Source organism: Eucyclogobius newberryi, unplaced genomic scaffold (assembly GCF_026437365.1).
Source record: "Eucyclogobius newberryi isolate DKJ021-1_F unplaced genomic scaffold, fEucNew1.0.hap1 SCAF_3, whole genome shotgun sequence".
NCBI lineage: Eukaryota > Metazoa > Chordata > Actinopteri > Gobiiformes > Gobiidae > Eucyclogobius > Eucyclogobius newberryi.
In genome coordinates, this window is record NW_027315945.1 from 44,535,820 (window position 1) to 44,679,998 (window position 144,179).

General features: G+C 41.7%; 1 protein-coding gene across 1 annotated transcript; it reads right to left on the reverse strand.

The window, feature by feature from the left end:
• Nucleotides 1-76,546: 76,546 nt before the first annotated feature.
• On the reverse strand, nucleotides 76,547-107,081 carry LOC140374663 (perilipin-2-like). Its single transcript, XM_072461628.1, has 8 exons — nucleotides 106,953-107,081; nucleotides 106,765-106,885; nucleotides 98,507-98,589; nucleotides 97,194-97,443; nucleotides 96,922-97,100; nucleotides 80,479-80,769; nucleotides 77,606-77,709; nucleotides 76,547-76,883 (listed from the first exon to the last, which is right to left on the reverse strand). Exons 1-8 carry the CDS (start codon nucleotides 107,001-107,003, stop codon nucleotides 76,613-76,615), a joined length of 1,350 nt encoding a protein of 449 aa, XP_072317729.1. The 5' UTR covers nucleotides 107,004-107,081; the 3' UTR covers nucleotides 76,547-76,612.
• Between the last annotated feature and the right edge of the window lie 37,098 nt (nucleotides 107,082-144,179).

A 144,179-nucleotide genomic window follows, 5' to 3' on the forward strand; every position in this document is an offset into this window, starting at 1 on the left:
TCAGAGTGTAAAAAGCTCTAAAGACACACCTCAGAGTCTTATAAAGCTATAAAGACACACCTTAGAGTGTATAAAGCTCTAAAGACACACCCCAGAGTATATAAAGCTCTAAAACACACCTCAGATTGGTATAAAGCTCTAAAGACACACCTGAGAGTGGTATAAAGCTCCAAAGACACACCTCAGAGTGTTATAAAGCTCTATAGACACACTTCAGAGTGTTAAAAAGCTCTAAAAACACACATCGGAGTATTTTAAAGCTCTAAAGACACACCTGAGAGTGGTATAAAGCTCAAAAGACACACCTCAGAGTCTTATAAAGCTCTAAAAACACATCTCAGAGTGTTATAAAGCTCTAAAGACACACCTCAGAGTGTATAAAGCTCTAAAGACTCACCTCAGAGTGTACAAAGCTCTAAAGACACACCTCAGAGTCTTATAAAGCTATAAAGACACACCTCAGAGTGTATAAAGCTCTAAAGACACACCTTAGAGTGTATAAAGCTCTAAAGACACACCCCAGAGTATATAAAGCTCTAAAACACACCTCAGATTGGTATAAAGCTCTAAAGACTCACCTCAGAGTGTATAAAGCTCTAAAGACACACTATAGAGTGTATAAAGCTCTAAAGACACACCTCAGAGTATATAAAGCTCTAAAACACACCTGAGAGTGGTATAAAGCTCTAAAGACACACCTCAGAGTGTTACGAAGCTCTAAAGACACACCTCAGGGTGCATAAAGCTCTAAAGACACACCTCAGAGTGGTAAAAAGCTCTAAATGCACACACCTCAGAGTTTACAAAGCTCTAAAGAAACACCTAAGAGTGTTATAAAGCTCTAAAGACACACCTCAGAGTCTTATAAAGCTATAAAGACACACCTCAGAGTGTATAAAGCTCTAAAGACACACCTGAGAGTGGTTTAAAGCTCTAAAGACACACCTCAGAGTGTTATAAAGCTATAAAGACACACCTCAGAGTTTAGAAAGCTCTAAAGACACACTTTAGAGTGTATAAAGCTCTAAAGACACACATCAGAGTGTACAAAGCTCTAAAGACACACCTCAGACTGTTATAAAGCTCTAAAGACACACCTCAGAGTGTTATAAAGCTCTAAAGACACACCTCAGAGTTTCCAAAGCTCTATAGACACACTTCAGAGTGTTAAAAAGCTCTAAAAACACACATTGGAGTATTTTAAAGCTCTAAAGACACACCTGAGAGTGGTATAAAGCTCTAAAGACACACCTCAGAGTGTTCAAAAGCTCTAAAGACACACCTCAGAGTGTATAAAGCTCAAAAGACACACCTCAGAGTCTTATAAAGCTCTTAAGACACATCTCAGAGTGTATAAAGCTCTAAAGACACACCCAGAGTATATAAAGCTCTAAAACACACCTCAGATTGGTATAAAGCTCTAAAGACTCACCTCAGAGTGTTATAAAGCTCTAAAGACACACCTCAGAGTGTTATAAAGCTCTTAAGACACACCTCAGAGTATATAAAGCTCTAAAACACACCTGAGAGTGGTATAAAGCTCTAAAGACACACCTTAGAGTGGTAAAAAGCTCTAAACGCACACACCTCAGAGTTTACAAAGCTCTAAAGAGACACCTCAGAGTGTTATAAAGCTCTAAAGACACACCTGAGAGTGGTTTAAAGCTCTAAACACTCACCTCAGAGTGTATAAAGCTCTAAAGACACACCTCAGAGTGTTATAAAGCTCTAAAGATACACCTCAGAGTGTTATAAAGCTATAAAGACACTTCTCAGAGTTTAGAAAGCTCTAAAGACACACTTTAGAGTGTATAAAGCTCTAAAGACACACATCAGAGTGTACAAAGCTCTAAAGACACACCTCAGAGTGTTATAAAGCTCTAAAGACACACCTCAGAGTGTTATAAAGCTCTAAAGACACACCTCAGAGTTTCCAAAGCTCTATAGACACACTTCAGAGTGTTAAAAAGCTCTAAAAACACACATCGGAGTATTTTAAAGCTCTAAAACACACCTGAGAGTGGTATAAAGCTCTAAAGACACACCTCAGAGTGTTACGAAGCTCTAAAGACACACCTCAGGGTGCATAAAGCTCTAAAGACACACCTCAGAGTGGTAAAAAGCTCTAAACGCACACACCTCAGAGTTTACAAAGCTCTAAAGAAACACCTAAGAGTGTTATAAAGCTCTAAAGACACACCTCAGGGTGCATAAAGCTCTAAAGACACACCTCAGAGTGGTAAAAAGCTCTAAACAGACACACCTCAGAGTTTACAAAGCTCTAAAGAAACACCTAAGAGTGTTATAAAGCTCTAAAGAGACACCTCAGAGTGTTATAAAGCTCTAAAGACACACCTGAGAGTGGTTTAAAGCTCTAAAGACTCACCTCAGAGTGTATAAAGCTCTAAAGACACACCTCAGAGTGTTATAAAGCTATAAAGACACACCTCAGAGTTTAGAAAGCTCTAAAGACACACTTTAGAGTGTATAAAGCTCTAAAGACACACATCAGAGTGTACAAAGCTCTAAAGACTCACCTCAGAGTGTACAAAGCTCTAAAGACACACCTCAGAGTCTTATAAAGCTATAAAGACACACCTCAGAGTGTATAAAGCTCTAAAGACACACCTTAGAGTGTATAAAGCTCTAAAGACACACCCCAGAGTATATAAAGCTCTAAAACACACCTCAGATTGGTATAAAGCTCTAAAGACTCACCTCAGAGTGCATAAAGCTCTAAAGACACACTATAGAGTGTATAAAGCTCTAAAGACACACCTCAGAGTATATAAAGCTCTAAAACACACCTGAGAGTGGTATAAAGCTCTAAAGACACACCTCAGAGTCTTATAAAGCTATAAAGACACACCTCAGAGTGTATAAAGCTCTAAAGACACACCTGAGAGTGGTTTAAAGCTCTAAAGACACACCTCAGAGTGTTATAAAGCTATAAAGACACACCTCAGAGTTTAGAAAGCTCTAAAGACACACTTTAGAGTGTATAAAGCTCTAAAGACACACATCAGAGTGTACAAAGCTCTAAAGACACACCTCAGACTGTTATAAAGCTCTAAAGACACACCTCAGAGTGTTATAAAGCTCTAAAGACACACCTCAGAGTTTCCAAAGCTCTATAGACACACTTCAGAGTGTTAAAAAGCTCTAAAAACACACATTGGAGTATTTTAAAGCTCTAAAGACACACCTGAGAGTGGTATAAAGCTCTAAAGACACACCTCAGAGTGTTCAAAAGCTCTAAAGACACACCTCAGAGTGTATAAAGCTCAAAAGACACACCTCAGAGTCTTATAAAGCTCTTAAGACACATCTCAGAGTGTATAAAGCTCTAAAGACACACCCAGAGTATATAAAGCTCTAAAACACACCTCAGATTGGTATAAAGTTCTAAAGACTCACCTCAGAGTGTTATAAAGCTCTAAAGACACACCTCAGAGTGTTATAAAGCTCTTAAGACACACCTCAGAGTATATAAAGCTCTAAAACACACCTGAGAGTGGTATAAAGCTCTAAAGACACACCTCAGAGTGGTAAAAAGCTCTAAACGCACACACCTCAGAGTTTACAAAGCTCTAAAGAGACACCTCAGAGTGTTATAAAGCTCTAAAGACACACCTGAGAGTGGTTTAAAGCTCTAAAGACTCACCTCAGAGTGTATAAAGCTCTAAAGACACACCTCAGAGTGTTATAAAGCTCTAAAGATACACCTCAGAGTGTTATAAAGCTATAAAGACACATCTCAGAGTTTAGAAAGCTCTAAAGACACACTTTAGAGTGTATAAAGCTCTAAAGACACACATCAGAGTGTACAAAGCTCTAAAGACACACCTCAGAGTGTTATAAAGCTCTAAAGACACACCTCAGAGTGTTATAAAGCTCTAAAGACACACCTCAGAGTTTCCAAAGCTCTATAGACACACTTCAGAGTGTTAAAAAGCTCTAAAAACACACATCGGAGTATTTTAAAGCTCTAAAACACACCTGAGAGTGGTATAAAGCTCTAAAGACACACCTCAGAGTGTTACGAAGCTCTAAAGACACACCTCAGGGTGCATAAAGCTCTAAAGACACACCTCAGAGTGGTAAAAAGCTCTAAACGCACACACCTCAGAGTTTACAAAGCTCTAAAGAAACACCTAAGAGTGTTATAAAGCTCTAAAGACACACCTCAGGGTGCATAAAGCTCTAAAGACACACCTGAGAGTGGTTTAAAGCTCTAAAGACTCACCTCAGAGTGTATAAAGCTCTAAAGACACACCTCAGAGTGTTATAAAGCTATAAAGACACACCTCAGAGTTTAGAAAGCTCTAAAGACACACTTTAGAGTGTATAAAGCTCTAAAGACACACATCAGAGTGTACAAAGCTCTAAAGACACACCTCAGACTGTTATAAAGCTCTAAAGACACACCTCAGAGTGTTATAAAGCTCTAAAGACACACCTCAGAGTTTCCAAAGCTCTATAGACACACTTCAGAGTGTTAAAAAGCTCTAAAAACACACATTGGAGTATTTTAAAGCTCTAAAGACACGCCTGAGAGTGGTATAAAGCTCTAAAGACACACCTCAGAGTGTTATGAAGCTCTAAAGACACACTTCAGAGTGCATAAAGCTCAAAAGACACACCTCAGAGTCTTATAAAGCTCTTAAGACACATCTCAGAGTGTATAAAGCTCTAAAGACACACCCAGAGTATATAAAGCTCTAAAACACACCTCAGATTGGTATAAAGCTCTAAAGACTCACCTCAGATTGGTATAACGCTCTAAAGACTCACCTCAGAGTGTATAAAGCTCTAAAGACACACCTCAGAGTGTTATAAAGCTCTTAAGACACACCTCAGAGTATATAAAGCTCTAAAACACACCTGAGAGTGGTATAAAGCTCTAAAGACACACCTCAGAGTGGTAAAAAGCTCTAAACGCACACACCTCAGAGTTTACAAAGCTCTAAAGAAACACCTAAGAGTGTTATAAAGCTCTAAAGACACACCTCAGGGTGCATAAAGCTCTAAAGACACACCTCAGAGTGTATAAAGCTCTAAAGACACACCTCAGAGTGGTAAAAAGCTCTAAACGCACACACCTCAGAATTTACAAAGCTCTAAAGAAACACCTAAGAGTGTTATAAAGCTCTAAAGAGACACCTCAGAGTGTTATAAAGCTCTAAAGACACACCTGAGAGTGGTTTAAAGCTCTAAAGACTCACCTCAGAGTGTATAAAGCTCTAAAGACACACCTCAGAGTGTTATAAAGCTCTAAAGATACACCTCAGAGTGTTATAAAGTTATAAAGACACACCTCAGAGTTTAGAAAGCTCTAAAGACACACTTTAGAGTGTATAAAGCTCTAAAGACACACATCAGAGTGTACAAAGCTCTAAAGACACACCTCAGACTGTTATAAAGCTCTAAAGACACACCTCAGAGTGTTATAAAGCTCTAAAGACACACCTCAGAGTTTCCAAAGCTCTATAGACACACTTCAGAGTGTTAAAAAGCTCTAAAAACACACATCGGAGTATTTTAAAGCTCTAAAGACAAACCTGAGAGTGGTATAAAGCTCTAAAGACACACCTCAGAGTGTTCTAAAGCTCTAAAGACACACCTCAGAGTGTTATGGAGCTCTAAAGACACACTTCAGAGTCTTATAAAGCTCTAAAAACACATCTCAGAGTCTTATAAAGCTCTTAAGACACATCTCAGAGTGTATAAAGCTCTAAAGACACACCCAGAGTATATAAAGCTCTAAAACACACCTCAGATTGGTATAAAGCTCTAAAGACTCACCTCAGAGTGTATAAAGCTCTAAAGACACACCTCAGAGTGTTATAAAGCTCTTAAGACACACCTCAGAGTATATAAAGCTCTAAAACACACCTGAGAGTGGTATAAAGCTCTAAAGACACACCTCAGAGTGGTAAAAAGCTCTAAACGCACACACCTCAGAGTTTACAAAGCTCTAAAGAAACACCTAAGAGTGTTATAAAGCTCTAAAGACACACCTCAGGGTGCATAAAGCTCTAAAGACACACCTCAGAGTGTATAAAGCTCTAAAGACACACCTCAGAGTGGTAAAAAGCTCTAAACGCACACACCTCAGAGTTTACAAAGCTCTAAAGAAACACCTAAGAGTGTTATAAAGCTCTAAAGAGACACCTCAGAGTGTTATAAAGCTCTAAAGACACACCTGAGAGTGGTTTAAAGCTCTAAAGACTCACCTCAGAGTGTATAAAGCTCTAAAGACACACCTCAGAGTGTTATAAAGCTCTAAAGATACACCTCAGAGTGTTATAAAGTTATAAAGACACACCTCAGAGTTTAGAAAGCTCTAAAGACACACTTTAGAGTGTATAAAGCTCTAAAGACACACATCAGAGTGTACAAAGCTCTAAAGACACACCTCAGACTGTTATAAAGCTCTAAAGACACACCTCAGAGTGTTATAAAGCTCTAAAGACACACCTCAGAGTTTCCAAAGCTCTATAGACACACTTCAGAGTGTTAAAAAGCTCTAAAAACACACATCGGAGTATTTTAAAGCTCTAAAGACAAACCTGAGAGTGGTATAAAGCTCTAAAGACACACCTCAGAGTGTTCTAAAGCTCTAAAGACACACCTCAGAGTGTTATGGAGCTCTAAAGACACACTTCAGAGTCTTATAAAGCTCTAAAAACACATCTCAGAGTGTTATAAAGCTCTAAAGACACACCTCAGAGTGTATAAAGCTCTAAAGACTCACCTCAGAGTGTATAAAGCTCTAAAGACACACCTCAGAGTCTTATAAAGCTATAAAGACACACCTCAGAGTGTTATAAAGCTCTTAAGACACACCTCAGAGTGTATAAAGCTCTAAAGACACACCTCAGATTGGTATAAAGCTCTAAAGACTCACCTCAGAGTGTATAAAGCTCTAAAGACACACCTCATAGTGTTATAAAGCTCTAAAGACACACCTCAGAGTGTTATAAAGCTCTTAAGACACACCTCAGAGTGTATAAAGCTCTAAAGACACACTTTAGAGTGAATAGAGCTCTAAAGACACACCTCAGAGTATATAAAGCTCTAAAACACACCTGAGAGTTGTATAAAGCTCTAAAGACACACCTCAGAGTGTTACGAAGCTCTAAAGACACACCTCAGAGTGTTATAAAGCTCTAAAGACACACTTCAGAGTGTATAAAGCTCTAAAGACACACCTCAGAGTGTTATAAAGCTCAAAAGACACACTTCAGAGATTACAAAGCTCTAAAGAAACACCTAAGAGTGTTATAAAGTTCTAAAGACACACCTCAGAGGGTTATGAAGCTCTAAAGACACGCCTCAGAATCTTATAAAGCTCTAAAAACACATTTCAGAGTGTTATAAAACTCTAAAGACACACCTCAGAGTGTTATAAAGCTCTAAAGACACACCTCAGATTTTTTTAAAGCTCTAAAGACACACCTCAGAGTGTATAAAGCTCTAAAGACACACCTCAGAGTGTATAAGGCTCTAAAGACTCACCTCAGAGTGGTATAAAGCTCTAAAGACACACCTCAGCGTGTTATAAAGCTCTAAAGACACACCTCAGAGTGTTATAAAGCTCTTAAGACACGCCTCAGAGTTTAGAAAGCTCTAAAGACACACTTTAGAGTGTATGAAGCCCTAAAGACACACCTCAGAGTGTTCTAAAGCTCTAAACACACACATCAGAGTGTTATAAAGCTCTAAAGACACACCTCAGAGTGTTATAAAGCTCTAAAGACACACCTCAGAGTTGTTGTTGTTGTTGTTGTTGTTGTTGTTGTTTTTGTTGTTTTATGGCGGTTGGCATCCTAGTGTTGCATTACCGCCAGACTTTATTCCCCAGACTTTGTCGTAGTCCTGTTGTTGTTGTTGTTGTTGTTTTATGGCGGTTGGCATCCAATTGTTGCATTACCGCCAGACTTTATTCCTCAGACTTTTCGTAGTCCTCAGACTGTTGTTGTGACTGTTGTTGTCCGTAAAAGTACTCCTCCCATTGCTTTGGCGTACAAAGCCCATGAGGTCATGATGTGTTTTTGTGACTAGAATAGTTGTTGTGTCAGAGACCAACCGGCTTTATTCCAGGGAGACTCTTCTTCACCTTCCTCGCCCTCTTTGACGTTCGGTGCTTTGGAAGTACAAAGCCCATGAGATAATGGGACGTCTTTGTTGTTTTACAAAGCCCATGAGATCATGGGACGTCTTTGTCGTTTTATCCTTTAGAAGTCCTTCTTCCATCACTTTGGCGTTTCTAGGCCCATGAAGTCCAAGCGCGTTAGAACATCCTCTTGCTCCTCATCCTCGGCTCAGTCTCCAACACCCCCCACCTCTATAAACGTTTACCCAGCCCTGTGCTACATAAGTAAGCAACCACAGCCTGACACAAACCCTGTGACTGGATCGCCAGAACGTTCCGCAGATTGAACTCCCGCCCATTATTCCGAAACCACAAGGCCAACCCGGCCCTTTCCCTATCATAAGCCTCACAGCAAATCAGCACATGCTCGACAGTCTCTGGCACCCGACAGTGACCACACAGACCGGTCGGATGTTTGCCTATCCTACTCAGTGACCAATTGAGTCCAGTATGGCCAATCCTCATGCGGGCGAAGGCCCTTTCCTCCCACGCGTTCCTGCCCATAGACCCGCAAGGACCCACACTACCCTGTATGTGATAGAGATGCCGTCCAGTAACACAGTGGCTCCAAAATTCCTGCCAAAGGCCGACCACATGACTCTTGATAACAGGCTTGATTTCAGATTTGCTTAACTCAACCGCCACATCAATTGATGGCCGCCGAAGGGAACGTTTAGCCAGTGCATCAGCCATTTCGTTACCATCCACCCCCACATGCGCAGGGACCCAAATGAAGGAAACCCTCACATCCTTCTTGGACAGGGAGAGCATCAGACAGAAGATGTCATTCAACACATCCTGTCTGCAATCCGATTTCCCAGATTTAATGCTTTGCAATGCAGAAAGGCTGTCAGAGGCCACCACAATGCCGCAACACTGCAAAGCAGATTCCGCCCATTCCAACGCCAACCGTATCGCTATAAGTTCCGACGTGAAAACAGAAAGGCGATCTGTCAACCTCTTCTTGACCGCTAGCCCCAGGTCAGGCACAAAATAAGCGGCGCCAGTACGCCCACTCTCAGGATCCCTAGACCCGTCGGTATAAATAAACACATCACCTGAGTGCTTATCGATGAGCGCTTGAACGGCAAACAGCGGTGCCCTCCCAGCGACTCCTCTAAGCTTGCCATGCAAGCTAACATCAACAGGAGCCGGGACAAACTTCCACGGAGCTATAGCAGACAAAGCCACCGACGGGCTCACACGCAGATCACCAACCCCCGCAAGCCGCGCCTTCGCATTTCCTACCTGGCTGAAAATCATACCGCCAGCCTCACTCTGCCCCCCATCAACCCTGAGAAAGTCCCTCACCGGGTGAGAGCTCGTATGACCTTGCACATTCACCCAGTAAGCCAACAGAAGTTCTAGCCTCCGGAGCCGTAACGGCAATTCCCCCAACTCAACCTGCAGCGCCGAGACAGGGGAGGTCCTAAAAGCCCTACAGCAGATGCGCAAGGCCTGGGCTTGCTCCACATCAAGCTTCTTTAAGTTAGTCTCAGCCGCAGACATGTAGGCTATACAGCCATAATCAATAGCCGCCCTCATGACGGCCCGATAAATACCCAGGAGCGACCTTCTGCTGGCCCCCCAGTCCTGGCCGGATAGACAACGAAGCAAGTTATTCACCCTTTTGCATTTACCACTGACCTCATCAATGTGCCGACGCCAACTAAGCCTCTCGTCAAAGGTGACCCCCAAGAACCTCACCTCCCTGACCTGTTCGAGCACCTGCCCATGCAGTCGAAGGGAGACGTCCCTATGCCCATTGAAGAAACAGATCACTTGAGACTTCCGTACGGACAGTTTAAACCCCCACTTCAGGGTCCACTGCTCCACCTGCTGTATTGCCCTTTGCAGTTTCGCCTCGTAAAACCGGAGATTCCTCCCTCTCACCCATAGAGCGCCATCGTCAGCATAAAGGCTCCTCCCAACAGACCCATCCACGTCGTCAAAGATGTCCTTAATCATAACATTGAACAAGATAGGGCTACACACACTCCCCTGCGGGATTCCATTCTCCACCCCATAGACCCCAGAGTAAGCAGCGCCCACTCTGGTTTGGATACGCCGGCCAGACAGAAAGCTCCGGACCCAGTTAAACAGTTTACCCTTCACACCACACTTCCGCAGCTTAATGAGGAGCCCATCCTTCCAAACCATATCGTACGCCTTCTCCACATCAAAGAGCACCGCAATAACCTTTTCTTTCTGAGCCCTGGCCAGCTGGATATCAGATTCCAAACACAACACGGAATCCATGGTGTTCCTGCCCCTACGGAAACCACTCTGGTGCGCGGGAAGCAAACCCTGACTCTCCAAGAAGTAATCCAACCGCTCGGTAACCATGCGCTCCATCGTTTTCCCGAGCTGCGACGTCAAGGCAATCGGCCTATAACTTGAAGGGTCAGACGCTGGCCTACCCGGCTTCAGAACCGGCACCACCGTAGACTGTTTCCATGCAGAGTTTCCAAAGCTCTAAAGACACACTTCAGAGTGTTAAAAAGCTCTAAAAACACACCTCAGAGTATAGAAAGCTCTAAAGACACACTTTAGAGTGTATGAAGCCCTAAAGACACACCTCAGAGTGTATAAAGCTCTAAAGACACACCTCAGAGTGTATAAAGCTCTAAAGCCATTCCTTAGACTTTATAAAGCTCTAAAGACACACTTTAGAGTGTATAAAGCTCTAAAGACACACCTCAGAGTGTTATAAAGCTCTAAAGACACACCTCAGAGTTTCCAAAGCTCTAAAGACACACTTCAGAGTATTTTAAAGCTCTAAAGACACACCTGAGAGTGGTGTAAAGCTCTAAAGACTCACCTCAGAGTGTAAAAAGCTCTAAAGACACACCTCAGAGTGTTATAAAGCTCTAAAGACACACCTCAGAGTGTTATAAAGCTCTAAACACACATCAGAGTGTTATAAAGCTCTAAAGACACACCTCAGATTGTTATAAAGCTCTAAAGACACACCTCAGAGTGTATAAAGCTCTAAAGACACACCTTAGACTTTATAAAGCTCTAAAGACACACTTTAGAGTGTATAAAGCTCTAAAGACTCACCTCAGAGTGTAAAAAGCTCTAAAGACACACTTTAGAGTGTATGAAGCCCTAAAGACACACCTCAGAGTGTTTTAAAGCTCTAAAGACACACCTGAGAGTGGTGTAAAGCTCTAAAGACACACCTCAGAGTGTATAAAGCTCTAAAGACTCACCTCAGAGTGTAAAAAGCTCTAAAGACACACCTCAGAGTGTTATAAAGCTCTAAAGACACACCTCAGAGTGTTATAAAGCTCTTAAGACACACCTCAGTGTGTATAAAGCTCTAAAGAAACACCTCAGAGTGGTAAAAAGCTCTAAACACACACATTAGAGTTTACAAAGCTCTAAAGAAACACCTCAGAGTGGTAAAAAGCTCTAAAGAGACACCTATGAGTGTTATAAAGCTCTAAAGACACACCTGAGAGTGGTTTAAAGCTCTAAAGACATACCTCAGAGTCTTATAGAGCTCTAAAGACACATTTCAGAGTGTTATAAAACTCTAAAGACACACCTCAGAGTGTTTAAGGCTCTAAAGACTCACCTCAGAGTGGTATAAAGCTCTACAGACACACCTCAGAGTGTTATAAAGCTCTAAAGACACACCTCAGAGTGTATAAGGCTCTAAAGACTCACCTCAGAGTGGTATAAAGCTCTAAAGACACACCTCAGAGTGTTATATAGCTCTAAAGACACACCTCAGAGTGTTATAAAGCTCTAAAGACACACCTCAGAGTTTAGAAAGCTCTAAAGACACACTTTAGAGTGTATGAAGCCCTAAAGACACACCTCAGAGTGTTCTAAAGCTCTAAACACACACATCAGAGTGTTATAAAGCTCTAAAGACACACCTCAGAGTGTTCTAAAGCTCTAAACACACACATCAGAGTGTTATAAAGCTCTAAAGACACACCTCAGACTGTTATAAAGCTCTAAAGACACACTTCATAGTGTTATAAAGCTCTAAAGACACACCTCAGAGTTTATAAAGCTCTAAAGACACACTTTAGAGTGTATAAAGCTCTAAAAACACACCTCAGAGTATAGAAAGCTCTAAAGACACACTTTAGAGTGTATGAAGCCCTAAAGACACACCTCAGAGTGTTTTAAAGCTCTAAACACACATCAGAGTGTTATAAGGCTCTAAAGACACACCTCAGAGTGTATAAAGCTCTAAAGACACACCTTAGACTTTATAAAGCTCTAAAGACACACTTTAGAGTGTATAAAGCTCTAAAGACACACCTCAGAGTGTTATAAAGCTCTTAAGACACACCTCAGTGTGTATAAAGCTCTAAAGACACACCTTAGAGTGTATAAAGCTCTTAAGACACACCTCAGTGTGTATAAAGCTCTAAAGACACACCTTAGAGTGTATAAAGCTCTAAAGACACACCTCAGAGTGGTAAAAAGCTCTAAACACACACATCAGAGTTTACAAAGCTCTAAAGAAACACCTATGAGTGTTATAAAGCTCTAAAGAGACACCTCAGAGTGTTATAAAGCTCTAAAGACACACCTGAGAGTGGTTTAAAGCTCTAAAGACATACCTCAGAGTCTTATAGAGCTCTAAAGACACACCTCAGAGTGTATAAAGCTCTAAAGACTCACCTCAGAGTGTATAAAGCTCTAAAGACACATCTCAGAGTGTATAAAGCTCTAAAGACACACCTCAGAGTGTATAAGGCTCTAAAGACTCACCTCAGAGTGGTATAAAGCTCTAAAGACACACCTCAGAGTGTTATAAAGCTCTAAAGACACACCTCAGAGTGTTATAAAGCTCTAAAGACACACCTCAGAGTTTAGAAAGCTCTAAAGACACACTTTAGAGTGTATGAAGCCCTAAAGACACACCTCAGAGTTGTTGTTGTTGTTGTTGTTGTTGTTGTTGTTTTATGGCGGTTGGCATCCAAGTGTTGCATTACCGCCAGACTTTATTGTTATAAAGCTCTAAAGACACACCTCAGAGTGTTCTAAAGCTCTAAACACACACCTCAGAGTGTTATAAAGCCCTAAAGACACACCTCAGAGTGTTCTAAAGCTCTAAACACACACCTCAGAGTATTTTAAAGCTCTAAAGACACACCTCAGAGTGGTAAAAAGCTCTAAACACACACATCAGAGTTTACAAAGCTCTAAAGAAACACCTATGAGTGTTATAAAGCTCTAAAGAGACACCTCAGAGTGTTATAAAGCTCTAAAGACACACCTGAGAGTGGTTTAAAGCTCTAAAGACACACTTCAGAGTGTTATAAAGCTCTAAAGACTCATCTCAGAGTGTATAAAGCTCTAAAGACACACCTCAGAGTGTTATAAAGCTCTAAAGACACACCTCAGAGTGTTATAAAGCTCTAAAGACACACCTCAGAGGGTTATGAAGCTCTAAAGACACACCTCAGAATCTTATAAAGCTCTAAAAACACATTTCAGAGTGTTATAAAGCTCTAAAGACACACCTCAGAGTGTATAAAGCTCTAAAGACACACCTCAGATTTTTTTAAAGCTCTAAAGACACACCTCAGAGTCTTATAAAGCTCTTAAGACACACCTCAGAGTTTTATAAAGCTCTAAACACACCCCTCAGAGTGTTATAAAGCTCTAAAGATACACCTCAGAGTGGTAAAAAGCTCTAAACGCACACACCTCAGAGTTTACAAAGCTCTAAAGAAACACCTAAGAGTGTTATAAAGCTCTAAAGAGACACCTCAGAGTGTTATAAAGCTCTAAAGACACACCTGAGAGTGGTTTAAAGCTCTAAAGACACACTTCAGAGTGTTATAAAGCTCTAAAGACACACCTCAGAGTCTTATAGAGCTCTAAAGACACACCTCAGAGGGTTATGAAGCTCTAAAGACACACCTCAGAGTGTATAAAGCACTAAAGACTCACCTCAGAGTGTTATAAAGCTCTAAAGACACACCTCAGAGTGTTATAAAGCTCTAAAGACACACCTTAGAGTTGCCAAAGCTCTAAAGACACACTTCAGAGTGTTAAAATGCTCTAAAAACACACCTCAGAGTATTTTAAAGCTCTAAAGACACACCTCAGAGTGGTAAAAAGCTCTAAACACACACATCAGAGTTTACAAAGCTCTAAAGAAACACCTATGAGTGTTATAAAGCTCTAAAGAGACACCTCAGAGTGTTATAAAGCTCTAAAGACACACCTGAGAGTGGTTTAAAGCTCTAAAGACACACTTCAGAGTGTTATAAAGCTCTAAAGACTCATCTCAGAGTGTATAAAGCTCTAAAGACACACCTCAGAGGGTTATGAAGCTCTAAAGACACACCTCAGAATCTTATAAAGCTCTAAAAACACATTTCAGAGTGTTATAAAGCTCTAAAGACACACCTCAGAGGGTTATAAAGCTCTAAAGACACACCTCAGAATCTTATAAAGCTCTAAAAACACATTTCAGAGTGTTATAAAGCTCTAAAGACACACCTCAGAGTGTATAAAGCTCTAAAGACACACCTCAGATTTTTTTAAAGCTCTAAAGACACACCTCAGAGTGTATAAGGCTCTAAAGACACACCTCAGAGTGTTATAAAGCTCTAAAGACACACCTCAGAGTGTTATAAAGCTCTTAAGACACACCTTAGAATGTATAAAGCTCTAAAGACACACCTTAGAGTGTATAAAGCTCTAAAGACACACCTCAGAGTGTTATAAAGCTCTAAAGCCACACCTCAGAGCGTTATAAAGCTCTAAAGACACACCTCAGAGTGTTATAAAGCTATAAAGACACACCTCAGAGTGTACAAAGCTCTAAAGACACACCTCAGAGTGTTGTAAAGCTCTAAAGACACACCTCAGAGTGTTATAAAGCTCTTAAGACACACCTCAGAGTATATAAAGCTCTAAAACACACCTGAGAGTGGTATAAAGCTCCAAAGACACACTTCAGAGTGTTAAAAAGCTCTAAAAACACACATCGGAGTATTTTAAAGCTCTAAAGACACACCTGAGAGTGGTATAAAGCTCTAAAGACACACCTTAGAGTGTTCTAAAGCTCTAAAGACACACTTCAGAGTGTTATAAAGCTCTATAGACACACTTCAGAGTGTTAAAAAGCTCTAAAAACACACATCGGAGTATTTTAAAGCTCTAAAGACACACCTGAGAGTGGTTTAAAGCTCTAAAGACACACTTCAGAGTGTTATAAAGCTCTAAAGACTCATCTCAGAGTGTATAAAGCTCTAAAGACACACCTCAGAGTGTTATAAAGCTCTAAAGACACACCTCAGAGTGTTATAAAGCTCTAAAGACACACCTCAGAGGGTTATGAAGCTCTAAAGACACACCTCAGAATCTTACAAAGCTCTAAAAACACATTTCAGAGTGTTATAAAGCTCTAAAGACACACCTCAGAGTGTATAAAGCTCTAAAGACACACCTCAGATTTTTTTAAAGCTCTAAAGACACACCTCAGAGTCTTATAAAGCTCTTAAGACACACCTCAGAGTTTTATAAAGCTCTAAACACACCCCTCAGAGTGTTATAAAGCTCTAAAGATACACCTCAGAGTGGTAAAAAGCTCTAAACGCACACACCTCAGAGTTTACAAAGCTCTAAAGAAACACCTAAAAGTGTTATAAAGCTCTAAAGAGACACCTCAGAGTGTTATAAAGCTCTAAAGACACACCTGAGAGTGGTTTAAAGCTCTAAAGACACACTTCAGAGTGTTATAAAGCTCTAAAGACACACCTCAGAGTCTTATAGAGCTCTAAAGACACACCTCAGAGGGTTATGAAGCTCTAAAGACACACCTCAGAGTGTATAAAGCTCTAAAGACTCACCTCAGAGTGTTATAAAGCTCTAAAGACACACCTCAGAGTGTTATAAAGCTCTAAAGACACACCTTAGAGTTGCCAAAGCTCTAAAGACACACTTCAGAGTGTTAAAATGCTCTAAAAACACACCTCAGAGTATTTTAAAGCTCTAAAGACACACCTCAGAGTGGTAAAAAGCTCTAAACACACACATCAGAGTTTACAAAGCTCTAAAGAAACACCTCAGAGTGGTAAAAAGCTCTAAAGAGACACCTATGAGTGTTATAAAGCTCTAAAGACACACCTGAGAGTGGTTTAAAGCTCTAAAGACATACCTCAGAGTCTTATAGAGCTCTAAAGACACATTTCAGAGTGTTATAAAACTCTAAAGACACACCTCAGAGTGTTTAAGGCTCTAAAGACTCACCTCAGAGTGGTATAAAGCTCTACAGACACACCTCAGAGTGTTATAAAGCTCTAAAGACACACCTCAGAGTGTATAAGGCTCTAAAGACTCACCTCAGAGTGGTATAAAGCTCTAAAGACACACCTCAGAGTGTTATATAGCTCTAAAGACACACCTCAGAGTGTTATAAAGCTCTAAAGACACACCTCAGAGTTTAGAAAGCTCTAAAGACACACTTTAGAGTGTATGAAGCCCTAAAGACACACCTCAGAGTGTTCTAAAGCTCTAAACACACACATCAGAGTGTTATAAAGCTCTAAAGACACACCTCAGAGTGTTCTAAAGCTCTAAACACACACATCAGAGTGTTATAAAGCTCTAAAGACACACCTCAGACTGTTATAAAGCTCTAAAGACACACTTCATAGTGTTATAAAGCTCTAAAGACACACCTCAGAGTTTATAAAGCTCTAAAGACACACTTTAGAGTGTATAAAGCTCTAAAAACACACCTCAGAGTATAGAAAGCTCTAAAGACACACTTTAGAGTGTATGAAGCCCTAAAGACACACCTCAGAGTGTTTTAAAGCTCTAAACACACATCAGAGTGTTATAAGGCTCTAAAGACACACCTCAGAGTGTATAAAGCTCTAAAGACACACCTTAGACTTTATAAAGCTCTAAAGACACACTTTGGAGTGTATAAAGCTCTAAAGACACACCTCAGAGTGTTATAAAGCTCTTAAGACACACCTCAGTGTGTATAAAGCTCTAAAGACACACCTTAGAGTGTATAAAGCTCTTAAGACACACCTCAGTGTGTATAAAGCTCTAAAGACACACCTTAGAGTGTATAAAGCTCTAAAGACACACCTCAGAGTGGTAAAAAGCTCTAAACACACACATCAGAGTTTACAAAGCTCTAAAGAAACACCTATGAGTGTTATAAAGCTCTAAAGAGACACCTCAGAGTGTTATAAAGCTCTAAAGACACACCTGAGAGTGGTTTAAAGCTCTAAAGACATACCTCAGAGTCTTATAGAGCTCTAAAGACACACCTCAGAGTGTATAAAGCTCTAAAGACTCACCTCAGAGTGTATAAAGCTCTAAAGACACATCTCAGAGTGTATAAAGCTCTAAAGACACACCTCAGAGTGTATAAGGCTCTAAAGACTCACCTCAGAGTGGTATAAAGCTCTAAAGACACACCTCAGAGTGTTATAAAGCTCTAAAGACACACCTCAGAGTGTTATAAAGCTCTAAAGACACACCTCAGAGTTTAGAAAGCTCTAAAGACACACTTTAGAGTGTATGAAGCCCTAAAGACACACCTCAGAGTTGTTGTTGTTGTTGTTGTTGTTGTTGTTGTTTTATGGCGGTTGGCATCCAAGTGTTGCATTACCGCCAGACTTTATTGTTATAAAGCTCTAAAGACACACCTCAGAGTTTAGAAAGCTCTAAAGACACACTTTAGAGTGTATGAAGCCCTAAAGACACACCTCAGAGTGTTCTAAAGCTCTAAACACACACCTCAGAGTGTTATAAAGCTCTAAAGACACACCTCAGAGTATTTTAAAGCTCTAAAGACACACCTCAGAGTGGTAAAAAGCTCTAAACACACACATCAGAGTTTACAAAGCTCTAAAGAAACACCTATGAGTGTTATAAAGCTCTAAAGAGACACCTCAGAGTGTTATAAAGCTCTAAAGACACACCTGAGAGTGGTTTAAAGCTCTAAAGACACACTTCAGAGTGTTATAAAGCTCTAAAGACTCATCTCAGAGTGTATAAAGCTCTAAAGACACACCTCAGAGTGTTATAAAGCTCTAAAGACACACCTCAGAGTGTTATAAAGCTCTAAAGACACACCTCAGAGGGTTATGAAGCTCTAAAGACACACCTCAGAATCTTATAAAGCTCTAAAAACACATTTCAGAGTGTTATAAAGCTCTAAAGACACACCTCAGAGTGTATAAAGCTCTAAAGACACACCTCAGATTTTTTTAAAGCTCTAAAGACACACCTCAGAGTCTTATAAAGCTCTTAAGACACACCTCAGAGTTTTATAAAGCTCTAAACACACCCCTCAGAGTGTTATAAAGCTCTAAAGATACACCTCAGAGTGGTAAAAAGCTCTAAACGCACACACCTCAGAGTTTACAAAGCTCTAAAGAAACACCTAAGAGTGTTATAAAGCTCTAAAGAGACACCTCAGAGTGTTATAAAGCTCTAAAGACACACCTGAGAGTGGTTTAAAGCTCTAAAGACACACTTCAGAGTGTTATAAAGCTCTAAAGACACACCTCAGAGTCTTATAGAGCTCTAAAGACACACCTCAGAGGGTTATGAAGCTCTAAAGACACACCTCAGAGTGTATAAAGCACTAAAGACTCACCTCAGAGTGTTATAAAGCTCTAAAGACACACCTCAGAGTGTTATAAAGCTCTAAAGACACACCTTAGAGTTGCCAAAGCTCTAAAGACACACTTCAGAGTGTTAAAATGCTCTAAAAACACACCTCAGAGTATTTTAAAGCTCTAAAGACACACCTCAGAGTGGTAAAAAGCTCTAAACACACACATCAGAGTTTACAAAGCTCTAAAGAAACACCTATGAGTGTTATAAAGCTCTAAAGAGACACCTCAGAGTGTTATAAAGCTCTAAAGACACACCTGAGAGTGGTTTAAAGCTCTAAAGACACACTTCAGAGTGTTATAAAGCTCTAAAAACACATTTCAGAGTGTTATAAAGCTCTAAAGACACACCTCAGAGGGTTATAAAGCTCTAAAGACACACCTCAGAATCTTATAAAGCTCTAAAAACACATTTCAGAGTGTTATAAAGCTCTAAAGACACACCTCAGAGTGTATAAAGCTCTAAAGACACACCTCAGATTTTTTTAAAGCTCTAAAGACACACCTCAGAGTGTATAAGGCTCTAAAGACACACCTCAGAGTGTTATAAAGCTCTAAAGACACACCTCAGAGTGTTATAAAGCTCTTAAGACACACCTTAGAATGTATAAAGCTCTAAAGACACACCTTAGAGTGTATAAAGCTCTAAAGACACACCTCAGAGTGTTATAAAGCTCTAAAGACACACCTCAGAGCGTTATAAAGCTCTAAAGACACACCTCAGAGTGTTATAAAGCTATAAAGACACACCTCAGAGTGTACAAAGCTCTAAAGACACACCTCAGAGTGTTGTAAAGCTCTAAAGACACACCTCAGAGTGTTATAAAGCTCTTAAGACACACCTCAGAGTATATAAAGCTCTAAAACACACCTGAGAGTGGTATAAAGCTCCAAAGACACACTTCAGAGTGTTAAAAAGCTCTAAAAACACACATCGGAGTATTTTAAAGCTCTAAAGACACACCTGAGAGTGGTATAAAGCTCTAAAGACACACCTTAGAGTGTTCTAAAGCTCTAAAGACACACTTCAGAGTGTTATAAAGCTCTATAGACACACTTCAGAGTGTTAAAAAGCTCTAAAAACACACATCGGAGTATTTTAAAGCTCTAAAGACACACCTGAGAGTGGTTTAAAGCTCTAAAGACACACTTCAGAGTGTTATAAAGCTCTAAAGACTCATCTCAGAGTGTATAAAGCTCTAAAGACACACCTCAGAGTGTTATAAAGCTCTAAAGACACACCTCAGAGTGTTATAAAGCTCTAAAGACACACCTCAGAGGGTTATGAAGCTCTAAAGACACACCTCAGAATCTTACAAAGCTCTAAAAACACATTTCAGAGTGTTATAAAGCTCTAAAGACACACCTCAGAGTGTATAAAGCTCTAAAGACACACCTCAGATTTTTTTAAAGCTCTAAAGACACACCTCAGAGTCTTATAAAGCTCTTAAGACACACCTCAGAGTTTTATAAAGCTCTAAACACACCCCTCAGAGTGTTATAAAGCTCTAAAGATACACCTCAGAGTGGTAAAAAGCTCTAAACGCACACACCTCAGAGTTTACAAAGCTCTAAAGAAACACCTAAAAGTGTTATAAAGCTCTAAAGAGACACCTCAGAGTGTTATAAAGCTCTAAAGACACACCTGAGAGTGGTTTAAAGCTCTAAAGACACACTTCAGAGTGTTATAAAGCTCTAAAGACACACCTCAGAGTCTTATAGAGCTCTAAAGACACACCTCAGAGGGTTATGAAGCTCTAAAGACACACCTCAGAGTGTATAAAGCTCTAAAGACTCACCTCAGAGTGTTATAAAGCTCTAAAGACACACCTCAGAGTGTTATAAAGCTCTAAAGACACACCTTAGAGTTGCCAAAGCTCTAAAGACACACTTCAGAGTGTTAAAATGCTCTAAAAACACACCTCAGAGTATTTTAAAGCTCTAAAGACACACCTCAGAGTGGTAAAAAGCTCTAAACACACACATCAGAGTTTACAAAGCTCTAAAGAAACACCTATGAGTGTTATAAAGCTCTAAAGAGACACCTCAGAGTGTTATAAAGCTCTAAAGACACACCTGAGAGTGGTTTAAAGCTCTAAAGACACACTTCAGAGTGTTATAAAGCTCTAAAGACTCATCTCAGAGTGTATAAAGCTCTAAAGACACACCTCAGAGTGTTATAAAGCTCTAAAGACACACCTCAGAGTGTTATAAAGCTCTAAAGACACACCTCAGAGGGTTATGAAGCTCTAAAGACACACCTCAGAATCTTATAAAGCTCTAAAAACACATTTCAGAGTGTTATAAAGCTCTAAAGACACACCTCAGAGTGTATAAAGCTCTAAAGACACACCTCAGATTTTTTTAAAGCTCTAAAGACACACCTCAGAGTGTATAAAGCTCTAAAGACACACCTCAGAGTGTATAAGGCTCTAAAGACACACCTCAGAGTGTTATAAAGCTCTAAAGACACACCTCAGAGTGTTATAAAGCTCTTAAGACACACCTTAGAATGTATAAAGCTCTAAAGACACACCTCAGAGTGTTATAAAGCTATAAAGACACACCTCAGAGTGTACAAAGCTCTAAAGACACACCTCAGAGTGTTGTAAAGCTCTAAAGACACACCTCAGAGTGTTATAAAGCTCTTAAGACACACCTCAGAGTATATAAAGCTCTAAAACACACCTGAGAGTGGTATAAAGCTCCAAAGACACACTTCAGAGTGTTAAAAAGCTCTAAAAACACACATCGGAGTATTTTAAAGCTCTAAAGACACACCTGAGAGTGGTATAAAGCTCTAAAGACACACCTTAGAGTGTTCTAAAGCTCTAAAGACACACCTCAGAGTGTTATAAAGCTCTATAGACACACTTCAGAGTGTTAAAAAGCTCTAAAAACACACATCGGAGTATTTTAAAGCTCTAAAGACACACCTGAGAGTGGTATAAAGCTCTAAAGACACACCTTAGAGTGTTCTAAAGCTCTAAAGACACACCTCAGAGTGTTATGAAGCTCTAAAGACACACATCAGAGTGCATAAAGCTCTAAAGACTCACCTCAGAGTGTATAAAGCTCTAAAGACACACCTCAGAGTCTTATAAAGCTATAAAGACACACCTCAGACTTTATAAAGCTCTAAAGACACACCTTAGAGTGTATAAAGCTCTAAAGACACACCTCAGAGTGTTATAAAGCTCTTAAGACACACCTCAGAGTGTATAAAGCTCTAAAGACACACCTTAGAGTGTATAAAGCTCTAAAGACACACCCCAGAGTATATAAAGCTCTAAAACACACCTCATAGTGTTATAAAGCTCTAAAGACACACCTCAGAGTGTTAAAAGCTCTAAAGACACACTTTAGAGTGTATAAAGCTCTAAAGACACACCTCAGAGTATATAAAGCTCTAAAACACACCTGAGAGTGGTATAAAGCTCTAAAGACACACCTCAGAGTGTTACGAAGCTCTAAAGACACACCTCAGGGTGCATAAAGCTCTAAAGACACACCTCAGAGTGGTAAAAAGCTCTAAACGCACACACCTCAGAGTTTACAAAGCTCTAAAGAAACACCTAAGAGTGTTATAAAGCTCTAAAGACACACCTGAGAGTGGTTTAAAGCTCTAAAGACTCACCTCAGAGTGTATAAAGCTCTAAAGACACACCTCAGAGTGTTATAAAGCTATAAAGACACACCTCAGAGTTTAGAAAGCTCTAAAGACACACTTTAGAGTGTATAAAGCTCTAAAGACACACATCAGAGTGTACAAAGCTCTAAAGACACACCTCAGACTGTTATAAAGCTCTAAAGACACACCTCAGAGTGTTATAAAGCTCTAAAGACACACCTCAGAGTTTCCAAAGCTCTATAGACACACTTCAGAGTGTTAAAAAGCTCTAAAAACACATTGGAGTATTTTAAAGCTCTAAAGACACACCTGAGAGTGGTATAAAGCTCTAAAGACACACCTCAGAGTGTATAAAGCTCTAAAGACACACCCAGAGTATATAAAGCTCTAAAACACACCTCAGATTGGTATAAAGCTCTAAAGACTCACCTCAGAGTGTATAAAGCTCTAAAGACACACCTCATAGTGTTATAAAGCTCTAAAGACACACCTCAGAGTGTTATAAAGCTCTTAAGACACACCTCAGAGTATATAAAGCTCTAAAACACACCTGAGAGTGGTATAAAGCTCTAAAGACACACCTCAGAGTGTTACGAAGCTCTAAAGACACACCTCAGGGTGCATAAAGCTCTAAAGACACACCTCAGAGTGGTAAAAAGCTCTAAACGCACACACCTCAGAGTTTACAAAGCTCTAAAGAAACACCTAAGAGTGTTATAAAGCTCTAAAGACACACCTCAGGGTGCATAAAGCTCTAAAGACACACCTCAGAGTGTATAAAGCTCTAAAGACACACCTCAGAGTGGTAAAAAGCTCTAAACACACACACCTCAGAGTTTACAAAGCTCTAAAGACACACCTGAGAGTGGTTTAAAGCTCTAAAGACACACATCAGAGTGTACAAAGCTCTAAAGACACACCTCAGACTGTTATAAAGCTCTAAAGACACACCTCAGAGTGTTATAAAGCTCTAAAGACACACCTCAGAGTTTCCAAAGCTCTATAGACACACTTCAGAGTGTTAAAAAGCTCTAAAAACACACATCGGAGTATTTTAAAGCTCTAAAGACAAACCTGAGAGTGGTATAAAGCTCTAATGACTCACCTCAGAGTGTTTTAAAGCTCTAAAGACATACCTCAGAGTGTTATGAAGCTCTAAAGACACACTTCAGAGTGCATAAAGCTCTAAAGACTCACCTCAGAGTGTATAAAGCTCAAAAGACACACCTCAGAGTGTATAAAGCTCTAAAGACTCACCTCAGAGTCTTATAAAGCTATAAAGACACACCTCAGAGTGTTATAAAGCTCTTAAGACACACCTCAGAGTGTATAAAGCTCTAAAGACACACCTTAGAGTGTATAAAGCTCTAAAGACACACCCCAGAGTGTTATAAAGCTCTAAAGACACACCTCAGAGTGTATAAAGCTCTAAAGACACACTATAGAGTGTATAGAGCTCTAAAGACACACCTCAGAGTAAATAAAGCTCTAAAACACACCTGAGAGTTGTATAAAGCTCTAAAGACACACCTCAGAGTGTTACGAAGCTCTAAAGACACACCTCAGAGTGGTAAAAAGCTCTAAAGACACACCTCAGAGCGTTATAAAGCTCTAAAGACACACCTCAGAGTGTTATAAAGCTCTAAAGACACACCTCAGAGTGTACAAAGCTCTAAAGACACACCTCAGAGTGTTGTAAAGCTCTAAAGACACACCTGAGAGTGGTATAAAGCTCCAAAGACACACCTCAGAGTGTTATAAAGCTCTATAGACACACTTCAGAGTGTTAAAAAGCTCTAAAAACACACATCGGAGTATTTTAAAGCTCTAAAGACACACCTGAGAGTGGTATAAAGCTCAAAAGACACACCTCAGAGTCTTATAAAGCTCTAAAAACACATCTCAGAGTGTTATAAAGCTCTAAAGACACACCTCAGAGTGTACAAAGCTCTAAAGACACACCTCAGAGTCTTATAAAGCTATAAAGACACACCTCAGAGTGTATAAAGCTCTAAAGACACACCTTAGAGTGTATAAAGCTCTAAAGACACACCCCAGAGTATATAAAGCTCTAAAACACACCTCAGATTGGTATAAAGCTCTAAAGACTCACCTCAGAGTGTATAAAGCTCTAAAGACACACTATAGAGTGTATAAAGCTCTAAAGACACACCTCAGAGTATATAAAGCTCTAAAACACACCTGAGAGTGGTATAAAGCTCTAAAGACACACCTCAGAGTGTTACGAAGCTCTAAAGACACACCTCAGGGTGCATAAAGCTCTAAAGACACACCTCAGAGTGGTAAAAAGCTCTAAACGCACACACCTCAGAGTTTACAAAGCTCTAAAGAAACACCTAAGAGTGTTAAAAAGCTCTAAAGACACACCTCAGAGTCTTATAAAGCTATAAAGACACACCTCAGAGTGTATAAAGCTCTAAAGACACACCTGAGAGTGGTTTAAAGCTCTAAAGACACACCTAAGAGTGTTGTAAAGCTCTAAAGACACACCTCAGAGCGGCATACAGCTCTAAAGACACACCTCAGAGTGTATAAAGCTCTAAAGACGCAACTCAGAGTGTTATAAAAGTCTAAAGACACACTTCAGAGTGCATAAAGCTCTAAAGACACACCTTTAAGTTAATAAAGCTCTAAAGACACACTTCAGAGCTGTATAAAGCTCTAAAGACGCACCTCAGAGTGTATAAAGCTCTAAAGACACACCTCAGAGTGTATAAAGCTCTAAAGACACACCTTAGAGTGTCATAAAGCTCTAAAGACACACCTCAGAGTTGTATAAAGCTCTAAAGACACACCTCAGAGTGTTATGAAGCTCTAAAGACACACCTCAGAGTGTATAAAGCTCTAAAGACTCACCTTAGAGTGTCATAAAGCTCTAAAAACACACCTCATAGTGTATAAAGCTCTAAAGACACACCTCAGAGTATATAAAGCTCTAAAGACACACTTCAGAGTGTTATAAAGCTCTAAAGACACACCTCAGAGTGTATAAAGCTCTAAAGACACACTTCAGAGTGTTATAAAGCTCTAAAGACACACTTAAGAGTGTTATAAAGCTCTAAAAACACATCTCAGAGTGTTATAAAGCTCTAAAGACACACCTCAGAGTCTTATAAAGCTATAAAGACACACCTCAGAGTTTAGAAAGCTCTAAAGACACACTTTAGAGTGTATAAAGCTCTAAATACACACATCAGAGTGTACAAAGCTCTAAAGACACACCTCAGACTGTTATAAAGCTCTAAAGACACACCTCAGAGTGTTATAAAGCTCTAAAGACACACCTCAGAGTTTCCAAAGCTCTATAGACACACTTCAGAGTGTTAAAAAGCTCTAAAAACACACATTGGAGTATTTTAAAGCTCTAAAGACACACCTGAGAGTGGTATAAAGCTCTAAAGACACACCTCAGAGTGTTCAAAAGCTCTAAAGACACACCTCAGAGTGTATAAAGCTCAAAAGACACACCTCAGAGTCTTATAAAGCTCTTAAGACACATCTCAGAGTGTATAAAGCTCTAAAGACACACCCAGAGTATATAAAGCTCTAAAACACACCTCAGATTGGTATAAAGCTCTAAAGACTCACCTCAGAGTGTTATAAAGCTCTAAAGACACACCTCAGAGTGTTATAAAGCTCTTAAGACACACCTCAGAGTATATAAAGCTCTAAAACACACCTGAGAGTGGTATAAAGCTCTAAAGACACACCTCAGAGTTTACAAAGCTCTAAAGAAACACCTAAGAGTGTTATAAAGCTCTAAAGACACACCTCAGGGTGCATAAAGCTCTAAAGACACACCTCAGAGTGTATAAAGCTCTAAACGCACACACCTCAGAGTTTACAAAGCTCTAAAGAAACACCTAAGAGTGTTATAAAGCTCTAAAGACACACCTCAGGGTGCATAAAGCTCTAAAGACACACCTCAGAGTGGTAAAAAGCTCTAAACAGACACACCTCAGAGTTTACAAAGCTCTAAAGAAACACCTAAGAGTGTTATAAAGCTCTAAAGAGACACCTCAGAGTGTTATAAAGCTCTAAAGACACACCTGAGAGTGGTTTAAAGCTCTAAAGACTCACCTCAGAGTGTATAAAGCTCTAAAGACACACCTCAGAGTGTTATAAAGCTATAAAGACACACCTCAGAGTTTAGAAAGCTCTAAAGACACACTTTAGAGTGTATAAAGCTCTAAAGACACACATCAGAGTGTACAAAGCTCTAAAGACACACCTCAGACTGTTATAAAGCTCTAAAGACACACCTCAGAGTGTTATAAAGCTCTAAAGACACACCTCAGAGTTTCCAAAGCTCTATAGACACACTTCAGAGTGTTAAAAAGCTCTAAAAACACACATTGGAGTATTTTAAAGCTCTAAAGACACGCCTGAGAGTGGTATAAAGCTCTAAAGACACACCTCAGAGTGTTCAAAAGCTCTAAAGACACACCTCAGAGTGTTATGAAGCTCTAAAGACACACTTCAGAGTGCATAAAGCTCTAAAGACTCACCTCAGAGTGTATAAAGCTCAAAAGACACACCTCAGAGTCTTATAAAGCTCTTAAGACACATCTCAGGGTGTATAAAGCTCTAAAGACACACCCAGAGTATATAAAGCTCTAAAACACACCTCAGATTGGTATAAAGCTCTAAAGACTCACCTCAGATTGGTATAAAGCTCTAAAGACTCACCTCAGAGTGTATAAAGCTCTAAAGACACACCTCAGAGTGTTATAAAGCTCTTAAGACACACCTCAGAGTATATAAAGCTCTAAAACACACCTGAGAGTGGTATAAAGCTCTAAAGACACACCTCAGAGTGGTAAAAAGCTCTAAACGCACACACCTCAGAGTTTACAAAGCTCTAAAGAAACACCTAAGAGTGTTATAAAGCTCTAAAGACACACCTCAGGGTGCATAAAGCTCTAAAGACACACCTCAGAGTGTATAAAGCTCTAAAGACACACCTCAGAGTGGTAAAAAGCTCTAAACGCACACACCTCAGAGTTTACAAAGCTCTAAAGAAACACCTAAGAGTGTTATAAAGCTCTAAAGAGACACCTCAGAGTGTTATAAAGCTCTAAAGACACACCTGAGAGTGGTTTAAAGCTCTAAAGACTCACCTCAGAGTGTATAAAGCTCTAAAGACACACCTCAGAGTGTTATAAAGCTCTAAAGATACACCTCAGAGTGTTATAAAGTTATAAAGACACACCTCAGAGTTTAGAAAGCTCTAAAGACACACTTTAGAGTGTATAAAGCTCTAAAGACACACATCAGAGTGTACAAAGCTCTAAAGACACACCTCAGACTGTTATAAAGCTCTAAAGACACACCTCAGAGTGTTATAAAGCTCTAAAGACACACCTCAGAGTTTCCAAAGCTCTATAGACACACTTCAGAGTGTTAAAAAGCTCTAAAAACACACATCAGAGTATTTTAAAGCTCTAAAGACAAACCTGAGAGTGGTATAAAGCTCTGAAGACACACCTCAGAGTGTTCTAAAGCTCTAAAGACACACCTCAGAGTGTTATGAAGCTCTAAAGACACACTTCAGAGTCTTATAAAGCTCTAAAAACACATCTCAGAGTGTTATAAAGCTCTAAAGACACACCTCAGAGTGTATAAAGCTCTAAAGACTCACCTCAGAGTGTATAAAGCTCTAAAGACACACCTCAGAGTCTTATAAAGCTATAAAGACACACCTCAGAGTCTTATAAAGCTCTTAAGACACACCTCAGAGTTTTATAAAGCTCTAAACACACCCCTCAGAGTGTTATAAAGCTCTAAAGATACACCTCAGAGTGGTAAAAAGCTCTAAACGCACACACCTCAGAGTTTACAAAGCTCTAAAGAAACACCTAAGAGTGTTATAAAGCTCTAAAGAGACACCTCAGAGTGTTATAAAGCTCTAAAGACACACCTGAGAGTGGTTTAAAGCTCTAAAGACACACTTCAGAGTGTTATAAAGCTCTAAAGACACACCTCAGAGTCTTATAGAGCTCTAAAGACACACCTCAGAGGGTTATGAAGCTCTAAAGACACACCTCAGAGTGTATAAAGCTCTAAAGACTCACCTCAGAGTGTTATAAAGCTCTAAAGACACACCTCAGAGTGTTATAAAGCTCTAAAGACACACCTTAGAGTTGCCAAAGCTCTAAAGACACACTTCAGAGTGTTAAAATGCTCTAAAAACACACCTCAGAGTATTTTAAACCTCTAAAGACACACCTCAGAGTGGTAAAAAGCTCTAAACACACACATCAGAGTTTACAAAGCTCTAAAGAAACACCTATGAGTGTTATAAAGCTCTAAAGAGACACCTCAGAGTGTTATAAAGCTCTAAAGACACACCTGAGAGTGGTTTAAAGCTCTAAAGACACACTTCAGAGTGTTATAAAGCTCTAAAGACTCATCTCAGAGTGTATAAAGCTCTAAAGACACACCTCAGAGTGTTATAAAGCTCTAAAGACACACCTCAGAGGGTTATGAAGCTCTAAAGACACACCTCAGAATCTTATAAAGCTCTAAAAACACATTTCAGAGTGTTATAAAGCTCTAAAGACACACCTCAGAGTGTATAAAGCTCTAAAGACACACCTCAGATTTTTTTAAAGCTCTAAAGACACACCTCAGAGTGTATAAAGCTCTAAAGACACACCTCAGAGTGTATAAGGCTCTAAAGACACACATCAGAGTGTACAAAGCTCTAAAGACACACCTCAGACTGTTATAAAGCTCTAAAGACACACCTCAGAGTGTTATAAAGCTCTAAAGACACACCTCAGAGTTTCCAAAGCTCTATAGACACACTTCAGAGTGTTAAAAAGCTCTAAAAACACACATCGGAGTATTTTAAAGCTCTAAAGACAAACCTGAGAGTGGTATAAAGCTCTGAAGACACACCTCAGAGTGTTCTAAAGCTCTAAAGACACACCTCAGAGTGTTATGAAGCTCTAAAGACACACTTCAGAGTCTTATAAAGCTCTAAAAACACATCTCAGAGTGTATAAAGCTCTAAAGACTCACCTCAGAGTGTATAAAGCTCTAAAGACACACCTCAGAGTCTTATAAAGCTATAAAGACACACCTCAGAGTCTTATAAAGCTCTTAAGACACACCTCAGAGTTTTATAAAGCTCTAAACACACCCCTCAGAGTGTTATAAAGCTCTAAAGATACACCTCAGAGTGGTAAAAAGCTCTAAACGCACACACCTCAGAGTTTACAAAGCTCTAAAGACTCACCTCAGAGTGTTATAAAGCTCTAAAGACACACCTCAGAGTGTTATAAAGCTCTAAAGACACACCTTAGAGTTGCCAAAGCTCTAAAGACACACTTCAGAGTGTTAAAATGCTCTAAAGACACACCTTAGAGTTGCCAAAGCTCTAAAGACACACTTCAGAGTGTTAAAATGCTCTAAAAACACACCTCAGAGTATTTTAAAGCTCTAAAGACACACCTCAGAGTGGTAAAAAGCTCTAAACACACACATCAGAGTTTACAAAGCTCTAAAGAAACACCTATGAGTGTTATAAAGCTCTAAAGAGACACCTCAGAGTGTTATAAAGCTCTAAAGACACACCTGAGAGTGGTTTAAAGCTCTAAAGACACACTTCAGAGTGTTATAAATCTCTAAAGACTCATCTCAGAGTGTATAAAGCTCTAAAGACACACCTCAGAGTGTTATAAAGCTCTAAAGACACACCTCAGAGTGTTATAAAGCTCTAAAGACACACCTCAGAGGGTTATGAAGCTCTAAAGACACACCTCAGAATCTTATAAAGCTCTAAAAACACATTTCAGAGTGTTATAAAGCTCTAAAGACACACCTCAGAGTGTATAAAGCTCTAAAGACACACCTCAGATTTTTTTAAAGCTCTAAAGACACACCTCAGAGTGTATAAAGCTCTAAAGACACACCTCAGAGTGTATAAGGCTCTAAAGACACACCTCAGAGTGTTATAAAGCTCTAAAGACACACCTCAGAGTGTTATAAAGCTCTTAAGACACACCTTAGAATGTATAAAGCTCTAAAGACACACCTTAGAGTGTATAAAGCTCTAAAGACACACCTCAGAGTGTTATAAAGCTCTAAAGACACACCTCAGAGCGTTATAAAGCTCTAAAGACACACCTCAGAGTGTTATAAAGCTATAAAGACACACCTCAGAGTGTACAAAGCTCTAAAGACACACCTCAGAGTGTTGTAAAGCTCTAAAGACACACCTCAGAGTATATAAAGCTCTAAAACACACCTGAGAGTGGTATAAAGCTCCAAAGACACACTTCAGAGTGTTAAAAAGCTCTAAAAACACACATCGGAGTATTTTAAAGCTCTAAAGACACACCTGAGAGTGGTATAAAGCTCTAAAGACACACCTCAGAGTGTTATAAAGCTCTATAGACACACTTCAGAGTGTTAAAAAGCTCTAAAAACACACATCGGAGTATTTTAAAGCTCTAAAGACACACCTGAGAGTGGTTTAAAGCTCTAAAGACACACTTCAGAGTGTTATAAAGCTCTAAAGACTCATCTCAGAGTGTATAAAGCTCTAAAGACACACCTCAGAGTGTTATAAAGCTCTAAAGACACACCTCAGAGGGTTATGAAGCTCTAAAGACACACCTCAGAGTGTTATAAAGCTCTAAAGACACACCTCAGAGTGTTATAAAGCTCTAAAGACACACCTCAGAGGGTTATGAAGCTCTAAAGACACACCTCAGAATCTTATAAAGCTCTAAAAACACATTTCAGAGTATTATAAAGCTCTAAAGACACACCTCAGAGTGTATAAAGCTCTAAAGACACACCTCAGATTTTTTTAAAGCTCTAAAGACACACCTCAGAGTCTTATAAAGCTCTTAAGACACACCTCAGAGTTTTATAAAGCTCTAAACACACCCCTCAGAGTGTTATAAAGCTCTAAAGATACACCTCAGAGTGGTAAAAAGCTCTAAACGCACACACCTCAGAGTGTATAAAGCTCTAAAGAAACACCTAAGAGTGTTATAAAGCTCTAAAGAGACACCTCAGAGTGTTATAAAGCTCTAAAGACACACCTGAGAGTGGTTTAAAGCTCTAAAGACACACTTCAGAGTGTTATAAAGCTCTAAAGACACACCTCAGAGTCTTATAGAGCTCTAAAGACACACCTCAGAGGGTTATGAAGCTCTAAAGACACACCTCAGAGTGTATAAAGCTCTAAAGACTCACCTCAGAGTGTTATAAAGCTCTAAAGACACACCTCAGAGTGTTATAAAGCTCTAAAGACACACCTTAGAGTTGCCAAAGCTCTAAAGACACACTTCAGAGTGTTAAAATGCTCTAAAAACACACCTCAGAGTATTTTAAAGCTCTAAAGACACACCTCAGAGTTGTAAAAAGCTCTAAACACACACATCAGAGTTTACAAAGCTCTAAAGAAACACCTATGAGTGTTATAAAGCTCTAAAGAGACACCTCAGAGTGTTATAAAGCTCTAAAGACACACCTGAGAGTGTACAAAGCTCTAAAGACACACCTCAGAGTGTTGTAAAGCTCTAAAGACACACCTCAGAGTGTTATAAAGCTCTTAAGACACACCTCAGAGTATATAAAGCTCTAAAACACACCTGAGAGTGGTATAAAGCTCCAAAGACACACTTCAGAGTGTTAAAAAGCTCTAAAAACACACATCGGAGTATTTTAAAGCTCTAAAGACACACCTGAGAGTGGTATAAAGCTCTAAAGACACACCTTAGAGTGTTCTAAAGCTCTAAAGACACACCTCAGAGTGTTATAAAGCTCTATAGACACACTTCAGAGTGTTAAAAAGCTCTAAAAACACACATCGGAGTATTTTAAAGCTCTAAAGACACACCTGAGAGTGGTTTAAAGCTCTAAAGACACACTTCAGAGTGTTATAAAGCTCTAAAGACTCATCTCAGAGTGTATAAAGCTCTAAAGACACACCTCAGAGTGTTATAAAGCTCTAAAGACACACCTCAGAGGGTTATGAAGCTCTAAAGACACACCTCAGAGTGTTATAAAGCTCTAAAGACACACCTCAGAGGGTTATGAAGCTCTAAAGACACACCTCAGAATCTTATAAAGCTCTAAAAACACATTTCAGAGTGTTATAAAGCTCTAAAGACACACCTCAGAGTGTATAAAGCTCTAAAGACACACCTCAGATTTTTTTAAAGCTCTAAAGACACACCTCAGAGTCTTATAAAGCTCTTAAGACACACCTCAGAGTTTTATAAAGCTCTAAACACACCCCTCAGAGTGTTATAAAGCTCTAAAGATACACCTCAGAGTGGTAAAAAGCTCTAAACGCACACACCTCAGAGTGTATAAAGCTCTAAAGAAACACCTAAGAGTGTTATAAAGCTCTAAAGAGACACCTCAGAGTGTTATAAAGCTCTAAAGACACACCTGAGAGTGGTTTAAAGCTCTAAAGACACACTTCAGAGTGTTATAATGCTCTAAAGACACACCTCAGAGTCTTATAGAGCTCTAAAGACACACCTCAGAGGGTTATGAAGCTCTAAAGACACACCTCAGAGTGTATAAAGCTCTAAAGACTCACCTCAGAGTGTTATAAAGCTCTAAAGACACACCTCAGAGTGTTATAAAGCTCTAAAGACACACCTTAGAGTTGCCAAAGCTCTAAAGACACACTTCAGAGTGTTAAAATGCTCTAAAAACACACCTCAGAGTATTTTAAAGCTCTAAAGACACACCTCAGAGTGGTAAAAAGCTCTAAACACACACATCAGAGTTTACAAAGCTCTAAAGAAACACCTATGAGTGTTATAAAGCTCTAAAGAGACACCTCAGAGTGTTATAAAGCTCTAAAGACACACCTGAGAGTGGTTTAAAGCTCTAAAGACACACTTCAGAGTGTTATAAAGCTCTAAAGACTGATCTCAGAGTGTAAAAAGCTCTAAAGACACACCTCAGAGTGTTATAAAGCTCTAAAGACACACCTCAGAGTGTTATAAAGCTCTAAAGACACACCTCAGAGGGTTATGAAGCTCTAAAGACACACCTCAGAATCTTATAAAGCTCTAAAAACACATTTCAGAGTGTTATAAAGCTCTAAAGACACACCTCAGAGTGTATAAAGCTCTAAAGACACACCTCAGATTTTTTTAAAGCTCTAAAGACACACCTCAGAGTGTATAAAGCTCTAAAGACACACCTCAGAGTGTATAAGGCTCTAAAGACACACCTCAGAGTGTTATAAAGCTCTAAAGACACACCTCAGAGTGTTATAAAGCTCTTAAGACACACCTTAGAACGTATAAAGCTCTAAAGACACACCTTAGAGTGTATAAAGCTCTAAAGACACACCTCAGAGTGTTATAAAGCTCTAAAGACACACCTCAGAGCGTTATAAAGCTCTAAAGACACACCTCAGAGTGTTATAAAGCTATAAAGACACACCTCAGAGTGTACAAAGCTCTAAAGACACACCTCAGAGTGTTGTAAAGCTCTAAAGACACACCTCAGAGTGTTATAAAGCTCTTAAGACACACCTCAGAGTAAATAAAGCTCTAAAGACACACCTGAGAGTGGTATAAAGCTCCAAAGACACACTTCAGAGTGTTAAAAAGCTCTAAAAACACACATCGGAGTATTTTAAAGCTCTAAAGACACACCTGAGAGTGGTATAAAGCTCTAAAGACACACCTTAGAGTGTTCTAAAGCTCTAAAGACACACCTCAGAGTGTTATAAAGCTCTATAGACACACTTCAGAGTGTTAAAAAGCTCTAAAAACACACATCGGAGTATTTTAAAGCTCTAAAGACACACCTGAGAGTGGTATAAAGCTCTAAAGACACACCTTAGAGTGTTCTAAAGCTCTAAAGACACACCTCAGAGTGTTATGAAGCTCTAAAGACACACATCAGAGTGCATAAAGCTCTAAAGACTCACCTCAGAGTGTATAAAGCTCTAAAGACACACCTCAGAGTCTTATAAAGCTATAAAGACACACCTCAGAGTGTATAAAGCTCTAAAGACACACCTTAGAGTGTATAAAGCTCTAAAGACACACCTCAGAGTGTTATAAAGCTCTTAAGACACACCTCAGAGTGTATAAAGCTCTAAAGACACACCTTAGAGTGTATAAAGCTCTAAAGACACACCCCAGAGTATATAAAGCTCTAAAACACACCTCAGAGTGGTGTAAAGCTCTAAAGACACACCTCATAGTGTTATAAAGCTCTAAAGACACACCTCAGAGTGTATAAAGCTCTAAAGACACACTTTAGAGTGTATAAAGCTCTAAAGACACACCTCAGAGTATATAAAGCTCTAAAACACACCTGAGAGTGGTGTAAAGCTCTAAAGACACACCTCAGAGTGTTACGAAGCTCTAAAGACACACCTCAGGGTGCATAAAGCTCTAAAGACACACCTCAGAGTGGTAAAAAGCTCTAAACGCACACACCTCAGAGTTTACAAAGCTCTAAAGAAACACCTAAGAGTGTTATAAAGCTCTAAAGACACACCTCAGGGTGGATAAAGCTCTAAAGACACACCTCAGAGTGTTATAAAGCTCTAAAGACACACCTCAGAGTGGTAAAAAGCTCTAAACGCACATACCTCAGAGTTTACAAAGCTCTAAAGAAACACCTAAGAGTGTTATAAAGCTCTAAAGAGACACCTCAGAGTATTATAAAGCTCTAAAGACACACCTGAGAGTGGTTTAAAGCTCTAAAGACTCACCTCAGAGTGTATAAAGCTCTAAAGACACACCTCAGAGTGTTATAAAGCTATAAAGACACACCTCAGAGTTTAGAAAGCTCTAAAGACACACCTCAGAGTTTCCAAAGCTCTATAGACACACTTCAGAGTGTTAAAAAGCTCTAAAAACACATCGGAGTATTTTAAAGCTCTAAAGACACACCTGAGAGTGGTATAAAGCTCTAAAGACACACCTCAGAGTGTATAAAGCTCTAAAGACACACCCAGAGTATATAAAGCTCTAAAACACACCTCAGATTGGTATAAAGCTCTAAAGACTCACCTCAGAGTGTATAAAGCTCTAAAGACACACCTCATAGTGTTATAAAGCTCTAAAGACACACCTCAGAGTGTTATAAAGCTCTTAAGACACACCTCAGAGTATAAAAAGCTCTAAAACACACCTGAGAGTGGTTTAAAGCTCTAAAGACTCACCTCAGAGTGTATAAAGCTCTAAAGACACACCTCAGAGTGTTATAAAGCTATAAAGACACACCTCAGAGTTTAGAAAGCTCTAAAGACACACTTTAGAGTGTATAAAGCTCTAAAGACACACATCAGAGTGTACAAAGCTCTAAAGACACACCTCAGACTGTTATAAAGCTCTAAAGACACACCTCAGAGTGTTATAAAGCTCTAAAGACACACCTCAGAGTTTCCAAAGCTCTATAGACACACTTCAGAGTGTTAAAAAGCTCTAAAAACACACATCGGAGTATTTTAAAGCTCTAAAGACAAACCTGAGAGTGGTATAAAGCTCTAATGACTCACCTCAGAGTGTTTTAAAGCTCTAAAGACATACCTCAGAGTGTTATGAAGCTCTAAAGACACACTTCAGAGTGCATAAAGCTCTAAAGACTCACCTCAGAGTGTATAAAGCTCAAAAGACACACCTCAGAGTCTTATAAAGCTATAAAGACACACCTGAGAGTGGTTTAAAGCTCTAAAGACACACTTCAGAGTGTTATAAAGCTCTAAAGACACACCTCAGAATCTTATAAAGCTCTAAAAACACATTTCAGAGTGTTATAAAGCTCTAAAGACACACCTCAGAGTGTATAAAGCTCTAAAGACACACCTCAGATTTTTTTAAAGCTCTAAAGACACACCTCAGAGTGTATAAAGCTCTAAAGACACACCTCAGAGTGTATAAGGCTCTAAAGACACACCTCAGAGTGTTATAAAGCTCTAAAGACACACCTCAGAGTGTTATAAAGCTCTTAAGACACACCTTAGAACGTATAAAGCTCTAAAGACACACCTTAGAGTGTATAAAGCTCTAAAGACACACCTCAGAGTGTTATAAAGCTCTAAAGACACACCTCAGAGCGTTATAAAGCTCTAAAGACACACCTCAGAGTGTTATAAAGCTATAAAGACACACCTCAGAGTGTACAAAGCTCTAAAGACACACCTCAGAGTGTTGTAAAGCTCTAAAGACACACCTCAGAGTGTTATAAAGCTCTTAAGACACACCTCAGAGTATATAAAGCTCTAAAGACACACCTGAGAGTGGTATAAAGCTCCAAAGACACACTTCAGAGTGTTAAAAAGCTCTAAAAACACACATCGGAGTATTTTAAAGCTCTAAAGACACACCTGAGAGTGGTATAAAGCTCTAAAGACACACCTTAGAGTGTTCTAAAGCTCTAAAGACACACCTCAGAGTGTTATAAAGCTCTATAGACACACTTCAGAGTGTTAAAAAGCTCTAAAAACACACATCGGAGTATTTTAAAGCTCTAAAGACACACCTGAGAGTGGTATAAAGCTCTAAAGACACACCTTAGAGTGTTCTAAAGCTCTAAAGACACACCTCAGAGTGTTATGAAGCTCTAAAGACACACATCAGAGTGCATAAAGCTCTAAAGACTCACCTCAGAGTGTATAAAGCTCTAAAGACACACCTCAGAGTCTTATAAAGCTATAAAGACACACCTCAGAGTGTATAAAGCTCTAAAGACACACCTTAGAGTGTATAAAGCTCTAAAGACACACCTCAGAGTGTTATAAAGCTCTTAAGACACACCTCAGAGTGTATAAAGCTCTAAAGACACACCTTAGAGTGTATAAAGCTCTAAAGACACACCCCAGAGTATATAAAGCTCTAAAACACACCTCAGAGTGGTGTAAAGCTCTAAAGACACACCTCATAGTGTTATAAAGCTCTAAAGACACACCTCAGAGTGTATAAAGCTCTAAAGACACACTTTAGAGTGTATAAAGCTCTAAAGACACACCTCAGAGTATATAAAGCTCTAAAACACACCTGAGAGTGGTGTAAAGCTCTAAAGACACACCTCAGAGTGTTACGAAGCTCTAAAGACACACCTCAGGGTGCATAAAGCTCTAAAGACACACCTCAGAGTGGTAAAAAGCTCTAAACGCACACACCTCAGAGTTTACAAAGCTCTAAAGAAACACCTAAGAGTGTTATAAAGCTCTAAAGACACACCTCAGGGTGCATAAAGCTCTAAAGACACACCTCAGAGTGTTATAAAGCTCTAAAGACACACCTCAGAGTGGTAAAAAGCTCTAAACGCACATACCTCAGAGTTTACAAAGCTCTAAAGAAACACCTAAGAGTGTTATAAAGCTCTAAAGAGACACCTCAGAGTGTTATAAAGCTCTAAAGACACACCTGAGAGTGGTTTAAAGCTCTAAAGACTCACCTCAGAGTGTATAAAGCTCTAAAGACACACCTCAGAGTGTTATAAAGCTATAAAGACACACCTCAGAGTTTAGAAAGCTCTAAAGACACACCTCAGAGTTTCCAAAGCTCTATAGACACACTTCAGAGTGTTAAAAAGCTCTAAAAACACATCGGAGTATTTTAAAGCTCTAAAGACACACCTGAGAGTGGTATAAAGCTCTAAAGACACACCTCAGAGTGTATAAAGCTCTAAAGACACACCCAGAGTATATAAAGCTCTAAAACACACCTCAGATTGGTATAAAGCTCTAAAGACTCACCTCAGAGTGTATAAAGCTCTAAAGACACACCTCATAGTGTTATAAAGCTCTAAAGACACACCTCAGAGTGTTATAAAGCTCTTAAGACACACCTCAGAGTATAAAAAGCTCTAAAACACACCTGAGAGTGGTTTAAAGCTCTAAAGACTCACCTCAGAGTGTATAAAGCTCTAAAGACACACCTCAGAGTGTTATAAAGCTATAAAGACACACCTCAGAGTTTAGAAAGCTCTAAAGACACACTTTAGAGTGTATAAAGCTCTAAAGACACACATCAGAGTGTACAAAGCTCTAAAGACACACCTCAGACTGTTATAAAGCTCTAAAGACACACCTCAGAGTGTTATAAAGCTCTAAAGACACACCTCAGAGTTTCCAAAGCTCTATAGACACACTTCAGAGTGTTAAAAAGCTCTAAAAACACACATCGGAGTATTTTAAAGCTCTAAAGACAAACCTGAGAGTGGTATAAAGCTCTAATGACTCACCTCAGAGTGTTTTAAAGCTCTAAAGACATACCTCAGAGTGTTATGAAGCTCTAAAGACACACCTCAGAGTGTATAAAGCTCAAAAGACACACCTCAGAGTCTTATAAAGCTCTAAAAACACATCTCAGAGTGTATAAAGCTCTAAAGACACACCTCAGAGTGTATAAACCTCTAAAGACACACCTCAGAGTCTTATAAAGCTATAAAGACACACCTCAGAGTGTTATAAAGCTCTTAAGACACACCTCAGAGTGTATAAAGCTCTAAAGACACACCTTAGAGTGTATAAAGCTCTAAAGACACACCCCAGAGTGTTATAAAGCTCTAAAGACACACCTCAGAGTGTATAGAGCTCTAAAGACACACCTCAGAGTAAATAAAGCTCTAAAACACACCTGAGAGTTGTATAAAGCTCTAAAGACACACCTCAGAGTGTTACGAAGCTCTAAAGACACACCTCAGAGTGGTAAAAAGCTCTAAAGACACACCTCAGAGCGTTATAAAGCTCTAAAGACACACCTCAGAGTGTTATAAAGCTCTAAAGACACACCTCAGAGTGTACAAAGCTCTAAAGACACACCTCAGAGTGTTGTAAAGCTCTAAAGACACACCTGAGAGTGGTATAAAGCTCCAAAGACACACCTCAGAGTGTTATAAAGCTCTATAGACACACTTCAGAGTGTTAAAAAGCTCTAAAAACACACATCGGAGTATTTTAAAGCTCTAAAGACACACCTGAGAGTGGTATAAAGCTCAAAAGACACACCTCAGAGTCTTATAAAGCTCTAAAAACACATCTCAGAGTGTTATAAAGCTCTAAAGACACACCTCAGAGTGTATAAAGCTCTAAACACACACATCAGAGTTTACAAAGCTCTAAAGAAACACCTATGAGTGTTATAAAGCTCTAAAGAGACACCTCAGAGTGTTATAAAGCTCTAAAGACACACCTGAGAGTGTACAAAGCTCTAAAGACACACCTCAGAGTGTTGTAAAGCTCTAAAGACACACCTCAGAGTGTTATAAAGCTCTTAAGACACACCTCAGAGTATATAAAGCTCTAAAACACACCTGAGAGTGGTATAAAGCTCCAAAGACACACTTCAGAGTGTTAAAAAGCTCTAAAAACACACATCGGAGTATTTTAAAGCTCTAAAGACACACCTGAGAGTGGTATAAAGCTCTAAAGACACACCTTAGAGTGTTCTAAAGCTCTAAAGACACACCTCAGAGTGTTATAAAGCTCTATAGACACACTTCAGAGTGTTAAAAAGCTCTAAAAACACACATCGGAGTATTTTAAAGCTCTAAAGACACACCTGAGAGTGGTTTAAAGCTCTAAAGACACACTTCAGAGTGTTATAAAGCTCTAAAGACACACCTCAGAGGGTTATGAAGCTCTAAAGACACACCTCAGAGTGTTATAAAGCTCTAAAGACACACCTCAGAGGGTTATGAAGCTCTAAAGACACACCTCAGAATCTTATAAAGCTCTAAAAACACATTTCAGAGTGTTATAAAGCTCTAAAGACACACCTCAGAGTGTATAAAGCTCTAAAGACACACCTCAGATTTTTTTAAAGCTCTAAAGACACACCTCAGAGTCTTATAAAGCTCTTAAGACACACCTCAGAGTTTTATAAAGCTCTAAACACACCCCTCAGAGTGTTATAAAGCTCTAAAGATACACCTCAGAGTGGTAAAAAGCTCTAAACGCACACACCTCAGAGTGTATAAAGCTCTAAAGAAACACCTAAGAGTGTTATAAAGCTCTAAAGAGACACCTCAGAGTGTTATAAAGCTCTAAAGACACACCTGAGAGTGGTTTAAAGCTCTAAAGACACACTTCAGAGTGTTATAAAGCTCTAAAGACACACCTCAGAGTCTTATAGAGCTCTAAAGACACACCTCAGAGGGTTATGAAGCTCTAAAGACACACCTTAGAGTGTTCTAAAGCTCTAAAGACACACCTCAGAGTGTTATAAAGCTCTATAGACACACTTCAGAGTGTTAAAAAGCTCTAAAAACACACATCGGAGTATTTTAAAGCTCTAAAGACACACCTGAGAGTGGTTTAAAGCTCTAAAGACACACTTCAGAGTGTTATAAAGCTCTAAAGACACACCTCAGAGGGTTATGAAGCTCTAAAGACACACCTCAGAGTGTTATAAAGCTCTAAAGACACACCTCAGAGGGTTATGAAGCTCTAAAGACACACCTCAGAATCTTATAAAGCTCTAAAAACACATTTCAGAGTGTTATAAAGCTCTAAAGACACACCTCAGAGTGTATAAAGCTCTAAAGACACACCTCAGATTTTTTTAAAGCTCTAAAGACACACCTCAGAGTCTTATAAAGCTCTTAAGACACACCTCAGAGTTTTATAAAGCTCTAAACACACCCCTCAGAGTGTTATAAAGCTCTAAAGATACACCTCAGAGTGGTAAAAAGCTCTAAAGAAACACCTAAGAGTGTTATAAAGCTCTAAAGAGACACCTCAGAGTGTTATAAAGCTCTAAAGACACACCTGAGAGTGGTTTAAAGCTCTAAAGACACACTTCAGAGTGTTATAAAGCTCTAAAGACACACCTCAGAGTCTTATAGAGCTCTAAAGACACACCTCAGAGGGTTATGAAGCTCTAAAGACACACCTCAGAGTGTATAAAGCTCTAAAGACTCACCTCAGAGTGTTATAAAGCTCTAAAGACACACCTCAGAGTGTTATAAAGCTCTAAAGACACACCTTAGAGTTGCCAAAGCTCTAAAGACACACTTCAGAGTGTTAAAATGCTCTAAAAACACACCTCAGAGTATTTTAAAGCTCTAAAGACACACCTCAGAGTGGTAAAAAGCTCTAAACACACACATTAGAGTTTACAAAGCTCTAAAGAAACACCTATGAGTGTTATAAAGCTCTAAAGAGACACCTCAGAGTGTTATAAAGCTCTAAAGACACACCTGAGAGTGGTTTAAAGCTCTAAAGACACACTTCTGAGTGTTATAAAGCTCTAAAGACTCATCTCAGAGTGTATAAAGCTCTAAAGACACACCTCAGAGTGTTATAAAGCTCTAAAGACACACCTCAGAGTGTTATAAAGCTCTAAAGACACACCTTAGAGTGTTCTAAAGCTCTAAAGACACACCTCAGAATCTTATAAAGCTCTATAGACACACTTCAGAGTGTTAAAAAGCTCTAAAAACACACATCGGAGTATTTTAAAGCTCTAAAGACACACCTGAGAGTGGTTTAAAGCTCTAAAGACACACTTCAGAGTGTTATAAAGCTCTAAAGACACACCTCAGAGGGTTATGAAGCTCTAAAGACACACCTCAGAGTGTTATAAAGCTCTAAAGACACACCTCAGAGGGTTATGAAGCTCTAAAGACACACCTCAGAATCTTATAAAGCTCTAAAAACACATTTCAGAGTGTTATAAAGCTCTAAAGACACACCTCAGAGTGTATAAAGCTCTAAAGACACACCTCAGATTTTTTTAAAGCTCTAAAGACACACCTCAGAGTCTTATAAAGCTCTTAAGACACACCTCAGAGTTTTATAAAGCTCTAAACACACCCCTCAGAGTGTTATAAAGCTCTAAAGATACACCTCAGAGTGGTAAAAAGCTCTAAACGCACACACCTCAGAGTGTATAAAGCTCTAAAGAAACACCTAAGAGTGTTATAAAGCTCTAAAGAGACACCTCAGAGTGTTATAAAGCTCTAAAGACACACCTGAGAGTGGTTTAAAGCTCTAAAGACACACTTCAGAGTGTTATAAAGCTCTAAAGACACACCTCAGAGTCTTATAGAGCTCTAAAGACACACCTCAGAGGGTTATGAAGCTCTAAAGACACACCTCAGAGTGTATAAAGCTCTAAAGACTCACCTCAGAGTGTTATAAAGCTCTAAAGACACACCTCAGAGTGTTATAAAGCTCTAAAGACACACCTTAGAGTTGCCAAAGCTCTAAAGACACACTTCAGAGTGTTAAAATGCTCTAAAAACACACCTCAGAGTATTTTAAAGCTCTAAAGACACACCTCAGAGTGGTAAAAAGCTCTAAACACACACATCAGAGTTTACAAAGCTCTAAAGAAACACCTATGAGTGTTATAAAGCTCTAAAGAGACACCTCAGAGTGTTATAAAGCTCTAAAGACACACCTGAGAGTGGTTTAAAGCTCTAAAGACACACTTCTGAGTGTTATAAAGCTCTAAAGACTCATCTCAGAGTGTATAAAGCTCTAAAGACACACCTCAGAGTGTTATAAAGCTCTAAAGACACACCTCAGAGTGTTATAAAGCTCTAAAGACACACCTCAGAGGGTTATGAAGCTCTAAAGACACACCTCAGAATCTTATAAAGCTCTAAAAACACATTTCAGAGTGTTATAAAGCTCTAAAGACACACCTCAGAGTGTATAAAGCTCTAAAGACACACCTCAGATTTTTTTAAAGCTCTAAAGACACACCTCAGAGTGTATAAAGCTCTAAAGACACACCTCAGAGTGTATAAGGCTCTAAAGACACACCTCAGAGTGTTATAAAGCTCTAAAGACACACCTCAGAGTGTTATAAAGCTCTTGAGACACACCTTAGAACGTATAAAGCTCTAAAGACACACCTTAGAGTGTATAAAGCTCTAAAGACACACCTCAGAGTGTTATAAAGCTCTAAAGACACACCTCAGAGCGTTATAAAGCTCTAAAGACACACCTCAGAGTGTTATAAAGCTATAAAGACACACCTCAGAGTGTACAAAGCTCTAAAGACACACATCGGAGTATTTTAAAGCTCTAAAGACACACCTGAGAGTGGTATAAAGCTCTAAAGACACACCTTAGAGTGTTCTAAAGCTCTAAAGACACACCTCAGAGTGTTATGAAGCTCTAAAGACACACATCAGAGTGCATAAAGCTCTAAAGACTCACCTCAGAGTGTATAAAGCTCTAAAGACACACCTCAGAGTCTTATAAAGCTATAAAGACACACCTCAGAGTGTATAAAGCTCTAAAGACACACCTTAGAGTGTATAAAGCTCTAAAGACACACCTTAGAGTGTATAAAGCTCTAAAGACACACCTCAGAGTGTTATAAAGCTCTTAAGACACACCTCAGAGTGTATAAAGCTCTAAAGACACACCTTAGAGTGTATAAAGCTCTAAAGACACACCCCAGAGTATATAAAGCTCTAAAACACACCTCAGAGTGGTGTAAAGCTCTAAAGACACACCTCATAGTGTTATAAAGCTCTAAAGACACACCTCAGAGTGTATAAAGCTCTAAAGACACACTTTAGAGTGTATAAAGCTCTAAAGACACACCTCAGAGTATATAAAGCTCTAAAACACACCTGAGAGTGGTATAAAGCTCTAAAGACACACCTCAGAGTGTTACGAAGCTCTAAAGACACACCTCAGGGTGCATAAAGCTCTAAAGACACACCTCAGAGTGGTAAAAAGCTCTAAACGCACACACCTCAGAGTTTACAAAGCTCTAAAGAAACACCTAAGAGTGTTATAAAGCTCTAAAGACACACCTCAGGGTGCATAAAGCTCTAAAGACACACCTCAGAGTGTTATAAAGCTCTAAAGACACACCTCAGAGTGGTAAAAAGCTCTAAACGCACATACCTCAGAGTTTACAAAGCTCTAAAGAAACACCTAAGAGTGTTATAAAGCTCTAAAGAGACACCTCAGAGTGTTATAAAGCTCTAAAGACACACCTGAGAGTGGTTTAAAGCTCTAAAGACTCACCTCAGAGTGTATAAAGCTCTAAAGACACACCTCAGAGTGTTATAAAGCTATAAAGACACACCTCATAGTTTAGAAAGCTCTAAAGACACACCTCAGAGTTTCCAAAGCTCTATAGACACACTTCAGAGTGTTAAAAAGCTCTAAAAACACATCGGAGTATTTTAAAGCTCTAAAGACACACCTGAGAGTGGTATAAAGCTCTAAAGACACACCTCAGAGTGTTTAAAGCTCTAAAGACACACCCAGAGTATATAAAGCTCTAAAACACACCTCAGATTGGTATAAAGCTCTAAAGACTCACCTCAGAGTGTATAAAGCTCTAAAGACACACCTCATAGTGTTATAAAGCTCTAAAGACACACCTCAGAGTGGTAAAAAGCTCTAAACGCACACACCTCAGAGTTTACAAAGCTCTAAAGAAACACCTAAGAGTGTTATAAAGCTCTAAAGACACACCTCAGGGTGCATAAAGCTCTAAAGACACACCTCAGAGTGTATAAAGCTCTAAAGACACACCTCAGAGTGGTAAAAAGCTCTAAACACACACACCTCAGAGTTTACAAAGCTCTAAAGACACACCTGAGAGTGGTTTAAAGCTCTAAAGACTCACCTCAGAGTGTATAAAGCTCTAAAGACACACCTCAGAGTGTTATAAAGCTATAAAGACACACCTCAGAGTTTAGAAAGCTCTAAAGACACACTTTAGAGTGTATAAAGCTCTAAAGACACACATCAGAGTGTACAAAGCTCTAAAGACACACCTCAGACTGTTATAAAGCTCTAAAGACACACCTCAGAGTGTTATAAAGCTCTAAAGACACACCTCAGAGTTTCCAAAGCTCTATAGACACACTTCAGAGTGTTAAAAAGCTCTAAAAACACACATCGGAGTATTTTAAAGCTCTAAAGACAAACCTGAGAGTGGTATAAAGCTCTAATGACTCACCTCAGAGTGTTTTAAAGCTCTAAAGACATACCTCAGAGTGTTATGAAGCTCTAAAGACACACTTCAGAGTGCATAAAGCTCTAAAGACTCACCTCAGAGTGTATAAAGCTCAAAAGACACACCTCAGAGTCTTATAAAGCTCTAAAAACACATCTCAGAGTGTTATAAAGTTCTAAAGACACACCTCAGAGTGTATAAAGCTCTAAAGACTCACCTCAGAGTGTATAAACCTCTAAAGACACACCTCAGAGTCTTATAAAGCTATAAAGACACACCTCAGAGTGTTATAAAGCTCTTAAGACACACCTCAGAGTGTATAAAGCTCTAAAGACACACCTTAGAGTGTATAAAGCTCTAAAGACACACCCCAGAGTGTTATAAAGCTCTAAAGACACACCTCAGAGTGTATAGAGCTCTAAAGACACACCTCAGAGTAAATAAAGCTCTAAAACACACCTGAGAGTTGTATAAAGCTCTAAAGACACACCTCAGAGTGTTACGAAGCTCTAAAGACACACCTCAGAGTGGTAAAAAGCTCTAAAGACACACCTCAGAGCGTTATAAAGCTCTAAAGACACACCTCAGAGTGTTATAAAGCTCTAAAGACACACCTCAGAGTGTACAAAGCTCTAAAGACACACCTCAGAGTGTTGTAAAGCTCTAAAGACACACCTGAGAGTGGTATAAAGCTCCAAAGACACACCTCAGAGTGTTATAAAGCTCTATAGACACACTTCAGAGTGTTAAAAAGCTCTAAAAACATACATCGGAGTATTTTAAAGCTCTAAAGACACACCTGAGAGTGGTATAAAGCTCAAAAGACACACCTCAGAGTCTTATAAAGCTCTAAAAACACATCTCAGAGTGTTATAAAGCTCTAAAGACACACCTCAGAGTCTTATAAAGCTATAAAGACACACCTCAGAGTGTATAAAGCTCTAAAGACACACCTTAGAGTGTATAAAGCTCTAAAGACACACCCCAGAGTATATAAAGCTCTAAAACACACCTCAGATTGGTATAAAGCTCTAAAGACTCACCTCAGAGTGTATAAAGCTCTAAAGACACACCTCATAGTGTTATAAAGCTCTAAAGACACACCTCAGAGTGTATAAAGCTCTAAAGACACACTATAGAGTGTATAAAGCTCTAAAGACACACCTCAGAGTATATAAAGCTCTAAAACACACCTGAGAGTGGTATAAAGCTCTAAAGACACACCTCAGGGTGCATAAAGCTCTAAAGACACACCTCAGAGTGGTAAAAAGCTCTAAACGCACACACCTCAGAGTTTACAAAGCTCTAAAGAAACACCTAAGAGTGTTATAAAGCTCTAAAGACACACCTCAGAGTGTATAAAGCTCTAAAGACACACTGAGAGTGGTTTAAAGCTCTAAAGACACACCTCAGAGTGTTATAAAGCTATAAAGACACACCTCAGAGTTTAGAAAGCTCTAAAGACACACTTTAGAGTGTATAAAGCTCTAAAGACCAACATCAGAGTGTACAAAGCTCTAAAGACACACCTCAGACTGTTATAAAGCTCTAAAGACACACCTCAGAGTGTTATAAAGCTCTAAAGACACACCTCAGAGTTTCCAAAGCTCTATAGACACACTTCAGAGTGTTAAAAAGCTCTAAAAACACACAATGGAGTATTTTAAAGCTCTAAAGACACACCTGAGAGTGGTATAAAGCTCTAAAGACACACCTCAGAGTGTTCAAAAGCTCTAAAGACACACCTCAGAGTGTATAAAGCTCAAAAGACACACCTTAGAGTCTTATAAAGCTCTTAAGACACATCTCAGAGTGTATAAAGCTCTAAAGACACACCCAGAGTATATAAAGCTCTAAAACACACCTCAGATTGGTATAAAGCTCTAAAGACTCACCTCAGAGTGTTATAAAGCTCTAAAGACACACCTCAGAGTGTTATAAAGCTCTTAAGACACACCTCAGAGTATATAAAGCTCTAAAACACACCTGAGAGTGGTATAAAGCTCTAAAGACACACCTCAGAGTTTACAAAGCTCTAAAGACACACCTCAGAGGGTTATGAAGCTCTAAAGACACACCTCAGAATCTTATAAAGCTCTAAAAACACATTTCAGAGTGTTATAAAGCTCTAAAGACACACCTCAGATTTTTTTAAAGCTCTAAAGACACACCTCAGAGTCTTATAAAGCTCTTAAGACACACCTCAGAGTTTTATAAAGCTCTAAACACACCCCTCAGAGTGTTATAAAGCTCTAAAGATACACCTCAGAGTGGTAAAAAGCTCTAAACGCACACACCTCAGAGTGTATAAAGCTCTAAAGAAACACCTAAGAGTGTTATAAAGCTCTAAAGAGACACCTCAGAGTGTTATAAAGCTCTAAAGACACACCTGAGAGTGGTTTAAAGCTCTAAAGACACACTTCAGAGTGTTATAAAGCTCTAAAGACACACCTCAGAGTCTTATAGAGCTCTAAAGACACACCTCAGAGGGTTATGAAGCTCTAAAGACACACCTCAGAGTGTATAAAGCTCTAAAGACTCACCTCAGAGTGTTATAAAGCTCTAAAGACACACCTCAGAGTGTTATAAAGCTCTAAAGACACACCTTAGAGTTGCCAAAGCTCTAAAGACACACTTCAGAGTGTTAAAATGCTCTAAAAACACACCTCAGAGTATTTTAAAGCTCTAAAGACACACCTCAGAGTGGTAAAAAGCTCTAAACACACACATCAGAGTTTACAAAGCTCTAAAGAAACACCTATGAGTGTTATAAAGCTCTAAAGAGACACCTCAGAGTGTTATAAAGCTCTAAAGACACACCTGAGAGTGGTTTAAAGCTCTAAAGACACACTTCAGAGTGTTATAAAGCTCTAAAGACTCATCTCAGAGTGTATAAAGCTCTAAAGACACACCTCAGAGTGTTATAAAGCTCTAAAGACACACCTCAGAGTGTTATAAAGCTCTAAAGACACACCTCAGAGGGTTATGAAGCTCTAAAGACACACCTCAGAATCTTATAAAGCTCTAAAAACACATTTCAGAGTGTTATAAAGCTCTAAAGACACACCTCAGAGTGTATAAAGCTCTAAAGACACACCTCAGATTTTTTTAAAGCTCTAAAGACACACCTCAGAGTGTATAAAGCTCTAAAGACACACCTCAGAGTGTATAAGGCTCTAAAGACACACCTCAGAGTGTTATAAAGCTCTAAAGACACACCTCAGAGTGTTATAAAGCTCTTAAGACACACCTTAGAATGTATAAAGCTCTAAAGACACACCTTAGAGTGTATAAAGCTCTAAAGACACACCTCAGAGTGTTATAAAGCTCTAAAGACACACCTCAGAGCGTTATAAAGCTCTAAAGACACACCTCAGAGTGTTATAAAGCTCTAAAGACACACCTCAGAGTGTTGTAAAGCTCTAAAGACACACCTCAGAGTGTTATAAAGCTCTTAAGACACACCTCAGAGTATATAAAGCTCTAAAACACACCTGAGAGTGGTATAAAGCTCCAAAGACACACTTCAGAGTGTTAAAAAGCTCTAAAAACACACATCGGAGTATTTTAAAGCTCTAAAGACACACCTGAGAGTGGTATAAAGCTCTAAAGACACACCTTAGAGTGTTCTAAAGCTCTAAAGACACACCTCAGAGTGTTATAAAGCTCTATAGATACACTTCAGAGTGTTAAAAAGCTCTAAAAACACACATCGGAGTATTTTAAAGCTCTAAAGACACAACTGAGAGTGGTATAAAGCTCTAAAGACACACCTTAGAGTGTTCTAAAGCTCTAAAGACTCACCTCAGAGTATATAAACCTCTAAAGACACACCTCAGAGTCTTATAAAGCTATAAAGACACACCTCAGAGTGTTATAAAGCTCTTAAGACACACCTCAGAGTGTATAAAGCTCTAAAGACACACCTTAGAGTGTATAAAGCTCTAAAGACACACCCCAGAGTGTTATAAAGCTCTAAAGACACACCTCAGAGTGTATAAAGCTCTAAAGACACACTATAGAGTGTATAGAGCTCTAAAGACACACCTCAGAGTAAATAAAGCTCTAAAACACACCTGAGAGTTGTATAAAGCTCTAAAGACACACTTTAGAGTGTTACGAAGCTCTAAAGACACACCTCAGAGCGTTATAAAGCTCTAAAGACACACCTCAGAGTGTATAAAGCTCTAAAGACACACTTTAGAGTGTATAAAGCTCTAAAGACACACCTCAGAGTATATAAAGCTCTAAAACACACCTGAGAGTGGTATAAAGCTCTAAAGACACACCTCAGAGTGTTACGAAGCTCTAAAGACACACCTCAGGGTGCATAAAGCTCTAAAGACACACCTCAGAGTGGTAAAAAGCTCTAAACGCACACACCTCAGAGTTTACAAAGCTCTAAAGAAACACCTAAGAGTGTTATAAAGCTCTAAAGACACACCTGAGAGTGGTTTAAAGCTCTAAAGACTCACCTCAGAGTGTATAAAGCTCTAAAGACACACCTCAGAGTGTTATAAAGCTATAAAGACACACCTCAGAGTTTAGAAAGCTCTAAAGACACACTTTAGAGTGTATAAAGCTCTAAAGACACACATCAGAGTGTACAAAGCTCTAAAGACACACCTCAGACTGTTATAAAGCTCTAAAGACACACCTCAGAGTGTTATAAAGCTCTAAAGACACACCTCAGAGTTTCCAAAGCTCTATAGACACACTTCAGAGTGTTAAAAAGCTCTAAAAACACATCGGAGTATTTTAAAGCTCTAAAGACACACCTCAGAGTGTATAAAGCTCTAAAGACACACCCAGAGTATATAAAGCTCTAAAACACACCTCAGATTGGTATAAAGCTCTAAAGACTCACCTCAGAGTGTATAAAGCTCTAAAGACACACCTCATAGTGTTATAAAGCTCTAAAGACACACCTCAGAGTGTTATAAAGCTCTTAAGACACACCTCAGAGTATATAAAGCTCTAAAACACACCTGAGAGTGGTATAAAGCTCTAAAGACACACCTCAGAGTGTTACGAAGCTCTAAAGACACACCTCAGGGTGCATAAAGCTCTAAAGACACACCTCAGAGTGGTAAAAAGCTCTAAACGCACACACCTCAGAGTTTACAAAGCTCTAAAGAAACACCTAAGAGTGTTATAAAGCTCTAAAGACACACCTCAGGGTGCATAAAGCTCTAAAGACACACCTCAGAGTGTATAAAGCTCTAAAGACACACCTCAGAGTGGTAAAAAGCTCTAAACACACACACCTCAGAGTTTACAAAGCTCTAAAGACACACCTGAGAGTGGTTTAAAGCTCTAAAGACTCACCTCAGAGTGTATAAAGCTCTAAAGACACACCTCAGAGTGTTATAAAGCTCTAAAGATACACCTCAGAGTGTTATAAAGCTATAAAGACACACCTCAGAGTTTAGAAAGCTCTAAAGACACACTTTAGAGTGTATAAAGCTCTAAAGACACACATCAGAGTGTACAAAGCTCTAAAGACACACCTCAGACTGTTATAAAGCTCTAAAGACACACCTCAGAGTGTTATAAAGCTCTAAAGACACACCTCAGAGTTTCCAAAGCTCTATAGACACACTTCAGAGTGTTAAAAAGCTCTAAAAACACACATCGGAGTATTTTAAAGCTCTAAAGACAAACCTGAGAGTGGTATAAAGCTCTAATGACTCACCTCAGAGTGTTTTAAAGCTCTAAAGACATACCTCAGAGTGTTATGAAGCTCTAAAGACACACTTCAGAGTGCATAAAGCTCTAAAGACTCACCTCAGAGTGTATAAAGCTCAAAAGACACACCTCAGAGTCTTATAAAGCTCTAAAAACACATCTCAGAGTGTTATAAAGCTCTAAAGACACACCTCAGAGTGTATAAAGCTCTAAAGACTCACCTCAGAGTATATAAACCTCTAAAGACACACCTCAGAGTCTTATAAAGCTATAAAGACACACCTCAGAGTGTTATAAAGCTCTTAAGACACACCTCAGAGTGTATAAAGCTCTAAAGACACACCTTAGAGTGTATAAAGCTCTAAAGACACACCCCAGAGTGTTATAAAGCTCTAAAGACACACCTCAGTGTGTATAAAGCTCTAAAGACACACTATAGAGTGTATAGAGCTCTAAAGACACACCTCAGAGTAAATAAAGCTCTAAAACACACCTGAGAGTTGTATAAAGCTCTAAAGACACACTTTAGAGTGTTACGAAGCTCTAAAGACACACCTCAGAGCGTTATAAAGCTCTAAAGACACACCTCAGAGTGGTAAAAAGCTCTAAAGACACACCTCAGAGCGTTATAAAGCTCTAAAGACACACCTCAGAGTGTTATAAAGCTCTAAAGACACACCTCAGAGTGTACAAAGCTCTAAAGACACACCTCAGAGTGTTGTAAAGCTCTAAAGACACACCTGAGAGTGGTATAAAGCTCCAAAGACACACCTCAGAGTGTTATAAAGCTCTATAGACACACTTCAGAGTGTTAAAAAGCTCTAAAAACACACATCGGAGTATTTTAAAGCTCTAAAGACACACATGAGAGTGGTATAAAGCTCAAAAGACACACCTCAGAGTCTTATAAAGCTCTAAAAACACATCTCAGAGTGTTATAAAGCTCTAAAGACACACCTCAGAGTGTATAAAGCTCTAAAGACTCACCTCAGAGTGTACAAAGCTCTAAAGACACACCTCAGAGTCTTATAAAGCTATAAAGACACACCTCAGAGTGTATAAAGCTCTAAAGACACACCTTAGAGTGTATAAAGCTCTAAAGACACACCCCAGAGTATATAAAGCTCTAAAACACACCTCAGATTGGTATAAAGCTCTAAAGACTCACCTCAGAGTGTATAAAGCTCTAAAGACACACCTCATAGTGTTATAAAGCTCTAAAGACACACCTCAGAGTGTATAAAGCTCTAAAGACACACTATAGAGTGTATAAAGCTCTAAAGACACACCTCAGAGTATATAAAGCTCTAAAACACACCTGAGAGTGGTATAAAGCTCTAAAGACACACCTCAGAGTGTTACGAAGCTCTAAAGACACACCTCAGGGTGCATAAAGCTCTAAAGACACACCTCAGAGTGGTAAAAAGCTCTAAACGCACACACCTCAGAGTTTACAAAGCTCTAAAGAAACACCTAAGAGTGTTATAAAGCTCTAAAGACACACCTCAGAGTCTTATAAAGCTATAAAGACACACCTCAGAGTGTATAAAGCTCTAAAGACACACTGAGAGTGGTTTAAAGCTCTAAAGACACACCTCAGAGTCTTATAAAGCTATAAAGACACACCTCAGAGTGTTATAAAGCTATAAAGACACACCTCAGAGTTTAGAAAGCTCTAAAGACACACTTTAGAGTGTATAAAGCTCTAAAGACACACATCAGAGTGTACAAAGCTCTAAAGACACACCTCAGACTGTTATAAAGCTCTAAAGACACACCTCAGAGTGTTATAAAGCTCTAAAGACACACCTCAGAGTTTCCAAAGCTCTATAGACACACTTCAGAGTGTTAAAAAGCTCTAAAAACACACATTGGAGTATTTTAAAGCTCTAAAGACACACCTGAGAGTGGTATGAAGCTCTAAAGACACACCTCAGAGTGTATAAAGCTCAAAAGACACACCTCAGAGTCTTATAAAGCTCTTAAGACACATCTCAGAGTGTATAAAGCTCTAAAGACACACCCAGAGTATATAAAGCTCTAAAACACACCTCAGATTGGTATAAAGCTCTAAAGACTCACCTCAGAGTGTTATAAAGCTCTAAAGACACACCTCAGAGTGTTATAAAGCTCTAAAGACACATCTCAGAGTTTACAAAGCTCTAAAGAAACACCTAAGAGTGTTATAAAGCTCTAAAGACACACCTCAGGGTGCATAAAGCTCTAAAGACACACCTCAGAGTGTATAAAGCTCTAAAGACACACCTCAGAGTGGTAAAAAGCTCTAAACGCACACACCTCAGAGTTTACAAAGCTCTAAAGAAACACCTAAGAGTGTTATAAAGCTCTAAAGAGACACCTCAGAGTGTTATAAAGCTCTAAAGACACACCTGAGAGTGGTTTAAAGTTCTAAAGACTCACCTCAGAGTGTATAAAGCTCTAAAGACACACCTCAGAGTGTTATAAAGCTCTAAAGATACACCTCAGAGTGTTATAAAGCTATAAAGACACACCTCAGAGTTTAGAAAGCTCTAAAGGCACACTTTAGAGTGTATAAAGCTCTAAAGACACACATCAGAGTGTACAAAGCTCTAAAGACACACCTCAGAGTGTTATAACGCTCTAAAGACACACCTCAGAGTGTTATAAAGCTCTAAAGACACACCTCAGAGTTTCCAAAGCTCTATAGACACACTTCAGAGTGTTAAAAAGCTCTAAAAACACACATCGGAGTATTTTAAAGCTCTAAAACACACCTGAGAGTGGTATAAAGCTCTAAAGACACACCTCAGAGTGTTACGAAGCTCTAAAGACACACCTCAGGGTGCATAAAGCTCTAAAGACACACCTCAGAGTGGTAAAAAGCTCTAAACGCACACACCTCAGAGTTTACAAAGCTCTAAAGAAACACCTAAGAGTGTTATAAAGCTCTAAAGAGACACCTCAGAGTGTTATAAAGCTCTAAAGACACACCTGAGAGTGGTTTAAAGCTCTAAAGACTCACCTCAGAGTGGATAAAGCTCTAAAGACACACCTCAGAGTGTTATAAAGCTATAAATACACACCTCAGAGTTTAGAAAGCTCTAAAGACACACTTTAGAGTGTATAAAGCTCTAAAGACACACATCAGAGTGTACAAAGCTCTAAAGACACACCTCAGACTGTTATAAAGCTCTAAAGACACACCTAAGAGTGTTATAAAGCTCTAAAGAGACACCTCAGAGTGTTATAAAGCTCTAAAGACACACCTGAGAGTGGTTTAAAGCTCTAAAGACTCACCTCAGAGTGGATAAAGCTCTAAAGACACACCTCAGAGTGTTATAAAGCTATAAATACACACCTCAGAGTTTAGAAAGCTCTAAAGACACACTTTAGAGTGTATAAAGCTCTAAAGACACACATCAGAGTGTACAAAGCTCTAAAGACACACCTCAGACTGTTATAAAGCTCTAAAGACACACCTCAGAGTGTTAAAAAGCTCTAAAAACACACATTGGAGTATTTTAAAGCTCTAAAGACACGCCTGAGAGTGGTATAAAGCTCTAAAGACACACCTCAGAGTGTTCAAAAGCTCTAAAGACACACCTCAGAGTGTTATGAAGCTCTAAAGACACACTTCAGAGTGCATAAAGCTCTAAAGTCTCACCTCAGAGTGTATAAAGCTCAAAAGACACACCTCAGAGTCTTATAAAGCTCTTAAGACACATCTCAGAGTGTATAAAGCTCTAAAGACACACCCAGAGTATATAAAGCTCTAAAACACACCTCAGATTGGTATAAAGCTCTAAAGACTCACCTCAGATTGGTATAAAGCTCTAAAGACACACCTCAGAGTGTTATAAAGCTCTTAAGACACACCTCAGAGTATATAAAGCTCTAAAACACACCTGAGAGTGGTATAAAGCTCTAAAGACACACCTCAGAGTAGTAAAAAGCTCTAAACGCACACACCTCAGAGTTTACAAAGCTCTAAAGAAACACCTAAGAGTGTTATAAAGCTCTAAAGAGACACCTCAGAGTGTTATAAAGCTCTAAAGACACACCTGAGAGTGGTTTAAAGCTCTAAAGACTCACCTCAGAGTGTATAAAGCTCTAAAGACACACCTCAGAGTGTTATAAAGCTCTAAAGATACACCTCAGAGTGTTATAAAGCTATAAAGACACATCTCAGAGTTTAGAAAGCTCTAAAGACACACTTTAGAGTGTATAAAGCTCTATAGACACACATCAGAGTGTACAAAGCTCTAAAGACACACCTCAGAGTGTTATAAAGCTCTTAAGACACACCTCAGAGTATATAAAGCTCTAAAACACACCTGAGAGTGGTATAAAGCTCTAAAGACACACCTCAGAGTGGTAAAAAGCTCTAAACGCACACACCTCAGAGTTTACAAAGCTCTAAAGAAACACCTAAGAGTGTTATAAAGCTCTAAAGACACACCTCAGTGTGTATAAAGCTCTAAAGACACACCTCAGAGTGTATAAAGCTCTAAAGACACACCTCAGAGTGGTAAAAAGCTCTAAACGCACACACCTCAGAGTTTACAAAGCTCTAAAGAAACACCTAAGAGTGTTATAAAGCTCTAAAGAGACACCTCAGAGTGTTATAAAGCTCTAAAGACACACCTGAGAGTGGTTTAAAGCTCTAAAGACTCACCTCAGAGTGTATAAAGCTCTAAAGACACACCTCAGAGTGTTATAAAGCTCTAAAGATACACCTCAGAGTGTTATAAAGTTATAAAGACACACCTCAGAGTTTAGAAAGCTCTAAAGACACACTTTAGAGTGTATAAAGCTCTAAAGACACACATCAGAGTGTACAAAGCTCTAAAGACACACCTCAGACTGTTATAAAGCTCTAAAGACACACCTCAGAGTGTTATAAAGCTCTAAAGACACACCTCAGAGTTTCCAAAGCTCTATAGACACACTTCAGAGTGTTAAAAAGCTCTAAAAACACACATCGGAGTATTTTAAAGCTCTAAAGACAAACCTGAGAGTGGTATAAAGCTCTGAAGACACACCTCAGAGTGTTCTAAAGCTCTAAAGACACACCTCAGAGTGTTATGAAGCTCTAAAGACACACTTCAGAGTCTTATAAAGCTCTAAAAACACATCATAGAGTGTTATAAAGCTCTAAAGACACACCTCAGAGTGTATAAAGCTCTAAAGACTCACCTCAGAGTGTATAAAGCTCTAAAGACACACCTCAGAGTCTTATAAAGCTATAAAGACACACCTCAGAGTGTTATAAAGCTCTTAAGACACACCTCAGAGTGTATAAAGCTCTAAAGACACACCTCAGAGTGTATAAAGCTCTAAAGACACACCTCATAGTGTAATAAAGCTCTAAAGACACACCTCAGAGTGTTATAAAGCTCTTAAGACACACCTCAGAGTGTATAAAGCTCTAAAGACACACTTTAGAGTGTATAGAGCTCTAAAGACACACCTCAGAGTATATAAAGCTCTAAAACACACCTGAGAGTTGTATAAAGCTCTAAAGACACACCTCAGAGTGTTACGAAGCTCTAAAGACACACCTCAGAGTGGTAAAAAGCTCTAAACGCACACACCTCAGAGTTTACAAAGCTCTAAAGAAACACCTAAGAGTGTTATAAAGCTCTAAAGAGACACCTCAGAGTGTTATAAAGCTCTAAAGACACACCTCAGAGTGTATAAAGCTCTAAAGACACACCTCAGAGTGTTATAAAGCTCTAAAGACACACTTCAGAGTGTATAAAGCTCTAAAGACACACCTCAGAGTGTTATACAGCTCAAAAGACACACCTCAGAGATTACAAAGCTCTAAAGAAACACCTAAGAGTGTTATAAAGTTCTAAAGACACACCTCAGAGGGTTATGAAGCTCTAAAGACACGCCTCAGAATCTTATAAAGCTCTAAAAACACATTTCAGAGTGTTATAAAACTCTAAAGACACACCTCAGAGTGTTATAAAGCTCTAAAGACACACCTCAGATTTTTTTAAAGCTCTAAAGACACACCTCAGAGTGTATAAAGCTCTAAAGACACACCTCAGAGTGTATAAGGCTCTAAAGACTCACCTCAGAGTGGTATAAAGCTCTAAAGACACACCTCAGCGTGTTATAAAGCTCTAAAGACACACCTCAGAGTGTTATAAAGCTCTAAAGACACACCTCAGAGTTTAGAAAGCTCTAAATACACACTTTAGAGTGTATGAAGCCCTAAAGACACACCTCAGAGTGTTCTAAAGCTCTAAACACACACATCAGAGTGTTATAAAGCTCTAAAGACACACCTCAGAGTGTTATAAAGCTCTAAAGACACACCTCAGAGTTTAGAAAGCTCTAAAGACACACTTTAGAGTGTATGAAGCCCTAAAGACACACCTCAGAGTGTTATAAAGCTCTAAAGACACACTTTAGAGTGTATAAAGCTCTAAAGACACACCTCAGAGTGTTATAAAGCTCTAAAGACACACCTCAGAGTTTCCAAAGCTCTAAAGACACACCTCAGAGTCTTATAAAGCTATAAAGACACACCTCAGAGTGTTATAAAGCTCTTAAGACACACCTCAGAGTGTATAAAGCTCTAAAGACACACCTCAGATTGGTATAAAGCTCTAAAGACTCACCTCAGAGTGTATAAAGCTCTAAAGACACACCTCATAGTGTAATAAAGCTCTAAAGACACACCTCAGAGTGTTATAAAGCTCTTAAGACACACCTCAGAGTGTATAAAGCTCTAAAGACACACTTTAGAGTGTATAGAGCTCTAAAGACACACCTCAGAGTATATAAAGCTCTAAAACACACCTGAGAGTTGTATAAAGCTCTAAAGACACACCTCAGAGTGTTACGAAGCTCTAAAGACACACCTCAGAGTGGTAAAAAGCTCTAAACGCACACACCTCAGAGTTTACAAAGCTCTAAAGAAACACCTAAGAGTGTTATAAAGCTCTAAAGAGACACCTCAGAGTGTTATAAAGCTCTAAAGACACACCTCAGAGTGTATAAAGCTCTAAAGACACACCTCAGAGTGTTATAAAGCTCTAAAGACACACTTCAGAGTGTATAAAGCTCTAAAGACACACCTCAGAGTGTTATACAGCTCAAAAGACACACCTCAGAGATTACAAAGCTCTAAAGAAACACCTAAGAGTGTTATAAAGTTCTAAAGACACACCTCAGAGGGTTATGAAGCTCTAAAGACACGCCTCAGAATCTTATAAAGCTCTAAAAACACATTTCAGAGTGTTATAAAACTCTAAAGACACACCTCAGAGTGTTATAAAGCTCTAAAGACACACCTCAGATTTTTTTAAAGCTCTAAAGACACACCTCAGAGTGTATAAAGCTCTAAAGACACACCTCAGAGTGTATAAGGCTCTAAAGACTCACCTCAGAGTGGTATAAAGCTCTAAAGACACACCTCAGCGTGTTATAAAGCTCTAAAGACACACCTCAGAGTGTTATAAAGCTCTAAAGACACACCTCAGAGTTTAGAAAGCTCTAAATACACACTTTAGAGTGTATGAAGCCCTAAAGACACACCTCAGAGTGTTCTAAAGCTCTAAACACACACATCAGAGTGTTATAAAGCTCTAAAGACACACCTCAGAGTGTTATAAAGCTCTAAAGACACACCTCAGAGTTTAGAAAGCTCTAAAGACACACTTTAGAGTGTATGAAGCCCTAAAGACACACCTCAGAGTGTTATAAAGCTCTAAAGACACACTTTAGAGTGTATAAAGCTCTAAAGACACACCTCAGAGTGTTATAAAGCTCTAAAGACACACCTCAGAGTTTCCAAAGCTCTAAAGACACACTTCAGAGTATTTTAAAGCTCTAAAGACACACCTGAGAGTGGTGTAAAGCTCTAAAGACACACCTCAGAGTGTATAAAGCTCTAAAGACTCACCTCAGAGTGTAAAAAGCTCTAAAGACACACCTCAGAGTGTTATAAAGCTCTAAAGACACACCTCAGAGTGTTATAAAGCTCTAAACACACATCAGAGTTTTATAAAGCTCTAAAGACACACCTCAGATTGTTATAAAGCTCTAAAGACACACCTCAGAGTGTATAAAGCTCTAAAGACACACCTTAGACTTTATAAAGCTCTAAAGACACACTTTAGAGTGTTTAAAGCTCTAAAGATTCACCTCAGAGTGTAAAAAGCTCTAAAGACACACTTTAGAGTGTATGAAGCCCTAAAGACACACCTCAGAGTGTTTTAAAGCTCTAAACACACATCAGAGTGTTATAAAGCTCTAAAGACACACCTCAGATTGTTATAAAGCTCTAAAGACACACCTCAGAGTGTATAAAGCTCTAAAGACACACCTCAGAGTTTCCAAAGCTCTAAAGACACACTTCAGAGTATTTTAAAGTTCTAAAGACACACCTGAGAGTGGTGTAAAGCTCTAAAGACACACCTCAGAGTGTATAAAGCTCTAAAGACTCACCTCAGAGTGTAAAAAGCTCTAAAGACACACCTCAGAGTGTTATAAAGCTCTAAAGACACACCTCAGAGTGTTATAAAGCTCTTAAGACACACCTCAGTGTGTATAAAGCTCTAAAGACACACCTTAGAGTGTATAAAGCTCTAAAGAAACACCTCAGAGTGGTAAAAAGCTCTAAACACACACATCAGAGTTTACAAAGCTCTAAAGAAACACCTATGAGTGTTATAAAGCTCTAAAGAGACACCTCAGAGTGTTATAAAGCTCTAAAGACACACCTGAGAGTGGTTTAAAGCTCTAAAGACATACCTCAGAGTCTTATAGAGCTCTAAAGACACATTTCAGAGTGTTCTAAAACTCTAAAGACACACCTCAGAGTGTTTAAGGCTCTAAAGACTCACCTCAGAGTGGTATAAAGCTCTAAAGACACACCTCAGAGTGTTATAAAGCTCTAAAGACACACCTCAGAGTGTATAAGGCTCTAAAGACTCACCTCAGAGTGGTATAAAGCTCTAAAGACACACCTCAGAGTGTTATAAAGCTCTAAAGACACACCTCAGAGTGTTATAAAGCTCTAAAGACACACCTCAGAGTTTAGAAAGCTCTAAAGACACACTTTAGAGTGTATGAAGCCCTAAAGACACACCTCAGAGTGTTCTAAAGCTCTAAACACACACATCAGAGTGTTATAAAGCTCTAAAGACACACCTCAGAGTGTTCTAAAGCTCTAAACACACACATCAGAGTGTTATAAAGCTCTAAAGACACACCTCAGACTGTTATAAAGCTCTAAAGACACACTTCACAGTGTTATAAAGCTCTAAAGACACACCTCAGAGTTTATAAAGCTCTAAAGACACACTTTAGAGTGTATAAAGCTCTAAAGACACACCTCAGAGTGTTAAAAAGCTCTAAAAACACACCTCAGAGTATAGAAAGCTCTAAAGACACACTTTAGAGTGTATGAAGCCCTAAAGACACACCTCAGAGTGTTGTAAAGCTCTAAACACACATCAGAGTGTTATAAAGCTCTAAAGACACACCTTAGACTTTATAAAGCTCTAAAGACACACTTTAGAGTGTATAAAGCTCTAAAGACACACCTCAGAGTGTTATAAAGCTCTTAAGACACCTCAGTGTGTATAAAGCTCTAAAGACACACCTTAGAGTGTATAAAGCTCTTAAGACACACCTCAGTGTGTATAAAGCTCTAAAGACACACCTTAGAGTGTATAAAGCTCTAAAGACACACCTCAGAGTGGTAAAAAGCTCTAAACTCACACATCAGAGTTTACAAAGCTCTAAAGAAACACCTATGAGTGTTATAAAGCTCTAAAGAGACACCTGAGAGTGGTTTAAAGCTCTAAAGACATACCTCAGAGTCTTATAGAGCTCTAAAGACACACCTCAGAGTGTATAAAGCTCTAAAGACTCACCTCAGAGTGTATAAAGCTCTAAAGACTCACCTCATAGTGTAATAAAGCTCTAAAGACACACCTCAGAGTGTTATAAAGCTCTTAAGACACACCTCAGAGTGTATAAAGCTCTAAAGACACACTTTAGAGTGTATAGAGCTCTAAAGACACACCTCAGAGTATATAAAGCTCTAAAACACACCTGAGAGTTGTATAAAGCTCTAAAGACACACCTCAGAGTGTTACGAAGCTCTAAAGACACACCTCAGAGTGGTAAAAAGCTCTAAACGCACACACCTCAGAGTTTACAAAGCTCTAAAGAAACACCTAAGAGTGTTATAAAGCTCTAAAGAGACACCTCAGAGTGTTATAAAGCTCTAAAGACACACCTCAGAGTGTATAAAGCTCTAAAGACACACCTCAGAGTGTTATAAAGCTCTAAAGACACACTTCAGAGTGTATAAAGCTCTAAAGACACACCTCAGAGTGTTATACAGCTCAAAAGACACACCTCAGAGATTACAAAGCTCTAAAGACACACCTCAGATTTTTTTAAAGCTCTAAAGACACACCTCAGAGTGTATAAAGCTCTAAAGACACACCTCAGAGTGTATAAGGCTCTAAACACACACATCAGAGTGTTATAAAGCTCTAAAGACACACCTCAGAGTGTTCTAAAGCTCTAAACACACACATCAGAGTGTTATAAAGCTCTAAAGACACACCTCAGACTGTTATAAAGCTCTAAAGACACACTTCATAGTGTTATAAAGCTCTAAAGACACACCTCAGAGTTTATAAAGCTCTAAAGACACACTTTAGAGTGTATAAAGCTCTAAAGACACACCTCAGAGTGTTAAAAAGCTCTAAAAACACACCTCAGAGTATAGAAAGCTCTAAATACACACTTTAGAGTGTATGAAGCCCTAAAGACACACCTCAGAGTGTTGTAAAGCTCTAAACACACCTCAGATTGTTATAAAGCTCTAAAGACACACCTCAGAGTGTATAAAGCTCTAAAGACACACCTTAGACTTTATAAAGCTCTAAAGACACACTTTAGAGTGTATAAAGCTCTAAAGACACACCTCAGAGTGTTATAAAGCTCTTAAGACACACCTCAGTGTGTATAAAGCTCTAAAGACACACCTTAGAGTGTATAAAGCTCTTAAGACACACCTCAGTGTGTATAAAGCTCTAAAGACACACCTTAGAGTGTATAAAGCTCTAAAGACACACCTCAGAGTGGTAAAAAGCTCTAAACACACACATCAGAGTTTACAAAGCTCTAAAGAAACACCTATGAGTGTTATAAAGCTCTAAAGAGACACCTGAGAGTGGTTTAAAGCTCTAAAGACATACCTCAGAGTCTTATAGAGCTCTAAAGACACACCTCAGAGTGTATAAAGCTCTAAAGACTCACCTCAGAGTGTATAAAGCTCTAAAGACTCACCTCATAGTGTAATAAAGCTCTAAAGACACACCTCAGAGTGTTATAAAGCTCTTAAGACACACCTCAGAGTGTATAAAGCTCTAAAGACACACTTTAGAGTGTATAGAGCTCTAAAGACACACCTCAGAGTATATAAAGCTCTAAAACACACCTGAGAGTTGTATAAAGCTCTAAAGACACACCTCAGAGTGTTACGAAGCTCTAAAGACACACCTCAGAGTGGTAAAAAGCTCTAAACGCACACACCTCAGAGTTTACAAAGCTCTAAAGAAACACCTAAGAGTGTTATAAAGCTCTAAAGAGACACCTCAGAGTGTTATAAAGCTCTAAAGACACACCTCAGAGTGTATAAAGCTCTAAAGACACACCTCAGAGTGTTATAAAGCTCTAAAGACACACTTCAGAGTGTATAAAGCTCTAAAGACACACCTCAGAGTGTTATACAGCTCAAAAGACACACCTCAGAGATTACAAAGCTCTAAAGACACACCTCAGATTTTTTTAAAGCTCTAAAGACACACCTCAGAGTGTATAAAGCTCTAAAGACACACCTCAGAGTGTATAAGGCTCTAAAGACTCACCTCAGAGTGGTATAAAGCTCTAAAGACACACCTCAGCGTGTTATAAAGCTCTAAAGACACACCTGAGAGTTTAGAAAGCTCTAAATACACACTTTAGAGTGTATGAAGCCCTAAAGACACACCTCAGAGTGTTCTAAAGCTCTAAACACACACATCAGAGTGTTATAAAGCTCTAAAGACACACCTCAGAGTGTTATAAAGCTCTAAAGACACACCTCAGAGTTTAGAAAGCTCTAAAGACACACTTTAGAGTGTATGAAGCCCTAAAGACACACCTCAGAGTGTTATAAAGCTCTAAAGACACACTTTAGAGTGTTATAAAGCTCTAAAGACACACCTCAGAGTGTTATAAAGCTCTAAAGACACACCTCAGAGTTTCCAAAGCTCTAAAGACACACTTCAGAGTATTTTAAAGCTCTAAAGACACACCTGAGAGTGGTGTAAAGCTCTAAAGACACACCTCAGAGTGTATAAAGCTCTAAAGACTCACCTGAGAGTGGTGTAAAGCTCTAAAGACACACCTCAGAGTGTATAAAGCTCTAAAGACTCACCTCAGAGTGTAAAAAGCTCTAAAGACACACCTCAGAGTGTTATAAAGCTCTAAAGACACACCTCAGAGTGTTATAAAGCTCTAAACACACATCAGAGTTTTATAAAGCTCTAAAGACACACCTCAGATTGTTATAAAGCTCTAAAGACACACCTGAGAGTGGTGTAAAGCTCTAAAGACACACCTCAGAGTGTATAAAGCTCTAAAGACTAACCTCAGAGTGTAAAAAGCTCTAAAGACACACCTCAGAGTGTTATAAAGCTCTAAAGACACACCTCAGAGTGTTATAAAGCTCTTAAGACACACCTCAGTGTGTATAAAGCTCTAAAGACACACCTTAGAGTGTATAAAGCTCTAAAGAAACACCTCAGAGTGGTAAAAAGCTCTAAACACACACATCAGAGTTTACAAAGCTCTAAAGAAACACCTATGAGTGTTATAAAGCTCTAAAGAGACACCTCAGAGTGTTATAAAGCTCTAAAGACACACCTGAGAGTGGTTTAAAGCTCTAAAGACATACCTCAGAGTCTTATAGAGCTCTAAAGACACATTTCAGAGTGTTATAAAACTCTAAAGACACACCTCAGAGTGTTTAAGGCTCTAAAGACTCACCTCAGAGTGGTATAAAGCTCTAAAGACACACCTCAGAGTGTTATAAAGCTCTAAAGACACACCTCAGAGTGTATAAGGCTCTAAAGACTCACCTCAGAGTGGTATAAAGCTCTAAAGACACACCTCAGAGTGTTATAAAGCTCTAAAGACACACCTCAGAGTGTTATAAAGCTCTAAAGACACACCTCAGAGTTTAGAAAGCTCTAAAGACACACTTTAGAGTGTATGAAGCCCTAAAGACACACCTCAGAGTGTTCTAAAGCTCTAAACACACACATCAGAGTGTTATAAAGCTCTAAAGACACACCTCAGAGTGTTCTAAAGCTCTAAACACACACATCAGAGTGTTATAAAGCTCTAAAGACACACCTCAGACTGTTATAAAGCTCTAAAGACACACTTCATAGTGTTATAAAGCTCTAAAGACACACCTCAGAGTTTATAAAGCTCTAATGACACACTTTAGAGTGTATAAAGCTCTAAAGACACACCTCAGAGTGTTAAAAAGCTCTAAAAACACACCTCAGAGTATAGAAAGCTCTAAAGACACACTTTAGAGTGTATGAAGCCCTAAAGACACACCTCAGAGTGTTTTAAAGCTCTAAACACACATCAGAGTGTTATAAGGCTCTAAAGACACACCTCAGATTGTTATAAAGCTCTAAAGACACACCTCAGAGTGTATAAAGCTCTAAAGACACACCTTAGACTTTATAAAGCTCTAAAGACACACTTTAGAGTGTATAAAGCTCTAAAGACACACCTCAGAGTGTTATAAAGCTCTTAAGACACACCTCAGTGTGTATAAAGCTCTAAAGACACACCTTAGAGTGTATAAAGCTCTTAAGACACACCTCAGTGTGTATAAAGCTCTAAAGACACACCTTAGAGTGTATAAAGCTCTAAAGACACACCTCAGAGTGGTAAAAAGCTCTAAACACACACATCAGAGTTTACAAAGCTCTAAAGAAACACCTATGAGTGTTATAAAGCTCTAAAGAGACACCTCAGAGTGTTATAAAGCTCTAAAGACACACCTGAGAGTGGTTTAAAGCTCTAAAGACATACATCAGAGTCTTATAGAGCTCTAAAGACACACCTCAGAGTGTATAAAGCTCTAAAGACTCACCTCAGAGTGTATAAAGCTCTAAAGACTCACCTCAGAGTGTATAAAGCTCTAAAGACACATCTCAGAGTGTATAAAGCTCTAAAGACACACCTCAGAGTTTAGAAAGCTCTAAAGACACACTTTAGAGTGTATGAAGCCCTAAAGACTCACCTCAGAGTGGTATAAAGCTCTAAAGACACACTTTAGAGTGTATGAAGCCCTAAAGACTCACCTCAGAGTTTAGAAAGCTCTAAAGTCACACTTTAGAGTGTATGAAGCCCTAAAGACACACCTCAGAGTGTTCTAAAGCTCTAAACACACACCTCAGAGTGTTATAAAGCTCTAAAGACACACCTCAGAGTGTTATAAAACTCTAAAGACACACCTCAGAGTGTTATAAAGCTCTAAAGACACACTTCATAGTGTTATAAAGCTCTAAAGACACACCTCATAGTTTATAAAGCTCTAAAGACACACTTTAGAGTGTATAAAGCTCTAAAGACACACCTCAGAGTGTTATAAAGCTCTAAAGACACGCCTAAGAGTTTCCAAAGCTCTAAAGACACACTTCAGAGTGTTAAAAAGCTCTAAAAACACACCTCAGAGTATAGAAGGCTCTAAAGACACACTTTTGAGTGTATGAAGCCCTAAAGACACACCTCAGAGTGTTTTAAAGCTCTAAACACACATCAGAGTGTTATAAAGCTCTAAAGACACACCTCAGATTGTTATAAAGCTCTAAAGACACACCTCAGAGTGTATAAAGCTCTAAAGACACACCTTAGACTTTATAAAGCTCTAAAGACACACTTTAGAGTGTATAAAGCTCTAAAGACACACCTCAGAGTGTTATAAAGCTCTAAAGACACACCTCAGAGTTTCCAAAGCTCTAAAGACACACTTCAGAGTATTTTAAAGCTCTAAAGACACACCTGAGAGTGGTATAAAGCTCTAAAGACACACCTCAGAGTGTATAAAGCTCTAAAGACTCACCTCAGAGTGTATAAAGCTAAAGACAAACTTTAGAGAGTATAAAGCTCTAAAGACACACCTCAGAGTGTTATAAAGCTCTAAAGACACACCTCAGAGTTTCCAAAGCTCTAAAGACACACTTCAGAGTGTTAAAAAGCTCTAAAAACACACCTCAGAGTATAGAAAGCTCTAAAGACACACTTTAGAGTGTATGAAGCCCTAAAGACACACCTCAGAGTGTATAAAGCTCTAAAGACACACCTCAGAGTGTTATAAAGCTCTAAAGACACACCTCAGAGTGTTATAAAGCTCTAAAGACACACCTCAGAGTGTATAAAGCTCTAAAGACACACCTTAGACTTTATAAAGCTCTAAAGACACACTTTAGAGTGTATAAAGCTCTAAAGACACACCTCAGAGTGTTATAAAGCTCTAAAGACACACCTCAGATTGTTATAAAGCTCTAAAGACACACCTCAGAGTGTATAAAGCTCTAAAGACACACCTTAGACTTTATAAAGCTCTAAAGACACACCTCAGAGTGTATAAAGCTCTAAAGACACACCTTAGAGTGTATAAAGCTCTAAAGACACACCCCAGAGTATATAAAGCTCTAAAACACACATCAGAGTGTTATAAAGCTCTAAAAACACACCTCAGAGTGTATAAAGCTCTAAAGACACACTTTAGAGTGTATAAAGCTCTAAAGACACACCTTAGACTTTATAAAGCTCTAAAACACACCTGAGAGTGGTATAAAGCTCTAAAGACACACCTCAGAGTGTTATGAAGCTCTAAAGACACACCTCAGGGTGCATAAAGCTCTAAAGACACACCTCAGAGTGGTAAAAAGCTCTAAACGCACACACCTCAGAGTTTACAAAGCTCTAAAGAAACACCTAAGAGTGTTATAAAGCTCTAAAGAGACACCTCAGAGTGTTATAAAGCTCTAAAGACACACCTGAGAGTGGTTTAAAGCTCTAAAGACTCACCTCAGAGTGTATAAAGCTCTAAAGACACACCTCAGAGTGTTATAAAGCTCTAAAGATACACCTCAGAGTGTTATACAGCTATAAAGACACACCTCAGAGTTTAGAAAGCTCTAAAGACACACTTTAGAGTGTATAAAGCTCTAAAGACACACATCAGAGTGTACAAAGCTCTAAAGACACACCTCAGAGTGTTATAAAGCTCTATAGACACACTTCAGAGTGTTAAAAAGCTCTAAAAACACACATCGGAGTATTTTAAAGCTCTTAAGACACACCTGAGAGTGGTATAAAGCTCTAAAGACACACCTCAGAGTGTTCTAAAGCTCTAAAGACAAACCTCAGAGTGTTATGAAGCTCTAAAGACACACTTCAGAGTGCATAAAGCTCTAAAGACTCACCTCAGAGTGTATAAAGCTCAAAAGACACACCTCAGAGTGTTATGAAGCTCTAATGACACACTTCAGAGTGCATAAAGCTCTAAAGACTCACCTCAGAGTGTATAAAGCTCTAAAGACACACCTCAGAGTCTTATAAAGCTCTAAAAACACATCTCAGAGTGTTATAAAGCTCTAAAGACACACCTCAGAGTGTATAAAGCTCTAAAGACTCACCTCAGAGTGTATAAAGCTCTAAAGACACACCTCAGAGTCTTATAAAGCTCTTAAGACACACCTCAGAGTGTATAAAGCTCTAAAGACACACTTTAGAGTGTATAGAGCTCTAAAGACACACCTCAGAGTATATAAAGCTCTAAAACACACCTGAGAGTGGTATAAAGCTCTAAAGACACACCTCAGAGTGTATAAAGCTCTAAAGACACACCTCAGAGTGGTAAAAAGCTCTAAACGCACACACCTCAGAGTTTACAAAGCTCTAAAGAAACACCTAAGAGTGTTATAAAGCTCTAAAGACACACCTCAGAGTGTTATAAAGCTCTAAAGACACACCTCAGAGTGGTAAAAAGCTCTAAACGCACATACCTCAGAGTTTACAAAGCTCTAAAGAAACACCTAAGAGTGTTATAAAGCTCTAAAGAGACACCTCAGAGTGTTATAAAGCTCTAAAGACACACCTGAGAGTGGTTTAAAGCTCTAAAGACTCACCTCAGAGTGTATAAAGCTCTAAAGACACACCTCAGAGTGTTATAAAGCTCTAAAGACACACCTCAGAGGGTTAAGAAGCTCTAAAGACACACCTCAGAGTGTATAAAGCTCTAAAGACTCACCTCAGAGTGTATAAAGCTCTAAAGACTCACCTCAGAGTGTAAAAAGCTCTAAAGACACACCTCAGAGTGTTATAAAGCTCTAAAGACACACCTCAGAGTGTTATAAAGCTCTTAAGACACACCTCAGTGTGTATAAAGCTCTAAAGACACACCTTAGAGTGTATAAAGCTCTAAAGACACACCTCAGAGTGGTAAAAAGCTCGAAACACACACATCAGAGTTTACAAAGCTCTAAAGAAACACCTATGAGTGTTATAAAGCTCTAAAGACACACCTGAGAGTCTTATAGAGCTCTACAGACACACCTCAGAGGGTTATGAAGCTCTAAAGACACACCTCAGAGTGTATAAAGCTCTAAAGACTCACCTCAGAGTGTATAAAGCTCTAAAGACACACCTCAGAATCTTATAAAGCTCTAAAAACACATTTAAGAGTGTTATAAAACTCTAAAGACACACCTCAGAGTGTTATACAGCTCAAAAGACACACCTCAGAGTGTTATAAAGCTCTAAAGACACACATCAGAGTGTACAAAGCTCTAAAGACACAACTCAGTGTGTATAAAGCTCTAAAGACACACCTTAGAGTGTATAAAGCTCTAAAGACACACCTCAGAGTGGTATAAAGCTCTAAAGACGCACCTCAGAGTGTTATAAAGCTCTAAAGACACACCTCAGAGTGTATAAAGCTCTAAAGACATACCTCAGAGTTTAGAAAGCTCTAAAGACACACTTCAGAGTGTATAAAGCTCTAAAGACACACCTCAGAGTGTTATAAAGCTCTAAAGACACACCTCAGAGTTTCCAAAGCTCTAAAGACACACTTTAGAGTGTATAAAGCTCTAAAGACACACCTCAGAGTTTCCAAAGCTCTAAAGACACACTTCAGAGTGTTAAAAAGCTCTAAAAACACACCTCAGAGTATAGAAAGCTCTAAAGACACACTTTAGCGTGTATGAAGCCCTAAAGACACACCTCAGAGTGTTTTAAAGCTCTAAACACACATCAGAGTGTTATAAAGCTCTAAAGACACACCTCAGATTGTTATATAAAGCTCTAAAGACACACCTCAGAGTGTATAAAGCTCTAAAGACACACCTTAGACTTTATAAAGCTCTAAAGACACACTTTAGAGTGTATAATGCTCTAAAGACACACCTCAGAGTGTTATAAAGCTCTAAAGACACACCTCAAAGTGTTATAAAGCTCTAAACACACACATCAGAGTGTTATAAAGCTCTAAAGACACACCTCAGATTGTTATAAAGCTCTAAAAACACACCTCAGAGTGTATAAAGCTCTAAAGACACACCTTAGACTTTATAAAGCTCTAAAGACACACTTTAGAGTGTATAAAGCTCTAAAGACACACCTCAGAGTGTATAAAGCTCTAAAGACTCACCTCAGAGTGCATAAAGCTCTAAAGACACACCTCAGAGTGTTATAAAGCTCTAAAGACACACCTCAGAGTGTTATAAAGCTCTAAAGACACACCTCAGAGGGTTAAGAAGCTCTAAAGACACACCTCAGAGTGTATAAAGCTCTAAAGACTCACCTCAGAGTGTAAAAAGCTCTAAAGACACACATCAGAGTGTATAAAACTCAAAAGACACACCTCAGAGTCTTATAAAGCTCTAAAAACACATCTCAGAGTGGTATAAAGCTCTAAAGACACACCTCAGAGTGTATAAAGCTCTAAAGACACACCTCAGAGTGTTATAAAGCTCTAAAGACACACCTCAGAGTCTTATAAAGCTATAAAGACACACCTCAGAGTGTTATAAAGCTCTAAAACACACCTCAGATTGGTATAAAGCTCTAAAGACTCACCTCAGAGTGTATAAAGCTCTAAAGACACACCTCAGAGTGTTATAAAGCTCAAAAGACACACCTCAGAGTGTATAAAGCTCTAAAGACACACCTCAGATTTTTTTAAAGCTCTAAAGACACATCTCAGAGTGTATAAAGCTCTAAAGACGCACCTCAGAGTGTGTAAGGCTCTAAAGACTCACCTCAGAGTGGTATAAAGCTCTAAAGACACACCTTAGAGTGTTATAAAGCTCTAAAGACACACCTCAGAGTGTTCTAAAGCTCTAAACACAGACATAAGAGTGTTATAAAGCTCTAAAGACACACCTCAGAGTGTTATAAAGCTCTAAAGACACACTTCATAGTGTTATAAAGCTCTAAAGACACACCTCAGAGTTTATAAAGCTCTAAAGACACACTTTAGAGTGTATAAAGCTCTAAAGACACACCTCAGAGTGTTATAAAGCTCTAAAGACACACCTCCGAGTTTCCAAAGCTCTTAAGACACACTTCAGAGTATTTTAAAGCTCTAAAGACACACCTGAGAGTGGTATAAAGCTCTAAAGACACACCTCAGAGTGTATAAAGCTCTAAAGACTCACCTCAGAGTGTAAAAAGCTCTAAAGACACACCTCAGAGTGTTATAAAGCTCCAAAGACACACCTCAGAGTGTTATAAAGCTCTTAAGACACACCTCAGTGTGTATAAAGCTCTAAAGACACACCTTAGAGTGTATAAAGCTCTAAAGACACACCTCAGAGTGGTATAAAGCTCTAAAGACACACCTCAGAGTGTTATAAAGCTCTAAAGACACACCTCAGAGTGTTATAAAGCTCTAAAGACACACCTCAGAGTCTTATAAAGCTCTAAAAACACATCTCAGAGTGTTATAAAGCTCTAAAGACACACCTCAGAGTGTATAAAGCTCTAAAGACTCACCTCAGAGTGTAAAAAGCTCTAAAGACACACCTCAGAGTGTTATAAAGCTCCAAAGACACACCTCAGAGTGTTATAAAGCTCTTAAGACACACCTCAGTGTGTATAAAGCTCTAAAGACACACCTTAGAGTGTATAAAGCTCTAAAGACACACCTCAGAGTGGTATAAAGCTCTAAAGACACACCTCAGAGTGTTATAAAGCTCTAAAGACACACCTCAGAGTGTTATAAAGCTCTAAAGACACACCTCAGAGTCTTATAAAGCTCTAAAAACACATCTCAGAGTGTTATAAAGCTCTAAAGACACACCTCAGAGTGTATAAAGCTCTAAAGACTCACCTCAGAGTGTATAAAGCTCTAAAGACACACCTCAGAGTCTTATAAAGCTCTTAAGACACACCTCAGAGTGTATAAAGCTCTAAAGACACACCTCAGAGTATATAAAGCTCTAAAACACACCTGAGAGTGGTATAAAGCTCTAAAGACACACCTCAGAGTGTTACGAAGCTCTAAAGACACACCTCAGGGTGCATAAAGCTCTAAAGACACACCTCAGAGTGGTAAAAAGCTCTAAACGCACACACCTCAGAGTTTACAAAGCTCTAAAGAAACACCTAAGAGTGTTATAAAGCTCTAAAGACACACCTCAGGGTGCATAAAGCTCTAAAGACACACCTCAGAGTGTTATAAAGGGCTCCTCCCTGGGGGCTCCTCCCTGGGGCCTCCTCCCTGGGGCCTCCTCCCTGGGGGCTCCTCCCTGGGGGCTCCTCCCTGGGGGCTCCTCCCTTAGGCCTCCTCCCTGGGGGCTCCTCCCTGGGGGCTCCTCCCTGAGGCCTCCTCCCTGGGGCCTCCTCCCTGGGGCCTCCTCCCTGGGGCCTCCTCCCTGGGGGCTCCTCCCTGGGGGCTCCTCCCTGGGGCCTCCTCCCTGGGGGCTCCTCCCTGAGGCCTCCTCCCTGGGGGCTCCTCCCTGGGGGCTCCTCCCTGGGGCCTCCTCCCTGGGGGCTCCTCCCTGGGGCCTCCTCCCTGGGGGCTCCTCCCTGAGGCCTCCTCCCTGGGGGCTCCTCCCTGGGGGCTCCTCCCTGGGGGCTCCTCCTTGGGGCCTCCTCCCTGGGGCCTCCTCCCTGGGGCCTCCTCCCTGGGGGCTCCTCCCTGGGGGCTCCTCCCTGGGGCCTCCTCCCTGGGGGCTCCTCCCTGGGGGCTCCTCCCTGGGGCCTCCTCCCTGGGGCCTCCTCCCTGGGGCCTCCTCCCTGGGGGCTCCTCCCTGGGGCCTCCTCCCTGGGGGCTCCTCCCTGGGGGCTCCTCCCTGGGGCCTCCTCCCTGGGGGCTCCTCCCTGGGGGCTCCTCCCTGGGGGCTCCTCCCTGGGGCCTCCTCCCTGGGGCCTCCTCCCTGGGGGCTCCTCCCTGGGGGCTCCTCCCTGGGGCCTCCTCCCTGGGGGCTCCTCCCTGGCGGCTCCTCCCTGGGGGCTCCTCCCTGAGGCCTCCTCCCTGGGGCCTCCTCCCTGGGGCCTCCTCCCTGGGGCCTCCTCCCTGGGGCCTCCTCCCTGGGGGCTCCTCCCTGGGGCCTCCTCCCTGGGGCCTCCTCCCTGGGGGCTCCTCCCTGGGGGCTCCTCCCTGGGGGCTCCTCCCTGGGGCTCCTCCCTGGGGGCTCCTCCCTGGGGCTCCTCCCTGGGGGCTCCTCCCTGGGGCCTCCTCCCTGGGGCCTCCTCCCTGGGGGCTCCTCCCGGGGGGCTCCTCCCTGGGGCCTCCTCCCTGGGGCCTCCTCCCTGGGGGCTCCTCCCTGGGGCCTCCTCCCTGGGGCCTCCTCCCTGGGGCCTCCTCCCTGGGGCCTCCTCCCTGGGGGCTCCTCCCTGGGGGCTCCTCCCTGGGGCCTCCTCCCTGGGGGCTCCTCCCTGGGGCCTCCTCCCTGGGGCCTCCTCCCTGGGGGCTCCTCCCTGGGGCCTCCTCCCTGGGGCCTCCTCCCTGGGGCCTCCTCCCTGGGGCCTCCTCCCTGGGGGCTCCTCCCTGGGGGCTCCTCCCTGGGGGCTCTAAGAGTTTTAAGAGAAAAGCCTGAATGACGGAACACACAGAGTTAAAGAGGTTTATTCAAGAAGTGTCCAACATCTGAAACATCTCATGTTCACCTTCATCACAAACATATTCTGAGGGCAACAACAACAACAACAACAACAACAACAACAATATATATTATAAAGGAGTGTGTGCATTGGTGCTCTCTCTCTCTGTGGGTGCTCTCTCTCTGTGGGTGCTCTCTCTCTGTGGGTGCTCTCTCTCTCTGTGGGTGTTCTCTCTCTCTGTGGGTGCTCTCTCTCTCTGTGGGTGTTCTCTCTGTGGGTGCTCTCTCTCTCTGTGGGTGCTCTCTCTCTCTGTGAGTGCTCTCTCTCTCTGTGGGTGCTCTCTCTGTGGGTGCTCTCTCTCTCTGTGGGTGCTCTCTCTCTGTGGGTCTCTCTCTCTCTCTGTGGGTGCTCTCTCTGTGGGTGCTCTCTCTCTCTGTGGGTGCTCTCTCTCTCTCTGTGGGTGCTCTCTCTCTCTGTGGGTGCTCTCGCTCTCTGTGGGTTCTCTCTCTCTGTGGGTGCTCTCTCTGTAAATGTTCTCTCTCTCTGTGGGTGCTCTCTCTCTGTGGGTGTTCTCTCTGTGGGTGCTCTCTCTGTGAATGTTCTCTCTCTCTGTGGGTGCTCTCTCTCTGTGGGTGCTCTCTCTGTGGGTGCTCTCTCTCTCTGTGGGTGCTCTCTCTCTGTAAGTGCTCTCTCTCTATGTGGGTGCTCTCTCTCTGTGGGTGCTCTCTCTCTCTGTGGGTGCTCTCTCTCTGTGGGTGCTCTCTCTCTGTGGGTGCTCTCTCTCTCTGTGGGTGCTCTCTCTCTCTGTGGGTGCTCTCTCTCTCTGTGGGTGCTCTCTCTCTGTGGGTGCTCTCTCTCTCTGTGGGTGCTCTCTCTCTCTGTGGGTGCTCTCTCTGTGGGTGCTCTCTCTCTCTGTGGGTGCTCTCTCTCTCTGTGGGTGCTCTCTCTCTCTGTGGGTGCTCTCTCTGTGGGTGCTCTCTCTCTCTGTGGGTGCTCTCTCTCTCTGTGGGTGCTCTCTCTCTCTGTGGGTGCTCTCTCTCTGTGGGTGCTCTCTCTGTGGGTGCTCTCTCTCTGTGGGTGCTCTCTCTCTCTGTGGGTGTTCTCTCTGTGGGTGCTCTCTCTCTCTGTGGGTGCTCTCTCTCTCTGTGGGTGCTCTCTCTGTGGGTGCTCTCTCTCTGTGGGTGCTCTCTCTCTCTGTGGGTGTTCTCTCTCTCTGTGGGTGCTCTCTCTCTCTGTGGGTGCTCTCTCTCTGTGGGTGCTCTCTCTCTCTGTGGGTGCTCTCTCTCTCTGTGGGTGCTCTCTCTCTCTGTGGGTGCTCTCTCTCTCTGTGGGTGCTCTCTCTCTCTGTGGGTGCTCTCTCTGTGAATGTTCTCTCTCTCTGTGGGTGCTCTCTCTCTGTGGGTGCTCTCTCTCTCTGTGGGTGCTCTCTCTGTGGGTGCTCTCTCTCTGTGGGTGCTCTCTCTCTCTGTGGGTGCTCTCTCTCTCTGTGGGTGTGCTCTCTCTCTGTGGGTGCTCTCTCTCTCTGTGGGTGCTCTCTCTCTGTGAGTGCTCTCTCTCTCTGTGGGTGCTCTCTCTGTGGGTGCTCTCTCTCTCTGTGGGTGCTCTCTCTCTGTGGGTGCTCTCTCTCTGTGGGTGCTCTCTCTCTCTGTGGGTGCTCTCTCTCTCTGTGGGTGCTCTCTCTCTCTGTGGGTGCTCTCTCTCTCTGTGGGTGCTCTCTCTCTGTGGGTGCTCTCTCTCTCTGTGGGTGCTCTCTCTCTGTGGGTGCTCTCTCTCTCTGTGGGTGCTCTCTCTCTCTGTGGGTGCTCTCTCTCTCTGTGGGTGCTCTCTCTCTCTGTGGGTGCTCTCTCTCTGTGAGTGCTCTCTCTCTCTGTGGGTGCTCTCTCTGTGGGTGCTCTCTCTCTCTGTGGGTGCTCTCTCTCTGTGGGTGCTCTCTCTCTGTGGGTGCTCTCTCTCTGTGGGTGCTCTCTCTCTGTGGGTGCTCTCTCTCTCTGTGGGTGCTCTCTCTCTCTGTGGGTGCTCTCTCTCTCTGTGGGTGCTCTCTCTCTCTGTGGGTGCTCTCTCTGTGGGTGCTCTCTCTCTCTGTGGGTGCTCTCTCTCTCTGTGGGTGCTCTCTCTCTCTGTGGGTGCTCTCTCTCTCTGTGGGTGCTCTCTCTCTGTGGGTGCTCTCTCTCTCTGTGGGTGCTCTCTCTCTCTGTGGGTGCTCTCTCTGTGGGTGCTCTCTCTCTCTGTGGGTGCTCTCTCTCTCTGTGGGTGCTCTCTCTCTCTGTGGGTGCTCTCTCTGTGGGTGCTCTCTCTCTCTGTGGGTGCTCTCTCTCTCTGTGGGTGCTCTCTCTCTGTGGGTGTTCTCTCTGTGGGTGCTCTCTCTGTGAATGTTCTCTCTCTCTGTGGGTGCTCTCTCTCTGTGGGTGCTCTCTCTGTGGGTGCTCTCTCTCTGTGGGTGCTCTCTCTCTCTGTGGGTGTTCTCTCTCTCTGTGGGTGCTCTCTCTCTCTGTGGGTGTTCTCTCTGTGGGTGCTCTCTCTCTCTGTGGGTGCTCTCTCTCTCTGTGGGTGCTCTCTCTGTGGGTGCTCTCTCTCTGTGGGTGCTCTCTCTCTCTGTGGGTGCTCTCTCTCTCTGTGGGTGTTCTCTCTCTCTGTGGGTGCTCTCTCTCTCTGTGGGTGCTCTCTCTCTCTGTGGGTGCTCTCTCTCTGTGGGTGCTCTCTCTCTCTGTGGGTGCTCTCTCTCTCTGTGGGTGCTCTCTCTCTCTGTGGGTGCTCTCTCTCTCTGTGGGTGCTCTCTCTCTCTGTGGGTGCTCTCTCTCTCTGTGGGTGCTCTCTCTCTGTGGGTGCTCTCTCTCTCTGTGGGTGCTCTCTCTCTCTGTGGGTGCTCTCTCTGTGGGTGCTCTCTCTCTCTGTGGGTGCTCTCTCTCTCTGTGGGTGCTCTCTCTCTCTGTGGGTGCTCTCTCTGTGGGTGCTCTCTCTCTCTGTGGGTGCTCTCTCTCTCTGTGGGTGCTCTCTCTCTGTGGGTGTTCTCTCTGTGGGTGCTCTCTCTGTGAATGTTCTCTCTCTCTGTGGGTGCTCTCTCTCTGTGGGTGCTCTCTCTGTGGGTGCTCTCTCTCTGTGGGTGCTCTCTCTCTCTGTGGGTGTTCTCTCTCTCTGTGGGTGCTCTCTCTCTCTGTGGGTGTTCTCTCTGTGGGTGCTCTCTCTCTCTGTGGGTGCTCTCTCTCTCTGTGGGTGCTCTCTCTGTGGGTGCTCTCTCTCTGTGGGTGCTCTCTCTCTCTGTGGGTGCTCTCTCTCTCTGTGGGTGTTCTCTCTCTCTGTGGGTGCTCTCTCTCTCTGTGGGTGCTCTCTCTCTCTGTGGGTGCTCTCTCTCTGTGGGTGCTCTCTCTCTCTGTGGGTGCTCTCTCTCTCTGTGGGTGCTCTCTCTCTCTGTGGGTGCTCTCTCTCTGAGGGTGCTCTCTCAGTCGGACTCCTCGGCCGTGGTGCTCTCGTTGGCGTTGGGACTCAGGTACTCGAAGGCCTTCTGGCTCTGGGACACAAACTGCCTGAGGGGGGCGAGCAGCAGATCGGTGGCGGACGGACGGCGGAGGGCGGGCACTTCCAGGGTGGTAGGCGGGGCTTCCTGCTCTTCTGATTGGCTCCTGGGCTCTGGACTCTGAGTCCCTCGAGCCGCCAGAGAATAAAAGCTGCGACGTCGCCGCGGACGACCGTCCATCGCCTTCAGGAACAGACTACGAGAGAGAAAGACCTCAAACTACTGCGGCTGTTACTACATGTACTACTACTACTATTACTACTACTATTAATACTACTACTGTAATTGTACTACTACTACAGCGAGCTCATCGCCTTCAAGAAGACTGCACTACAGACAAAAGAGAGGTCAAACTACTTAGAATTAGCTCACCCATTAGCGTTAGCTCACCTGTTAGCGTTAGCTCACCTGTTAGCGTTAGCTCACAGGTTTGTGTTACCTCACCTTTTAGCGTTAGCTCACATGTTAGTGTTAGCTCACCTGTTAGCGATAGCTCACCTGTTAGCATTAGCTCACCTGTTAGCGTTAGCTCACAGGTTTGTGTTACCTCACCTTTTAGCGTTAGCTCACATGTTAGTGTTAGCTCACCTGTTAGCGATAGCTCACCTGTTAGCATTAGCTCACCTATTAGCGTTACCTCACATGTTAGCTCAACTGTTAACGTTAGCTCACAGGTTTGTGTTACCTCACCTTTTAGCGTTAGCTCACATGTTATTGTTAGCTCACCTGTTAGCGATAGCTCACCTGTTAGCGATAGCTCACCTGTTAGCATTAGCTCACCTATTAGCGTTACCTCACATGTTAGCTCAACTGTTAACGTTAGCTCACCTGTTAGCATTAGCACACCTATTAGCGTTAGCTCACCTGTTAGCATTACCTAACCTGTTAGCGTTAGCTCACATGTGAGCTTTAGCTCACCTGTTAGCGTTAGCGTTAGCAGAGCTGCGTCGAGACGAGCTGTTGGAAGTGAAGTCGTGTTGGTTCAGAAAGTCCTCCACCTCCTGCTCAGAGGGCGGCTGGATCTGAACACAAATACTGTTACTAGAGTACTACTACTATATAAGTACTACCCAAGTACTACTACTATATTAGTACTACCGTAGTACTACTACTATGTTAGTAATACCCTAGTCCTACTACATGTTAGTACTACCCTAGAACTACTTCTTTGTTAGTACTACCCTAGTCCTACTACTATATTAGTACGACCGTAGAACTACTACTATGTTAGTACTACCGTAGTACCACTACTATATTAGTACTACCCAAGTACTACCACTATATTAGTACTACCGTAGTACTACTACTATGTTAGTACTACCCTAATACTTCTACTATATTAGTACTACTGTAGTGCTACTACTATGTTAGTACTACCGCAGTCCTACTACTATATTAGTACTGCTGTAGTACTACTACTAGATTAGTACTACCCTAGTACTACTACTAAATCAGTACTATCGTAATACTACTACTGTGTTAGTACTACCCTAGTCCTACTACTATGTTAGTACTACCCTAATACTTCTACTATATTAGTACTACTGTAGTACTACTACTATGTTAATACTACCGCAGTACTACTACTATATTAGTACTACCGTAATACTAATACTATGTGAGTACTACCCTAGTCCTACTACTATGTTAGTACTACCCTAGTACTAGTACTATATTAGTACTACCCTAGTACTACTATATTAATACTACCGTAGTACTACTACAATGTTAGTACTACCCTAGTACTAGTACTATATTAGTACTACCCTAGTACTACTATATTAATACTACCGTAGTACTACTACAATGTTAGTACTACCATAGCACTACTACTATATTAGTACTACCGTAGTACTACTACTATGTTAGTAATACCCTAGTCCTACTACATGTTAGTACTACCCTAGAACTACTTCTTTGTTAGTACTACCCTAGTCCTACTACTATATTAGTACGACCGTAGAACTACTACTATGTTAGTACTACCGTAGTACCACTACTATATTAGTACTACCCAAGTACTACCACTATATTAGTACTACCGTAGTACTACTACTATGTTAGTACTACCCTAATACTTCTACTATATTAGTACTACTGTAGTGCTACTACTATGTTAGTACTACCGCAGTCCTACTACTATATTAGTACTGCTGTAGTACTACTACTAGATTAGTACTACCCTAGTACTACTACTAAATCAGTACTATCGTAATACTACTACTGTGTTAGTACTACCCTAGTCCTACTACTATGTTAGTACTACCCTAATACTTCTACTATATTAGTACTACTGTAGTACTACTACTATGTTAATACTACCGCAGTACTACTACTATATTAGTACTACCGTAATACTAATACTATGTGAGTACTACCCTAGTCCTACTACTATGTTAGTACTACCCTAGTACTAGTACTATATTAGTACTACCCTAGTACTACTATATTAATACTACCGTAGTACTACTACAATGTTAGTACTACCCTAGTACTAGTACTATATTAGTACTACCCTAGTACTACTATATTAATACTACCGTAGTACTACTACAATGTTAGTACTACCATAGCACTACTACTATATTAGTACTACCGTAATACTAATACTATGTTAATATTACCCTAGTACTACTTCTTTGTTAGTACTACCCTAGTCTTACTACTGTATTAGTACTACTGTAGTACTACTACTATGTACTATGTACTAGCCTAGAACTACTACTTTGTTAGTACTACCATAGTGCCACTACTATGTTAGTACTACTACTATGTTAGTACTACTGTAGAACTACTACTAGATTAGTACTACCCTAGTCCTACTACTATGTTAGTACTACACTAATACTTCTACTATATTAGTACTACCGTAGTACTATTACTATGTTAGTACTACCCTAGTCCTACTACTATGCTAGTACTACCCTAGTACTACTACTATATTAGTACTACTTAGTACTACTATATTAATACTACCGTAGTACTACTACAATGTTAGTACTACCCTAGCACTACTACTATATTAGTACTACTGTAATACTAATACTATGTTAGTACTACCCTAATACTTTTACTATATTAGTAATACCGTAGTACTATTACTATGTTAGTACTACCCTAGTCCTACTACTATATTAGTACTTCCGTAATACAACTACTATGTTAGTACTACCGTAGGACTACTACTATATTAGTACTACTTTAGAACCAGAAAAGGAACAAATTCGTTTTCCGTACTACTTTAGAAGTACTTTATTTTATAAAACTATTGTAACAATAGCAATCTAACCCGATCCTACCGGGTCAGACCCGGCCAGACCGGGTCAGACCGGGTCAGACCGGGTCTGACCCGGTCTGACCCGGTCTGACCCGGTCTAACTCGGTCTGACCCGGTCTGGCCCGGTCTAACCCGGTCTTATCCGGTCTGGCCCGGCCCGGTCTGACCCGGCCCGGTCCGGCCCGGTCTGGCCCGGTCCGGCCCGGTCTGACCCGGTCCGGCCCGGTCTGGCCCGGTCCGACCCGGTCCGGCCTGGCCCGGTCTGACCCGGTCCGGCCCGGTCTGACCCGATCCGGCCCGGTCTGGCCCGGTCCGACCCGGTCCGGCCTGGCCCGGTCTGACCCGGTCCGGCCCGGTCTGGCCCGGTCTGACCCGGTCCGGCCCGGTCCGGCCCGGTCTGACCCGGTCCGGCCCGGTCTGGCCCGGTCCGACCTGGTCCGGCCTGGCCCGGTCTGACCCGGTCCGGCCCGGTCTGGCCCGGTCTGACCCGGTCCGGCCCGGTCTGGCTCAGTACCATGTTGTAGAGGGGCGTGGCGTTGATGACCAGCTGCAGCAGGAGTTTGCTCAGCTCCTGAAGGTCTCTCACGAGGTTCTGGATCTGGTCCGGCAGGTCCAGGACTCTGTGGACCGGACCCCACTGGGACAGGACCTGGGACAGGACCTGGGACAGGACCTGAGCCCGGGCCCGGATCTGCAGCAGGACGTCCTGTCTCAGACCCTCAGCCTGAGACAACAGCGCCACCAGCAGGCTCTGGAGGGACTGCAGCAAGTCTCCAACCAGGCCAAGGACTCGGCCAAGACCAACCTGAAGAGAGGACAGAACCAGGTCTAAACCAGGTCTAAACCAGGACTAGACCAGGTCTAAACCAGGTCTAAACCAGGTCTAAACCAGGTCTAAACCAGGTTTAAACCAGGTCTAAACCAGGACTAAACCAGGTCTAAACCAGGACTAAACCAGGTCTAAACCAGGTTTAAACCAGGTCTAAACCAGGACTAAACCAGGTCTAAACCAGGACTAAACCAGGTCTAAACCAGGTCTAAACCAGGTCTAAACCAGGTCTAAACCAGGTTTAAACCAGGTCTAAACCAGGACTAAACCAGGTCTAAACCAGGACTAAACCAGGTCTAAACCAGGTCTAAACCAGGTTTAAACCAGGTCTAAACCAGGACTAAACCAGGTCTAAACCAGGACTAAACCAGGTCTAAACCAGGTCTAAACCAGGTTTAAACCAGGTCTAAACCAGGACTAAACCAGGTCTAAACCAGGTCTAAACCAGGTCTAAACCAGGTCTAAACCAGGTCTAAACCAGGTCTAAACCAGGACTAAACCAGGTCTAAACCAGGTCTAAACCAGGACTAAACCAGGTCTAAACCAGGTTTAAACCAGGTCTAAACCAGGACTAAACCAGGTCTAAACCAGGTCTAAACCAGGTTTAAACCAGGTCTAAACCAGGACTAAACCAGGTCTAAACCAGGTCTAAACCAGGTCTAAACCAGGTCTAAACCAGGTCTAAACCAGGTCTAAACCAGGACTAGATCAGGTCTAAACCAGGTCTAAACCAGGTCTAAACCAGGTCTAAACCAGGTTTAAACCAGGTCTAAACCAGGACTAAACCAGGTTTAAACCAGGTCTAAACCAGGACTAAACCAGGTCTAAACCAGGTCTAGACCAGGTCTAAACCAGGTCTAAACCAGGTCTAAACCAGGTCTAAACCTCTCTCCGGTCTCTCTCTGGTCTCACTCTGGTCTCTCTCTGGTCTCTCTCTTGTCTCTCTCTAGTTAGGCCCGAGCCCCAGCAGGGGGAGGGCCTATTGCTCCCGCAACGCTGCCGAAGGCAGCGTTGCAACTGTCTGACCAAACATGCGGGCGCAGCCCGCATGTTTGGTACCCCGTCGCCCCTGGCAAGTACAGTGAACTAGCCCATGCCGAAGGCATGGATCATGCATACTTACTCCTGCTATGACAGAAATAGTCAACAATTAGTGAATGGGCGTAGCCCATTCACTAATTGTTGACAACAGCAGCGCGAAGCGCTGCATTCCTCCAAAAACCCTCCTGGCATCGTCCCGTATGCGAGAATCCATGCCGCAGGCATGGGCCATGCTTGTATCTGCTCAAATCAATGGAAGTCTATGGGGAGTGGGCGGGGCATCCCGACGGAATAGGGAGTGACGAGCGCGTAAGCGCTCGTAATGATGATTCCACCCCATGGCGGCATCGGGAAGGCTTAGAGCTTTCAAACGATGTATCATTTGTTGTTATAGTAAAAACGGCTATATTGTTTTTGCTAAAAATATTATTATTATTTTTCTTGTTCTTCTTCAGCGCTTTGATCTCTAATTTGACCCCCTGAACATGCTCAAAAACTCACCAAACTTTGCCCAAAATTCAGAATCGGCGAAAAATTTTATTTTTTCTGGGCCATTTTTTTTTTCGTTAAAAAATGGCGCGACAGCGCCACCGACAAAAGTCAAAATACATTGCGCCTATGGGAGACGCCCCGAGGTCAACTTTGGCGTAAAGCTACGAAATTCGGGACACGCATTCCTCTCGTGAGGATAAACAAAAAAAATCATTGTGGCCACGCCCCCAAACTTACCCTATGGCCGCCATCTTCCTTTGAAAATGAAAACAAGCTGAGTTAGCCATTTTGTTTACGTCAAACTTTGACGAACTCCTCCTAGGGCGTTTTGCCCACCGACTTCAAAATCTGCGTACGTCCTCTGGACAAGTGGGGCATCTAAAGTTATTCAATTTTTTGATATACCTTTTACGGTCTGTGTGCGGCGCAGCCGCAAAGTTGGACAACTTATTTTGGAATATTGCAGGTCTAAAAATTGCTCCCATTTGATCAAAACCAGTCCGATTAGGACCAAATTTGAATCAGTTGTTAAACTTTCTAGTTTGGACCAGTTTATGATGACAAAATTGAAATGGCAGTGATAGCGCCCCCTACAGAGTGACCTTTAAATTAACATTGAAGGTCAAAAATTAGTTTTACCAAAATTGTCTAAACTTTACCCAAAATTCTATTTTGCCGTCCCGATCACAAAAGCCAATCACAAAAATGCCTAATTTTTTACGCCGTAGTCGTAGCGATGACAGAAACCTCCCATGTTATCCCTATGGGAAAACCACAAAATCTCTCAAATTACCACATTTTTATGTTTTACACTTTAACGAACTCCTCCTAGTGCGTTTTGCCCACCAACCTCAAAATCGGTGTACGTCCTCTAGACAAGTGGTGCATCTAAAGTTATCCAAATTTTAAGGATAACTTTTACGGTCTTTGTGCGACGGAGCCGCAAACGTTTCCCAGAATTCTGACTATTTGGCCTTCAGAGTGGCCTATAAACAATAGAGTTTTTCCAAATGACATGATATTTTGAACAAAATTCTAATTTGCCATCCTGATCATAAAAGTATGAGAGCCAAAGTCATATTTTGTACGGCGTAACCGTAGCGTTGACAAAAACATCCCATGTTATCCTTATGGGAAAATCGTAGAATCGCTCAAATCACCACATTTTTACGCTTCACACTTTAACAAACTCCTCCTAGGGCGATTGTCCGATCAAGCTCATATTTGGGGGAAATCATCTACACAAGCGGGCCATCCAAAGGTATCCATATTTTGATTCTAAGTGCTACGGTCTCTGTGTGGCGGACCCGCAAATATATGTCAGAAATGGGAAAACAGCGAAATCTCTAAAATGACCACATTTTCACGCTTCACACTTTAACAAACTCCTCCTAGGCCGATTGCCCGATCAAGCTCATATTTGGGGAAATCATCTACACAAATGGGGCATCAAAAGTTATCCATATTTTGATTTTAAGTGGTACGGTCTCTGTGCCGTGGAGCTGCAAATATATTGTCACAAATGGGAAAAACACCAAATCCTTGAAATGTTCACATTTACGCTTCACACTTTAATGAAGTCCTCTGTGGGCAATAGCTCGATCAAGCTCATATTTGGGGAAATCATCTACACAAATGGGGCATCAAAAGTTATCCATATTTTGATTTTAAGTGCTACGGTCTCTGTGTGGCGGACCCGCAAATATATGTCACAAATGGGAAAAACGCCAAATCCTTGAAATGTTCACATTTATGCTTCACACTTTAATGAAGTCCTCTGTGGGCAATAGCTCGATCAAGCTCATATTTGGGGAAAATAATCTACACAAGCGGAGCATCAAAAGTTATCCATATTTTTATTCCAAGTGTCACGGTCTCTGTGCGCTGGAGCTGCACATTTGACCGACATTTGTGTTCATTTGCACTGGTTAAGCACAGCATTGAACATGTCCAATGTGTCGCTGTCTTAGTTCTTAGACAATTGCGTTAGCGCCATCTCTGTAAAATGCAGAGAGCAGAGTCGGAAGGCCGGCGGCCCGCGAGGGCCGTTGGATGCCGCTTGCGGCTTTAATCTCTCTCTGGTCTCTCTCTGGTCTCTCTCTTGTCTCTCTCTTGTCTCTCTCTGGTCTCTCTCTGGTCTCTCTCCGGTCTCTCTCTGGTCTCTCTCTGGTCTCTCTCTTGTCTCTCTCTAGTCTCTCTCTGGTCTCTCTCTGGTCTCTCTCTTGTCTCTCTCTTGTCTCTCTCTTGTCTCTCTCTTGTCTCTCTCTTGTCTCTCTCTGGTCTCTCTCTTGTCTCTCTCTAGTCTCTCTCTGGTCTCTCTCTGGTCTCTCTCTTGTCTCTCTCTAGTCTCTCTCTGGTCTCTCTCTTGTCTCTCTCTGGTCTCTCTCTGGTCTCTCTCTGGTCTCTCTCTTGTCTCTCTCTGGTCTCTCTCTTGTCTCTCTCTGGTCTCTCTCTGGTCTCTCTCTTGTCTCTCTCTGGTCTCTCTCTAGTCTCTCTCTGGTCTCTCTCTTGTCTCTCTCTGGTCTCTCTCTTGTCTCTCTCTTGTCTCTCTCTTATATCTCTCTGGTCTCTCTCTGGTCCCTCTCTTGTCTCTCTCTGGTCTTTTTCTTGTCTCTCTCTGGTCTCTCTCTCTGGTCTCTCTCTGGTCTCTCTCTTGTCTCTCTCTGGTCTCTCTCTGGTCTCTCTCTTGTCTCTCTCTGGTCTCTCTCTTGTCTCTCTCTTGTCTCTCTCTCTGGTCTCTCTCTCTGGTCTCTCTGGTCTCTCTCTTGTCTCTCTCTGGTCTCTCTCTTGTCTCTCTCTAGTCTCTCTCTCTGGTCTCTCTCTGGTATCTCTCTTGTCTCTCTCTGGTCTCTCTCTTGTCTCTCTCTAGTCTCTCTCTGGTCTCTCTCTGGTCTCTCTCTTGTCTCTCTCTGGTCTCTCTCTTGTCTCTCTCTTGTCTCTCTCTCTGGTCTCTCTCTCTGGTCTCTCTGGTCTCTCTCTTGTCTCTCTCTGGTCTCTCTCTTGTCTCTCTCTGGTCTCTCTCTGGTCTCTCTCTTGTCTCTCTCTGGTCTCTCTCTGGTCTCTCTCTGGTCTCTCTCTTGTCTCTCTCTGGTCTCTCTCTGGTCTCTCTCTTGTCTCTCTCTGGTCTCTCTCTGGTCTCTCTCTGGTCTCTCTCTTGTCTCTCTCTGGTCTCTCTCTTGTCTCTCTCTGGTCTCTCTCTGGTCTCTCTCTTGTCTCTCTCTGGTCTCTCTCTTGTCTCTCTCTTGTCTCTCTCTCTGGTCTCTCTCTCTGGTCTCTCTCTGGTCTCTCTCTCTTGTCTCTCTCTGGTCTCTCTCTAGTCTTTCTCTGGTCTCTCTCTCTTGTCTCTCTCTTATATCTCTCTGGTCTCTCTCTGGTCTCTCTCTGGTCTCTCTCTGGTCTCTCTCTCTGGTCTCTCTCTGGTCTCTCTCTTGTCTCTCTCTGGTCTTTTTCTTGTCTCTCTCTGGTCTCTCTCTCTGGTCTCTCTCTGGTCTCTCTCTTGTCTCTCTCTGGTCTTTTTCTTGTCTCTCTCTGGTCTCTCTCTCTGGTCTCTCTCTGGTCTCTCTCTTGTCTCTCTCTGGTCTCTCTCTTGTCTCTCTCTTGTCTCTCTCTCTGGTCTCTCTCTCTGGTCTCTCTGGTCTCTCTCTAGTCTCTCTCTGGTCTCTCTCTGGTCTCTCTCTGGTCTCTCTCTTGGCTCTCTCTGGTCTCTCTCTTGTCTCTCTCTTGTCTCTCTCTCTGGTCTCTCTCTCTGGTCTCTCTCTGGTCTCTCTCTCTGGTCTCTCTCTAGTGTCTCTCTCTTGTCTCTCTCTGGTCTCTCTCTCTCTTGTCTCTCTCTTGTCTCTCTCTCTGGTCTCTCTCTCTGGTCTCTCTCTGGTCTCTCTCTCTGGTCTCTCTCTGGTCTCTCTCTCTGGTCTCTCTCTCTGGTCTCTCTCTTGTCTCTCTCTGGTCTCTCTCTGGTCTCTCTCTCTGGTCTCTCTCTCTGGTCTCTCTCTTGTCTCTCTCTGGTCTCTCTCTGGTCTCTCTCTGGTCTCTCTCTTGTCTCTCTCTGGTCTCTCTCTCTGGTCTCTCTCTGGTCTCTCTCTCTGGTCTCTCTCTGGTCTCTCTCTGGTCTCTCTCTTGTCTCTCTCTGTTCTCTCTCTTGTTTCTCTCTGGTCTCTCTCTGGTCTCTCTCTAGTCTCTCTCTGGTCTCTCTCTGGTCTCTCTCTGGTCTCTCTCTGGTCTCTCTCTCTGGTCTCTCTCTGGTCTCTCTCTCTGGTCTCTCTCTGGTCTCTCTCTTGTCTCTCTCTGGTCTCTCTCTGGTCTCTCTCTGGTATCTCTCTGGTCTCTCTCTTGTCTCTCTCTTGTCTCTCTCTGGTCTTTTTCTTGTCTCTCTCTTGTCTCTCTCTCTGGTCTCTCTCTCTGGTCTCTCTAGTTTCTCTCTAGTCTCTCTCTTGTCTCTCTCTGGTCTCTCTCTTGTCTCTCTCTGGTCTCTCTCTGGTCTCTCTCTTGTCTCTCTCTGGTCTCTCTCTGGTCTCTCTCTGGTCTCTCTCTGGTCTCTCTGGTCTCTCTGGTCTCTCTCTAGTCTCTCTCTGGTCTCTCTCTGGTCTCTCTCTGGTCTCTCTCTTGTCTCTCTCTGATCTCTCTCTTGTCTCTCTCTTGTCTCTCTCTCTGGTCTCTCTCTCTGGTCTCTCTCTAGTGTCTCTCTCTGGTCTCTCTCTCTGGTCTCTCTCTCTGGTCTCTCTCTTGTCTCTCTCTCTGGTCTCTCTCTCTGGTCTCTCTCTGGTCTCTCTCTTGTCTCTCTCTGGTCTCTCTCTTGTCTCTCTCTGGTCCCTCTCTTGTCTCTCTCTGGTCTCTCTCTTGTCTCTCTCTGGTCTCTCTCTGGTCTCTCTCTGGTCACTCTCTTGTCTCTCTCTGGTCTCTCTCTTGTCTTTCTCTGGTCTCTCTCTGGTCTCTCTCTCTCTAGTCTCTCTCTCTGGTCTCTCTCTTGTCTCTCTCTTGTCTCTCTCTCTGGTCTCTCTGGTCTCTCTCTAGTCTCTCTCTGGTCTCTCTCTGGTCCCTCTCTGGTCTCTCTCTTGGCTCTCTCTGGTCTCTCTCTTGTCTCTCTCTTGTCTCTCTCTCTGGTCTCTCTCTCTGGTCTCTCTCTGGTCTCTCTCTCTGGTCTCTCTCTAGTGTCTCTCTCTGGTCTCTCTCTGGTCTCTCTCTCTCGTCTCTCTCTTGTCTCTCTCTCTGGTCTCTCTCTCTGGTCTCTCTCTGGTCTCTCTCTCTGGTCTCTCTCTGGTCTCTCTCTGGTCCCTCTCTGGTCTCTCTCTTGTCTCTCTCTGGTCTCTCGCTCTGGTCTCTCTCTGGTCTCTCTCTGGTCTCTCTCTTGTCTCTCTCTGTTCTCTCTCTTGTTTCTCTCTAGTCTCTCTCTGGTCTCTCTCTGGTCTCTCTCTGGTCTCTCTCTGGTCTCTCTCTCTGGTCTCTCTCTGGTCTCTCTCTCTGGTCTCTCTCTGGTCTCTCTCTTGTCTCTCTCTGGTCTCTCTCTGGTCTCTCTCTGGTATCTCTCTGGTCTCTCTCTTGTCTCTCTCTTGTCTCTCTCTGGTCTTTTTCTTGTCTCTCTCTTGTCTCTCTCTCTGGTCTCTCTCTCTGGTCTCTCTGGTTTCTCTCTAGTCTCTCTGGTTTCTCTCTAGTCTCTCTCTTGTCTCTCTCTTGTCTCTCTCTGGTCTCTCTCTGGTCTCTCTCTGGTCTCTCTCTGGTCTCTCTCTTCTTTCTCTCTTGTCTCTCTCTCTGGTCTCTCTCTCTGGTCTCTCTGGTCTCTCTGGTCTCTCTCTAGTCTCTCTCTGGTCTCTCTCTGGTCTCTCTCTGGTCTCTCTCTTGTCTCTCTCTGATCTCTCTCTTGTCTCTCTCTTGTCTCTCTCTCTGGTCTCTCTCTCTGGTCTCTCTCTAGTGTCTCTCTCTGGTCTCTCTCTGGTCTCTCTCTCTGGTCTCTCTCTTGTCTCTCTCTCTGGTCTCTCTCTCTGGTCTCTTTCTGGTCTCTCTCTTGTCTCTCTCTGGACTCTCTCTTGTCTCTCTCTGGTCCCTCTCTTGTCTCTCTCTGGTTTCTCTCTTGTCTCTCTCTGGCCTCTCTCTGGTCCCTCTCTGGTCTCTCTCTTGTCTCTCTCTGGTCTTTTTCTTGTCTCTCTCTTGTCTCTCTCTCTGGTCTCTCTCTCTGGTCTCTCTGGTTTCTCTCTAGTCTCTCTCTTGTCTCTCTCTTGTCTCTCTCTGGTCTCTCTCTTGTCTCTCTCTGGTCTCTCTCTGGTCTCTCTCTTCTTTCTCTCTTGTCTCTCTCTCTGGTCTCTCTCTCTGGTCTCTCTGGTCTCTCTGGTCTCTCTCTAGTCTCTCTCTGGTCTCTCTCTGGTCTCTCTCTGGTCTCTCTCTTGTCTCTCTCTGATCTCTCTCTTGTCTCTCTCTTGTCTTTCTCTCTGGTCTCTCTCTCTGGTCTCTCTCTAGTGTCTCTCTCTGGTCTCTCTCTGGTCTCTCTCTCTGGTCTCTCTCTTGTCTCTCTCTCTGGTCTCTCTCTCTGGTCTCTCTCTGGTCCCTCTCTGGTCTCTCTCTGGTCTCTCTCTGGTCTCTCTCTCTGGTCTCTCTCTCTTGTCTCTCTCTGGTCTCTCTCTGGTCTCTCTCTGGTCTCTCTCTTGTCTCTCTCTGGTCTCTCTCTGCTCTCTCTCTTGTCTCTCTCTGGTCTCTCTCTCTGGTCTCTCTCTGGTCACTCTCTTGTCTCTCTCTGGTCTCTCTCTTGTCTCTCTCTGGTCTCTCTCTGGTCTCTCTCTCTCTGGTCTCTCACTCTGGTCTTTCTCTGGTCTCTCTCTGGTCTCTCTCTCTCTGGTCTCTCTCTCTGGTCTCTCTCTTGTCTCTCTCTGGTCTCTCTCTGGTCTCTCTCTGGTCTCTCTCTGGTCTCCCTCTGGTCTCTCTCTTGTCTCTCTCTGGTCTCTCTCTGGTCTCTCTCTGGTCTCTCTCTTGTCTCTCTCTTGTCTCTCTCTGGTCTCTCTCTCTTGTTTCTCTCTCTGGTCTCTCTCTTGTCTCTCTCTGGTCTCTCTCTGGTCTCTCTCTGGTCTCTCTCTTGTCTCTCTCTTGTCTCTCTCTCTGGTCTCTCTCTCTGGTCTCTCTGGTTTCTCTCTAGTCTCTCTCTTGTCTCTCTCTTGTCTCTCTCTGGTTTCTCTCTTGTCTCTCTCTGGTCTCTCTCTCTGGTCTCTCTCTGGTCTCTCTCTGGTCTCTCTCTGGTCTCTCTCTTGTCTCTCTGGTTTCTCTCTAGTCTCTCTCTTGTCTCTCTCGTGTCTCTCTCTGGTCTCTCTCTTGTCTCTCTCTGGTCTCTCTCTGGTCTCTCTCTTGTCTCTCTCTGGTCTCTCTCTTGTCTCTCTCTTGTCTCTCTCTCTGGTCTCTCTCTAGTCTCTCTCTGGTCTCTCTCTGGTCTCTCTCTGGTCTCTCTCTGGTCTCTCTCTCTGGTCTCTCTCTGGTCTCTCTCTCTGGTCTCTCTCTGGTCTCTCTCTTGTCTCTCTCTGGTCTCTCTCTGGTCTCTCTCTTGTCTCTCTTGTCTCTCTCTCTGGTCTCTCTCTCTGGTCTCTCTGGTTTCTCTCTAGTCTCTCTCTTGTCTCTCTCTTGTCTCTCTCTGGTCTCTCTCTTGTCTCTCTCTGGTCTCTCTCTGGTCTCTCTCTGGTCTCTCTCTTGTCTCTCTCTTGTCTCTCTCTCTGGTCTCTCTGGTCTCTCTCTTGTCTCTCTCTGGTCTCTCTCTGGTCTCTCTCTCTGGTCTCTCTCTGGTCTCTCTCTGGTCTCTCTCTTGTCTCTCTCTAGTCTCTCTCTGGTCTCTCTCTTGTCTCTCTCTTGTCTCTCTCTCTGGTCTCTCTGGTCTCTCTCTTGTCTCTCTCTGGTCTCTCTCTGGTCTCTCTCTCTGGTCTCTCTCTAGTCTCTCTCTGGTCTCTTTCTGGTCTCTCTCTTGTCTCTCTCTGGTCTCTCTCTTGTCTCTCTCTTGTCTCTCTCTCTGGTCTCTCTCTCTGGTCTCTCTGGTCTCTCTCTTGTCTCTCTCTGGTCTCTCTCTGGTCTCTCTCTGGTCTCTCTCTTGTCTCTCTCTGGTCTCTCTCTTGTCTCTCTCTGGTCTCTCTCTGGTCTCTCTCTTGTCTCTCTCTGGTCTCTCTCTTGTCTCTCTCTTGTCTCTCTCTCTGGTCTCTCTCTCTGGTCTCTCTCTGGTCTCTCTCTCTTGTCTCTCTCTGGTCTCTCTATAGTCTTTCTCTGGTCTCTCTCTCTGGTCTCTCTCTTATATCTCTCTGGTCTCTCTCTCTGGTCTCTCTCTGGTCTCTCTCTGGTCTCTCTCTCTGGTCTCTCTCTGGTCTCTATCTCTGGTCTCTCTGTGGTCTCTCTCTCTGGTCTCTCTCTGGTCTCTCTCTTGTCTCTCTCTGATCTTTTTCTTGTCTCTCTCTGGTCTCTCTCTCTGGTCTCTCTCTGGTCTCTCTCTTGTCTCTCTCTGGTCTCTCTCTGGTCTCTCTCTGGTCTCTCTCTTGTCTCTCTCTGGTCTCTCTCTTGTCTCTCTCTTGTCTCTCTCTCTGGTCTATCTCTCTGGTCTCTCTGGTCTCTCTCTAGTCTCTCTCTGGTCTCTCTCTGGTCTCTCTCTGGTCTCTCTCTTGGCTCTCTCTGGTCTCTCTCTTGTCTCTCTCTTGTCTCTCTCTCTGGTCACTCTCTCTGGTCTCTCTCTGGTCTCTCTCTGGTCTCTCTCTCTTGTCTCTCTCTTGTCTCTCTCTCTGGTCTCTCTCTCTGGTCTCTCTCTGGTCTCTCTCTCTGGTCTCTCTCTGGTCTCTCTCTCTGGTCTCTCTCTCTGGTCTCTCTCTTGTCTCTCTCTGGTCTCTCTCTGGTCTCTCTCTCTGGTCTCTCTCTCTGGTCTCTCTCTAGTCTCTCTCTGGTCCCTCTCTTGTCCCTCTCTGGTCTCTCTCTGGTCTCTCTCTGGTCTCTCTCTTGTCTCTCTCTGGTCTCTCTCTCTGGTCTCTCTCTGGTCTCTCTCTGGTCTCTCTCTTGTCTCTCTCTGTTCTCTCTCTTGTTTCTCTCTGGTCTCTCTCTGGTCTCTCTCTGGTCTCTCTCTGGTCTCTCTCTCTGGTCTCTCTCTGGTCTCTCTCTCTGGTCTCTCTCTGGTCTCTCTCTTGTCTCTCTCTGGTCTCTCTCTTGTCTCTCTCTTGTCTCTCTCTGGTCTTTTTCTTGTCTCTCTCTTGTCTCTCTCTCTGGTCTCTCTCTCTGGTCTCTCTAGTTTCTCTCTAGTCTCTCTCTTGTCTCTCTCTGGTCTCTCTCTTGTCTCTCTCTGGTCTCTCTCTGGTCTCTCTCTTGTCTCTCTCTGGTCTCTCTCTGGTCTCTCTCTGGTCTCTCTCTGGTCTCTCTCTTCTTTCTCTCTTGTCTCTCTCTCTGGTCTCTCTCTGGTCTCTCTGGTCTCTCTGGTCTCTCTCTAGTCTCTCTCTGGTCTCTCTCTGGTCTCTCTTTGGTCTCTCTCTTGTCTCTCTCTGATCTCTCTCTTGTCTCTCTCTTGTCTCTCTCTCTGGTCTCTCTCTCTGGTCTCTCTCTAGTGTCTCTCTCTGGTCTCTCTCTGGTCTCTCTCTCTGGTCTCTCTCTTGTCTCTCTCTCTGGTCTATCTCTCTGGTCTCTCTCTGGTCTCTCTCTTGTCTCTCTCTGGTCTCTCTCTTGTCTCTCTCTGGTCCCTCTCTTGTCTCTCTCTGGTTTCTCTCTTGTCTCTCTCTGGCCTCTCTCTGGTCCCTCTCTGGTCTCTCTCTGGTCTCTCTCTGGTCTCTCTCTCTGGTCTCTCTCTCTTGTCTCTCTCTGGTCTCTCTCTGGTCTCTCTCTGGTCACTCTCTTGTCTCTCTCTGGTCTCTCTCTTGTCTATCTCTGGTCTCTCTCTGGTCTCTCTCTCTCTGGTCTCTCACTCTGGTCTTTCTCTGGTCTCTCTCTGGTCTCTCTCTCTCTGGTCTCTCTCTCTGGTCTCTCTCTTGTCTCTCTCTGGTCTCTCTCTGGTCTCTCTCTGGTCTCCCTCTCGTCTCTCTCTTGTCTCTCTCTTGTCTCTCTCTGGTCTCTCTCTGGTCTCTCTCTTGTCTCTCTCTTGTCTCTCTATGGTCTCTCTCTCTTGTTTCTCTCTCTGGTCTCTCTCTTGTCTCTCTCTGGTCTCTCTCTGGTCTCTCTCTGGTCTCTCTCTGGTCTCTCTCTGGTCTCTCTCTTGTCTCTCTCTTGTCTCTCTCTGGTCTCTCTCTGGTCTCTCTCTTGTCTCTCTCTGGTCTCTCTCTGGTCTCTCTCCGGTCTCTCTCTAATCTCTCTCTGGTCTCTCTCTTGTCTCTCTCTGGTCTCTCTCTGGTCTCTCTCTCTTGTCTCTCTCTCTGGTCTCTCTCTCTGGTCTCTCTGGTTTCTCTCTAGTCTCTCTCTTGTCTCTCTCTGGTCTCTCTCTGGTCTCTCTCTCTGGTCTCTCTCTGGTCTCTCTCTGGTCTCTCTCTTGTCTCTCTCTTGTCTCTCTCTCTGGTCTCTCTCTCTGGTCTCTCTGGTCTCTCTCTAGTCTCTCTCTGGTCTCTCTCTTGTCTCTCTCTTGTCTCTCTCTCTGGTCTCTCTCTCTGGTCTCTCTCTTGTCTCTCTCTGGTCTCTCTCTCTGGTCTCTCTCTGGTCACTCTCTTGTCTCTCTCTGGTCTCTCTCTGGTCTCTCTCACTTGTCTCTCTCTTGTCTCTCTCTGGTCTCTCTCTGGTCTCTCTCTTGTCTCTCTCTGGTCTCTCTCTTGTCTCTCTCTGGTCTCTCTCTGGTCCCTCTCTTGTCTCTCTCTGGTCTCTCTCTGGTCCCTCTCTTGTCTCTCTCTGGTCTCTCTCTGGTCTCTCTCTGGTCTCTCTCTTGTCTCTCTCTGGTCTCTCTCTGGTCTCTCTGTTGTCTCTCTCTGGTCTCTCTCTTGTCTCTCTCCTGTCTCTCTCTCTGGTCTCTCTCTCTGGTCTCTCTCTTGTCTCTCTCCTGTCTCTCTCTCTTGTCTCTCTCCTGTCTCTCTCTCTGGTCTCTCTCTCTGGTCTCTTTGGTCTCTCTGGTCTCTCTCTAGTCTCTCTCTGGTCTCTCTCTTGTCTCTCTCTGGTCTCTCTCTGGTCTCTCTCTTGTCTCTCTCTGGTCTCTCTCTTGTCTCTCTCTTGTCTCTCTCTCTGGTCTCTCTCTCTGGTCTCTCTTTCTGGTCTCTCTCTCTTGACTCTCTCTGGTCTCTTTCTGGTCACTCTGTGTTCTCTCTCTCTGGTCTCTCTCTTGTCTCTCTGTGGTCTCTCTCTCTGGTCTCTCTCTTGTCTCTCTCTTGTCTCTCTCTCTGGTCTCTCTCTCTGGTCTCTCTCTGGTCTCTCTCTTGTCTCTCTCTGGTCTCTCTCTCTGGTCTGTCTCATGTCTCTCTCTCTGGTCTCTCTGTGGTCTCTCTCTCTGGTCTCTCTCTTGTCTCTCTCTTGTCTCTCTCTCTGGTCTCTCTCTCTGGTCTCTCTCTGGTCTCTCTCTGGTCTCTCTCTGGTCTCTCTCTCTGGTCTCTCTCTCTTGTCTCTCTCTGGTCTCTCTCTGGTCTCTCTCTTGTCTCTCTCTGGTCTCTCTCTGGTCTCTCTCCGGTCTCTCTCTAGTGTCTCTCTGTGGTCTCTCTCTGGTCTCTCTCTCTTGTCTCTCTCTTGTCTCTCTCTCTGGTCTCTCTCTCTGGTCTCTCTCTGGTCTCTCTCTCTTGTCTCTCTCTGGTCTCTCTCTGGTCTCTCTCTTGTCTCTCTCTGGTCTCTCTCTGGTCTCTCTCCGGTCTCTCTCTAATCTCTCTCTGGTCTCTCTCTGGTCTCTCTCTGGTCTCTCTCCGGTCTCTCTCTAGTGTCTCTCTGTGGTCTCTCTCTGGTCTCTTTCTCTTGTCTCTCTCTTGTCTCTCTCTCTGGTCTCTCTCTCTGGTCTCTCTCTGGTCTCTCTCTCTTGTCTCTCTCTGGTCTCTCTCTGGTCTCTCTCTTGTCTCTCTCTGGTCTCTCTCTGGTCTCTCTCCGGTCTCTCTCTAATCTCTCTCTTGTCTCTCTCTGGTCTCTCTCTTGTCTCTCTCTGGTCTCTCTCTGGTCTCTCTCTGGTCTCTCTCTTGTCTCTCTCTGGTATCTCTCTGGTCTCTCTCTTGTCTCTCTCTGGTCTCTCTCTTGTCTCTCTCTTGTCTCTCTCTCTGGTCTCTCTCTCTGGTCTCTCTGGTTTCTCTCTAGTCTCTCTCTTGTCTCTCTCTGGTCTCTCTCTTGTCTCTCTCTGGTCTCTCTCTGGTCTCTCTCTTGTCTCTCTCTGGTCTCTCTCTTGTCTCTCTCTTGTCTCTCTCTCTGGTCTCTCTCTCTGGTCACTCTGGTCTCTCTCTTGTCTCTCTCTGGTCTCTCTCTGGTCTCTCTCTCTGGTCTCTCTCTCGTCTCTCTCTGGTCTCTCTCTTGTCTCTCTCTTGTCTCTCTCTCTGGTCTCTCTCTCTGGTCTCTCTGGTCTCTCTCTAGTCTCTCTCTGGTCTCTCTCTTGTCTCTCTCTTGTCTCTCTCTCTGGTCTCTCTCTCTCTGGTCTCTCTCTTGTCTCTCTCTGGTCTCTCTCTCTGGTCTCTCTCTGGTCACTCTCTTGTCTCTCTCTGGTCTCTCTCTGGTCTCTCTCTTGTCTCTCTCTTGTCTCTCTCTGGTCTCTCTCTGGTCTCTCTCTTGTCTCTCTCTGGTCTCTCTCTTGTCTCTCTCTGGTCTCTCTCTTGTCTCTCTCTGGTCTCTGGTCTCTCTCTGGTCCCTCTCTTGTCTCTCTCTGGTCTCTCTCTGGTCTCTCTCTTGTCTCTCTCTGGTCTCTCTCTGGTCTCTCTCTGGTCTCTCTCTTGTCTCTCTCTGGTCTCTCTCTGGTCTCTCTGTTGTCTCTCTCTGGTCTCTCTCTTGTCTCTCCCCTGTCTCTCTCTCTGGTCTCTCTCTCTGGTCTCTCTCTTGTCTCTCTCCTGTCTCTCTCTCTTGTCTCTCTCCTGTCTCTCTCTCTGGTATCTCTCTCTGGTCTCTCTGGTCTCTCTCTAGTCTCTCTCTTGTCTCTCTCTGGTCTCTCTCTTGTCTCTCTCTGGTCTCTCTCTGGTCTCTCTCTTGTCTCTCTCTGGTCTCTCTCTTGTCTCTCTCTTGTCTCTCTCTCTGGTCTCTCTCTCTGGTCTCTCTCTGGTCTCTCTCTGGTCTCTCTCTCTGGTCTCTCTCTGGTCTCTCTCTCTGGTCTCTCTCTGGTCTCTCTCTGGTCTCTCTCTCTTGTCTCTCTCTGGTCTCTCTCTGGTCTCTCTCTGGTCTCTCTCTTGTCTCTCTCTGGTCTCTCTCTGGTCTCTCTCTTGTCTCTCTCTCTGGTCTCTCTCTCTTGTCTCTCTCTGGTCTCTCTCTCTGGTCTCTCTCTCTGGTCTCTCTCTGTGGTCTCTCTCTCTGGTCTCTCTCTCTGGTCTCTCTCTGGTCTCTCTCTCTGGTCTCTCTGTGGTCTCTCTCTCTGGTCTCTCTCTCTGGTCTCTCTCTGGTCTCTCTCTCTTGTCTCTCTCTGGTCTCTTTCTCTTGTCTCTCTCTGGTCTCTCTCTGGTCTCTCTCTGGTCTCTCTCTTGTCTCTCTCTTGTCTCTCTCTCTGGTCTCTCTCTCTGGTGTCTCTGGTCTCTCTGGTCTCTCTCTAGTCTCTCTCTGGTCTCTCTCTGGTCTCTCTCTCTGGTCTCTCTCTCTTGTCTCTCCCTGGTCTCTCTCTGGTCTCTCTCTAGTCTCTCTCTGGTCTCTCTCTGGTCTCTCTCTCTGGTCTCTCTCTCTTGTCTCTCTCTTGTCTCTCTCTGGTCTCTCTCTGGTCTCTCTCTTGTCTCTCCCTGGTCTCTCTCTGGTCTCATGTCTCTCTGGTCTCATGTCTCTCAGGTCTCTCTCTGGTCTCTCTCTTGTCTCTCTCTGGTCTCTCTCTGGTCTCTCTCTCTCTGGTCTCTAACTCTGGTCTCTCTCTTGTCTCTCTCTGGTCTCTCTCTGGTCTCTCTCTCTGGTCTCTCTCTGGTCTCTCTCTCTGGTCTCTCTCTTGTCTCTCTCTGGTCTCTCTCTCTGGTCTCTCTCTGGTCTCTCTCTGGTCCCTCTCTTGTCTCTCTCTGGTCTCTCTCTGGTCTCTCTCTGGTCTCTCTCTTGTCTCTATCTGGTCTCTCTCTGGTCTCTCTCTCTTGTCTCTCTCTGGTCTCTCTCTGGTCTCTCTCTGGTCTCTCTCTGGTCTCTCTCTGGTCTCTCTCTGGTCTCTCTCTTGTCTCTCTCTGGTCTCTCTCTTGTCTCTCTCTGGTCCCTCTCTTGTCTCTCTCTGGTCTCTCTCTTGTCTCTCTCTGGTCTCTCTCTGGTCTCTCTCTTGTCTCTCTCTGGTCTCTCTCTTGTCTCTCTCTGGTCCCTCTCTTGTCTCTCTCTGGTCTCTATCTTGTCTCTCTCTGGTCTCTCTCTAGTCTCTCTCTTGTCTCTCTCTGGTCTCTCTCTGGTCTCTCTCTGGTCTCTCTCTGGTCTCTCTCTTGTCTCTCTCTGGTCTCTCTCTTGTCTCTCTCTGGTCTCTCTCTGGTCTCTCTCTGGTCTCTCTCTGGTCTCTCTCTGGTCTCTCTCTTGTCTCTCTCTGGTCTCTCTCTGGTCTCTCTCTGGTCTCTCTCTTGTCTCTCTCTGGTCTCTCTCAGGACTCACGGCGTGGGCGATGGTCTTGACTCCGCCCACACTTCTCTGCAGCTGGTCCCTGGTCTTCATGAGTCTGTGGTAGATCTGCAGGACCAGGATCAGAACCAGACTTCGGACTCGAGTCCAAACGCTCGGCTCATCCTCGTCCTCGTCCTCGAACTGCTGCATCCTCTGCTCCCACTGCAGGCCTGAGGTCAAGAGGTCAAGTGGTCAAGAGGTCAATGGTTCAAAAGGTCAAGAGGTCAAGAGTAGGAATCTGACACACAGGGCATCTGGCTTACGCAGCGTGGGCGGCAGGGGCAGGTAAAAGGCCGTGACCTCTTCCAGTCGGGTCAGGAGGTCGTCGAGTCCCGAGAAGGCGACTTGTCCGACCTTTGACCCCTGAAACGACCTCAGCAGCGTGCGACTTCTTTCCGTCACAAGCTCCGCCCCTCTCTCCACGCCCTCCAGCGCAAGGTCCACGCCCTCCACCAACCACAGCTGCAGGTCATCCAGGGTGACTGCCAGAGCATCACGCAGGTGAGACGCCACCTACAGGAAACACAGAGAACTGCAGGTGAGAGGAGGAGGAGCTACAGGTGAGAGGAGGAGCTGCAGGTGAGAGGAGGAGGAGCTACAGGTGAGAGAAGGAGATGCAGGTGAGAGGAGGAGGAGCTACAGGTGAGAGGAGGAGGAGCTACAGGTGAGGAGCTACAGGTGAGAGGAGGAGGAGCTACAGGTGAGAGGAGGAGGAGCTACAGGTGAGAGGAGGAGCTGCAGGTGAGAGGAGGAGGAGCTACAGGTGAGAGGAGGAGCTGCAGGTGAGAGGAGGAGCTACAGGTGAGAGGAGGAGATGCAGGTGAGAGGAGGAGGAGCTACAGGTGAGAGGAGGAGGAGCTACAGGTGAGAGGAGGAGGAGCTACAGGTGAGAGGAGGAGGAGCTACAGGTGAGAGGAGGAGCTGCAGGTGAGAGGAGGAGGAGCTACAGGTGAGAGGAGGAGCTGCAGGTGAGAGGAGGAGGAGCTACAGGTGAGAGAAGGAGCTGCAGGTGAGAGGAGGAGATGCAGGTGAGAGGAGGAGGAGCTACAGGTGAGAGGAGGAGGAGCTACAGGTGAGAGGAGGAGCTGCAGGTGAGAGGAGGAGGAGCTACAGGTGAGAGGAGGAGCTGCAGGTGAGAGGAGGAGCTACAGGTGAGAGAAGGAGCTGCAGGTGAGAGGAGGAGATGCAGGTGAGAGGAGGAGGAGCTACAGGTGAGAGGAGGAGGAGCTACAGGTGAGAGGAGGAGCTGCAGGTGAGAGGAGGAGGAGCTACAGGTGAGAGGAGGAGCTGCAGGTGAGAGGAGGAGCTACAGGTGAGAGAAGGAGCTGCAGGTGAGAGGAGGAGATGCAGGTGAGAGGAGGAGGAGCTACAGGTGAGAGGAGGAGGAGCTACAGGTGAGAGGAGGAGCTGCAGGTGAGAGGAGGAGGAGCTACAGGTGAGAGGAGGAGCTGCAGGTGAGAGGAGGAGCTACAGGTGAGAGGAGGTTTATTCTCATTGACGATGAGAATAAACCAGGACCAGGACCAGGACCAAGACCAGGACCAGGACCAGGACCTGGACCAGGACCAGGAATCACCTCGTCTGTGGACTGCTGGAGGATGGGGAAGTTCTGCTCCAGTTGGTCCAAACCCTGAAGAGCCAGAGAGTTTGCTTTTCCGACTGAAACACAGAGAACATGAAGCTTCAGCTCAGATTTTAGCCTGTAGCTCAGATGTTAGCCTGTAGCTCAGATGTTAGCCTGTAGCTCAGATGATAGCCTTTAGCTCAGATGTTAGCCTGTAGCTCAGATGTTAGCCTGTAGCTCAGATGATAGCCTTTAGCTCAGATATTAGCCTTTAGCTCAGATGTTAGGCTTTAGCTCAAATGTTAGCATTTAGCTCAGATATTAGCCGTTAGCTCGGATGTTAGCCTTTAGCTCAGATGTTAGCCTTTAGCTCAGATGTTAGCCTTTAGCTCAGATATTAGCCTTTAGCTCAGATGTTAGCTTTTAGCTCAGATGTTAGCCTTTAGCTCAGATATTAGCCTTTAGCTCAGATGCTAGCCTTTAGCTCAGATGTTAGCCTTTAGCTCAAATGTTAGCCTTTAGCTCAGATGTTAGCTTTTAGCTCAGATAGTAGCCTTTAGCTCAGATATTAGCCTTTAGCTCAGATGCTAGCCTTTAGCTCAGATGTTAGCCTTTAGCTCAGATGTTAGCCTTTAGCTCAAATGTTAGCTTTTAGCTCAGATGTTAGCCTTTAGCTCAGATGTTAGCCTTTGGCTCACATGTTAGCCTTTAGCTCAAATGTTAGCCTTTAGCTCAGATGTTAGCCTGTAGCTCACATGTTAGCCTTTGGCTCACATGTTAGCCTTTAGCTCAGATGTTAGCCTTTAGCTCAGATGTTAGCCTGTAGCTCAGATGTTAGCCTGTAGCTCAGATGTTAGCCTTTAGCTCAGATGTTAGCCTTTAGCTCACATGTTAGCCTGTAGCTCAGATGTTAGCCTGTAGCTCAGATGTTAGCCTTTAGCTCAGATGTTAGCCTTTAGCTCACATGTTAGCCTTTGGCTCACATGTTAGCCTTTAGCTCAGATGTTAGCCTTTAGCTCAGATGTTAGCCTGTAGCTCACATGTTAGCCTTTGGCTCACATGTTAGCCTTTAGCTCAGATGTTAGCCTGTAGCTCACATGTTAGCCTTTGGCTCACATGTTAGCCTTTAGCTCAGATGTTAGCCTTTAGCTCAGATGTTAGCCTGTAGCTCAGATGTTAGCCTGTAGCTCAGATGTTAGCCTTTAGCTCACATGTTAGCCTTTAGCTCAGATGTTAGCCTTTAGCTCAGATGTTAGCCTGTAGCTCAGATGTTAGCCTGTAGCTCAGATGTTAGCCTTTAGCTCACATGTTAGCCTTTAGCTCAGATGTCACTTAAACGCTAATAATCATCTGAAATAAAAGACCGACATTTTACAAACTCAACAATGACGATTCACATGTTTTTCAGACGGAAAATGCCAAATGTGTTACAGCCCACACCCTCTAGAATATTCAAGCTAACAGCTAACGCTAATGCTAACAGCTAAAGCTAAGAGCTAATGCTAACAGCTAATGCTAACGACAATAGTAAATACAGAGCACTCTTCATCTGCCTGAGGAACGCTCTCTGCTCTAGATGAACTCTCTCTTCTCTAGATGAACTCTCTCTGCTCTAGATGAACTCTCTCTGCTCTAGATGAATTATCTCTGCTCTAGATGAATTATCTCTGCTCTAGATGAACACTCTCTGCTCTAGAGGAACACTCTCTGCTCTAGATGAACTCTCTCTGCTCTAGATGAATTATCTCTGCTCTAGATGAATTATCTCTGCTCTAGATTAACTCTCTCTGCTCTAGATGAATTATCTCTGCTCTAGATGAATTATCTCTGCTCTAGATGAACACTCTCTGCTCTAGAGGAACACTCTCTGCTCTAGATGAACTCTCTCTGCTCTAGATGAATTATCTCTGCTCTAGATGAATTATCTCTGCTCTAGATTAACTCTCTCTGCTCTAGATGAATTATCTCTGCTCTAGATGAATTATCTCTGCTCTAGATGAACACTCTCTGCTCTAGATTAACTCTCTCTGCTCTAGATGAATTATCTCTGCTCTAGATGAATTATCTCTGCTCTAGATGAACTCTCTCTGCTCTAGATGAACACTCTCAGCTCTAGATGAACGCTCTCTGCTCTAGATGAATTATCTCTGCTCTAGATGAACTCTCTCTGCTCTAGATGAATTATCTCTGCTCTAGATGAACTCTCTCTGCTCTAGATGAACACTCTCTGCTCTAGATGAACACTCTCTGCTCTAGATGAACTCTCTCTGCTCTAGATGAACACTCTCTGCTCTAGATGAACACTCTCTGCTCTAGATGAACTCTCTCTGCTCTAGATGAACTCTCTCTGCTCTAGATGAACTCTCTCTGCTCTAGATGAACACTCTCTGCTCTAGATGAACTCTCTCTGCTCTAGATGAACACTCTCTGCTCTAGATGAACTCTCTCTGCTCTAGATGAACTCTCTCTGCTCTAGATGAACACTCTCTGCTCTAGATGAACACTCTCTGCTCTAGATGAACACTCTGCTCTAGATGAACTCTCTCTGCTCTAGATGAACACTCTCAGCTCTAGATGAACACTCTCTGCTCTAGATGAACTCTCTCTGCTCTAGATGAACACTCTCTGCTCTAGATGAACTCTCTCCGCTCTAGATGAACTCTCTCTGCTCTAGATGAACACTCTCTGCTCTAGATGAACTCTCTCTGCTCTAGATGAACACTCTCCGCTCTAGATGAAAACTCTCTGCTCTAGATGAACTCTCTCTGCTCTAGATGAACTCTCTCTGCTCTAGATGAACACTCTCTGCTCTAGATGAACACTCTCTGCTCTAGATGAACTCTCTCTGCTCTAGATGAACACTCTCCGCTCTAGATGAACACTCTCTGCTCTAGATGAACACTCTCTGCTCTAGATGAACTCTCTCTGCTCTAGATGAACACTCTCTGCTCTAGATGAACACTCTCTGCTCTAGATGAACTCTCTCTGCTCTAGATGAACACTCTCTGCTCTAGATGAACTCTCTCTGCTCTAGATGAACTCTCTCTGCTCTAGATGAACACTCTCTGCTCTAGATGAACACTCTCTGCTCTAGATGAATTATCTCTGCTCTAGATGAACTCTCTCTGCTCTAGATGAACACTCTCTGCTCTAGATGAACTCTCTCTGCTCTAGATGAACTCTCTCTGCTCTAGATGAACACTCTCTGCTCTAGATGAACACTCTCTGCTCTAGATGAACACTCTCTGCTCTAGATGAACTCTCTCTGCTCTAGATGAACTCTCTCTGTCTAGATGAATTATCTCTGCTCTAGATGAACTCTCTCTGCTCTAGATGAACTCTCTCTGCTCTAGATGAACACTCTCTGCTCTAGATGAATTATCTCTGCTCTAGATGAACTCTCTCTGCTCTAGATGAACTCTCTCTGCTCTAGATGAACTCTCTCTGCTCTAGATCAACACTCTCTGCTCTAGATGAATTATCTCTGCTCTAGATTAACTCTCTCTGCTCTAGATGAACTCTCTCTGCTCTAGATGAACTCTCTCTGCTCTAGATGAACTCTCTCTGCTCTAGATCAACACTCTCTGCTCTAGATCAACACTCTCTGCTCTAGATGAACTCTCTCTGCTCTAGATTAACTCTCTCTGCTCTAGATGAACTCTCTCTGCTCTAGATGAACACTCTCTGCTCTAGATGAACACTCTCTGCTCTAGATGAACTCTCTCTGCTCTAGATGAACTCTCTCTGTCTAGATGAATTATCTCTGCTCTAGATGAACTCTCTCTGCTCTAGATGAACTCTCTCTGCTCTAGATGAACACTCTCTGCTCTAGATGAATTATCTCTGCTCTAGATGAATTATCTCTGCTCTAGATGAACTCTCTCTGCTCTAGATGAACTCTCTCTGCTCTAGATCAACACTCTCTGCTCTAGATGAATTATCTCTGCTCTAGATGAACTCTCTCTGCTCTAGATGAACTCTCTCTGCTCTAGATGAACTCTCTCTGCTCTAGATCAACACTCTCTGCTCTAGATCAACACTCTCTGCTCTAGATGAACTCTCTCTGCTCTAGATTAACTCTCTCTGCTCTAGATGAACTCTCTCTGCTCTAGATCAACACTCTCTGCTCTAGCCACATCTATCGCCCAGCCACAAGGTGGAGGAAACTCATTTTGACCGCTTGTATCCGCGATCTTGTTCTTTCGGTCACTATACTTCTTCATAATACTTCATATTACTTTATAGTACTACATCATACTTCTTTACAATACTTCATTTTACCTCATGATACTACAGATTACTACATAATACTTTTTCATTATACTTCATATTACTTCATAATACTACGACATAATACTACATAATACTTCTTCATAATACTTCTTCATAATACGTCATAGTACTTCATAATACTTCATATTACTACATCATACTTCTTCACAATACTTCATATTACTTCATAATACTTCAGATTACTACATAATACTTCTTCATAATACTTCATAATACTTCCTAATACTACATAATACTTCTTCATATTACTTCATAATACTACATAATACTTCTTCATAATACTTCATAATACTTCATATTACTTCGTAATACTTCATAATACTTCTTCATATAACTTCATAATTCTACGTAATACTTCTTCATAATACTTCATAATACTACGTAATACTACATAATACTTCTTCATAATACAACGTAATACTATGTAAAACTACTTCATAATACTTCATAATACTACGTAATACTTCATAACACTTGATAATAATATATAATACTTCTTCATAATACTGCATAATATTTCTTCATATTACTTCATAATACTTCATAATACTTCATATTACTTCATAATATTACCCAATACTTCTTCATAATACTTCATATTTCTTCATAATACTTCTTCATAATACTTCATAATACTACATAATACTTCTTCATAATACTTCATAATACTACATAATACTTCTTCATATTACTTCATAATACTCCATAATACGTCTTTATTATACTTCATAATACTTCATAATACTACATAATACTTCTTTAATATACTTCATAATACTTCATAATACTACATAATACTTCTTCTTAATACAACATAATACTTCATATTACTTCATATTACTTCATAATACTTCATAATACTTCTTCATAATACTTCATAGTACTTCATAATACTTCATAATACTTCATATTACTTCATAATACTTCAGATTACCAAATCCTTCTTCTTCATAATACTTCATAATACTACATATTACTACTTCATAATACTTCATATTACTTTATATTACTTCTTAATACTTTATAATACTTCATAATGCTTCTTCATATTACTTCATAATACTACATAATACTTCTTCATATTACTTCATAATACTACATAATACCTCATTATTATACTTCATAATACTTCATAATACTACATAATACTTCTTTATTATACTTCATAATACTTCATAATACTACATAATACTTCTTCATAATACAACATAATACTTCATAATACAACATAATACTTCTTCATTATACTTCATAGTACTTCATAATACTTCATAATACTTCATATTACTTCATAATACTTCAGATTACTTCATAACACTTCATTTACTTCATTTACTTCATTTACTTCATTTACTTCATTTTCTTCATAATACTTCATAAAACTTGATATCACTTCATAATACTTCATATTACTTTATATTACTTCATAATACTTCATAATACTACATAATCCTTCTTCATATTACTTCATAATACTACATAATACTTCTTCATATTACTTCATAATACTACATAATACTTCTTTATTATACTTCATAATACTACATAATACTTCTTCATAATACTACATAATACTTCTTCATATTACTTCATAATACTTCATAATACTTCTTCATAATACTTCATAGTACTTCATAATACTTCATAATACTTCATATTACTTCATAATACTTCAGATTACCAAATCCTTCTTCTTCATAATACTTCATAATACTACATATTACTACTTCATAATACTTCATATTACTTTATATTACTTCTTAATACTTTATAATACTTCATAATGCTTCTTCATATTACTTCATAATACTACATAATACTTCTTCATATTACTTCATAATACTACATAATACCTCATTATTATACTTCATAATACTTCATAATACTACATAATACTTCTTTATTATACTTCATAATACTTCATAATACTACATAATACTTCTTCATAATACAACATAATACTTCATAATACAACATAATACTTCTTCATTATACTTCATAGTACTTCATAATACTTCATAATACTTCATATTACTTCATAATACTTCAGATTACTTCATAACACTTCATTTACTTCATTTACTTCATTTACTTCATTTACTTCATTTTCTTCATAATACTTCATAAAACTTGATATCACTTCATAATACTTCATATTACTTTATATTACTTCATAATACTTCATAATACTACATAATCCTTCTTCATATTACTTCATAATACTACATAATACTTCTTCATATTACTTCATAATACTACATAATACTTCTTTATTATACTTCATAATACTACATAATACTTCTTCATAATACTACATAATACTTCTTCATATTACTTCATAATACTTCATAATGCTACATAATACTTCTTAATAATACTTCATATTCATTATACTACATAATACTTCCTCATATTACTTCATAATACCACATAATACTTCTTTATAATACTTCATAATACTACATAATACTTCTTCATAATACTACATAATCCTTCTTCATATTACTTCATAATACTACATAATACTTCTTCATATTACTTCATAATACTACATAATACTTCTTTATTATACTTCATAATACTACATAATACTTCTTCATAATACTACATAATACTTCTTCATATTACTTCATAATACTACATAATACCTCATTATTATACTTCATAATACTTCATAATACTACATAATACCTCATTATTATACTTCATAATACTTCATAATACTACATAATACTTCTTCATAATACTACATAATACTTCTTCATATTACTTCATAATACTACATAATACTTCTTCATATTACTTCATAATACTACATAATACTTCTTCATATTACTTCATAATACTTCATAATGCTACATAATACTTCTTAATAATACTTCATATTCATTATACTACATAATACTTCCTCATATTACTTCATAATACTTCTTTATAATACTTCATAATACTACATAATACTTCTTCATACTACTTCTTAATACTACATAATACTTCTTCATATTACTTCTTAATACTACATAATACTTCTTCATAAAACTACTTCATACTTCATAATACTATGTAATGCTTCATAATACTTCATAATACTACGTAATACTTCTTCATAATACTTCATAATACTATGTAATGCTTCATAATACTTCATATTACTTCAAAATACTTCTTCATAATACTTCATATTATTTCATAATATTTCAGATTACTACATAATACTTCTTCATAATACTTCATAATACTATGTAATGCTTCATAATACTTCATATTACTTCAAAATACTTCTTCATAATACTTCATATTACCACGTAATTCTTCTTCATAATACTACATATTACTACTTTATAATACTTCTTTTACTTTATATTACTTCATAATACTTCAGATTACTACATAATACTTTATATTACTACATCATACTTTTTCACAATACTTCATAATACTTCATAATACCTCATAATACTTCATAATACTTCAGATTACTACATAATTCTACATATTACTACTTCATACTACTTAATTTTACTTCATAATACTTATTATTACTTCAGAATACTTCATAATACTTCATATTACTACATCATACTTCGTCACAATGCTTTATAATACTTCATATTACTTCATAATACTTCATATTACTACATAATACTACTTCATAATACTTCTTATTACTTCATAATACTTCATAGTACTTCATAATACTTCTTCATAATACTACATCATACTTCTTCACAATACTTCATAATACTTCATAATACCTCATAATTCTTCGTAATACTTCATACTACTTCATACTACTTCATAATACTTAATAATACTTGATATTACTAAATAATACTTCTTTTAATACTTCATATTACTTCATAATACCTCATATTACTACGTAATACTTTTTCATAATACTACATAATACTTCTTCACATTACTTCATATTACTTCATAAAACTTCATAATACTTCATAATACTTCATAATACTCACTCTGAGGCTCGAAGCTGGTGAAGAGGGGCGTGGCCTGTTTCATCGCGGCCTGTGACACGCTGACCACGCCCAGCTCAGCCACGCCCCCCACAATCTGCAGCAACGGGTGACGCCCCTTCACCTGAGGGCGACCGGTTCAGAGTCAGTCACAGCGTTACCACAGCAACAGGAGAAAGGGCGGACCTTACCTGAGAGTAGGCGGAGCTCAGGGACTGTAGCACCGATTGGACGAGAGGCATCTGGACCACACGCAGGACCACACTGGACTAGAGAACCAGGACAGGTCTTAAACTGGACTTAACCAGGTCTTAAACTGGGTCTAAACCAGGTCTAAATCAGGACTAAACCAGGTCTAAACCAGGTCTAAACCAGGACTAAACCAGGACTAAACCAGGACTAAACCAGGTCTAAACCAGGTCTAAACCAGGACTAAACCAGGACTAAACCAGGTCTAAACCAGGTCTAAACCAGGACTAAACCAGGACTAAACCAGGTCTAAACCAGGTCTAAACCAGGACTAAACCAGGTCTAAACCAGGTCTAAACCAGGACTAAACCAGGACTAAACCAGGACTAAACCAGGTCTAAACCAGGTCTAAACCAGGACTAAACCAGGACTAAACCAGGTCTAAACCAGGTCTAAACCAGGACTAAACCAGGTCTAAACCAGTACTAAACCAGGTCTAAACCAGGTCTAAACCAGGACTAAACCAGGTCTAAACCAGGACTAAACCAGGTCTAAACCAGGTCTAAACCAGACTAAACCAGGACTAAACCAGGACTAAACCAGGACTAAACCAGGACTAAAGCAGGACTAAACCAGGTCTAAACCAGGTCTAAACCAGGACTAAACCAGGTCTAAACCAGGACTAAACCAGGTCTAAACCAGGTCTAAACCAGGACTAAACCAGGACTAAACCAGGACTAAACCAGGTCTAAACCAGGTCTAAACCAGGTCTAAACCAGGACTAAACCAGGTCTAAACCAGGTCTAAACCAGGACTAAACCAGGACTAAACCAGGACTAAACCAGGTCTAAACCAGGTCTAAACCAGGACTAAACCAGGACTAAACCAGGTCTAAACCAGGTCTAAACCAGGACTAAACCAGGTCTAAACCAGTACTAAACCAGGTCTAAACCAGGTCTAAACCAGGACTAAACCAGGACTAAACCAGACTAAACCAGGACTAAACCAGGTCTAAACCAGGTCTAAACCAGGACTAAACCAGGACTAAACCAGACTAAACCAGGTCTAAACCAGGTCTAAACCAGACTAAACCAGGACTAAACCAGGACTAAACCAGGACTAAACCAGGACTAAAGCAGGACTAAACCAGGTCTAAACCAGGTCTAAACCAGGACTAAACCAGGACTAAACCAGGTCTAAACCAGGTCTAAACCAGGACTAAACCAGGTCTAAACCAGGACTAAACCAGGTCTAAACCAGGTCTAAACCAGGACTAAACCAGGTCTAAACCAGGACTAAACCAGGTCTAAACCAGGTCTAAACCAGGACTAAACCAGGACTAAACCAGGACTAAACCAGGTCTAAACCAGGTCTAAACCAGGACTAAACCAGGACTAAACCAGGTCTAAACCAGGTCTAAACCAGGACTAAACCAGGTCTAAACCAGTACTAAACCAGGTCTAAACCAGGTCTAAACCAGGACTAAACCAGGTCTAAACCAGGACTAAACCAGGACTAAACCAGGTCTAAACCAGGACTAAACCAGGACTAAACCAGGTCTAAACCAGGACTAAACCAGGACTAAACCAGGTCTAAACCAGGACTAAACCAGGTCCAAACCAGGACTAAACCAGGACTAAACCAGGTCTAAACCAGGACTAAACCAGGACTAAACCAGGACTAAACCAGGACTAAACCATGACTAAACCAGGTCTAAACCAGGACTAAACCAGGTCCAAACCAGGACTAAACCAGGACTAAACCAGGTCTAAACCAGGACTAAACCAGGTCTAAACCAGGTCTAAACCAGGACTAAACCAGGACTAAACCAGGTCTAAACCAGGTCCAAACCAGGACTAAACCAGGACTAAACCAGGACTAAACCAGGTCTAAACCAGGTCTAAACCAGGTCTAAACCAGGTCTAAACCAGGACTAAACCAGGTCCAAACCAGGACTAAACCAGGACTAAACCAGGACTAAACCAGGTCTAAACCAGGTCTAAACCAGGTCTAAACCAGGTCTAAACCAGGACTAAACCAGGTCTAAACCAGGTCTAAACCAGGTCTAAACCAGGTCTAAACCAGGACTAAACCAGGTCTAAACCAGGTCTAAACCAGGTCTAAACCAGGACTAAACCAGGTCTAAACCAGGTCTAAACCAGGTATAAACCAGGACTAAACCAGGACTAAACCAGGACTAAACCAGGTCCAAACCAGGACTAAACCAGGTCTAAACCAGGACTAAACCAGGACTAAACCAGGTCTAAACCAGGTCTAAACCAGGACTAAACCAGGACTAAACCAGGACTAAACCAGGTCTAAACCAGGACTAAACCAGGACTAAACCAGGTCTAAACCAGGTCTAAACCAGGACTAAACCAGGTCCAAACCAGGACTAAACCAGGACTAAACCAGGTCTAAACCAGGACTAAACCAGGTCTAAACCAGGACTAAACCAGGTCTAAACCAGGACTAAACCAGGACTAAACCAGGTCTAAACCAGGTCTAAACCAGGACTAAACCAGGTCTAAACCAGGTCTAAACCAGGTCTAAACCAGGTCTAAACCAGGTATAAACCAGGACTAAACCAGGACTAAACCAGGACTAAACTAAACCTGGTCTAAACCAGGACTAAACCTGGTCTAAACCAGGACTAAACCAGGTCTAAACCAGGACTAAACCAGGACTAAACCAGGACTAAACTAAACCTGGTCTAAACCAGGACTAAACCAGGACTAAACCAGGTCTAAACCAGGTCTAAACCAGGTCCTAACCAGGTCTAAACCAGGACTAAACCAGGACTAAACCAGGTCTAAACCAGGACTAAACCAGGTCTAAACCAGGTCTAAACCAGTTCTAAACCAGGTCTAAACCAGGACTAAACCAGGACTAAACCAGGTCTAAACCAGGACTAAACCAGGTCTAAACCAGGTCTAAACCAGGACTAAACCAGGACTAAACCAGGTCTAAACCAGGACTAAACCAGGTCTAAACCAGGTCTAAACCAGGACTAAACCAGGTCTAAACCAGGACTAAACCAGGTCTAAACCAGGTCCAAACCAGGACTAAACCAGGTCTAAACCAGGTCTAAACCAGGTCTAAACCAGGACTAAACCAGGACTAAACCAGGTCTAAACCAGGTCTAAACCAGGACTAAACCAGGTCTAAACCAGGTCTAAACCAGGACTAAACCAGGTCTAAACCAGGACTAAACCAGGTCTAAACCAGGTCCAAACCAGGACTAAACCAGGTCTAAACCAGGTCTAAACCAGGTCTAAACCAGGACTAAACCAGGACTAAACCAGGACTAAACCAGGTCTAAACCAGGTCTAAACCAGGTCTAAACCAGGACTAAACCAGGTCTAAACCAGGTCTAAACCAGGACTAAACCAGGACTAAACCAGGTCTAAACCAGGACTAAACCAGGTCTAAACCAGGACTAAACCAGGTCTAAACCAGGACTAAACCAGGACTAAACCAGGTCTAAACCAGGTCTAAACCAGGACTAAACCAGGTCTAAACCAGGTCTAAACCAGGACTAAACCAGGACTAAACCAGGTCTAAACCAGGACTAAACCAGGTCTAAACCAGGTCTAAACCAGGACTAAACCAGGTCTAAACCAGGACTAAACCAGGTCTAAACCAGGTCCAAACCAGGACTAAACCAGGTCTAAACCAGGACTAAACCAGGACTAAACCAGGACTAAACCAGGTCTAAACCAGGTCTAAACCAGGACTAAACCAGGACTAAACCAGGTCTAAACCAGGTCTAAACCAGGACTAAACCAGGTCTAAACCAGGACTAAACCAGGACTAAACCAGGAATAAACCAGGACTAAACCAGGTCTAAACCAGGTCTAAACCAGGTCTAAACCAGGACTAAACCTGGTCTAAACCAGGACTAAACCAGGACTAAACCAGGTCTAAACCAGGTCTAAACCAGGACTAAACCAGGACTAAACCAGGTCTAAACCAGGTCTAAACCAGGACTAAACCAGGTCTAAACCAGGACTAAACCAGGACTAAACCAGGAATAAACCAGGACTAAACCAGGTCTAAACCAGGTCTAAACCAGGTCTAAACCAGGTCTAAACCAGGACTAAACCAGGACTAAACCAGGTCTAAACCAGGTCTAAACCAGGACTAAACCAGGACTAAACCAGGTCTAAACCAGGTCTAAACCAGGTCTAAACCAGGACTAAACCAGGACTAAACCAGGAATAAACCAGGTCTAAACCAGGTCTAAACCAGGTCTAAACCAGGTCTAAACCAGGTCTAAACCAGGTCTAAACCAGGTCTAAACCAGGACTAAACCAGGTCTAAACCAGGACTAAACCAGGTCTAAACCAGGTCTAAACCAGGTCTAAACCAGGTCTAAACCAGGACTAAACCAGGTCTAAACCAGGACTAAACCAGGACTAAACCAGGTCTAAACCAGGTCTAAACCAGGACTAAACCAGGTCTAAACCAGGTCTAAACCAGGTCTAAACCAGGTCTAAACCAGGTATAAACCAGGACTAAACCAGGACTAAACCAGGACTAAACTAAACCTGGTCTAAACCAGGACTAAACCTGGTCTAAACCAGGACTAAACCAGGTCTAAACCAGGACTAAACCAGGACTAAACCAGGACTAAACTAAACCTGGTCTAAACCAGGACTAAACCAGGACTAAACCAGGTCTAAACCAGGTCTAAACCAGGTCCTAACCAGGTCTAAACCAGGACTAAACCAGGACTAAACCAGGTCTAAACCAGGACTAAACCAGGTCTAAACCAGGTCTAAACCAGTTCTAAACCAGGTCTAAACCAGGACTAAACCAGGACTAAACCAGGTCTAAACCAGGACTAAACCAGGTCTAAACCAGGTCTAAACCAGGACTAAACCAGGACTAAACCAGGTCTAAACCAGGACTAAACCAGGTCTAAACCAGGTCTAAACCAGGACTAAACCAGGTCTAAACCAGGACTAAACCAGGTCTAAACCAGGTCCAAACCAGGACTAAACCAGGTCTAAACCAGGTCTAAACCAGGTCTAAACCAGGACTAAACCAGGACTAAACCAGGTCTAAACCAGGTCTAAACCAGGACTAAACCAGGTCTAAACCAGGTCTAAACCAGGACTAAACCAGGTCTAAACCAGGTCCAAACCAGGACTAAACCAGGTCTAAACCAGGTCTAAACCAGGTCTAAACCAGGACTAAACCAGGACTAAACCAGGACTAAACCAGGTCTAAACCAGGTCTAAACCAGGTCTAAACCAGGACTAAACCAGGTCTAAACCAGGTCTAAACCAGGACTAAACCAGGACTAAACCAGGTCTAAACCAGGACTAAACCAGGTCTAAACCAGGACTAAACCAGGTCTAAACCAGGACTAAACCAGGACTAAACCAGGTCTAAACCAGGTCTAAACCAGGACTAAACCAGGTCTAAACCAGGTCTAAACCAGGACTAAACCAGGACTAAACCAGGTCTAAACCAGGACTAAACCAGGTCTAAACCAGGTCTAAACCAGGACTAAACCAGGTCTAAACCAGGACTAAACCAGGTCTAAACCAGGTCCAAACCAGGACTAAACCAGGTCTAAACCAGGACTAAACCAGGACTAAACCAGGACTAAACCAGGTCTAAACCAGGTCTAAACCAGGACTAAACCAGGACTAAACCAGGTCTAAACCAGGTCTAAACCAGGACTAAACCAGGTCTAAACCAGGACTAAACCAGGACTAAACCAGGAATAAACCAGGACTAAACCAGGTCTAAACCAGGTCTAAACCAGGTCTAAACCAGGACTAAACCTGGTCTAAACCAGGACTAAACCAGGACTAAACCAGGTCTAAACCAGGTCTAAACCAGGACTAAACCAGGACTAAACCAGGTCTAAACCAGGTCTAAACCAGGACTAAACCAGGTCTAAACCAGGACTAAACCAGGACTAAACCAGGAATAAACCAGGACTAAACCAGGTCTAAACCAGGTCTAAACCAGGTCTAAACCAGGTCTAAACCAGGACTAAACCAGGACTAAACCAGGTCTAAACCAGGTCTAAACCAGGACTAAACCAGGACTAAACCAGGTCTAAACCAGGTCTAAACCAGGACTAAACCAGGTCTAAACCAGGTCTAAACCAGGTCTAAACCAGGTCTAAACCAGGTCTAAACCAGGACTAAACCTGGTCTAAACCAGGACTAAACCAGGTCTAAACCAGGTCTAAACCAGGACTAAACCAGGACTAAACCAGGTCTAAACCAGGACTAAACCAGGTCTAAACCAGGTCCAAACCTGGTCTAAACCAGGACTAAACCTGGTCTAAACCAGGACTAAACCAGGTCTAAACCAGGTCTAAACCAGGACTAAACCAGGACTAAACCAGGTCTAAACCAGGTCTAAACCAGGACTAAACCAGGTCTAAACCAGGTCTAAACCAGGTCTAAACCAGGTCTAAACCAGGTCTAAACCAGGTACAAACCAGGTCTAAACCAGGTCTAAACCAGTACTAAACCAGGACTAAACCAGGTCTAAACCAGGTCTAAACCAGGTCTAAACCAGGTCTAAACCAGGTCTAAACCAGGTCTAAACCTGGACTAAACCAGGTCTAAACCAGGTCTAAACCAGGACTAAACCAGGTCTAAACCAGGTCCAAACCAGGTCTAAACCTGGACTAAACCAGAACTAAACCAGGACTAAACCAGGTCTAAACCAGGTCTAAACCAGGACTAAACCAGGTCTAAACCAGGTCTAAACCAGGTCCAAACCAGGTCTAAACCAGGACTAAACCAGGTCTAAACCAGGTCTAAACCAGGTCTAAACCAGGTACAAACCAGGTCTAAACCAGGACTAAACCAGGACTAAACCAGGTCTAAACCAGGTCTAAACCAGGTCTAAACCAGGTCTAAACCAGGTCTAAACCTGGACTAAACCAGGTCTAAACCAGGTCTAAACCAGGACTAAACCAGGTCTAAACCAGGTCCAAACCAGGTCTAAACCTGGACTAAACCAGAACTAAACCAGGACTAAACCAGGTCTAAACCAGGTCTAAACCAGGTCTAAACCAGGTCTAAACCAGGTCTAAACCAGGAATAAACCAGGTCTAAACCAGGTCTAAACCAGGACTAAACCAGGACTAAACCAGGTCTAAACCAGGTCTAAACCTGGACTAAACCAGGTCTAAACCAGGACTAAACCAGGACTAAACCAGGTCTAAACCAGGTCTAAACCAGGACTAAACCAGGACTAAACCAGGTCTAAACCAGGTCTAAACCAGGACTAAACCAGGACTAAACCAGGTCTAAACCAGGTCTAAACCAGGACTAAACCAGGACTAAACCAGGACTAAACCAGGTCTAAACCAGGACTAAACCAGGACTAAACCAGGTCTAAACCAGGTCTAAACCAGGACTAAACCAGGTCTAAACCAGGTCTAAACCAGGACTAAACCAGGACTAAACCAGGTCTAAACCAGGACTAAACCAGGTCTAAACCAGGTCTAAACCAGGACTAAACCAGGTCTAAACCAGGTCCAAACCAGGACTAAACCAGGTCTAAACCAGGTCTAAACCAGGTCTAAACCAGGACTAAACCAGGACTAAACCAGGACTAAACCAGGTCTAAACCAGGACTAAACCAGGACTAAACCAGGAATAAACCAGGTCTAAACCAGGTCTAAACCAGGACTAAACCTGGTCTAAACCAGGACTAAACCAGGTCTAAACCAGGTCTAAACCAGGACTAAACCAGGACTAAACCAGGTCTAAACCAGGTCTAAACCAGGACTAAACCAGGTCTAAACCAGGTCCAAACCTGGTCTAAACCAGGACTAAACCAGGACTAAACCAGGTCTAAACCAGGTCTAAACCAGGACTAAACCAGGTCTAAACCAGGTCTAAACCAGGTCTAAACCAGGTACAAACCAGGTCTAAACCAGGTCTAAACCAGGTCTAAACCAGTACTAAACCAGGACTAAACCAGGTCTAAACCAGGTCTAAACCAGGTCTAAACCAGGTCTAAACCAGGTCTAAACCAGGTCTAAACCTGGACTAAACCAGGTCTAAACCAGGTCTAAACCAGGACTAAACCAGGTCTAAACCAGGTCCAAACCAGGTCTAAACCTGGACTAAACCAGAACTAAACCAGGACTAAACCAGGTCCAAACCAGGTCTAAACCAGGTCCAAACCAGGTCTAAACCAGGACTAAACCAGGTCTAAACCAGGTCTAAACCAGGTCTAAACCAGGTCTAAACCAGGTACAAACCAGGTCTAAACCAGGACTAAACCAGGACTAAACCAGGTCTAAACCAGGTCTAAACCAGGTCTAAACCAGGTCTAAACCAGGTCTAAACCTGGACTAAACCAGGTCTAAACCAGGTCTAAACCTGGACTAAACCAGGTCTAAACCAGGTCTAAACCAGGTCCAAACCAGGTCTAAACCAGGACTAAACCAGGTCTAAACCAGGTCTAAACCAGGTCCAAACCAGGTCTAAACCTGGACTAAACCAGAACTAAACCAGGACTAAACCAGGTCTAAACCAGGAATAAACCAGGTCTAAACCAGGTCTAAACCAGGACTAAACCAGGACTAAACCAGGTCTAAACCAGGTCTAAACCAGGTAGAAACCAGGTAGAAACCAGGTCTAAACCAGGTCTAAACCAGGTCTAAACCAGGACTAAACCAGGTCTAAACCAGGAATAAACCAGGTCTAAACCAGGTCTAAACCAGGTCTAAACCAGGTCTAAACCAGGTCTAAACCAGGACTAAACCAGGTCTAAACCAGGTCTAAACCAGGACTTAACCAGGACTTAACCAGGTCTAAACCAGATCTAAACCTGGTCTAAACCAGGACTAAACCAGGACTAAACCAGGACTAAACCAGGTCTAAACCAGGACTAAACCAGGTCTAAACCAGGTCTAAACCAGGTCTAAACCAGGACTAAACCAGGTCTAAACCAGGTCTAAACCAGGACTAAACCAGGTCTAAACCAGGTCTAAACCAGGTCTAAACCAGGACTAAACCAGGTCTAAACCAGGACTAAACCTGGTCTAAACCAGGACTAAACCAGGTCTAAACCAGGACTAAACCAGGTCTAAACCAGGACTAAACCTGGTCTAAACCAGGACTAAACCAGGTCTAAACCAGGTCTAAACCAGGACTTAACCAGGTCTAAACCAGGTCTAAACCAGGTCTAAACCAGGTCTAAACCAGGTACAAACCAGGTCTAAACCAGGTCTAAACCAGGACTAAACCAGGTCTAAACCAGGACTAAACCAGGTCTAAACCAGGTCTAAACCAGGTCTAAACCAGGTCTAAACCAGGTCTAAACCAGGACTAAACCAGGACTAAACCTGGTCTAAACCAGGACTAAACCAGGACTAAACCAGGTCTAAACCAGGTCTAAACCAGGACTAAACCAGGTCTAAACCAGGTCTTAACCAGGACTAAACCAGGTCTAAACCAGGTCTAAACCAGGTCTAAACCAGGACTAAACCAGGTCTAAACCAGGTCTAAACCAGGTCTAAACCAGGACTAAACCAGGACTAAACCAGGTCTAAACCAGGACTAAACCAGGACTAAACCAGGTCTAAACCAGGTCTAAACCAGGACTAAACCAGGTCTAAACCAGGTCTAAACAAGGACTAAACCAGGACTAAACCAGGTCTAAACCAGGACTATACCAGGACTAAACCAGGTCTAAACCAGGTCTAAACCAGGACTAAACCAGGACTAAACCAGGTCTAAACCAGGTCTAAACCAGGACTAAACCAGGTCTAAACCAGGACTAAACCAGGTCTAAACCAGGTCTAAACCAGGACTAAACCAGGTCTAAACCAGGACTTAACCAGGTCTAAACCAGGACTAAACCAGAACTAAACCAGGTCTAAACCAGGTCTAAACCAGGACTTAACCAGGACTAAACCAAGACTAAACCAGGTCTAAACCAGGTCTAAACCAGGTCTAAACCAGGACTAAACCAGTTCTAAACCAGGTCTAAACCAGGACTAAACCAGGACTAAACCAGGTCTAAACCAGGACTAAACCAAGTCTAAACCAGGTCTAAACCAGGTCTAAACCAGGTCTAAACCAGGTCCAAACCAGGTCCAAACCAGGTCTAAACCAGTTCTAAACCAGGTCTAAACCAGGTCTAAACCAGGTCCAAACCAGGTCCAAACCAGGACTAAACCAGGTCTAAACCAGGACTAAACCAAGTCTAAACCAGGTCTAAACCAGGTCTAAACCAGGTCTAAACCAGGTCCAAACCAGGACTAAACCAGGTCTAAACAAGGTCTAAACCAGGTCAAAACCAGGTCTAAACCAGGACTAAACCAGGTCTAAACCAGGTCTAAACCAGGTCTAAACCAGGTCTAAACCAGGACTAAACCAGAACTAAACCAGGTCTAAACCAGGACTTAACCAGGACTAAACCAAGACTAAACCAGGTCCAAACCAGGTCCAAACCAGGTCTAAACCAGGACTAAACCAGGTCTAAACCAGGACTAAACCAGGACTAAACCAGGTCTAAACCAGGTCTAAACCAGGACTAAACCAGGTCTAAACCAGGTCTAAACCAGGACTAAACCAGGTCTAAACCAGGACTAAACCAGGTCTAGACCAGGTCTAAACCAGGTCTAAACCAGGTCTAAACCAGGACTAAACCAGGTCTAAACCAGGACTAAACCAGGTCTAAACCAGGTCTAAACCAGGTTTGAACCAGGTCTAAACCAGGTCTAAACCAGGACTAAACCAGGTCTAAACCAGGTCCAAACCAGGTACAAACCAGGTCTAAACCAGGTCTAAACCAAGACTAAACCAGGTCTAAACCAGGTCTAAACCAGGTCTAAACCAGGACTAAACCAGGACTAAACCTGGTCTAAACCAGGACTAAACCAGTTCTAAACCAGGTCTAAACCAGGACTAAACCAGGACTAAACCAGGTCTAAACCAGGTCTAAACCAGGTCCAAACCAGGTCCAAACCAGGTCTAAACCAGGACTAAACCAGGTCTAAACCAGGACTAAACCAGGACTAAACCAGGTCTAAACCAGGTCTAAACCAGGACTAAACCAGGTCTAAACCAGGACTAAACCAGGTCTAAACCAGGACTAAACCTGGTCTAACCAGGACTAAACCAGGTCTAAACCAGGACTAAACCAGGACTAAACCAGGACGAAACCAGGACTAAACCAGGACTAAACCAGGACTAAACCAGGTCTAAACCAGGACTTAACCAGGTCTAAACCAGGAGTAAACCAGGACTAAACCAGGTCTAAACCAGGTCTAAACCAGGTTTGAACCAGGTCTAAACCAGGTCTAAACCAGGACTAAACCAGGACTAAACCAGGTCTAAACCAGGACTAAACCAGGAGTAAACCAGGTCTAAACCAGGTCTAAACCAGGACTAAACCAGGACTAAACCAGGACTAAACCAGGTCTAAACCAGGTCCAAACCAGGTCTAAACCAGGTCTAAACCAGGTCTAAACCAGGTCCAAACCAGGACTAAACCAGGACTAAACCAGGACTAAACCAGGACTAAACCAGGTCTAAACCAGGTCCAAACCAGGTCTAAACCAGGTCTAAACCAGGTCTAAACCAGGTCCAAACCAGGACTAAACCAGGTCTAAACCAGGTCTAAACCAGGTCCAAACCAGGACTAAACCAGGACTAAACCAGGACTAAACAAGGACTAAACCAGGACTAAACCAGGACTAAACCAGGTCTAAACCAGGTCCAAACCAGGTCTAAACCAGGACTAAACCAGGACTAAACCAGGACTAAACCAGGACTAAACCAGGAATAAACCAGGAATAAACCAGGACTAAACCAGGACTAAACCAGGACTAAACCAGGTCCAAACCAGGTCTAAACCAGGTCTAAACCAGGTCTAAACCAGGACTAAACCAGGACTAAACCAGGACTAAACCAGGACTAAACCAGGACTAAACCAGGACTAAACCAGTTCTAAACCAGGTCTAAACCAGGACTAAACCAGGACTAAACCAGGACTAAACCAGATCCAAACCAGGTCTAAACCAGGTCTAAACCAGGACTAAACCAGGAATAAACCAGATCTAAACCAGGTCTAAACCAGGACTAAACCAGTTCTAAACCAGGTCAAAACCAGTTCTAAATCAGGTCTAAACCAGGTCTAAACCAGGTCTAAACCAGGTCTAAACCAGGACTAAACCAGGACTAAACCAGGTCTAAACCAGGACTAAACCAGGACTAAAGCAGGTCCAAACCAGGTCTAAACCAGGTCTAAACCAGGACTAAACCAGGACTAAACCAGGACTAAACCAGGTCTAAACCAGGACTAAACCAGGTCTAAACCAGGACTAAACCAGGACTAAACCAGGTCTAAACCAGGACTAAACCAGGACTAAAGCAGGTCCAAACCAGGACTAAACCAGGTCTAAACCAGGTCCAAACCAGGACTAAACCAGGTCTAAACCAGGTCTAAACCAGGTCCAAACCAGGACTAAACCAGGACTAAACCAGGACTAAACAAGGACTAAACCAGGACTAAACCAGGACTAAACCAGGTCTAAACCAGGTCCAAACCAGGTCTAAACCAGGACTAAACCAGGACTAAACCAGGACTAAACCAGGACTAAACCAGGAATAAACCAGGAATAAACCAGGACTAAACCAGGACTAAACCAGGACTAAACCAGGTCCAAACCAGGTCTAAACCAGGTCTAAACCAGGTCTAAACCAGGACTAAACCAGGACTAAACCAGGACTAAACCAGGACTAAACCAGGACTAAACCAGGACTAAACCAGTTCTAAACCAGGTGTAAACCAGGACTAAACCAGGTCTAAACCAGGACTAAACCAGGACTAAACCAGTTCTAAACCAGGTCTAAACCAGGACTAAACCAGGACTAAACCAGGACTAAACCAGATCCAAACCAGGTCTAAACCAGGTCTAAACCAGGACTAAACCAGGAATAAACCAGATCTAAACCAGGTCTAAACCAGGACTAAACCAGTTCTAAACCAGGTCAAAACCAGTTCTAAATCAGGTCTAAACCAGGTCTAAACCAGGTCTAAACCAGGTCTAAACCAGGACTAAACCAGGACTAAACCAGGTCTAAACCAGGACTAAACCAGGACTAAAGCAGGTCCAAACCAGGACTAAACCAGGTCTAAACCAGGTCTAAACCAGGACTAAACCAGGACTAAACCAGGTCTAAACCAGGACTAAACCAGGACTAAAGCAGGTCCAAACCAGGACTAAAGCAGGTCCAAACCAGGACTAAACCAGGTCTAAACCAGGACTAAACCAGGTCCAAACCAGGTCTAAACCAGGTCTAAACCAGGAATAAACAATGACTAAACCAGGTCCAAACCAGGTCTAAACCAGGTCTAAACCAGGACAAAACCAGGTCTAAACCAGGACTAAACCAGGTCTAAACCAGGACTAAACCAGGACTAAACCAGGTCTAAACCAGGTCTAAATCAGGTCTAAACCAGGACTAAACCATGTCTAAACCAGGACTAAACCAGGTCTAAATCAGGTCTAAACCAGGTCTAAACCAGGTCTAAACCAGGTCTAAACCAGGTCTAAACCAGGACTAAACCAGGTCTAAACCAGGTCTAAACCAGGTCTAAATCAGGTCTAAACCAGGTCTAAACCAGGTCTAAATCAGGTCTAAACCAGGACTAAACCAGGCCTAAATCAGGTCTAAACCAGGTCTAAATCAGGTCTAAACCAGGTCTTAACCAGGACTAAACCAGGTCTAAACCAGGACTAAACCAGGACTAAACCAGGACTAAACCAGGAATAAACCAGGTCTAAACCAGGTCTAAACCAGGTCTAAACCAGGACTAAACCAGGTCTAAATCAGGTCTAAACCAGGACTAAACCAGGCCTAAATCAGGTCTAAACCAGGTCTAAATCAGGTCTAAACCAGGTCTTAACCAGGACTAAACCAGGTCTAAACCAGGACTAAACCAGGACTAAACCAGGACTAAACCAGGAATAAACCAGGTCTAAACCAGGTCTAAACCAGGTCTAAACCAGGTCTAAACCAGGACTAAACCAGGACTAAACCAGTTCTAAACCAGGTCTAAACCAGGACTAAACCAGGTCTAAACCAGGTCTAAACCAGGTCTAAACCAGGAATAAACCAGGTCTAAACCAGGACTAAACCAGGTCTAAACCAGGACTAAACCAGGTCTAAACCAGGTCTAAACCAGGTCTAAACCAGGTCTAAACCAGGTCTAAACCAGGTCTAAACCAGGACTAAACCAGGACTAAACCAGGTCTAAACCAGGTCTAAACCAGGTCTAAACAAGGACTAAACCAGGAATAAACCAGGACTAAACCAGGTCTAAACAAGGACTAAACCAGGAATAAACCAGGACTAAACCAGGTTCAAACCAGGTCTAAACCAGGTCTAAACCAGGTCTAAACCAGGTCTAAACAAGGACTAAACCAGGAATAAACCAGGTCTAAACCAGGTCTAAACCAGGAATAAACCAGGTCTAAACCAGGACTAAACCAGGTCTCTGGTTTAGTCCTGGTTTTGGACATGAGCATCAGCTGCTCATGAGTCACAGTCTGAGTTTTGTTCACTCAAACCACAGTGAAATCATGAGGAGCAGGAGGAGGTCAGACTTACCCCATGATCAATGTGAGAAAAGTCCAGTCTCAGACTCAAACCCGACTTTTAAAGCTCAGAGAAGAGCAGCTGCTGCTGGCTCCTGATTGGTCGAGCTGTGTGACAGATGGATTTCATGCTGTTTTCTCTGAAAGTCTCAAATGAAACAGTAAAATAATCATAATTATAGTTTATTTCATTTATTGAATATGTTTTTCCTCTGAACGAGAAGCACCAGCAGGAGGCCCTCTGGCACCAGCGGGAGGCCCTGGCACCAGCAGGAGGCCCTCTGGCAGCGGGAGGCCCTCTGGCACCAGCGGGAGGCCCTCTGGCACCAGCGGGAGGCCCTCTGGGTCCAGATTTACCTGCGACGGTGAAACATAGATCTGACTCGTCTGCATCATTGTGATTGGTCACATGTTCACTGCGTGTCATGTGACCGAACGGTAGAACAGGAACAATAAATCAATAAATCCCCAGAAGCGATGGGTTCACCTCAGAGTGTATAAAGCTCTAAAGACACACCTCAGAGTGTATAAAGCTCTAAAGACACACCTCAGAGTGTAAAAAGCTCTAAAGACACACCTCAGAGTGTATAAAGCTCTAAAGACACACCTCACAGTGTATAAAGCTCTAAAGACACACCTCAGAGTGTACAAAGCTCTAAAGACACACCTCAGAGTGTATAAAGCTCTAAAGACACACCTCAGAGTGTACAAAGCTCTAAAGACACACCTCAGAGTGTATAAAGCTCTAAAGACACACCTCAGAGTGTATAAAGCTCTAAAGACACACCTCAGAGTGTTTAAAGCTCTAAAGACACACCTCAGAGTGTATAAAGCTCTAAACGCAAACACCTAAGAGTGTTATAAAGCTCTAAAGAGACACCTCAGAGTGTTATAAAGCTCTAAACGCACACACCTCAGAGTTTACAAAGCTCTAAAGAAACACCTAAGAGTGTTATAAAGCTCTAAAGAGACACCTCAGAGTGTTATAAAGCTCTAAAGACACACCTCAGGGTGTTATAAAGCTCTAAAGACACACCTCAGAGGGTTATGAAGCTCTAAAGACACACCTCAGAGTTTATAAAGCTCTAAAGACACACCTCAGAGTGTTATAAAGCTCTAAAGACACCTCAGAGTGTATAAAGCTCTAAAGACACACCTCAGAGTGTAAAAAACTCTAAAGACACACCTCAGAGTGTTATAGAGCTCTAAAGACACACCTCAGAGTGTTGTAAAGCTCTAAAGACACACCTCAGAGTGTTATAAAGCTCTAAAGACACACCTCAGAGTGTTATAAAGCTCTAAAGACACACCTAAGATTCTTGTAAAGCTCTAAAGACACACCTCAGAGTATATAAAGCTCTAAAGACACACTTCAGAGTATTTTAAAGCTCTAAAGACACACCTCAGAGTGTTATAAAGCTCTAAACGCACACACCTCAGAGTTTACAAAGCTCTAAAGAAACACCTAAGAGTGTTATAAAGCTCTAAAGAGACACCTCAGAGTGTTATAAAGCTCTAAAGACACACCTGAGAGTGGTTTAAAGCTCTAAAGACACACCTCAGAGTGTTATAAAGCTCTAAAGATACACCTCAGGGTGTTATAAAGCTCTAAAGACACACCTCAGAGGGTTATGAAGCTCTAAAGACACACCTCAGAGTGTTCTAAAGCTCTAAAGACACACCTCAGAGTGTATAAAGCTCTAAAGACACACCTCAGAGTGTACAAAGCTCTAAAGACACACCTCAGAGTGTATAAAGCTCTAAAGACACACCTCAGAGTGTATAAAGCTCTAAAGACACACCTCAGAGTGTTTAAAGCTCTAAAGACACACCTCAGAGTGTATAAAGCTCTAAACGCAAACACCTAAGAGTGTTATAAAGCTCTAAAGAGACACCTCAGAGTGTTATAAAGCTCTAAACGCACACACCTCAGAGTTTACAAAGCTCTAAAGAAACACCTAAGAGTGTTATAAAGCTCTAAAGAGACACCTCAGAGTGTTATAAAGCTCTAAAGACACACCTCAGGGTGTTATAAAGCTCTAAAGACACACCTCAGAGGGTTATGAAGCTCTAAAGACACACCTCAGAGTTTATAAAGCTCTAAAGACACACCTCAGAGTGTTATAAAGCTCTAAAGACACCTCAGAGTGTATAAAGCTCTAAAGACACACCTCAGAGTGTAAAAAACTCTAAAGACACACCTCAGAGTGTTATAGAGCTCTAAAGACACACCTCAGAGTGTTGTAAAGCTCTAAAGACACACCTCAGAGTGTTATAAAGCTCTAAACGCACACACCTCAGAGTTTACAAAGCTCTAAAGAAACACCTAAGAGTGTTATAAAGCTCTAAAGAGACACCTCAGAGTGTTATAAAGCTCTAAAGACACACCTGAGAGTGGTTTAAAGCTCTAAAGACACACCTCAGAGTGTTATAAAGCTCTAAAGATACACCTCAGGGTGTTATAAAGCTCTAAAGACACACCTCAGAGGGTTATGAAGCTCTAAAGACACACCTCAGAGTGTTCTAAAGCTCTAAAGACACACCTCAGAGTTTATAAAGCTCTAAAGACACACCTCAGAGTGTTATAAAGCTCTAAAGACACACCTCAGAGTGTTTAAAGCTCTAAAGACACACCTCAGAGTGTAAAAAACTCTAAAGACACACCTCAGAGTGTTATAGAGCTCTAAAGACACACCTCAGAGTGTTATAGAGCTCTAAAGACACACCTCAGAGTGTTATAAAGCTCTAAAGACACACCTCAGAGTGTTGTAAAGCTCTAAAGACACACCTCAGAGTGTTATAAAGCTCTAAAGACACACCTCAGAGTGTTATAAAGCTCTAAAGACACACCTAAGAGTCTTGTAAAGCTCTAAAGACACACCTCAGAGTGTATAAAGCTCTAAAGACACACTTCAGAGTATTTTAAAGCTCTAAAGACACACCTGAGAGTGGTATAAAGCTCTAAAGACACACCTCAGAGTGTTCTAAAGCTCTAAACACACACCTCAGAGTGTTTTGAAGCTCTAAAGACACACCTCAGAGTTTATAAAGCTCTAAAGACACACCTCAGAGTGTTATAAAGCTCTAAAGACACACCTCAGAGTGTTTAAAGCTCTAAAGACACACCTCAGAGTGTAAAAAACTCTAAAGACACACCTCAGAGTGTTATAGAGCTCTAAAGACACACCTCAGAGTGTTGTAAAGCTCTAAAGACACACCTCAGAGTCTTATAAAGCTCTTAAGACACACCTCAGAGTTTTATAAAGCTCTAAACACACCCCTCAGAGTGTTATAAAGCTCTAAAGATACACCTCAGAGTGGTAAAAAGCTCTAAACGCACACACCTCAGAGTTTACAAAGCTCTAAAGAAACACCTAAGAGTGTTATAAAGCTCTAAAGAGACACCTCAGAGTGTTATAAAGCTCTAAAGACACACCTGAGAGTGGTTTAAAGCTCTAAAGACACACTTCAGAGTGTTATAAAGCTCTAAAGACACACCTCAGAGTCTTATAGAGCTCTAAAGACACACCTCAGAGGGTTATGAAGCTCTAAAGACACACCTCAGAGTGTATAAAGCTCTAAAGACTCACCTCAGAGTGTTATAAAGCTCTAAAGACACACCTCAGAGTGTTATAAAGCTCTAAAGACACACCTTAGAGTTGCCAAAGCTCTAAAGACACACTTCAGAGTGTTAAAATGCTCTAAAAACACACCTCAGAGTATTTTAAAGCTCTAAAGACACACCTCAGAGTGGTAAAAAGCTCTAAACACACACATCAGAGTTTACAAAGCTCTAAAGAAACACCTATGAGTGTTATAAAGCTCTAAAGAGACATCTCAGAGTGTTATAAAGCTCTAAAGACACACCTGAGAGTGGTTTAAAGCTCTAAAGACACACTTCAGAGTGTTATAAAGCTCTAAAGACTCATCTCAGAGTGTATAAAGCTCTAAAGACACACCTCAGAGTGTTATAAAGCTCTAAAGACACACCTCAGAGTGTTATAAAGCTCTAAAGACACACCTCAGAGTGTATAAAGCTCTAAAGACACACCTCAGAGTGTTATAAAGCTCTTAAGACACACCTTAGAATGTATAAAGCTCTAAAGACACACCTTAGAGTGTATAAAGCTCTAAAGACACACCTCAGAGTGTTATAAAGCTCTAAAGACACACCTCAGAGCGTTATAGAGCTCTAAAGACACACCTCAGAGCGTTATAAAGCTCTTAAGACACACCTCAGAGTATATAAAGCTCTAAAACACACCTGAGAGTGGTATAAAGCTCCAAAGACACACTTCAGAGTGTTAAAAAGCTCTAAAAACACACATCGGAGTATTTTAAAGCTCTAAAGACACACCTGAGAGTGGTATAAAGCTCTAAAGACACACCTTAGAGTGTTCTAAAGCTCTAAAGACACACCTCAGAGTGTTATGAAGCTCTAAAGACACACTTCAGAGTGCATAAAGCTCTAAAGACTCACCTCAGAGTGTATAAAGCTCTAAAGACACACCTCAGAGTCTTATAAAGCTATAAAGACACACCTCAGAGTGTATAAAGCTCTAAAGACACACCTTAGAGTGTATAAAGCTCTAAAGACACACCTCAGAGTGTTATAAAGCTCTTAAGACACACCTCAGAGTGTATAAAGCTCTAAAGACACACCTTAGAGTGTATAAAGCTCTAAAGACACACCCCAGAGTATATAAAGCTCTAAAACACACCTCAGAGTGTATAAAGCTCTAAAGACACACTTTAGAGTGTACAAAGCTCTAAAGACACACCTCAGACTGTTATAAAGCTCTAAAGACACACCTCAGAGTTTCCAAAGCTCTATAGACACACTTCAGAGTGTTAAAAAGCTCTAAAAACACATCGGAGTATTTTAAAGCTCTAAAGACACACCTGAGAGTGGTATAAAGCTCTAAAGACACACCTCAGAGTGTATAAAGCTCTAAAGACACACCCAGAGTATATAAAGCTCTAAAACACACCTCAGATTGGTATAAAGCTCTAAAGACTCACCTCAGAGTGTATAAAGCTCTAAAGACACACCTCAGAGTGTTATAAAGCTCTTAAGACACACCTCAGAGTATATAAAGCTCTAAAACACACCTGAGAGTGGTATAAAGCTCTAAAGACACACCTCAGAGTGTTACGAAGCTCTAAAGACACATCTCAGGGTGCATAAAGCTCTAAAGACACACCTCAGAGTGGTAAAAAGCTCTAAACGCACACACCTCAGAGTTTACAAAGCTCTAAAGAAACACCTAAGAGTGTTATAAAGCTCTAAAGACACACCTCAGGGTGCATAAAGCTCTAAAGACACACCTCAGAGTGTATAAAGCTCTAAAGACACACCTCAGAGTGGTAAAAAGCTCTAAACACACACACACCTCAGAGTTTACAAAGCTCTAAAGACACACCTGAGAGTGGTTTAAAGCTCTAAAGACTCACCTCAGAGTGTATAAAGCTCTAAAGACACACCTCAGAGTGTTATAAAGCTCTAAAGATACACCTCAGAGTGTTATAAAGCTATAAAGACACACCTCAGAGTTTAGAAAGCTCTAAAGACACACTTTAGAGTGTATAAAGCTCTAAAGACACACATCAGAGTGTACAAAGCTCTAAAGACACACCTCAGACTGTTATAAAGCTCTAAAGACACACCTCAGAGTGTTATAAAGCTCTAAAGACACACCTCAGAGTTTCCAAAGCTCTATAGACACACTTCAGAGTGTTAAAAAGCTCTAAAAACACACATCGGAGTATTTTAAAGCTCTAAAGACAAACCTGAGAGTGGTATAAAGCTCTAAAGACACACCTCAGAGTGTTTTAAAGCTCTAAAGACACACCTCAGAGTGTTATGAAGCTCTAAAGACACACTTCAGAGTGCATAAAGCTCTAAAGACTCACCTCAGAGTGTATAAAGCTCAAAAGACACACCTCAGAGTCTTATAAAGCTCTAAAAACACATCTCAGAGTGTTATAAAGCTCTAAAGACACACCTCAGAGTGTATAAACCTCTAAAGACACACCTCAGAGTCTTATAAAGCTATAAAGACACACCTCAGAGTGTTATAAAGCTCTTAAGACACACCTCAGAGTGTATAAAGCTCTAAAGACACACCTTAGAGTTTATAAAGCTCTAAAGACACACCCCAGAGTGTTATAAAGCTCTAAAGACACACCTCAGAGTGTATAAAGCTCTAAAGACACACTATAGAGTGTATAGAGCTCTAAAGACACACCTCAGAGTAAATAAAGCTCTAAAGACACACCTCAGAGTGTTACGAAGCTCTAAAGACACACCTCAGAGTGGTAAAAAGCTCTAAAGACACACCTCAGAGCGTTATAAAGCTCTAAAGACACACCTCAGAGTGTTATAAAGCTCTAAAGACACACCTCAGAGTGTACAAAGCTCTAAAGACACACCTCAGAGCGTTATAAAGCTCTAAAGACACACCTCAGAGTGGTATAAAGCTCCAAAGACACACCTCAGAGTGTTATAAAGCTCTATAGACACACTTCAGAGTGTTAAAAAGCTCTAAAAACACACATCGGAGTATTTTAAAGCTCTAAAGACACACCTGAGAGTGGTATAAAGCTCAAAAGACACACCTCAGAGTCTTATAAAGCTCTAAAAACACATCTCAGAGTGTTATAAAGCTCTAAAGACACACCTCAGAGTGTATAAAGCTCTAAAGACTCACCTCAGACTGTACAAAGCTCTAAAGACACACCTCAGAGTCTTATAAAGCTCTAAAACACACCTCAGATTGGTATAAAGCTCTAAAGACTCACCTCAGAGTGTATAAAGCTCTAAAGACACACCTCATAGTGTTATAAAGCTCTAAAGACACACCTCAGAGTGTATAAAGCTCTAAAGACACACTATAGAGTGTATAAAGCTCTAAAGACACACCTCAGAGTATATAAAGCTCTAAAACACACCTGAGAGTGGTATAAAGCTCTAAAGACACACCTCAGAGTGTTACGAAGCTCTAAAGACACACCTCAGGGTGCATAAAGCTCTAAAGACACACCTCAGAGTGGTAAAAAGCTCTAAATGCACACACCTCAGAGTTTACAAAGCTCTAAAGAAACACCTAAGAGTGTTATAAAGCTCTAAAGACACACCTCAGAGTGTATAAAGCTCTAAAGACACACCTCAGAGTGTATAAAGCTCTAAAGACACACCTGAGAGTGGTTTAAAGCTCTAAAGACACACCTCAGAGTGTTATAAAGCTATAAAGACACACCTCAGAGTTTAGAAAGCTCTAAAGACACACTTTAGAGTGTATAAAGCTCTAAAGACACACATCAGAGTGTACAAAGCTCTAAAGACACACCTCAGACTGTTATAAAGCTCTAAAGACACACCTCAGAGTGTTATAAAGCTCTATAGACACACTTCAGAGTGTTAAAAAGCTCTAAAAAAACACATTGGAGTATTTTAAAGCTCTAAAGACACACCTGAGAGTGGTATAAAGCTCTAAAGACACACCTCAGAGTGTTCAAAAGCTCTAAAGACACACCTCAGAGTGTTATAGAGCTCTAAAGACACACCTCAGAGTGTTATAGAGCTCTAAAGACACACCTCAGAGTGTTGTAAAGCTCTAAAGACACACCTCAGAGTGTTATAAAGCTCTAAAGACACACCTCAGAGTGTTATAAAGCTCTAAAGACACACCTAAGAGTCTTGTAAAGCTCTAAAGACACACCTCAGAGTATATAAAGCTCTAAAGACACACTTCAGAGTATTTTAAAGCTCTAAAGACACACCTCAGAGTGTTATAAAGCTCTAAACGCACACACCTCAGAGTTTACAAAGCTCTAAAGAAACACCTAAGAGTGTTATAAAGCTCTAAAGAGACACCTCAGAGTGTTATAAAGCTCTAAAGACACACCTGAGAGTGGTTTAAAGCTCTAAAGACACACCTGAGAGTGTTATAAAGCTCTAAAGATACACCTCAGGGTGTTATAAAGCTCTAAAGACACACCTCAGGGTGTTATAAAGCTCTAAAGACACACCTCAGAGGGTTATGAAGCTCTAAAGACACACCTCAGAGTGTTCTAAAGCTCTAAAGACACACCTCAGAGTTTATAAAGCTCTAAAGACACACCTCAGAGTGTTATAAAGCTCTAAAGACACACCTCAGAGTGTTTAAAGCTCTAAAGACACACCTCAGAGTGTAAAAAACTCTAAAGACACACCTCAGAGTGTTATAGAGCTCTAAAGACACACCTCAGAGTGTTATAGAGCTCTAAAGACACACCTCAGAGTGTTATAAAGCTCTAAAGACACACCTCAGAGTGTTGTAAAGCTCTAAAGACACACCTCAGAGTGTTATAAAGCTCTAAAGACACACCTCAGAGTGTTATAAAGCTCTAAAGACACACCTAAGAGTCTTGTAAAGCTCTAAAGACACACCTCAGAGTGTATAAAGCTCTAAAGACACACTTCAGAGTATTTTAAAGCTCTAAAGACACACCTGAGAGTGGTATAAAGCTCTAAAGACACACCTCAGAGTGTTCTAAAGCTCTAAACACACACCTCAGAGTGTTTTGAAGCTCTAAAGACACACCTCAGAGTTTATAAAGCTCTAAAGACACACCTCAGAGTGTTATAAAGCTCTAAAGACACACCTCAGAGTGTTTAAAGCTCTAAAGACACACCTCAGAGTGTAGAAAACTCTAAAGACACACCTCAGAGTGTTATAGAGCTCTAAAGACACACCTCAGAGTGTTGTAAAGCTCTAAAGACACACCTCAGAGTCTTATAAAGCTCTTAAGACACACCTCAGAGTTTTATAAAGCTCTAAACACACCCCTCAGAGTGTTATAAAGCTCTAAAGATACACCTCAGAGTGGTAAAAAGCTCTAAACGCACACACCTCAGAGTTTACAAAGCTCTAAAGAAACACCTAAGAGTGTTATAAAGCTCTAAAGAGACACCTCAGAGTGTTATAAAGCTCTAAAGACACACCTGAGAGTGGTTTAAAGCTCTAAAGACACACTTCAGAGTGTTATAAAGCTCTAAAGACACACCTCAGAGTCTTATAGAGCTCTAAAGACACACCTCAGAGGGTTATGAAGCTCTAAAGACACACCTCAGAGTGTATAAAGCTCTAAAGACTCACCTCAGAGTGTTATAAAGCTCTAAAGACACACCTCAGAGTGTTATAAAGCTCTAAAGACACACCTTAGAGTTGCCAAAGCTCTAAAGACACACTTCAGAGTGTTAAAATGCTCTAAAAACACACCTCAGAGTATTTTAAAGCTCTAAAGACACACCTCAGAGTGGTAAAAAGCTCTAAACACACACATCAGAGTTTACAAAGCTCTAAAGAAACACCTCAGAGTGTTATAAAGCTCTAAAGACACACCTGAGAGTGGTTTAAAGCTCTAAAGACACACTTCAGAGTGTTATAAAGCTCTAAAGACTCATCTCAGAGTGTATAAAGCTCTAAAGACACACCTCAGAGTGTTATAAAGATCTAAAGACACACCTCAGAGTGTTATGAAGCTCTAAAGACACACCTCAGAGGGTTATGAAGCTCTAAAGACACACCTCAGAATCTTATAAAGCTCTAAAAACACATTTCAGAGTGTTATAAAGCTCTAAAGACACACCTCAGAGTGTATAAAGCTCTAAAGACACACCTCAGATTTTTTTAAAGCTCTAAAGACACACCTCAGAGTGTATAAAGCTCTAAAGACACACCTCAGAGTGTATAAGGCTCTAAAGACACACCTCAGAGTGTTATAAAGCTCTAAAGACACACCTCAGAGTGTTATAAAGCTCTTAAGACACACCTTAGAATGTATAAAGCTCTAAAGACACACCTCAGAGTGTATAAAGCTCTAAAGACACACCTCAGAGTGTTATAAAGCTCTAAAGACACACCTCAGAGCGTTATAGAGCTCTAAAGACACACCTCAGAGTGTTATAAAGCTATAAAGACACACCTCAGAGTGTACAAAGCTCTAAAGACACACCTCAGAGTGTTGTAAAGCTCTAAAGACACACCTCAGAGTGTTATAAAGCTCTTAAGACACACCTCAGAGTATATAAAGCTCTAAAACACACCTGAGAGTGGTATAAAGCTCCAAAGACACACTTCAGAGTGTTAAAAAGCTCTAAAAACACACATCGGAGTATTTTAAAGCTCTAAAGACACACCTGAGAGTGGTATAAAGCTCTAAAGACACACCTTAGAGTGTTCTAAAGCTCTAAAGACACACCTCAGAGTGTTATGAAGCTCTAAAGACACACATCAGAGTGCATAAAGCTCTAAAGACTCACCTCAGAGTGTATAAAGCTCTAAAGACACACCTCAGAGTCTTATAAAGCTATAAAGACACACCTTAGAGTGTATAAAGCTCTAAAGACACACCTCAGAGTGTTATAAAGCTCTTAAGACACACCTCAGAGTGTATAAAGCTCTAAAGACACACCTTAGAGTGTATAAAGCTCTAAAGACACACCCCAGAGTATATAAAGCTCTAAAACACACCTCAGAGTGGTATAAAGCTCTAAAGACACACCTCAGAGTGTTATAAAGCTCTAAAGACACACCTCAGAGTGTATAAAGCTCTAAAGACACACTTTAGAGTGTATAAAGCTCTAAAGACACACCTCAGAGTATATAAAGCTCTAAAACACACCTGAGAGTGGTATAAAGCTCTAAAGACACACCTCAGAGTGTTACGAAGCTCTAAAGACACACCTCAGGGTGCATAAAGCTCTAAAGACACACCTCAGAGTGGTAAAAAGCTCTAAACGCACACACCTCAGAGTTTACAAAGCTCTAAAGAAACACCTAAGAGTGTTATAAAGCTCTAAAGACACACCTGAGAGTGGTTTAAAGCTCTAAAGACTCACCTCAGAGTGTATAAAGCTCTAAAGACACACCTCAGAGTGTTATAAAGCTATAAAGACAAACCTCAGAGTTTAGAAAGCTCTAAAGACACACTTTAGAGTGTATAAAGCTCTAAAGACACACATCAGAGTGTACAAAGCTCTAAAGACACACCTCAGACTGTTATAAAGCTCTAAAGACACACCTCAGAGTGTTATAAAGCTCTAAAGACACACCTCAGAGTTTCCAAAGCTCTATAGACACACTTCAGAGTGTTAAAAAGCTCTAAAAACACATCGGAGTATTTTAAAGCTCTAAAGACACACCTGAGAGTGGTATAAAGCTCTAAAGACACACCTCAGAGTGTATAAAGCTCTAAAGACACACCCAGAGTATATAAAGCTCTAAAACACACCTCAGATTGGTATAAAGCTCTAAAGACTCACCTCAGAGTGTATAAAGCTCTAAAGACACACCTCATAGTGTTATAAAGCTCTAAAGACACACCTCAGAGTGTTATAAAGCTCTTAAGACACACCTCAGAGTATATAAAGCTCTAAAACACACCTGAGAGTGGTATAAAGCTCTAAAGACACACCTCAGAGTGTTACGAAGCTCTAAAGACACATCTCAGGGTGCATAAAGCTCTAAAGACACACCTCAGAGTGGTAAAAAGCTCTAAACGCACACACCTCAGAGTTTACAAAGCTCTAAAGAAACACCTAAGAGTGTTATAAAGCTCTAAAGACACACCTCAGAGTTTACAAAGCTCTAAAGACACACCTGAGAGTGGTTTAAAGCTCTAAAGACTCACCTCAGAGTGTATAAAGCTCTAAAGACACACCTCAGAGTGTTATAAAGCTCTAAAGATACACCTCAGAGTGTTATAAAGCTATAAAGACACACCTCAGAGTTTAGAAAGCTCTAAAGACACACTTTAGAGTGTATAAAGCTCTAAAGACACACATCAGAGTGTACAAAGCTCTAAAGACACACCTCAGACTGTTATAAAGCTCTAAAGACACACCTCAGAGTGTTATAAAGCTCTAAAGACACACCTCAGAGTTTCCAAAGCTCTATAGACACACTTCAGAGTGTTAAAAAGCTCTAAAAACACACATCGGAGTATTTTAAAGCTCTAAAGACAAACCTGAGAGTGGTATAAAGCTCTAAAGACACACCTCAGAGTGTTTTAAAGCTCTAAAGACACACCTCAGAGTGTTATGAAGCTCTAAAGACACACTTCAGAGTGCATAAAGCTCTAAAGACTCACCTCAGAGTGTATAAAGCTCAAAAGACACACCTCAGAGTCTTATAAAGCTCTAAAGACACACCTCAGAGTGTTATAAAGCTCTTAAGACACACCTCAGAGTGTATAAAGCTCTAAAGACACACCTTAGAGTGTATAAAGCTCTAAAGACACACCCCAGAGTGTTATAAAGCTCTAAAGACACACCTCAGAGTGTATAAAGCTCTAAAGACACACTATAGAGTGTATAGAGCTCTAAAGACACACCTCAGAGTAAATAAAGCTCTAAAACACACCTGAGAGTTGTATAAAGCTCTAAAGACACACCTCAGAGTGTTACGAAGCTCTAAAGACACACCTCAGAGTGGTAAAAAGCTCTAAAGACACACCTCAGAGCGTTATAAAGCTCTAAAGACACACCTCAGAGTGTTATAAAGCTCTAAAGACACACCTCAGAGTGTTGTAAAGCTCTAAAGACACACCTGAGAGTGGTATAAAGCTCCAAAGACACAACTCAGAGTGTTATAAAGCTCTATAGACACACTTCAGAGTGTTAAAAAGCTCTAAAAACACACATCGGAGTATTTTAAAGCTCTAAAGACACACCTGAGAGTGGTATAAAGCTCAAAAGACACACCTCAGAGTCTTATAAAGCTCTAAAAACACATCTCAGAGTGTTATAAAGCTCTAAAGACACACCTCAGAGTGTATAAAGCTCTAAAGACTCACCTCAGAGTGTACAAAGCTCTAAAGACACACCTCAGAGTCTTATAAAGCTATAAAGACACACCTCAGAGTGTATAAAGCTCTAAAGACACACCTTAGAGTGTATAAAGCTCTAAAGACACACCCCAGAGTATATAAAGCTCTAAAACACACCTCAGATTGGTATAAAGCTCTAAAGACTCACCTCAGAGTGTATAAAGCTCTAAAGACACACCTCATAGTGTTATAAAGCTCTAAAGACACACCTCAGAGTGTATAAAGCTCTAAAGACACACTATAGAGTGTATAAAGCTCTAAAGACACACCTCAGAGTATATAAAGCTCTAAAACACACCTGAGAGTGGTATAAAGCTCTAAAGACACACCTCAGAGTGTTACGAAGCTCTAAAGACACACCTCAGGGTGCATAAAGCTCTAAAGACACACCTCAGAGTGTATAAAGCTCTAAAGACACACCTCAGAGTGTATAAAGCTCTAAAGACACACCTGAGAGTGGTTTAAAGCTCTAAAGACACACCTCAGAGTGTTATAAAGCTATAAAGACACACCTCAGAGTTTAGAAAGCTCTAAAGACACACTTTAGAGTGTATAAACCTCTAAAGACACACATCAGAGTGTACAAAGCTCTAAAGACACACTTTAGAGTGTAAAAAGCTCTAAATGCACACACCTCAGAGTTTACAAAGCTCTAAAGAAACACCTAAGAGTGTTATAAAGCTCTAAAGACACACCTCAGAGTGTATAAAGCTCTAAAGACACACCTCAGAGTGTATAAAGCTCTAAAGACACACCTGAGAGTGGTTTAAAGCTCTAAAGACACACCTCAGAGTGTTATAAAGCTATAAAGACACACCTCAGAGTTTAGAAAGCTCTAAAGACACACTTTAGAGTGTATAAAGCTCTAAAGACACACATCAGAGTGTACAAAGCTCTAAAGACACACCTCAGACTGTTATAAAGCTCTAAAGACACACCTCAGAGTGTTATAAAGCTCTAAAGACACACCTCAGAGTTTCCAAAGCTCTATAGACACACTTCAGAGTGTTAAAAAGCTCTAAAAACACACATTGGAGTATTTTAAAGCTCTAAAGACACACCTGAGAGTGGTATAAAGCTCTAAAGACACACCTCAGAGTGTTCAAAAGCTCTAAAGACACACCTCAGAGTGTATAAAGCTCAAAAGACACACCTCAGAGTCTTATAAAGCTCTTAAGACACATCTCAGAGTGTATAAAGCTCTAAAGACACACCCAGAGTATATAAAGCTCTAAAACACACCTCAGATTGGTATAAAGCTCTAAAGACTCACCTCAGAGTGTTATAAAGCTCTAAAGACACACCTCAGAGTGTTATAAAGCTCTTAAGACACACCTCAGAGTATATAAAGCTCTAAAACACACCTGAGAGTGGTATAAAGCTCTAAAGACACACCTCAGAGTTTACAAAGCTCTAAAGAAACACCTAAGAGTGTTATAAAGCTCTAAAGACACACCTCAGGGTGCATAAAGCTCTAAAGACACACCTCAGAGTGTATAAAGCTCTAAAGACACACCTCAGAGTGGTAAAAAGCTCTAAACGCACACACCTCAGAGTTTACAAAGCTCTAAAGAAACACCTAAGAGTGTTATAAAGCTCTAAAGAGACACGTCAGAGTGTTATAAAGCTCTAAAGACACACCTGAGAGTGGTTTAAAGCTCTAAAGACTCACCTCAGAGTGTATAAAGCTCTAAAGACACACCTCAGAGTGTTATAAAGCTCTAAAGATACACCTCAGAGTGTTATAAAGCTATAAAGACACACCTCAGAGTTTAGAAAGCTCTAAAGACACACTTTAGAGTGTATAAAGCTCTAAAGACACACATCAGAGTGTACAAAGCTCTAAAGACACACCTCTGAGTGTTATAAAGCTCTAAAGACACACCTCAGAGTGTTATAAAGCTCTAAAGACACACCTCAGAGTTTCCAAAGCTCTATAGACACACTTCAGAGTGTTAAAAAGCTCTAAAAACACACATCGGAGTATTTTAAAGCTCTAAAACACACCTGAGAGTGGTATAAAGCTCTAAAGACACACCTCAGAGTGTTACGAAGCTCTAAAGACACACCTCAGGGTGCATAAAGCTCTAAAGACACACCTCAGAGTGGTAAAAAGCTCTAAACGCACACACCTCAGAGTTTACAAAGCTCTAAAGAAACACCTAAGAGTGTTATAAAGCTCTAAAGACACACCTCAGGGTGCATAAAGCTCTAAAGACACACCTCAGAGTGGTAAAAAGCTCTAAACAGACACACCTCAGAGTTTACAAAGCTCTAAAGAAACACCTAAGAGTGTTATAAAGCTCTAAAGAGACACCTCAGAGTGTTATAAAGCTCTAAAGACACACCTGAGAGTGGTTTAAAGCTCTAAAGACTCACCTCAGAGTGTATAAAGCTCTAAAGACACACCTCAGAGTGTTATAAAGCTATAAAGACACACCTCAGAGTTTAGAAAGCTCTAAAGACACACTTTAGAGTGTATAAAGCTCTAAAGACACACATCAGAGTGTACAAAGCTCTAAAGACACACCTCAGACTGTTATAAAGCTCTAAAGACACACCTCAGAGTGTTATAAAGCTCTAAAGACACACCTCAGAGTTTCCAAAGCTCTATAGACACACTTCAGAGTGTTAAAAAGCTCTAAAAACACACATTGGAGTATTTTAAAAGCTCTAAAGACACGCCTGAGAGTGGTATAAAGCTCTAAAAACACACCTCAGAGTGTTCAAAAGCTCTAAAGACACACCTCAGAGTGTTATGAAGCTCTAAAGACACACTTCAGAGTGTATAAAGCTCTAAAGACTCACCTCAGAGTGTATAAAGCTCAAAAGACACACCTCAGAGTCTTATAAAGCTCTTAAGACACATCTCAGAGTGTATAAAGCTCTAAAGACACACCCAGAGTATATAAAGCTCTAAAACACACCTCAGATTGGTATAAAGCTCTAAAGACTCACCTCAGATTGGTATAAAGCTCTAAAGACACACCTCAGAGTGTTATAAAGCTCTTAAGACACACCTCAGAGTATATAAAGCTCTAAAACACACCTGAGAGTGGTAAAAAGCTCTAAACGCACACATCTCAGAGTTTACAAAGCTCTAAAGAAACACCTAAGAGTGTTATAAAGCTCTAAAGACACACCTCAGAGTTTACAAAGCTCTAAAGAAACACCTAAGAGTGTTATAAAGCTCTAAAGAGACACCTCAGAGTGTTATAAAGCTCTAAAGACACACCTGAGAGTGGTTTAAAGCTCTAAAGACTCACCTCAGAGTGTATAAAGCTCTAAAGACACACCTCAGAGTGTTATAAAGCTCTAAAGATACACCTCAGAGTGTTATAAAGTTATAAAGACACACCTCAGAGTTTAGAAAGCTCTAAAGACAAACTTTAGAGTGTATAAAGCTCTAAAGACACACATCAGAGTGTACAAAGCTCTAAAGACACACCTCAGACTGTTATAAAGCTCTAAAGACACACCTCAGAGTGTTATAAAGCTCTAAAGACACACCTCAGAGTTTCCAAAGCTCTATAGACACACTTCAGAGTGTTAAAAAGCTCTAAAAACACACATCGGAGTATTTTAAAGCTCTAAAGACAAACCTGAGAGTGGTATAAAGCTCTAAAGACACACCTCAGAGTGTTCTAAAGCTCTAAAGACACACCTCAGAGTGTTATGAAGCTCTAAAGACACACTTCAGAGTCTTATAAAGCTCTAAAAACACATCTCAGAGTGTTATACAGCTCTAAAGACACACCTCAGAGTGTATAAAGCTCTAAAGACTCACCTCAGAGTGTATAAAGCTCTAAAGACACACCTCAGAGTCTTATAAAGCTATAAAGACACACTTCAGAGTGTTATAAAGCTCTTAAGACACACCTCAGAGTGTATAAAGCTCTAAAGACACACCTCAGATTGGTATAAAGCTCTAAAGACTCACCTCAGAGTGTATAAAGCTCTAAAGACACACCTCATAGTGTTATAAAGCTCTAAAGACACACCTCAGAGTGTATAAAGCTCTAAAGACACACTTTAGAGTGTATAGAGCTCTAAAGACACACTTTAGAGTGTATAGAGCTCTAAAGACACACCTCAGAGTGTTCAAAAGCTCTAAAGACACACCTCAGAGTGTATAAAGCTCAAAAGACACACCTCAGAGTCTTATAAAGCTCTTAAGACACATCTCAGAGTGTATAAAGCTCTAAAGACACACCCAGAGTATATAAAGCTCTAAAACACACCTCAGATTGGTATAAAGCTCTAAAGACTCACCTCAGAGTGTTATAAAGCTCTAAAGACACACCTCAGAGTGTTATAAAGCTCTTAAGACACACCTCAGAGTATATAAAGCTCTAAAACACACCTGAGAGTGGTATAAAGCTCTAAAGACACACCTCAGAGTGGTAAAAAGCTCTAAACGCACACACCTCAGAGTTTACAAAGCTCTAAAGAAACACCTAAGAGTGTTATAAAGCTCTAAAGACACACCTCAGAGTGTATAAAGCTCTAAAGACACACCTCAGAGTGGTAAAAAGCTCTAAACGCACACACCTCAGAGTTTACAAAGCTCTAAAGAAACACCTAAGAGTGTTATAAAGCTCTAAAGAGACACCTCAGAGTGTTATAAAGCTCTAAAGACACACCTGAGAGTGGTTTAAAGCTCTAAAGACTCACCTCAGAGTGTATAAAGCTCTAAAGACACACCTCAGAGTGTTATAAAGCTCTAAAGATACACCTCAGAGTGTTATAAAGCTATAAAGACACACCTCAGAGTTTAGAAAGCTCTAAAGACACACTTTAGAGTGTATAAAGCTCTAAAGACACACATCAGAGTGTACAAAGCTCTAAAGACACACCTCAGAGTGTTATAAAGCTCTAAAGACACACCTCAGAGTGTTATAAAGCTCTAAAGACACACCTCAGAGTTTCCAAAGCTCTATAGACACACTTCAGAGTGTTAAAAAGCTCTAAAAACACACATCGGAGTATTTTAAAGCTCTAAAACACACCTGAGAGTGGTATAAAGCTCTAAAGACACACCTCAGAGTGTTACGAAGCTCTAAAGACACACCTCAGGGTGCATAAAGCTCTAAAGACACACCTCAGAGTGGTAAAAAGCTCTAAACGCACACACCTCAGAGTTTACAAAGCTCTAAAGAAACACCTAAGAGTGTTATAAAGCTCTAAAGAGACACCTCAGAGTGTTATAAAGCTCTATAGACACACCTGAGAGTGGTTTAAAGCTCTAAAGACACACCTGAGAGTGTTATAAAGCTCTAAAGATACACCTCAGGGTGTTATAAAGCTCTAAAGACACACCTCAGGGTGTTATAAAGCTCTAAAGACACACCTCAGAGGGTTATGAAGCTCTAAAGACACACCTCAGAGTGTTCTAAAGCTCTAAAGACACACCTCAGAGTTTATAAAGCTCTAAAGACACACCTCAGAGTGTTATAAAGCTCTAAAGACACACCTCAGAGTGTTTAAAGCTCTAAAGACACACCTCAGAGTGTAAAAAACTCTAAAGACACACCTCAGAGTGTTATAGAGCTCTAAAGACACACCTCAGAGTGTTATAGAGCTCTAAAGACACACCTCAGAGTGTTATAAAGCTCTAAAGACACACCTCAGAGTGTTGTAAAGCTCTAAAGACACACCTCAGAGTGTTATAAAGCTCTAAAGACACACCTCAGAGTGTTATAAAGCTCTAAAGACACACCTAAGAGTCTTGTAAAGCTCTAAAGACACACCTCAGAGTGTATAAAGCTCTAAAGACACACTTCAGAGTATTTTAAAGCTCTAAAGACACACCTGAGAGTGGTATAAAGCTCTAAAGACACACCTCAGAGTGTTCTAAAGCTCTAAACACACACCTCAGAGTGTTTTGAAGCTCTAAAGACACACCTCAGAGTTTATAAAGCTCTAAAGACACACCTCAGAGTGTTATAAAGCTCTAAAGACACACCTCAGAGTGTTTAAAGCTCTAAAGACACACCTCAGAGTGTAGAAAACTCTAAAGACACACCTCAGAGTGTTATAGAGCTCTAAAGACACACCTCAGAGTGTTGTAAAGCTCTAAAGACACACCTCAGAGTCTTATAAAGCTCTTAAGACACACCTCAGAGTTTTATAAAGCTCTAAACACACCCCTCAGAGTGTTATAAAGCTCTAAAGATACACCTCAGAGTGGTAAAAAGCTCTAAACGCACACACCTCAGAGTTTACAAAGCTCTAAAGAAACACCTAAGAGTGTTATAAAGCTCTAAAGAGACACCTCAGAGTGTTATAAAGCTCTAAAGACACACCTGAGAGTGGTTTAAAGCTCTAAAGACACACTTCAGAGTGTTATAAAGCTCTAAAGACACACCTCAGAGTCTTATAGAGCTCTAAAGACACACCTCAGAGGGTTATGAAGCTCTAAAGACACACCTCAGAGTGTATAAAGCTCTAAAGACTCACCTCAGAGTGTTATAAAGCTCTAAAGACACACCTCAGAGTGTTATAAAGCTCTAAAGACACACCTTAGAGTTGCCAAAGCTCTAAAGACACACTTCAGAGTGTTAAAATGCTCTAAAAACACACCTCAGAGTATTTTAAAGCTCTAAAGACACACCTCAGAGTGGTAAAAAGCTCTAAACACACACATCAGAGTTTACAAAGCTCTAAAGAAACACCTCAGAGTGTTATAAAGCTCTAAAGACACACCTGAGAGTGGTTTAAAGCTCTAAAGACACACTTCAGAGTGTTATAAAGCTCTAAAGACTCATCTCAGAGTGTATAAAGCTCTAAAGACACACCTCAGAGTGTTATAAAGATCTAAAGACACACCTCAGAGTGTTATGAAGCTCTAAAGACACACCTCAGAGGGTTATGAAGCTCTAAAGACACACCTCAGAATCTTATAAAGCTCTAAAAACACATTTCAGAGTGTTATAAAGCTCTAAAGACACACCTCAGAGTGTATAAAGCTCTAAAGACACACCTGAGAGTGGTTTAAAGCTCTAAAGACACACCTCAGAGTGTTATAAAGCTATAAAGACACACCTCAGAGTTTAGAAAGCTCTAAAGACACACTTTAGAGTGTATAAAGCTCTAAAGACACACATCAGAGTGTACAAAGCTCTAAAGACACACCTCAGACTGTTATAAAGCTCTAAAGACACACCTCAGAGTGTTATAAAGCTCTATAGACACACTTCAGAGTGTTAAAAAGCTCTAAAAAAACACATTGGAGTATTTTAAAGCTCTAAAGACACACCTGAGAGTGGTATAAAGCTCTAAAGACACACCTCAGAGTGTTCAAAAGCTCTAAAGACACACCTCAGAGTGTTATAGAGCTCTAAAGACACACCTCAGAGTGTTATAGAGCTCTAAAGACACACCTCAGAGTGTTGTAAAGCTCTAAAGACACACCTCAGAGTGTTATAAAGCTCTAAAGACACACCTCAGAGTGTTATAAAGCTCTAAAGACACACCTAAGAGTCTTGTAAAGCTCTAAAGACACACCTCAGAGTATATAAAGCTCTAAAGACACACTTCAGAGTATTTTAAAGCTCTAAAGACACACCTCAGAGTGTTATAAAGCTCTAAACGCACACACCTCAGAGTTTACAAAGCTCTAAAGAAACACCTAAGAGTGTTATAAAGCTCTAAAGAGACACCTCAGAGTGTTATAAAGCTCTAAAGACACACCTGAGAGTGGTTTAAAGCTCTAAAGACACACCTGAGAGTGTTATAAAGCTCTAAAGATACACCTCAGGGTGTTATAAAGCTCTAAAGACACACCTCAGGGTGTTATAAAGCTCTAAAGACACACCTCAGAGGGTTATGAAGCTCTAAAGACACACCTCAGAGTGTTCTAAAGCTCTAAAGACACACCTCAGAGTTTATAAAGCTCTAAAGACACACCTCAGAGTGTTATAAAGCTCTAAAGACACACCTCAGAGTGTTTAAAGCTCTAAAGACACACCTCAGAGTGTAAAAAACTCTAAAGACACACCTCAGAGTGTTATAGAGCTCTAAAGACACACCTCAGAGTGTTATAGAGCTCTAAAGACACACCTCAGAGTGTTATAAAGCTCTAAAGACACACCTCAGAGTGTTGTAAAGCTCTAAAGACACACCTCAGAGTGTTATAAAGCTCTAAAGACACACCTCAGAGTGTTATAAAGCTCTAAAGACACACCTAAGAGTCTTGTAAAGCTCTAAAGACACACCTCAGAGTGTATAAAGCTCTAAAGACACACTTCAGAGTATTTTAAAGCTCTAAAGACACACCTGAGAGTGGTATAAAGCTCTAAAGACACACCTCAGAGTGTTCTAAAGCTCTAAACACACACCTCAGAGTGTTTTGAAGCTCTAAAGACACACCTCAGAGTTTATAAAGCTCTAAAGACACACCTCAGAGTGTTATAAAGCTCTAAAGACACACCTCAGAGTGTTTAAAGCTCTAAAGACACACCTCAGAGTGTAGAAAACTCTAAAGACACACCTCAGAGTGTTATAGAGCTCTAAAGACACACCTCAGAGTGTTGTAAAGCTCTAAAGACACACCTCAGAGTGTTATAAAGCTCTAAAGACACACCTCAGAGTGTTATAAAGCTCTAAAGACACACCTAAGAGTCTTGTAAAGCTCTAAAGACACACCTCAGAGTGTATAAAGCTCTAAAGACACACTTCAGAGTATTTTAAAGCTCTAAAGACACACCTGAGAGTGGTATAAAGCTCTAAAGACACACCTCAGAGTGTTCTAAAGCTCTAAACACACACCTCAGAGTGTTTTGAAGCTCTAAAGACACACCTCAGAGTTTATAAAGCTCTAAAGACACACCTCAGAGTGTTATAAAGCTCTAAAGACACACCTCAGAGTGTTTAAAGCTCTAAAGACACACCTCAGAGTGTAGAAAACTCTAAAGACACACCTCAGAGTGTTATAGAGCTCTAAAGACACACCTCAGAGTGTTGTAAAGCTCTAAAGACACACCTCAGAGTCTTATAAAGCTCTTAAGACACACCTCAGAGTTTTATAAAGCTCTAAACACACCCCTCAGAGTGTTATAAAGCTCTAAAGATACACCTCAGAGTGGTAAAAAGCTCTAAACGCACACACCTCAGAGTTTACAAAGCTCTAAAGAAACACCTAAGAGTGTTATAAAGCTCTAAAGAGACACCTCAGAGTGTTATAAAGCTCTAAAGACACACCTGAGAGTGGTTTAAAGCTCTAAAGACACACTTCAGAGTGTTATAAAGCTCTAAAGACACACCTCAGAGTCTTATAGAGCTCTAAAGACACACCTCAGAGGGTTATGAAGCTCTAAAGACACACCTCAGAGTGTATAAAGCTCTAAAGACTCACCTCAGAGTGTTATAAAGCTCTAAAGACACACCTCAGAGTGTTATAAAGCTCTAAAGACACACCTTAGAGTTGCCAAAGCTCTAAAGACACACTTCAGAGTGTTAAAATGCTCTAAAAACACACCTCAGAGTATTTTAAAGCTCTAAAGACACACCTCAGAGTGGTAAAAAGCTCTAAACACACACATCAGAGTTTACAAAGCTCTAAAGAAACACCTCAGAGTGTTATAAAGCTCTAAAGACACACCTGAGAGTGGTTTAAAGCTCTAAAGACACACTTCAGAGTGTTATAAAGCTCTAAAGACTCATCTCAGAGTGTATAAAGCTCTAAAGACACACCTCAGAGTGTTATAAAGATCTAAAGACACACCTCAGAGTGTTATGAAGCTCTAAAGAC

Bases quoted from the DNA above. Each gene is read 5' to 3' on its own strand.
- LOC140374663 (XM_072461628.1), bottom strand. From the start codon at position 107,003: ATGCCTCTCGTCCAATCGGTGCTACAGTCCCTGAGCTCCGCCTACTCT. The intron at 98,590-106,764 runs GTGAGTATTATG...TCTGTGTTTCAG, and splicing joins CACCAGCTTCGAGCCTCAGA to TCGGAAAAGCAAACTCTCTG. The intron at 76,884-77,605 runs GTGAGCTAAAGC...TCTCTCTCGTAG, and splicing joins GCTAACGCTAACGCTAACAG to TCTGTTCCTGAAGGCGATGG.